Source organism: Ranitomeya imitator, chromosome 10 (assembly GCF_032444005.1).
Source record: "Ranitomeya imitator isolate aRanImi1 chromosome 10, aRanImi1.pri, whole genome shotgun sequence".
Classification (NCBI taxonomy): Eukaryota; Metazoa; Chordata; class Amphibia; order Anura; family Dendrobatidae; genus Ranitomeya; species Ranitomeya imitator.
In genome coordinates this window covers 24565782-24691529 of record NC_091291.1, presented here as the reverse complement: position 1 = coordinate 24691529, position 125748 = coordinate 24565782, and the positions used below count along the sequence as shown (strand labels likewise).

At 43.4% G+C, this 125748-nt stretch overlaps 4 protein-coding genes across 8 annotated transcripts; all 4 read right to left on the bottom strand.

The window, feature by feature from the left end:
* Positions 1–2028: 2028 nt before the first annotated feature.
* On the bottom strand, positions 2029–14071 carry LOC138650865 (phospholipase A2 inhibitor gamma subunit A-like). 2 transcript variants are annotated; one of them, XM_069740714.1, is made up of 4 exons: positions 11558–12744; positions 11053–11169; positions 3588–3734; positions 2029–3023 (listed from the first exon to the last, which is right to left on the bottom strand). In XM_069740714.1, exons 1-4 carry the CDS (start codon positions 11613–11615, stop codon positions 2833–2835), a joined length of 513 nt encoding a protein of 170 aa, XP_069596815.1. In that variant the 5' UTR covers positions 11616–12744; the 3' UTR covers positions 2029–2832. The 2 variants fall into 2 exon arrangements, with proteins under 2 accessions (XP_069596815.1, XP_069596816.1); XM_069740715.1 differs by lacking the exon at positions 11053–11169 and having other exon boundaries at positions 11558–14071.
* Positions 14072–15806: 1735 nt separating this feature from the next.
* On the bottom strand, positions 15807–31332 carry LOC138651924 (phospholipase A2 inhibitor NAI-like). Of its 2 annotated transcripts, none has more exons than XM_069742541.1 (6): positions 30999–31332; positions 28488–28580; positions 26050–26169; positions 22638–22784; positions 21392–21532; positions 15807–20078 (listed from the first exon to the last, which is right to left on the bottom strand). In XM_069742541.1, exons 2-6 carry the CDS (start codon positions 28534–28536, stop codon positions 19819–19821), a joined length of 717 nt encoding a protein of 238 aa, XP_069598642.1. In that variant the 5' UTR covers positions 28537–28580; positions 30999–31332; the 3' UTR covers positions 15807–19818. The 2 variants fall into 2 exon arrangements, with proteins under 2 accessions (XP_069598642.1, XP_069598643.1); XM_069742542.1 differs by having other exon boundaries at positions 21396–21532.
* A 12968-nt stretch (positions 31333–44300) lies between these two features.
* LOC138652179 (phospholipase A2 inhibitor NAI-like) lies at positions 44301–71488 on the bottom strand. Its single transcript, XM_069742946.1, has 6 exons — positions 71401–71488; positions 68239–68361; positions 58318–58467; positions 50375–50515; positions 49314–49531; positions 44301–44417 (listed from the first exon to the last, which is right to left on the bottom strand). Exons 1-6 carry the CDS (start codon positions 71447–71449, stop codon positions 44301–44303), a joined length of 798 nt encoding a protein of 265 aa, XP_069599047.1. The 5' UTR covers positions 71450–71488.
* Positions 71489–77797: 6309 nt separating this feature from the next.
* Positions 77798–119368, bottom strand: LOC138651057 (phospholipase A2 inhibitor and Ly6/PLAUR domain-containing protein-like). Of its 3 annotated transcripts, XM_069740998.1 has the most exons (6): positions 119080–119368; positions 104333–104464; positions 102302–102427; positions 79947–80096; positions 78989–79129; positions 77798–78181 (listed from the first exon to the last, which is right to left on the bottom strand). In XM_069740998.1, the coding sequence occupies exons 2-6, from the start codon at positions 104379–104381 to the stop codon at positions 77952–77954; spliced, it is 696 nt and encodes a 231-aa protein (XP_069597099.1). In that variant the 5' UTR covers positions 104382–104464; positions 119080–119368; the 3' UTR covers positions 77798–77951. The 3 variants fall into 3 exon arrangements, with proteins under 3 accessions (XP_069597099.1, XP_069597101.1, XP_069597100.1); XM_069741000.1 differs by lacking the exon at positions 102302–102427; XM_069740999.1 differs by lacking the exon at positions 104333–104464 and having other exon boundaries at positions 119080–119367.
* Positions 119369–125748: the final 6380 nt, after the last annotated feature.

The following is a 125748-nucleotide window of genomic DNA, read 5'->3' as shown; positions in this document are numbered from 1 at the left end:
AAAGATGATGAGAAAATTGTCTAAAAATTATCCAATCAACTATTTTTTGAACTTATCACAATAAGTTCAAGATTCATCGTTGAGTTACCAAAGCCATCAAATTGCGGGACTTTCAGTGCTGAGTAGCTTAGAAGAGCCTAATCATTAACTCTAAAAAATTTTTTTTCAAATTTGACCCCCTCAAATGGATATTTTTGGACCTGGGAGACAATGTTATATACAGTAGTGCCTGTTCGGTAAACTATGTGTTAGGAGTCGAGTTCCCGCCGCTGCACAGGAGGAATCTCGAACCATGTCTGCTGCGGTCTCCCATTCTGCATCGGCCGCAGTGGAGCCTGCTCAGCAGAGACGTCGGTCCCAGCGTCTCACTAAATCTGACACTGTGCAAAGGGTTACTGCTGCCTCTTCAGGCTTTACTATTGTACCCTGCACTGTTCTGCGGCGAGCAGGCTTTTCTGGGACTAAGTCCTGCTTTGCACACACTGAGCATGCCAAGGGCAAGATCTCTCAGTGGAGATCTAGAGTCACATGCTCAGGTACTGCAGCAACTTCCATTGGTCCTTCTTGGAAGGTCCTGTAGGTGCTAGGGCTAAGTCCTGCTTTGCACACACTGAGCATGCCCAGGGCAAGATCTCTCAGTGGAGATCTAGGGTCACATGCTCAGGTACTGAAGCAACTTCCATTGGTCCTTCTTGGAAGGTCCTGTAGGTGCTACAACTATAAAAGGTTCTCATGACCGCACGGCCATGCGCTAGTATCAAATATGTACGAGCTCAGCGCCAGTGTGGTTGTGTGTGTGGTCAGGGACCCGGCTGAAATAAGCCCCTAGAATGCTGGCACCTCCGGTGAGGAGTTTCTCATGAGTGAATTCAGGGCTGGCTAATAGCCATTAGAATTCCAGCTCCACCGGAGACGAGCAGCGTGTTTGGTTGAGACTGCATGACCACTGTCGGCTCTACTCAGTAGCTGTGTTCCCTGTGAGCTAAACAGGGCACAGCGTTCTCTTTACTACGGGCTCTGTGAAGTAACAGAGTTCGTTTATTCTAATTTACTTCACCGCCTTACTTAGCAGCAGGTTCTTTCCTGCACAGTGGATCCCGGGTTGCGAATGAACCTATCTCATTAATAAATATATTCGGTGCGTTCTGCCAACCCTAACACTATGTAATAGCTGGCACTCTAATGAGGGTACGGTTATGGGCAATGGCTGCAAGAAGAATGGGCAGATCAATGGGTCAATAAATTCATAGGCCAGCTGAATAATCTGTATTCCAGTCTACTGCCTACAGTGCCCCCAAAAATTATAACATGGGGACTTCTTGGGTAGCATGGAGCCTTTAGGAACCTCTCAGGCGCAAGGACCCAGCACCAATTTTTCCATCTGCACCCATGTTACATGAGTCTGGTGTTTCGGTAGATTATGCCTATTTTTTTACAATTTAATTCCAGACTCTAAAATATAAGGGATGTAACAAATAAAGAGGGTGAGTCTTGGGTAAATAATAAGTGCTTAAAGGGGAATTTGGAAAAAGTGGCATCACATATGTCAGTCTTACACAGAAGCTGCAAGAGGTGAAAGGAGGTTCTTCTGTAAGTACAGCTCCTTCTCTGGCATAGTCAAAGCATCAATATTTTACATAGGCAGGCATTCATTTATATAGCTGGTGAGTAATACTGCATCTGTCCTGTAGTGGTCACTGTAGAGATATGTATAACTGGCCATAGCTGCACCAGGCAATGCGAGCAAATCACTGCAGGTCTTGATACTTTTTACATCTGGGGCATTTTTTTAATTAAATGCATTCATTTTGGTCTAAAAATAATTGTAGCAAAGTGAAAAAGTGCCCTAAGGCAGCCACATCTTTTAATTGCTAGTAAGTATGCACATTGGTCTGAACGAGTATCTGTTTGGGGAGTAGATTTAGTGAAGCAGTGAAACCCAAACCCGTTTTGCTACATCTTACACAAATCAGTGCTACGTTACTTACATTTCTATGAACTTAGAAGAAATTGGAAAGTTAGGCAAAGTTTGTAGGCAACTTATAGTTTTATTCTCTGAAATATAAATACTGTACAGGAATAGACTGGACGCAAACAACAACATAAAATCCATTATTCTATTTCAAAATTACAAAATAAATTTAATAAACAAAAAGAACATGATCATTGGGGTGAGGAGACCGGTGCTTAGAGAAACGCTTCCATCAGTGCAGGAATACTTGCTATCTGTAGAGAATTCACTGGTGCTCATAGACTGACTAGCGCGGAGGCAGTGGGAACGAGTGGCGCAGCCGCGAACAGCCCTCACGACTTCTTGTACCCCTGTGGGAAAAAAAAAACAGATAAAGAAATAAAATAAATGAGTTAAGACTAAAAAAAATGGATTTAACAGAATCTGAAATGAGTCAAGAAAAATGATGTTAAGAAAAAAGTGAAAAGAACCCATCACAGCCACTTCACCCTTCCCCTGTCCTGGTGCTGCAGCACCCCACCCCATCCTCCACTGGTTCACTTTTTTCTTCTGGCTCCAGTCTTCTCTTTTGTCTTAATTCTTTGGTACCTCCAGCACTGACAAGATCTTAAATGAAGTCATGACATCGTGTGAGGCCTGGTAAGTGGCGGAAACACCAAATAGTGAAGAAATAGAAGACTGGAGCTGATGGACGACTAGTTGTGAACCTGTAGCACCAGGACAGGCGAGGGGCAAGGTGAGTTTAATTTTGAATTTTTTAAAATTATTTTTTAACTGCTCTACAGATCATGCACTATTATCTATCTAATTATATATCTATGTATTATCTATCATCTATTTATTATTTACCTATCTATTAACTATTCTTCCATCCATCTATCCAACTCACCTGTAATTTTGGTTGTGTGCATGATACACGCCATCTCATCTCCAGTACAACTCATAGTATCAGACGTGTAGCACCAGTCAGAGTTTACGGTGATGCAGCTTTTACATTTCACTCCATTGGGCGCAGAGCTGGAATTGGTGGCATTACTGCCAGGTAATGTGACTGCAAAACATAGAACATATGACCATGAATAACAACTCAAAGTATATTTGTATTTATTTTAGAAAAAAGTGCCTGTTTGATGGTTTCCTTTATTATTTCATTGGCAGACCAAGAGGAAAGAGAAATGGTCAAGCATGGGCCATCGGTAGGTTAGTTCAATTCTCCATTTCCTTCCATCCTTTACTAATGAAGGGGCCCAAAAATGAACATCTACCTAACATATGGCAGTTTATAATAATTTTTCCTACTGATACCTTTATTAGGTTTTACAGTATGGAGACCTACTTTTAATAGGAAAGGTCTCGTAATGTTGTGTGGGTGTATCGAGATGGGTCTACAAGGTCAGCTTAAATCCCAAACGATGATGCCCAATTCTTCTTTAACATTGGAAAAGCAACAAAATTTTGCATCGAGAATTGAAGTGACTGATCGTGTGTTACATGGACATGTTGGGCCAATCCAAACTCAGGGTTCCAGAAACCCATCGGTCCATCCTTATACCATTTGTACAGGATCTTAGCTAAGCTTTTGCTAATTTCTGAGGCTAAGCCTATGGACACTTACTAGTGGGAGTTGGTGGGAGACAATTGTCCGAGGAACAACACGTAGAATTTGTCTGGACAGTGCCACCAGGAATGGTCATGCTTCCGGCTTTGTTACAATTGATTGGAGGGGAACATGATCTTGAAATTTCTTGTGTGCTTAATCCAGCTGCATTATAAACAATGGAAAAAGAAGAAAAAGAAATATATGAATAAATATTATACTTCTCATTTGGGACATTTATACTATTACATATCATAAATGTCCGCTATAAGGAGGTCCCACCACTGGTGGTATGAACGCTAGGACGATCGCTGCAATAAAGGAACCATAAAGTCCGGCAGATTATTTTCTAGACCTTCTCCACTCCTAATCCTACGAATAATTCACTGCATTGCATAAGTGTATGTCATGGTGTCTTGGTGTCATGGTGTCCTAGTTCTTCTGATCATTGGGGTATCAAAACAATCATGTAAAGAGAGAAGAACCCGAAAACTGTCATTGTGGTTGTAGAATTATGTATTTAGTGTTACAATACATACAAAAAAAGAAAGGAGAAGAAAGAGAAGAAGGAATGAAAGAGATGAAAGATGAAAGAGATGGAAGAGAAAGAATAAGCAAAAAGTAGCTTTTAAGAAAGGAAAATAAGAGAACCAGGCGAAAAGAGGAAGGAATAAAAAAGTAAAAGGAAATGAAAAAGAGTTGGAGAAAGTAGAAAGAAATTAAAGAAAAGTAGAGTAAGAAACAAAGTGGTAAATAAAAAAATAATAGAAAAGAAGGCAGTAGAAGAAGAGGAATTGAGAGGAAGTAATGACGAAGGAGGTATGACAATTTTGGAGGTCAGAAAGGATAAAAAGGTACCGAAAGAAAGGAAAAATGAAGATGTGGAGGGGACAGGTAATGAAATGAAAAAAAAAAGAGAGAAGTGCGAAAAGTAAAAGAAGAGGGAACGAAAAAAGGTCAAGAATGATGATGGAGAGGTAGAGGGGGAGAAAGAATGAGAAAAGGAAGGAAATGGGAAGAGGAAAAAGGAAGAGAAGAGGAAAAGGAAGTAAAAAAAGGGAGTGGTTGAAAAGAAAAGGATGAAGGGAAGTGAATAGAAATAGGATGAATATGGGAAGTGAAAGAAAAAACTACAGATTGAAAAGGAAAATAAAGGAAACAATGAGAAAGGGAAAGCAGAGATTGATTGAGAAAAAGTAGAGCATGAGAAAGAGAAAAGGATGAAGGTGTTAGGACTGGCGGAACGCACCAAGTATAAGGTGTAATGGTATTAGGTGCGTTCGCCGTCCGAGGTCCACCGTGCAGGTGAAAACCCTGCTGCTAGTAGAGACTGACGAGATGGTGGTACAATATGAATACACACTTGGGTTAACTTCACCCAGTGTGAAGGAAGCGAACCCTGTTGAGTCACAGGGCCGCGGTACCGCACCAAGAGAATTATATTTAGAGGCACGAGAGTGCGTGCGGTGCCGCACTGGCGGACGCCACTAACCACCCAGGCTTGGGTTAGGAAAGCGCAGAGAAAGCGCATGGCGCAGCACTGGCGGTCACAGCAATAAGACGCTGTAATGTGTGTACCGTGCTGATGGCTAAGTCGGGCGCTAGGTAACAATCACCCACCTTCCGCGAGCAGTCATACAATAGGGAGGGGATTTTAAAGAACGACTTTCACTCACAACACACACACATTTACAAAAGACAATACTAGCGCATGGCCGTGCGGCCATGCGAGGCTTAAATAGCTGCAGCATGTTTAGGACCTTCCAAAGAAGGACCAATGGAGTGCTGCAGCACCTGAGCATGTGACCCTGGACCTCCACTGAGAGATCTCGCCCTGGGCATGCTCAGTGTGCAAAGCAGGATTTAGTCCTAGCAGCTACAAGGACCTTAGCTGCAGTATCTGATCATGTGACCCTCGATCTCCACGGAGAGATCTTACTCTGGGCATGCTCAGAATGTGAAAAGCAGGACTTAGCCCCAGAAACGTCCGCTCGCCGCTGCCCAGCACTGACTTCAATGGGAGAAGCAGGAAACGCAGCAGTAACTCTAAGCACAGAGTCAGACTGAGCGAAACGCTGGGATCGACGTCTCTGCTGAGCAAGCTCCACTGCGGCAGGAGAAGAATGGGAGACCGCAGCGGAGATGGCCCGAGATTCCCCCTGTGCAGAGGCAGGAACTCGACCCCTAACATTACCCCCCTCCATAGGGCCCCCCCTCCTTGGGCCTCGCTACGTTCGAAGGCAGCAATGAGCTGCGGAGCCCGAATGTGCTCAGCAGGCTCCCAGGACCTGTCCTCAGGGCCATAACCCTTCCAATCCACCAAATAGAATTTTTTACCACGTACCACCTTGTACCCCAAAATAGCGTTCACCTCGTAATCATCCGTAGACGAACCCGATGTCCCGGCAGATGACTCACAAAACCAGGACATGTATACGAGCTTAAGGAGGGACACATGAAAAGTGTCGGTGATACCAAGGCGTGGAGGAAGGGCCAGACGGTAGACCACAGGATTAACCTGTTCGAGGACCTTGAAGGGACCCAAGTAGCGAGGTGCAAACTTAGTGGACTCTACATGCAGCCTGATGTTACGGGCGGAGAGCCACACTAAATCGCCAGGAGCAAAGGTCGTGGTAGGGCGCCGATGTGCATCGGCGGAGGACCTCATTCTCTCCTTTGAGGCCCGAATGGCATCCTGAGTGCGGTCCCAAATGTCCCGTGCCTCCACTGCCCAGTCTGCCACCCTGGAGTCAGCAGAGGACACGGGCATAGGCACAGGAACCCGCGGATGCTGGCTGTAATTAAGGAGGAAAGGTGTCTGACCAGTGGAGTCGGCTACAGCGTTATTAAGGGCGAACTCTGCCCATGGTAATAAAGATGCCCAGTCATCCTGCCTGGCAGAAACAAAATGTCGTAGATATGTGACCAGAGTCTGATTGGCCCTCTCTACCAGCCCATTCATCTCGGGATGATATGCGGAAGAGAGATTTAACTCAATGCTGAGAAGATGACAAAGCTCTCTCCAGAACCGAGATGCAAACTTGGGACCCCGGTCACTGACAATTTTGTCTGGCATGCCGTGTAGTCGGAAGATGTGTCTTATGAACAACGCTGCCAAGGCCCGTGCAGAAGGTAACCGTAGCGGCACCAAATGCACCATTTTCGAGAAATGATCGGTAATAACCCAAATGACGGTACAGCCGCGAGACTTGGGCAAACCCACTACAAAGTCCATCCCGACCATCTCCCAGGGCCTGTCTGCCACCGGCAAGGGATAGAGTAACCCAGACGGCCGTTGTCGAGGAGACTTATTTTTGGCGCATGAGACACACGCCAGAACGTAATCTCTGACATCTCGGAGCATATGCGGCCACCAGTACATCCTCGCCAGCAGCTCAGATGTCCTTTTTGTCCCAAAGTGTCCACCCACCCTGGAGGAATGAGCTCAAGAGAGAACCTCCGGTCACAAATTTATGGACACAAAAGTCTTGCCCGGAGGCACAGACTCAAGCGACACCGGAGCCACGGTTCTCAAGCTCTCAGAAGGAACAATAAGCCGAGGCTCTCCTTCCTCCTCCTCAGATGACACAACCGAGCGAGAAAGGGCATCAGCTCGAATGTTCTTCTCCCCAGCGAGATAATGGAGGGTGAAGTGGAATCGGAAGAAGAAGAAGGACCATCTGGCCTGGCGAGAATTTAGCCGCTGGGCTGTTTGCAAATATAGCAAATTTTTGTGGTCTGTGAAAACTTGAAAGGGAAAACGAGCCCCCTCCAAGAGATGTCTCCACTCTGAGAAAGCCAACTTCATCGCTAGCAACTCCCTGTCCCTGATGGAATAATTCCTCTCTGCTGGTGTGAAGGTCTTGGAGAAGAATAAACACGGATGCTTCCGACCTTGAGCATCCTTTTCGAAGAGGACTGCTCCAGCACCAACGGAAGAGGCATCCACCTCCATTATAAACGGCCTATCGACATCGGGACGATGTAGGTTGGGAGCGCTAGCAAAATGAGACTTAGTAGAAGAAAAGGCCCTGGAGACCTCTTCAGACCACACTTTGGGATTTGCTCCCTTCTTGGTGAGGGCTACCAAGGGAGCTACCAGAGTTGAGAAGTGGGGAATGAATTGGCGGTAATAATTAATGATCCCCATAAAGCGCTGCACAGCCTTAAGAGACTGGGGCTCTTGCCAGTCCATCACAGCCTGTAGTTTGGCAGGATCCATAGCCAATCCCTGGGCGGAGATGATATAGCCCAGGAACGGTAAAGACTCCTGCTCAAACATACACTTCTCCAACTTTGCATAAAGAGAGTTTGCCCGTAGGAGGTCGAAGACTCTGCCAACATCTCTCCGGTGGGAGTCAATATCTGGAGAAAAGATGAGAATATCATCCAGATAGACTACAACCGAGGTGGAAAGCATATCCCGGAAGATGTCGTTGACAAAGTCTTGGAAAATGGCTGGGGCATTACAGAGCCCGAAGGGCATCACCAGATACTCATAGTGCCCATCTCTGGTGTTAAATGCCATTTGCCATTCGTCCCCCTCACGGATGCGAATCAGGTTGTAAACACCCCGCAGATCTAGTTTGGTAAACACCCTTGCTCCCCGAAGCCTATCGAAGAGCTCGGATATCAAGGGCAAAGGATACTTGTTCTTAACGGTGATAGCGTTAAGACCCCTGTAGTCTATGCATGGACGTAGTTCCCCATTCTTCTTCTGCTCGAAAAAGAACCCTGCCCCAGCAGGTGACACTGACTTCCTGATGAACCCTCTTGCCAGATTCTCTTGAATGTACTGAGACATTGCCTCCGCCTCCGGGAGAGATAATGGATAGACTCGACCCCGGGGAGGCTCAGCACCAGGCAAGAGATCAATAGGACAGTCATAGGGGCGATGGGGCGGAAGGGTCTCCGCTGCCTTTTTGGAGAACACGTCTGCATACGACCAATATTGCTTGGGGAGAGAGGATAGATCTGCGGGTACCTCTGTAGTAGCAACCTGAACTCACTCTCGGTGACACCTACCCCCACATGATTCACCCCATCCCAGAATTCTGCCTGAGGACCACTCGATGTGAGGAGAGTGGTACCATAACCAAGGTATCCCCAACAGGACCTCATCAATCCCCTCAGGAATGATGAGCAGAGATATAATCTCCTGATGGGATGGTGACATGGACAGAGTAAAAGGGATGGTCTGATGTGTTATCTGTGCGGGCAGTGTCAACCCATTCACCACTCGTACCGTTACTGGTTGAGGTAGCATAACCAGGGGTATTGCGTGACGTTGGGCGAAGGCAGAAGACATAAAATTGCCCTCTGCCCCAGAATCCACGCAGAGGTCTACCGAGTGGGAGGATGAGCCTAATGTTATTGTCCCCTTAAAGGATAATTTGGAGGCAAACGTCGCCGTGTCTAGTGCACCTCCACCTACTACCACTAGACGCTGACGTTTCCTCGACCGCTGGAGACATCTGGTGGCAAAATGTCCTGACTGCTGGCAAACATGACAAACCTGGAGTGCACGAGCGGTCCGGGACTTAGATCCCGCTCGTGACACTACCATAGGCTCATGGGACTCAGGAGCCTGGACTGGAGATTCCAAAGGTTTGGCGAAGGTGGGAGCCAGCCGAAACCTCTGCCTACACTGGGCTCGCTCTAACCTCCGCTCGTGAAAATGGAGGTCAATACGAGTGGATACTGTTATTAATTCCTCCAGTGTGGCAGGAATCTCCCTAGTGGCCAGGGCGTCCTTAACGTGGTCAGCCAGCCCCCTCCAAAATATAGGAATAAGGGCCTTATCCGACCACTCCAGCTCAGATGCTAGCGTGCGGAAGTGGACGGCAAACTGGCTGACCAAGGACGAGCCCTGAGTCAATGCCAACAGTTGGAGCGCCGTATCATGGGTGACATGAGGTCCTAAAAAGACCTGTTTCAGAGTGCTCAGGAATAACGGAGCACTCTGCACCACATGATCGCCACGCTCCCACAGCGGCGTAGCCCACTGCAACGCCCTGTCCGACAATAAAGATACGATAAAGCCCACCTTAGCCCGCTCTGTAGGGAAACGAGAGGCCAGAAGCTCAAGATGTATTGAGCACTGACTCACGAAACCCCTACAGGACTTACTGTCACCAGAAAATTTCTCTGGTAGCGGGAGGCGAGATAGCGTCGGTACAGGGGCGGCAGTGGACAAGGTAGCTGCAGCCACACTTGCAGCCTGAACAGCGACAGCAGTAACATCCACAGCTGAGGTTGAACGCTCAAGAGCCGCCAACCTTCCCTCCAGCTGCTGGATGTACCGCTGTGAACGCTGATCGTCCGTCATTACTAGCCAGACCTTGGCGCTAGTATTATGTTAGGACTGGCGGAACGCACCAAGTATAAGGTGTAATGGTATTAGGTGCGTTCGCCATCCGAGGTCCACCGTGCAGGTGAAAACCCTGCTGCTAGTAGAGACTGACGAGATGGTGGTACAATATGAATACACACTTGGGTTAACTTCACCCAGTGTGAAGGAAGCAAACCCTGTTGAGTCACAGGGCCGCGGTACCGCACCAAGAGAATATATTTAGAGGCAGGAGAGTGCGTGCAGTGCCGCACTGGCGGACGCCACTAACCACCCAGGCTTGGGTTAGGAAAGCGCAGAGAAAGCGCACGGCGCCGCACTGGCGGTCACAGCAATAAGACGCTGTAATGTGTGTACCGTGCTGATGGCTAAGTCGGGCGCTAGGTAACAATCACCCACCTTCCGCGAGCAGTCATACAATAGGGAGGGGATTTTAAAGAGCGACTTTCACTCACAACACACACACATTTACAAAAGACAATACTAGCGCATGGCCGTGCGGCCATGCGAGGCTTAAATAGCTGCAGCATGTTTAGGACCTTCCAAAGAAGGACCAATGGAGTGCTGCAGCACCTGAGCATGTGACCCTGGACCTCCACTGAGAGATCTCGCCCTGGGCATGCTCAGTGTGCAAAGCAGGATTTAGTCCTAGCAGCTACAAGGACCTTAGCTGCAGTATCTGATCATGTGACCCTCGATCTCCACTGAGAGATCTTACTCTGGGCATGCTCAGAATGTGAAAAGCAGGACTTAGCCCCAGAAACGTCCGCTCGCCACTGCCCAGCACTGACTTCAATGGGAGAAGCAGGAAACCCAGCAGTAACTCTAAGCACAGAGTCAGACTGAGCGAGACGCTGGGATCGACGTCTCTGCTGAGCAAGCTCCACTGCGGCAGGAGAAGAATGGGAGACCGCAGCGGAGATGGCCTGAGATTCCCCCTGTGCAGAGGCGGTAACTCGACCCCTAACAGAAGGGAATTAAGTACTGACTGAGAAGAATATGAAGGGAATGAAGTTTTGGCTGAGAAAAAAGAAGAGAAGGAGATAAAAGGGAAAAGAAGATAAAGAAGAAAATGCTACAGAGAAGCGAATAAAAAAAAACGAAGATCAGGAATAAAGAAAAAAAATAATTTACCTATGGTAATATTGGTGAACCTTGATTCACAAACATAATCTGTGGGGCAGATGACACTGACGCCCGTGCAGGTCTGAGCCATGGACGTCACACACAGCTGGCAGGAAATGCAGTGTCCTAAAAATCATTGCCAAGAAAGAGAATTTCAGAAAATGTTTTCCAAAAAAAAATATAAACACAAAAAACATCCAACTTTTCACTCTGTAGTGTTACATGAGATTAGCCAAAAGTAAATGAGGCTGAGTTGCAATACCCATTATGACCAGCTGGTAAGGGTGGTGCTGTTACTGGCAAAAATATCTAGTGAATCAATAGCCATTGAAAAGGTAGTTGTAGCACAGCACCCAGTATCGCCAATCAGTGCCCACAGATATCAATGGGAGCAAATGGCATCTAGACTTGGGCACCATATATTTAAGGCTTTCCCCTATCATGTTCTTATAAGTTGCTCCTAACTATAAACACACAATACATTTAGCCAGGAAACGATCTAGAACGTTCTTACCTTTTGCCGTAAAAGCCAAAATCAGATACAAAATTCCAAAAAGAGACTCCATTTTCATAAACACCAGGTTAAATTGTATCAGTTTATGTCCGGTGGAGTCTGAATCGTTTTTTGGACTCGTTTTGGAAAGTCCCTGCTCTTTGACTTAAGGAATTTAGGTGTGTGAGAGAGTGACGGCAAAAAAGAAGGGTATGAACAATGAAACCGAGGAATGGGTGTGGATCAGGGACGGTACAAGGCGCGACATATGTCTTCTTAACAGCTTTTACCCTTGAGGCTTTATGTCAGATCTGTCCTGGAATGTCTCTTCTGAAGTCATCGTTTAGTCTGACCCGTCATACATGGGAAAAGTTTACATTCCTAATAAACTTTAAGTCTTCTTCTATATACTCCAATTACAAACTGTAATTAAAGGGATTGTCCATGATATCATGGGTCGTTTCTAACATATGTCCACACATACAGATTCAGGTACAGGTACAGATTCAGTACATAAAATAGAAAAAAGATAAAACATCTACTGTGTTATTAGAATTAGTTGGATTTTCTATAATTTGAAAACTTCTAAAGTCTCATTAAAAAAATATATTTTTACATTACATATAAAGATTACCTTGACGTATGCTGCTTAGTAAAGTTTGACATATTGACTCTTTTATTTCCTTTTGTTTACAGCTCGTTGTCTAGGAAACCGACCACTACAAAGCTTGTAAGCGCTAAACTGTAACAGGGCAGGACTAAGAGGTTAAACGAGCAATCCGACGATCCTTCCTAACTTCAAAACTGCGCTTACAAGTATAGTTGAAAAATAATTTGTAAGTCGTCTAATAGAGGTGGTCGGAGTCCATGACAACAAGATGTCCAAAAAAATAACATCTCAAGAACAGCTTAAAGTTTGAACAAGTGATAAATGCCAAAATTGTCTGCTATTTACAAGGTCTATCCGACAATAGTCAATTAGGAAGATGGGAATAACCCTTTTAAAAAAAATCTGATGTTTACCTCTTTTTCTTTCTTTTTCTGTTGATGGAACTTTAAGATGTCTTGCTTTTTTGTTTGCCGAGCTAATGTTTTAATTAAAACCATTTCTTCAGGTTTATATGAAGTTTTATTGTACTGTATTTTTGAGATTCACGCAAAATGTTTTGATCTCTATTTATTGTACTTTTGGAGGAAAAGAAGAGTAACCAAAAAAAAAAGCAAAAAATCTGGAGTTTCATTTGTTAATATATATTTTTTCACGTTTAATAAAATATTTTTATATTTCACAGACTTGACAATATTTAGTACCGTATATTTATTTTTAATTTCTTTACTTTTGAACTAGGGAAAACAAATGGGATCTGGTAGGATTTTAATTTTTATTTTTTAACATTTTTCATTTTTTAAATTTACTTTTTAATACATCTGCGCCAAGTATGGAGAATTCTAAATTCCTGAGCCAATACTAAGTATCCACACCTTGCAGACATATTATGTAAATCGAAGTTCAACGGAAAGGGTTAATTATCTCGCCTTTCATTGTCCTAAACGAGGGACAACACCCTGTAATAGGATTTTCAAAAATGTGCTCGGATACGAACATCCTGTCCTATAAGAGTCGTGGTATCTCCTTGCGCTACTTTTGCATTTTTACTAGTATGGTGCTAAATTCCTTGGAGAAATGTCCAACTTTTTTGTGACTTTTTTGGAGTTTCGATTCCAATTTCTTGGCTTAAAATAATGACAGAAGTGAAAGAAAAAACAAATATCAGAAGGAAAATTTGTCCTAACATCGTCCCCCTTAAAATGAAGACATGTCTCAGATGATACTTGCCAATTCTCCTGGAAAAACCTGTTCCTTTACTCGAAAAACTGGTTCCTTTACATAATCTTTAACGTTGCTGATAACCTCTGGGAGACTCATATTGATCAGAAAAGTCATAAGAATTATTAGTGAGAAAAAACAAAATGTCACCTTAGAAAAAAATAGCAAGTTGTTCGGAAACAGAAGCTGTTGGGTTCTAGAGGCGTTCAACCTCCACCATGGAAAATCCAAGGTTCCTACAGCTGATGCCTTCTGGTTGAGTATTTTTAGGGCATCATCAATGATTGTTCTATGTTCTCTTTAGTCTTTTTCTTGGGAAATTAAAAGTGGATAAAACTATTTAATTACCAGTTAAAATCTGTAAGTATAAGAGAAGATTAGAAATTACAAATTTAGGAAAAATTTACTGAAAGTTGTTTATTTCACTTTATTCTTGAAAGGTTTTCTTGATGAGTTTTTGGAAGGAAAGCTGAGCGTAAACTCCCAAGTACCTGCTGAAAAAAAATCAACAATGTCTATTTCAGGAAGATACCACCTGGAACCTGCCTGAAAAAAAAATATTGCGGAATAAAATGAACTTAACGCACAAACAATGTAAAAACGATGTTCCATCTTTTGCAACTTTTTTAATGGCTTCAAACCATGAAGTCGTTAAAGGAAGAAACATATTTATTTTTCAGACTGCTTCAGTTAGAAGATGATCGACATATGAAAAAGACGGCGGCGGCGGAAGAGCTGGAACAAAAAAAGATGCCAAAACTACCAGCAATGCCAATTCAGGAAAAAAAAATGACTGCTGGCTTTTTCCTTAAAAGGGTTGTCCACTACTACGACAACCCCTTCTTAAACTAAATTTTGGACCCCGATAAAATAAAGCCTATACTCAACTCCCGTACTGGCACCATTCCCGCGGTATCAGCACTGTGATGAGGTGTCGTGACATGTGACGCCGGTGCCCAATTGGCGCTGCCATCACTGTCCCCGCCTCCTGTTGACCTGAAGAGGAAGAGGAAGTCCGAGATCAGCTGCAGCATAGACTTTCTCTTCCTGTTCGACAGGAGGCGGAGACAGTGATGGCAGCACTGATTGGATCCCGGTGTAACATGTCCTAACACCGCATCACAACCCCAGGGAGAGCAAGTGCTGACACCGCGGGAATGGCGCCAACACGGGAGTTGAGTATAGGCTTTATTATTTTATTGGGGTTGAATATTTGGTATAATAAACTATAGGACAGATGGTTAAAGAGGACCCGTACACTTGACATCATTATTTATTTTTATTGTATGTTAACGTCACTTTTTTTTCCTGAATCCAGCGATATTTTTCTTTTTATTCCTTCGTCTTTCTATTCCTAAGCTCTGGCGCCATCTTCCATGTATCTAAATCTATTAATTGTAACCAAGTGGGTGTGGTCATGCTTCCGGATTTGAACCCTTGATTCTATGGTCGGCGTCTCTTTCCATTGAGCCACAACAGATACACTTAGGTAGCACATGTGATATTTTTGATCATGTATTATCTAGATTTATATCATATTTGATTTTTCTAATGTTTATTGCATTATATTAATTACTGTGTGCTCCTATATCATATTTTTCCACAGTTTGCTAGGCAACTCTCCACATCAGCTTTATGTCATTTTTTTCTTGCTGTCTTTGTGGGAATTTTTTTTGCTTGTTTTTTTTTGCCACTAAGGCTCCTTTCACATTTACGTTTTCAGCTTACCGTCACAATGCGTCGTTTTGTGAAAAAAACGCATCCTGCAAAGTTGCCCGCAGGATGCGTTTTTTTCACATAGACTTGTATTACCGACGCATCGCGACGTATGGACACACGTTCCATACGTGGTGCACTGGATGCGTCGGTATGTGGTATTTGGCCGTCGTATCGAAAAAACGTTCAAGGGAGCGTTTTTTCGTACGTCGTATCCTGCATTTTTTAATGCGCATGCCCGGCCGGAAATCCCCCCCTCCTCCCTGGGACTTTACATTGGACAACGGATGCGTGTAAACAGTGCGTCCGCTGCTCACGTCACTCAAAATTTCACACACTTCCGTCGGTATGTCGCGCCGATTCTTCGTGACAGCCCCATATCGACGGAAGTGTGAAAGAAGCCTAATTTGTTTGTATGCATGCCTCTGTGTGTATGTTTGTATCAATAACATATTCTGCTTTTTAGTTATTGCGTTATATTGGATATTTGGTGTCTTATATACACCACACCTTGGTTTTTCTTCTAATTGCTGTGTAATATGCAGCTGCCATTTTCATGAATAATTAATAGCTTTCCCATATATTGGAGACAAAAGAAATTCAGACAAATGGAGGAAATGTGTGCCATGCCGATGTTTAGGCATAGGATAGAATTATTGATTAAATCAAGCTCTTATTGTTCACTCCTACCCCTACTCCAAATATAAGACAATGGAGACAACAATATGGATGCTAGTAAGATACATTTATTTGCAGCTTTTCCTTTCCACATTTATATCACAACCAAACTGCCAATACCTGGGTTGGTGAATTGGAAAACTGAGCCCCAATGGGGCATACTTTCTTTAAAAATATTTTAAATGCTTCTGAAAGGTAATCACTGCAACTGCAAACATGGTCTAGAGTCACTGCCACTGCAAACATGGTTCGGTGTGACTGCCACTTCAAACATGTTCCAGAGTCAAAGCCACTGCAAACACTGTCAAGAGTCACTGACACTGCAAACATGGTCCAGAGTCAGTGCCACTGCAAACATGGTCCAAAGTCACTGCCACTGCAAACATGTTTCGGTGTGACTGCCACTGCAAAAACTTTCCAGAGTCACTGCCACTGCAAACATGGTCCAGTGTCACTGCCACTGCAAACATCGTTCAGTGTGACTGCCACTGCAAACATGGTACAGAGTCACCGCCAATGCAAACAGGGTCCAGAGTCACCACCACTACAAACATGGTCCAGAGTCACCGTCACTGCAAACATGGTCCATAGTCACCTCCACTGCAAACATGGTTCAGTGTGACTGCCACTGGAAACATGGTCCAGAGACACTTCCACTGCATACATGGTCCAGAGTCACTGCCAATGCAAACAGGGTCCAGAGTCACCACCACTCCAAACATGGTCCAGAGTCACCGCCACTGCAAACATGGTCCAAAGTCACCACCACTGCAAACAGTCCAAAGTCACTGCCACTACAAACATGGTCCAGAGTCACCGCCACTGCAAAAAGGGTCCAGAGTCACCGCCACTGCAAACATGGTCCAGAGTCACCACCACTGCAAACAGAGTCCAAAGTCACTGCCACTACAAACATGGTCCAGAGTCACCACCACTACAAACATGGTCCAGAGTCACCGTCACTGCAAACATGGTCCATAGTCACCTCCACTGCAAACATGGTTCAGTGTGACTGCCACTGGAAACATGGTCCAGAGACACTTCCACTGCATACATGGTCCAGAGTCACTGCCAATGCAAACAGGGTCCAGAGTCACCACCACTACAAACATGGTCCAGAGTCACCGCCACTGCAAACATGGTCCAAAGTCACCACCACTGCAAACAGTCCAAAGTCACTGCCACTACAAACATGGTCCAGAGTCACCGCCACTGCAAAAAGGGTCCAGAGTCACCACCACTGCAAACATGGTCCAGAGTCACCACCACTGCAAACAGAGTCCAAAGTCACTGCCACTACAAACATGGTCCAGAGTCACCGCCACTGCAAACATGGTCCAGAGTCACCACCACTGCAAACATGGTTCAGTGTGACTGCCACTGCAAACATGGTCCAGAGACACTGCCACTGCAAACATGGTCCAGAGTCACCGCCAATGCAATCAGGGTCCAGAGTCACCACCACTGCAAACATGGTCCAGAGTCACTGCAACTGCAAACATGGTCCAGAGTCACTGCCACTGCAAATATGGTCCAGAGTCACTGCCACTGTAAACAAGGCCCAGAGTCACCACCACTGCAAACATGGTCCAGATTCACCACCACTGCAAACATGGTCCAGAGTCACTGCCACTGCAATCATGGTTCGGTGTGACTGCCACTGCAAACATGGTCCAGAGTCACCGCCAATGCAAATGTTCCAGAGTCACCACCAATACAAACATGGTCCAGAGTCACCGCCACTACAAACATGGTCCAGAGTCACCGCCAGTGAAAACATGGTCCAGAGTCACCGCCACTGCAAACAGAGTCCAAAGTCACTGCCACTACAAACATGGTCCAGAGTCACCGCCACTGCAAACATGGTCCAGAGTCACCGCCACTGCAAAAAGGGTCCAGAGTCACCGCCACTGCAAACATGGTCCAGAGTCACTGCCACTGTAAACAATGCCCAAAGTCACTGCCACTGCAAACGTGATCCAGAGTCACCACCACTGCAAACATGGTCCAGAGTCACTGCCACTGCAAACACGATCCAGAGTCACCGCCACTGCAAACATGGTCCACAGTCACCGCCACTGCAAACATGGTCGAGTCACCGCCAATGCAAACAGAGTCCAGAGTCACCACCACTACAAACATAGTCCAGAGTCACTGCCACTGCAAACATGGTCCAGAGTCACCGCCACTGCAAACAGAGTCCAAAGTCACTGCCACTACAAACATGGTCCAGAGTCACCGCCACTGCAAACATGGTCCAGAGTCACCGCCACTGCAAAAAGGGTCCAGAGTCACCGCCACTGCAAAGATGGTCCTGAGTCACTGCCACTGCAAATATGGTCCAGAGTCACCACCACTGCAAACATGGTCCAGAGTCACCGTCACTGCAAACACGATCCAGAGTCACCGCCACTGCAAACATGGTCCACAGTCACCACCACTGCAAACATGGTCGAGTCACCGCCAATGCAAACAGAGTCCAGAGTCACCGCCACTACAAACATAGTCCAGAGTCACTGCCACTGCAAACATGGTCCAGAGTCACCGCCACTGCAAACAGAGTCCAAAGTCACTGCCACTACAAATATGGTCCAGAGTCACCACCACTGAAAACATGGTCCAGAGTCACCGCCACTGCAAACATGGTCCAGAGTCACCGCCACTGCAAAAAGGGTCCAGAGTCACTGCCACTGCAAACATGGTCCAGAGTCACCACCACTGCAAATAGGGTCTGGAGTCACGGCCACTGCAAACATGATCCAGAGTCACTGCCACAGCAATCACTGTATAGAGTCACTGCCACTGCAAACATGGCCCAGAGTCACTGCTACTGCAAACATGGTTCGGTGTGATTGCCACTGCAATCATGGTCCAGAGTTACTGCCACTGCAAACAAGGTCCAGAGTCACTGCCACTGCAAATATGGTCCAGAGTCACAATCACTGCAAACATGGTCCAGAGTCACTGCCACTGCAAACATGATCCAGAGTCACCGCCACTGCAAACATGGTCCAGAGTCACCGCCACTGCAAACATGGTCCAGAGTCACCCCCACTGCAAATATGGTTCGGTGTGACTGCCTCTGCAAACAAGGTCCAGGGTGACTGCCACTGCAAACATGGTTCGGTGTGACTGCCACTACAAACATGGTCCAGATTAACCGCCACTACAAACATGGTCCAGATTAACCGCCACTGCAAACATGGTCCAGAGTCACTGCCACTGCAAACAGGGTCCAAAGTCACTGCCACTGCAAACAGGATCCAGAGTCACTGCCACTGCAAACAGGGCCCAGAGTCACCGCCACTGCAAACATGGTCCAGAGTCACCGACACTGCAAAAATGGTCCAGAGTCACCGACACTGCAAACATGGTCCAGAGTGACCGCCACTACAAACATGGTCCAGAGTCACTGCCACTGCAAACATGGTCCAGAGTCACCGCCACTGCAAACATGGTCCAGAGTCAGCGCCACTGCAAACATGGTCCAGAGTCACCGCCACTGCAAACATGGTCCAGAGTCACCGCCACTGCAAACAGGGTCCAGAGTCACCGCCACTGCAAATATGGTCCAGAGTTTGTGGTGAAAGAGAGGAGTATTGCCATGCTTTTCTATAGGCATTAATAAGTAAAATATGTTGTCCAGTGCAAAGATATTGATGGCCTAAACCTAGGAGAGATCATCAATACACCCAATACTCCACCAATCAGCTGAAAACAGCTCCGGAGGCAGGAAAATGTAGGCATCTTGAAGACTCAGATCCAGAGCCATGATGACACCAGTGGTCCGAACTGTGCAGCCTTCCATTCTGCTAGGGCACAAGGGATCATGGCTGGCGGGTGATCCAGTGATCCTGCCGGATTCAGAGCTGCACTTTTAAGCTGTATAGAAAAGTATTTGCAAGTGTAATTTTACGACCTCCATAAGATAATGCATAGAATATATTTATTTTTCAATACTTTTGTGGCTTTTTATATCTTGTAGCCGCGATGTATGAGGTTTTATACAGAGTGAATACATATTAAGAGCAGCGCTCTTCTCTTCTCGTTGTGTGACGCTTTAGATTAACCATAGCAAAATGAACAAGAAGAAAACCGCCAACAGTGAGACGCTGCAGCGACAAGTCCCACTGCTCGCCTTTGTGCTTGTGGTAGTAGAAGTCGCACGTGTTGCAGTACTAGAACTATTAGCAAGCGTTCCAGCGGTGCACTGATACGTGATCTCTGTTTGGCCCTCATTAGACGGGAAGGTTATGTTGCTTCTTATGCAATAGTTACTTGAGGCACAACCACGAATGAGGCTAAGAGTAACCTGGGTGCCTGTAAAACCGAAGAAAAATAAAAGGGTGTTATTGGCAACATATTAAATATGATGAGATATATAAATAGATGATTTATAGTTAGATAGATAGAATGATAATAGATAGAAAGATAGATAATAATAATTATTATTATACATTTATATAGCGCCATTTATTCCATGGCGCTTTACATGTGAATCGGGGGCAAATATAGATAAGTGCATTAAACATGAGCAAATAACAAGGCACACGGGTACATAAGGAGGGAGGACCCTGCCCGCGAGGGCTCACAGTCTGCAGGGGATGGGTGAGGATACACTAGGAGAGGGAAGAGCTGGCTGTGCGGCGGTTCAGTAGGTTGAGGATCACTGCAGGTTGTAGGCTTGTCGGAAGAGATGAGTCTTCAGGTTCTTTTTGAAGGTTTCTATGGTAGGCGAAAGTCTGATGTGTTGGGGTAGAGAGTTCCAGAGTATGGGGGAAGCACGGGAGAAGATAATAGATAGCAAATAGATAGATAATAGACAGATAGATAATAGATAAATGATAGATAATAGATAGATAGAAAGATAATATATATATAATAGATATATAGATAATAGATAGATAATAGATAGATAAATAATAGGTAGATTGATAATAGATAGATAATAGATAGATAATAGATACAGATAATAGATAGATAGATAGATAGATAGATAATAGATAGATAGATAGATAATAGATAATAGATAGATACAGTAGATAGATAGATAGATAATAGATAGATAGATAATAGATAGATAGATAGATACAGTAGATAGATAGATAGATAGATAGATAATAGATAGATAGATAGATAGATAGATAATAGATAGATAGATAATAGATAGATAGATAGATACAGTAGATAGATAGATAGATACTTGATAGATAGATAGATACAGTAGATAGATAGATAGATAGATAATAGATAGATAGATAGATAGATAGATAGATAGATACAGTAGATAGATAGATAGATAGATAATAGATAGATGATAGAAAGATAATAGATAGATTGATAATAGACAATATATAGATAATAGATAGATAGATAATATATAATAGATAGATAGATAATAGACAGATAATAGATAGATAATAGATAGATAATAGATACATAGATAATAGATAGATAGATAATAGACAGATAATAGATAGACAATAGATAGATAATAGATAGATAGATAATAGATCGATAGACAATAGATAGATAATAGACAATATATAGATAATAGATAGATAATAGATAGATAATATATAATAGATAGATAGATAATAGACAGATAGATAATCGTTAGATATTCTCATTACCTACAGTATACTTTGTAGACATGACCATACACATGGTCTCATTTCCGGTACAGTTCATATTCTGATTGGCGCCACAGGCATCACCAGACAGAGAACACATGGAACAGATCACTCCATTAATCTGAGAATTCGCACTTGGAACTTTTATAATTGGGAGTGAAAAAAAATAAAGTAAACAGCAGGAAATGTATATAGAAGCCATATAGTGTATTTATTAATGGAACTCCCTAAATATAACTGATACAAGAAAGATATATATCTTGGTACCGTGTTCGCCAGTAGATAGAAAAATATTTAGAATTCAGAGTCCTCAGTGGTTGATACCTTTTAATGGCTAACTGAAAAGATGGTAACAAATTGCAGCTTTCGAGACTACACAGGTCTCTTCATCAGGCAAAGACTAAAAGAAATTCTGAATAATCACATATTTATGCACAACATAGCACAGGTGACATGAAGCAGAATTACCATGAGTGATAAACAGTTATGTCCATGTTTTATCGTCCTCTGATTGGGGTCTGGTTCTGTTGTGATGACCCCACATGGTCTGAGGGGCAAATTCCTTAGTTCCTTAGTTGATGTAAAAAGACATAAATCCATGCGACACATTAATTCCTGCACTGAGAGTATCAAAGGTCATCATCAGCTTATATTCCCATATACTTCTGACTCTCTCTCGCCATACAATAAGAGGAAAAAGAATGGATCTACCTGTGGCAATACATTTTTGTCTCCCCAATCATAACATTATGGATATTAAATTGCTTGTATTAAAAGGTAGCTTCAAATCTCAGAGAGACAGAAGAGTCTGGGAATATAAACTGATGATGACCTTTGACAGTCTTAGTGCAGGAATGAATGTGTCACTTCATGTTTCCCTTCTATCTACATTGCTGACCACGGTCTGGTGTCAAGTGCAATCTGCCTCTGAAGATGTCATCAATCATAGTTTACAGGATAGGTGAGGTGAGTCATTGTCTGTCTATTGGAATTATTGGAATTGGATTGGAAGTAAGGCAAAGTTAGCTCCTGCACCTATAGTGCTGACAGAATGCTGATGAAGAGGAACCACCCACTTAATAATAATGATTGGCCATTTACAGACCCTCAAAATATTCATAACTGATATGCGCAGGAAAATGAGTTTTAATCTGTTGCGGAGGGGAAGGGCCTTTTTTTACTTCTGGTTTTGTTTGAAGGGCAAAATATAGTCTAAGTTCTACCATAAGCATAAAGTATTACTTGCCTATGGGATTTTTTGGAGAACACAAGTCACTGAAGCAACATGTGGTAGCGATTCTCTGCGCGGTGGAGTAGTAGGAAAACGATCCGGTCACATTGCATTCACTTTGTGGAGCGCAGAATCTTTTAAAATACTGGGAAAATTCTCCACCTAAAAAAAAAAAAAGTAGAAACACTCAAAAGTAAATTCTTCCATGGCACCAATGTTTTGAGCCGGGTGACATCACAATGTAAAGTGTGTGGAATTATAAAGTGTGAAAAAGGAGCAATCTGCTCACCTCCAGTTATAGCCAGACGATAGCCGGAACTCAAATCTTCTTAAAATAAATCCAGTAGTATAAAAGGTACAAAAAATGGTTGAAACACAACAGCACAAAAATTAAAAAGGCAGAAAAAAAGATCCCAGGCAACATGCGTCAGACCTACATAGTCCTTTGTCAAGCCAGACCCATGCAGGTCTGAAACATGTTGCTTGGGAGCGCGGCGGATATTTTTTTTTATGCCTTTTTAATTTTTGTGCTGTTGTGTTTCAACCATTTTTTGTGTCTTTTTTATTACTGGGTTAATAAAGCTTTGAAGATGTGACTGCCGGCTATCGTTTGGACTGTTAGTATTATGAAGTGTTGGCTTATGAGGGATACAGGATGAACTTCCACTTTATTGTCAATCACATTGTAATTAAAGGATTGAGCTTGGAATCTGTGCGGAAGGGCTTTACGTGGGAGAAATGGCAATGTCTTGTGTTATGCAGAAACTGAGCAGAATAAGGTGCAGATCACTGATGAGAACCAAGAGAAGAAGGAAAAATAGCAATACAGAGTAGAAATAAGGCAGGACTGATGATGGATTGGTTTCTGGTCCATGCATGTGTAATGGTGGTGAACTGTGTTGTCGTGTTCCTACCTCTGAAGACAATAATTGCATTGATGTGTTGTATTCCTGCTCGCTTTCTAAAACTGAACATGGACAAAGCAGAATTCATCATCTTTCCCCATCTCACTCTACCCCTCCACCAGACCTATCCATCAATGTCAATGGCTCCTCACTCTCCCCAGTCCCACACGCCCGGTGCCTCGGGGTGATCATCGACTCTGCCCTCTCTTTCAAGCCACATATCCAAGCCCTTGCCTCCTCCTGCCATCTCAAACTCAAAAAATATGTCACATATCTGTGCATTCTTTGACCATGAAACCACAAAAACACTAGTGCATGCCCTCATCATCTCCTGCCTCGACTACTGCAACCTCCTACTCTCTGGACTCCCCTCTAGCACTCTGGCACCACTCCAATCCATCCTACACTCTGCTGCCCGACTAATCTACCTGTCTCCCCGCTATTCCCCAGCCTCTCTCCTATGCCAGGCCCTTCACTGGCTTCCTATCTTCCAGAGACTCCAGTTCAAAACCCTTACTATGACATACAAAACCATCCACAACCTATCTCCTCCATACATCTGTGACATGGTCCCCCGATACTTACCTACATGCAACCTTCGATCCTCACAAGATCTCATTCTCTACTGTCCTTTTATCTCCTCTTCCCACAATCGCAAACAAGACTTCTCTCGTGCTTCCCCCATACTCTGGAACTCTCTACCCCAACACATCAGGCTCTCGCCTACCATCGAAACCTTAAAAAAGAGCCTGAAGACCCACCTCTTCCGACAAGCCTACAGCCTGCAGTGATCCTCAACCTACTGAACCGCCGCACAACCAGCTCTATCCTCACCTACTGTATCCTCACCCATCCCCTGCAGACTGTGAGCCCTTGTAGGCAGGGTCCTCTCTCCTTCTATACCTGTTAGAGCCTTGTTTTTTGTTCATATTTATTGTATTTATCTATATTTGCCCCCTTTTCACATGTAAAGCGCCATGGAATAAATGGCGCTATAAAAAATGTATAGTAATAATAATAATAATAAAATTGTAATGTGAACAGTGTCCTGCATCTTTGTGAATATAAATATGTAATGTGCCATGTAAAATGTAAATATTATGTTCCTGTATAGTGTATAGGTAATATTGGCACTGTATAATATAAAGTGGGATGTGTATATATAGAAAGTTGACTATAGGTTAAGAAAAAGTTAATGTTTGTGATTTGTCACTAGTAGGAGGGGTTAGTATTAGGAAAAGTGACTAATGCCTGATAATTAGAAAGTTAGAGTTTTGGAGTGCAATCTGAGCAGAGCTGCAAAAAGGATGACTTTGATTGCGAGGAGACTAAGAAGAAGGGATAGTGTGATCCTGAAGAAAATGTGACAGAAAGAGACAGAATGGCCTTCTGAAGGTGAATCCTAGGAGAGGACGCCCAGACATGAGACCTTGAGGTCATAACGCAGAAGGTAATGGGCCTTAACTGGACTGAGGGACAGAGACTAGTGAAGGGCCCGAGTGGTAAATCCAGGGTGCCAGTAGTGGAAGAAATAGCTGCTGAACAAGTAAAGGAGACTAGTGAATTAGGACTGTAGCGTTAAAGCTGGACTACAGATACTGTGTGGAATAATGCTTCATACTGTAAAGGAGACGTCCATAATACTTTGTGTCCGCTGTCCCTTGTATATAACATTTCCAAGTTACCGTTCAGTAAACAGTTTATTTTGGAAAGGTAGTCTCCCTCATTGAACTGTGAAACATCTGGTCCTGGCACGCCCACAACACTGGCCACATGCGGCTTGCACAGATGTAAGGCCATCACAGCACAGGGCCACACACCCAGCCAAGACCCACACTTTCATGTAATTTGCTGGTACGTTGAAGACAAGTGCCACTTGTCACTTTACACATAGTGTACCCCAGAGCGGAGTAGTTTGGGTGCTGGTTGCATGATCTACTGATCAATCAGATCTTGGATTAACAGTGACTGAATAGGTGACCAGTCAGTGTGCAAAACATATGTCTGCCAAAGAGACCATAAAGAGCAAGGGCACCTGGTGTACCGATTGCCCAATATCTAGAATTACACTTATTATTCTGATACATTTCTTGGCTCACTGTGGGCTGAGGTAGAAAAAGGGGGTAGGAGGGATGACTTTGTAATGTGGTGTTGGAGAACAGGAGAAGGTATAAATCCAACAGAGATCCACTTGGATAACATTAAAAAAGGCTATTTTTTATTACATGACTGCCATGTTCTTAATAAGCTGAAATAAAAGTAGGATAATGTTTTTATCCTCGTGGATCTCGGTGCTGAATTTAAGCCTTGATGTCATTCGCTTCACTTGCGGCAATCCAGTTTCCGAGAATGGATCCCACAATTTCCCAGGAGTGGTGCTTTAACTATCTCCCTTTTCTGCAATTGTAGAACCAGAGACCATAATAATATTCATCGATGTTCCCTTCTGTTGTCTAGAACTCATGTAAATCTTCAGAATGATACAATTCATTAGTCATTAAAATTAACATTCCACAACGTACTTTGCATGGTCACCGTAGACTGAGATGCGCACACTTGGCCATCTTGGCAGCTCACCGAGTTTGTGCTTGAACAAGAATTTAGGGAGTTTGAGCTACAAGTTACACACTGCAAGCAATTACCTGAGTAGAACAAAAAGAAAATACATGTCCATAAACGTCGGTACTTTTGTTGGACCCATTACATTTTGGCAGGAATCGCCAAAGATTGAACATCTGCAGCAGTTATGTGAAGCCTGATTGAGTTTGAGGGCAACAAATTGGTATTAGAATCTGATATATTTCCAGCAATTGTATCCCAAAGATGAAACACGTATTGGGAGAATGATGGTTGCCTTACCAGACCACATTTTTGTCAGGAGGAACTTTGTGAGTTTCTGCGTCCACGTCATATCAACACATTCACCTTATTGTTTTCCTCCTGGGGTGTCAGGAGATAATGTACCAAACCTGCTGATATGTGGAGAGCCCAGAGATGACAACATCGTTCTCCATTATAATGTTCTAGAGTTGAGAAAATAATTTGTAGGACCATGGTCTAGCGCAGTGTTCCCCAACTCCTTTCCTCAAGAGCCACCAACAGGTCATGTTTTCAGGATTTCTTTAGTATTGCACAGGTGATAATTGCATCACCTGGACAGGCATGCATTCAATCACCTGTACAATACTAAGGAAATCCTGAAAACATGACCTGTTGGTGGCTCTGGAGGACTGGAGTTGGGGAACACTGGTCTAGCAGAAAACTTCCTACTAGCTTCTACATCCCCAGCGCCTGTTATGATTACTAGTTGACCAGTCCATCGTATATACATTGTACCGCAATGTAATGATGTTGCAGTAGTCTGCCAGTCAGAAGATGTCATAGGTAGTAGGAGGTTCATAGTGCTCTGGTATGACATCGTTGGATGGTCGACAAAGCTGCTTGACCCGAGTCCTTCAAATCTTTTTGCGAAATTCTAAAGGCTTGCAAACAACCTTTTGCATTGCATTGTGTCTTGTTCGAGAACATCCAGTATAAAATGTTAAAAATTGATATAGATATAGATACAATAGATGCATTGATACATTATAGGCAATAGATAGATAGATAGATAGATAGATAGATAGAATCATAGAATGGTAGAGTTGGAAGAGACCTCATCTAGTCCAACCCCCGGATCAAAGCAGGATTCATTAAACCATCAAAGACAGATGTGTGTCCAGCCTCTGTTTGAATACTTCCATGGAAGGAGAACTCACCACCTCTCGTGGCCGCCTGTTCCACTCCTTGATCACGCTAACTGTCAAAAAGTTTTTTCTAATAACTAATCTGTGTTTCCTCCCATTCAGTTTCATCCCATTGCTTCTGGTCTTTCCTTGTGCAAATGAGAATAAAGATGATTCTTCTACAATGTGACAGCTCTTGAGATATTTGTAGACAGCTATTAAGTCTCCTCTCAGTCTTCTTTGTTGCAGCTAAACATTCCCAAATCCTGTAACCGTTCCTCATAGGACATGGTTTGCAGATCTCTCACCATCCTGGTTGCTCTTCTCTGAACTTGCTCCAGTTTGTTGATGTCTTTTTTTTACAATGTGGTGCCCAAAACTGGACACAGTATTCCAGATGAGGTCTGGCCAGAGGAATAGAGGGCAATAATGACTTTGCGTGATCTAGACTCTATGCTTCTGTTAATACATCCCAGAATTGTATTTGCCTTTTTTGCTGCTGCATCACACTGTTGACTCATGTTCAGTTTATGATCTATTAGTATACACAAGTCTTTTTCACATGTGCTGTTGCTTAGTTCTATTCCTCCTATTCTGTATATGCTTTTTTCATTTTTATTGCCCAGATGTAGTACTTTGCATTTTCCTTGTTAAAAACCATTCTTTTAGTTGCTGCCGAGTGCTCCAGTTTATTTATATCTTTTTGAATCCTCTCTCTTCTCTCGTATTAGCTATTCCTCCTAGCTTTGTGTCATCAGCAAATTTAATCAGTTTACCCTCAATTCCTTCATGTAAATCATTGATAAAGATGTTGAACAATACAGGGCCCAGGACAGAGCACTGTGGTACCCCACTTGAGACATTCTTCCAACTGGATGTGTAGCCATCTACGATCACTCTTTGGGTCCGATCACTAAGCCAGTTATGAATCCACCTAACAGTTGCCTTGTCCATTCCATACTTAGTCAGTCAATCAATCAGTGATTCTGTCATAGAAGGAAATTAAGTTTGATAATAGACAGATAGATAGATGATAGATAGATAGATAATAGATAATAAATAGATAGATAATAGATAGATAGATAGATAATAGATGATAGATATAGATAGATGATAGATAATAGATAGATACATAGATAGATCCTAGATAGATAGATAATATATAGATAGATAATATATAGTATACATACACTGTATTTGTCAGATATTGCAGTTATCTGTTATAATGGTCTTACCTGTTGCTGCAAATGCTGAAAGAAAGCACAATAACCCCCAGAGACACATTGTCGCAGACAGGTCTCACTCAACGCTGCCAATTTCATCCACTGCTGCAGGAAAAAGAGACTTTGAATATTTTTGGGATCTGATGCAAATTGCGTTGAGTTTCTCATGATAACGATGATGACACGTCCTATATTTCAAGTCCACTCACCATTACTGAGATAATGACACTTATCACTACTACTACTTCTACTACTGAGGACTAAAGGCCCCGTCACACTTAGCGACGCTAAAGCGATCCCGACAACGATATGACCTGTCGCAGCAGCGATACAGCGACCTGTAGCGACCTGTACAACGATGTCGTTGGTCGTTGTGACCCTGTCACATGGCAGCTATTATGACGATTCAGACCTCGATGAGGGACGTCCTCTGTGACGTTGTAGTCACACAGCCGTGCATTTGCGTTGCCTTTTCCGCATCCATTCAGTTCCGATTGGTGGTCGCTACTGCGTTCTGATTGGTGGTGGCCTTGCCTTATGAGGCGACACAATAGCCCTTCCGTCCTTTGTTCCTGACCGCGTGGTGGTTTGCAGATCGTTGTAGAGTTCTCCGGCCTGCGACTCCTCTTCGATTTATCTATTCTTCAACGGTTCTTCTGACACCTAGGATGGAAGCGCTACTATGTCGCCTTCTGTTGAAGGCATGACCGCCAATCAGAACACAGTAGCGACCACCAATCGAATCGGAGGGGTGTGGAAAAGGCAACGCAAATGCACGCCTATGTGTCGTGTCTGAGTCGTCAACGAGGTCGTTGGTAAGGTGTCAAACACAGCGATGTGTGCTACACAGCGGGACCTCAACGATCAAAAAAAGGTCCAGGCCAATCCGACACGACCAGCGATCTCACAGCAGGGGCCTGGTCGCTGCTACGTGTCAAACATAGCGAGATCGCTACTGAGGTCGCTGTTGCGTCACAAAACTTGTGACTCAGCAGCGATCTCGCTAGCGACCTCGCTTAGTGTGAAGGTACCTTAAGTCTGGTCCTGGGTGCGGAGGATGGAATTCCTTTGCAGTCATCCAGAGAAGCCGTCATGGTAGTCTGGGCCAGATGGAAGTGAAAAGGAGAGAGATGGTCTACAAGCAGAGAAGATGTCACCTGTGAGACACTACGCGTGTGCAACCGGCGCTGTGTGCGGGCTGTGCCTGGGTAAACTGGGTTTCTCTCCAGAGTGTGATCACTGTTATTAAATTATCACATTACAGTATGGAGGTAGTATTTACATGCAATATGGCAGCATTTTCGGTATAGCTGTATAATCACGTCACTGAATGACGGTAATAGTCATAATATGTGATAAAAGAGGTTTTATTAGTCATGAAATGGAAGTATTTTTCTGTAGTCATTGTATTATTAGTCATGATTTAGTGTTTTTTCGTTAAGTCTCAGTATAACGGTATTATTCAGTCACTAAATGGCGGTAATATTGGCTTATGCTTTTTTGATGTTAATCAGTTACTACATGGCGGTGCTATCGGTCATGAATTGGTGCTATTGTTTTTTACTCATTGTATGACAATATTCATTGGTCACTAATTAGTGTGTATAGATATATATTAATATTTTTTAGATATATATTATAAGATTCATCAATCATACATTATCTATTATGCTTTTATACATATATAAGATGCGTTTAAATATATAATAGATAAATATATATAAAAATATATATAATACATACTGTATATATATTAATATATATATATATATATTAGTTTTATATATTTAAATATATTTATATATTTAAATTCATTTTGTATATATATATACATATATATATATATATAAAAGATTAATAGATATGATTGATGGATTTTATAATATATATATATATATATATAATTCATCAGTCGTGTCTGTTATACTTCGTTTTCAAGTGACAATTTTTGCGCAATCAAATGAAAAATGGTACAAATATCGAAGAGCTCGAAGATGTCAGAATTTCGATTGAAGAAAATATTCTTTCTATCAAACTCATAAGCAAAAATAATAATAGAACCTTCAAAAAACAAGTATGAGCATAGTAAATATTACATTTTTATACAGTATATAAAACATGTATTATTATTATTACAAATTACATAATTTATTAAACATTGCAAGCAAAAATTTAAAAAAACGCATATTAATACGGCTATACGTTGTTTGTTGCAGATTTTGCAAATTGCATATTGTTTTTTTTTCTCTTTTAAATATATTGGCATTTTTGACACATTATCAGATTAGGCACAGGATTAATGTGTCACCTTTGGTGATCAGAATCTAGTTCAGATGTAGGAACCAGTTTGGTGACAGATTGTTGAGGTCAGTGCACAAGGTTAACCTAAGCTCATTCTCGTGGGGCGTTTTAGAGCCCGTGTTCTGTGTATTTCTTGGATCTCTTGTGATCGGGAAGTTATCCCTCACAGTGTTGTCCTTTATTCTGCCATATCTAGCTAATTGGTGATCAAAATGTACTTACCAGGGAAAATGACCATATCTAAAATCAGCACTCCGATGATTGGCAAATAATCCAAAATCAGATCTGGAGATCCCTTGTACAATCCTAACCCTCAATTTTCAGATCCACCATCATGACACCACTTGGCTCCTCAGAAAACATCTAGCCGATGTGTGTTGGTCCTTGGTTGAAGACGCTCTTGGTCACGAGTCAAGAACTGGCTTAGATTCTTAATCTTAAGCCTCCTCTTCTCTGTAATAATCCAAATAAAGTCGCTCTCGAATTATCGCACACGTTCAGAACTAATGGATCTCCCATTATTCATGCGCGTGACTCTATCCTGTAATTACTGACGTGCTTCTAAGCATAACTGAGATGTTTTGAGTGAGTGCAAATTTTTGGTCGAAATGACAGGGTGTGGAGCAATTTCACAAACTATGCCTGATATGTAAAACCGGTATTTTTTTGTTTGCCAATAGACCTTTTTGGTCTGAAAACACGCATGTAAAGCTGTACAAATCTTGTAAAGAAAGGAGGAATTCCCGACATTGTGAAGACTGTAGAACGTTGGCCCTCGAACAAGATTAATCACCTATCGACAGAATACAGTAGGTGGTAAATGCGTGACTTCTTGTACCAACACAGAAGACAAAATTGTGGGTCACCACATTGCATGCGTGAATGGACAGGTAGTACACATTCTTGACCCCCTACTTTAATTTATTCACTCTCTATAGGACTGTACTCATTTTTTTCCATCAGTCCCATAGATTTGAATGGACCAGGGGTCACTAGTGATGAGCGAGTGTGCTCATTACTCAAGTTTCTCAGGTCACGCTCAGGTGGTCTCCAAGTATTTTCAGCAAGCTCGGAGATTTAGTTTCTGTTGCCGTGGCTGCTAGACAGCTTGAATACATGTGGGGATTCCCTTACAAACAGGTAATCCCACATGTATTCAAGCTGTCTAGCAGCCGCAAATCATGCAACTGCGTCGACTTAAACTAAATCTCCGAGCACGCTGAAATACTCGGAGACCACCGCCAAGCATGCTCGGAGAAACTCGAGTAGCGAGCATACTCGCTCATCACTAGCACTGGTCACCTACGCAAACTGCTGCTCCATTCATACAAGCAACTTGGGGACCCACCTTCTTGTGCTTGGTGGGTTCCAGTGACTGGAACTCCATCAATCGTACTTTTATTACCTACCCTGATGATAAATGTTTTTTGAAAAGCTAAATTTTATAATTACAGTTGATGGCCCTAATTTATCAAAATTTTTACAGCGGAAAACGGGAATAAGAAGCTTTGAAAATTTGCAAAATTTTGCGACTTTTTGCGTTTTCACACCATGTTCACTCAGCTCTGATAACGTTGGCAAAGCTGGGAGTTCCTTACGCAACAAATCTTCAATCACTAGGGTAAGAATTGGGGTGTAGTACATACCACTTTGTTCCTCATTTGATTCACCAAGAGGCTCCTCACACTCCACCACACCATCTCATCAAGACTGGCATGAGAAACACGGTTCTTTATGAATTTGGCCTGTCGTTTCTGGGTCAATGTTTATATTTTTGAGGAACTGGACCTACATGGTCCGACTCAAGCCATAAAGACACCACATCCATTAGCTTGAAAAAAATACACAACTACTGTGGGTCTTTTTGTCAGGTCAAGGCTGGACTGGTCTTCGTCAGGTCAAGGCTGGACTGGTCTTCGTCAGGTCAAGGCTGGACTGGTCTTCGTCAGGTCAAGGCTGGACTGGTCTTCGAGAGTAGTAGAGGATCTCATGGTGGCTGTGGCTCAGATAAATATCCCAAAGATTTAGAGGAAGTCAGATCTACTTCAAGCTGGTTTGGATCCGACTCTCGGTCCCCTGAGACGATTGCATTTAGGGAATCAGTGGTTGCCGACATCAGCAGTTGTTTTCAACTGAACAGGCTTCCTCAGAGGACCATTCAATTGAAATATATTGTGGTACAGAGACCGGCTCTCTGCGCCATAATACCAATATCAGCATTGGCCAATCAGAGACCAGCATCTGACGTTAGCATCTCCGTCGTGGCTGTGCATGATGCCATTGCTAAGCCCCTGAATGTGCGGGGGGAAGAGGATGCTGGTCGCCAAAGGAATGTCAGGTGAGAATATTTTTTTAAAGTACTGTAACAGTAAAGAACAGCAGAATGGGGGACATTGTTACAAGAAAGGGTCAAAGATTGGGACAGTACTATATGATGGGACCAGGATGGGGACATTACTATAGGATAAGACCAGGATGGAGACATTAATATAAGATGGGACCAGGATGGGGACATTACTATAAGAAGGAACCAGACGGGTACATTACTATAAGATGAGACCAGGATGGGGACATTACTATAGGATAAGATCAGGATGGGTACATTACTATAAGATGGGACCAGGATGGGGACATTACTATAAGATGGGACCAGGATGGGGACATTACTATAAGATGGGACCAGGATGGGGACATTACTATAAGATGGGACCAGGATGGGGACATTACTATAAGATGTGACCAGGATGGGCACATTACTGTAACATGGGACCAGGATAGAACTTTACTATAGGATAAGACCAGGATGGGTACATTACTATAAGCTGGGACCAGGATGGGGATATTACTATAGGATGGAACCAGGATGGGACATTACTATAAGATGGGACCAGGATGGAGACATTACTATAAGATGGCACCAGGATGGGGGCATTACTATAAGATGGGACCAGGATGTGGACATTACTATAAGATGTGACCAGGATGGAGATATTACTATAGGATGGAAACAGGATGGGACATTACTATAAGATGGAACCAGGACGGAGACATTACTATAAGATGGCACCAGGATGGGGACATTACTATAAGTTGGGACCAGGATGGGGACATTACTATAAGATGGGACCAAGATGGGGCAATGCTATAAGATGGGACCAGGATGGGAATATTACTATAAGATGGGACCAGGATGGGGCAATGCTATAAGATGGAACCAGGATGGGAACATTACTATTAGATGGGACCAGGATAGGGCAATGCTATAAAATGGGACCAGGATGGGGCAATGCTATAAGATGGGACCAGGATGGAGATATTACTATAAGATGGCATCAGGATGGGGACATTACTATAAGATGGCACCAGGATGGGGACATTACTATAAGATGGGACCAGGATGGGGACATTACTATAAGATGGGACCAGGATGGGGCGATGCTATAAGATGTGACCAGGATGGGAATATTACTATAAGATGGGACCAGGATGGGGCAATGCTATAAGATGGGAACAGGATGGGGCAATGCTATAAGATGGGACCAGGATGGGAACATTACTATAAGATGGGACCAGGATAGGGCAATGCTATAAAATGGGACCAGGATGTGGCAATGCTATAAGATGGGACCAGGATGGGAACATTACTGTAAGATGGGACTAGGATGGGGACATTACTATAAGATGGGACCAGGATGGGGACATTACTATAAGATGGGACCAGGATGGGGACATTACTATAAGATGTGACCAGGATGGGCACATTACTGTAACATGGGACCAGGATAGAACTTTACTATAGGATAAGACCAGGATGGGTACATTACTATAAGCTGGGACCAGGATGGGGATATTACTATAGGATGGAACCAGGATGGGACATTACTATAAGATGGGACCAGGATGGAGACATTACTATAAGATGGCACCAGGATGGGGGCATTACTATAAGATGGGACCAGGATGTGGACATTACTATAAGATGTGACCAGGATGGGTACATTACTATAAGATGGGACCAGGATGGAGATATTACTATAGGATGGAAACAGGATGGGACATTACTATAAGACGGAACCAGGACGGAGACATTACTATAAGATGGCACCAGGATGGGGACATTACTATAAGATGGGACCAGGATGGGGACATTACTATAAGATGGGACCAAGATGGGGCAATGCTATAAGATGGGACCAGGATGGGAATATTACTATAAGATGGGACCAGGATGGGGCAATGCTATAAGATGGAACCAGGATGGGAACATTACTATTAGATGGGACCAGGATAGGGCAATGCTATAAAATGGGACCAGGATGGGGCAATGCTATAAGATGGGACCAGGATGGAGATATTACTATAAGATGGCATCAGGATGGGGACATTACTATAAGATGGCACCAGGATGGGGACATTACTATAAGATGGGACCAGGATGGGGACATTACTATAAGATGTGACCAGGATGAGGCGATGCTATAAGATGTGACCAGGATGGGAATATTACTATAAGATGGGACCAGGATGGGGCAATGCTATAAGATGGGAACAGGATGGGAACATTACTATAAGATGGGACCAGGATAGGGCAATGCTATAAAATGGGACCAGGATGTGGCAATGCTATAAGATGGGACCAGGATGGGAACATTACTGTAAGATGGGACTAGGATGGGGACATTACTATAAGATGGGGCCAGGATGGGGACAATACTGTAAGATGGGACCAGGATGGGGACATTACTATAAGATGGGACCAGGATGGGGACATTACTATAAGATGGGACCAGGATGGGGATATTACTATAAGATGTGACCAGGATGGGGACATTACTATAGGATAAGACCAGCATTGGCACATTGCTATAAGATGGGACCAGGATGTGGACATTTCTGTAAGATGGGATCAGGATGGAACATTACTATAGGATAAGACCAGAATGGGTACATTACTATAAGATGGGACCAGGATAGGAACATTACTATAAGATGGCACCAGGATGGGGACATTACTATAAGATGGGACTAGGATAGGAACATTACTATAAGATGGAACCAGGATGGGGACATTAGTATACGATGGGACCAGGATGGGGGCCTTACTATAAGATGGCACCAGGATGGGAATATTACTATAAGATGGGACCAGGACTGGAATATTACTATAAGATGGGACCAGGATGGGACAATGCTACAAGATGGAACCAGGATGGGAACATTACTATAAGATGGAACCAGGATGGGGACAGTACCATAAGATGGAACCAGGATGGGGACATTACTATAAGATGGGACCAGGATGGGGACATTACTATAACATAAGACCAGGATGGCGACATTACTATAAGATGGGACCAGGACGGGGACAATAATGTAAGATGGGAACAGGATGGGGACATTACTGTACGATGGGACCAGGATGGAACATTACTATAGGATAAGACCAGGATGGGTACATTGCTATAAGATGGGTCCAGGATGGGGATATTACTATATGATGGAACCAGGATGGGGACAATACTATAAGATGGGACCAGGATGGGGACCTTACTATAAGATGTGACCAGGATGGGGACATTACTATAAGATGTGACCAGGATGTGGACATTACTATAAGATGGGACCAGGATGGGGACATTACTATAAGATGGGACCAGGATGTGGACATTACTATAAGATGGGACCAGGATGGGGACATTACTATAAGAAGGGATCAGGATGGGGACATTAATGTAAGATGGGACCAGGATGGAACATTACTATAGGATAAGACCAGGATGGGTACATTACTATAAGATGGGACCAGGATGGGGATATTACTATAGGATGGTACCAGGATGGGGACATTACTATAAGATGGGACCAGGATGGGGACATTACTATAAAATGCGACCAGGATGGGGCGATGCTATAAGATGGGACCAGGATGGGGCGATGCTATAAGATGGAACCAGGATGGGGCAATGCTATAAGATGGAACCAGGATGGGTGGGTACATTACTCTAAGATGTGACCAGGATAGGGAAATGCTATAAGATGTGACCAGGATGGGGACGTTACTATAAAATGTGACCAGGATGTGGATATTACTATAAGATGGGACCAGGATGGGTACACTTCTATAAGATGGGACCAGGATGGGGACATTAATATAAGATGGGACAGGATGGGGTCATTACTATAAGATGGGGCCAAGATGGGGTCATTACTATAAGATGGGACCAGGATGGGGCAATGCTATAAGATGGGAACAGGATGGGGCAATGCTATAAGATGGGACCAGGATGGGAACATTACTATAAGATGGGACCAGGATAGGGCAATGCTATAAAATGGGACCAGGATGTGGCAATGCTATAAGATGGGACCAGGATGGGAACATTACTGTAAGATGGGACTAGGATGGGGACACTACTATAAGATGGGACCAGGATGGGGACAATACTGTAAGATGGGACCAGGATGGGGACATTACTATAAGATGGGACCAGGATGGGGACATTACTATAAGATGGGACCAGGATGGGGATATTACTATAAGATGTGACCAGGATGGGGACATTACTATAGGATAAGACCAGCATTGGCACATTGCTATAAGATGGGACCAGGATGTGGACATTTCTGTAAGATGGGATCAGGATGGAACATTACTATAGGATAAGACAAGAATGGGTACATTACTATAAGATGGGACCAGGATTGGAACATTACTATAAGATGGCACCAGGATGGGGACATTACTATAAGATGGGACTAGGATGGGGACATTACTATAAGATGGAACCAGGATGGGGACATTAGTATACGATGGGACCAGGATGGGGGCCTTACTATAAGATGGCACCAGGATGGGAATATTACTATAAGATGGGACCAGGACTGGAATATTACTATAAGATGGGACCAGGATGGGACAATGCTACAAGATGGAACCAGGATGGGAACATTACTATAAGATGGAACCAGGATGGGGACAGTACCATAAGATGGAACCAGGATGGGAACATTACTATAAGATGGGACCAGGATGGGGACATTACTATAACATAAGACCAGGATGGGGACATTACTATAAGATGGGACCAGGACGGGGACAATAATGTAAGATGGGAACAGGATGGGGACATTACTGTACGATGGGACCAGGATGGAACATTACTATAGGATAAGACCAGGATGGGTACATTGCTATAAGATGGGTCCAGGATGGGGATATTACTATATGATGGAACCAGGATGGGGACAATACTATAAGATGGGACCAGAATGGGGACCTTACTATAAGATGTGACCAGGATGGGGATCTTACTATAAGATGGGACCAGGATGGGGCGATGCTATAAGATGGAACCAGGATGGGAACATTACTATAAGATGTAACCAGGATAGGGCAATGCTATAAGATGTGACCAGGATGGGGACATTACTATAAGATGTGACCAGGATGTGGACATTACTATAAGATGGGACCAGGATGGGGACATTACTATAAGATGGGACCAGGATGTGGACATTACTATAAGATGGGACCAGGATGGGGACATTACTTTAAGAAGGGATCAGGATGGGGACATTAATGTAAGATGGGACCAGGATGGAACATTACTATAGGATAAGACCAGGATGGGTACATTACTATAAGATGGGACCAGGATGGGGATATTACTATAGGATGGTACCAGGATGGGGACATTACTATAAGATGGGACCAGGATGGGGACATTACTATAAAATGCGACCAGGATGGGGCGATGCTATAAGATGGGACCAGGATGGGGCGATGCTATAAGATGGAACCAGGATGGGGCAATGCTATAAGATGGAACCAGGATGGGTGGGTACATTACTATAAGATGTGACCAGGATAGGGAAATGCTATAAGATGTGACCAGGATGGGGACATTACTATAAAATGTGACCAGGATGTGGATATTACTATAAGATGGGACCAGGATGGGTACACTTCTATAAGATGGGACCAGGATGGGGACATTAATATAAGATGGGACAGGATGGGGTCATTACTATAAGATGGGGCCAAGATGGGGTCATTACTATAAGATGGGACCAGGATGAGGACATTACTAAAGGATAGGAATCAATTATTCGAGGACAGGGGGCATTACTACAGGCTGAGGGACATTATTACAGGATGGGGATCAGAATTACTATATGGGGCTAATTGTAAAACAACAATACTGTGTGGGGCCGACTGGGGGTAAAAAAGGAGAATATTTTTTCTTTTATTCAAAATAAAGATTGAAAAAATAATGGACTAACATTTGGGCCTTGAAAATGCTGTTTTCTTTAAAAAGACCTGTACCAGATCCCATATGAAAAACACCATTAACAAGAATAAAAAAAATGCCAAAAAATGTTGATCAAAAAGTCATATGTAAAAATAATGGCATCACTGAAAACGTCACCTTCTCCTCCAAAGAACACAACCCTTTATATTCATTTTTTTTTCTATGTGATGCCACACAAAGTAATGCAGAAAAACCAGATATAGGGATTAGATGTATAGTGCATGGACGGAAAGATGACAATTGAACCTTTAATTTATTTTTTATCTATGATCGCCACCTACAGGAGAATGAACATTAGACACCAAGAAGATGTGCAGACTTAAATCACCAAATAAATAAACCAATACATTTTATTGATACAGTTAAAATTAAAAACATATAAAAATATGTCGGAGGTCCACATAAGTAACACAAGTCTTGAGGGTCAGGCGAGGACCCGAATGAAAACAATAGAAAAAATAATAATATATGACCACAATGAAAAATAAAAAAAATAATCCGAAAAAATAGTTATAGCATAAAAGGGAAAGCAAGATATATGCAGTAAAAACAAACAAACAGCTAGTCATATGAGTAATGTCATATAAAGTAATATGACCTATGACCAACTGAAGTCATTGATAAATTATAATAAGTCAATACTACAATAACCAAAGTATCAAATAAAGTGCAAGTGCAGAATTTATCAGTATGGAATTCACAAAGTTCCCAAACAAAAGTCATAAATGTGTATGTGGTGATGATTAAGGTGTACTGCGTTTAATGGAAAAAGTGATCACTGCGTACCCATAATGAAGGAGAGTGCGCACCTGACATCAGACCGGACATATGTTTCACCACTGCTTTTCCCCTCGTAGAAGCAGTGGCAAAATGCGCATCAGGGCTGACTGAAAGCTTTACGGGCAAGCAGTGATCACTTTTTTCATTACACCTTAATCATCACCACATAAACATTTATGACTTTTGTTTGGAAACTTAATGAATTCTATACTGATAAATGCTGCACTTGCACTTTATTTGATATTGTATTAATGACTTCTTATAATGTATTAATGATCTTGGCTGGTCATAGGTCATATTTGGTGATGAACAAACCCGTGGATATCCATGTTCGGGTGGTTCGAGGGGACTTTTTAAAAACAAAAGTCTGGTTTCGGGTCATGATATTGACCCGAACTTGACCATGGACTCTGAACCTCATATAAGTCAATGGGGACCCGAACTTCTGTGCTGTAAGGGCCTGCAGGTTGCAAAAGGAAGCCAAATGGGGGTATGGGCAGTATACTTGCCCTGCAAACAAATGTGGATAGGAAAATGACTTAAGGGGATTCTGTCACAATAGAAATCATGGTAATATAGGAAGGAACATACAAATTTTAACAATGCCTCCACAAAGATTGAGGTTTGCTGCTTCCAGTCCAGTTACAAATTTCACCTGCAGAACATATGTCACAATACCCCCAAAGAATTACTGTTAAAATTTCACCCACAGAGTATGGTGAGCAATACCCCCACATAAGATTATTAAAAATGTCAGACACAGAACATGGGGAACAATAATTCCACAAAATATTTTTTTTAAAATTCATCCTCAGAGCATGTTTTTAACTTCCCCTGAGAAAGCTGATTAAAAATGTAATTTAAAGAGTATGATGCATAATCCACCCCAAAAGAATCTTATTTAAAATTTCACCCACAGAGCATGGTGCACAAACCACTCCAGAATATGCTTTTGAAATTTCACCTACAGAGCATGGTGTGCAAACAACTCCCAGAAAATGCTTTTGAAATTTCACCTACAGAGCATGGTGTGCAAACCACTCCCAGAATATGCTTTTGAAATTTCACCCACAGAGCATGGTGTGCAAACAACTCCCAGAAAATGCTTTTGAAAGTTCACCTACAGAGCATATTGTGCAAACCACTCCCAGAATATGCTTTTGAAATTTCACCCACAGAGCATGGTGCGCACACCACTCCTAGAAAATGCTTTTGAAATTTCACCCACAGAGCATGGTGCACAAACCACTCCCAGAATATGCTTTGAAACTTCACCCACAGAGCATGGTGCACAAACCACTCCCAGAAAATGCTTTTGAAATTTCACCCACAGAGTATGGTGCGCAAACAACTCCCAGAAAATGCTTTTGAAATTTCACCTACAGAGCATGGTGTGCAAACCACTCCCAGAATATGCTTTTGAAATTTCACCCACAGAGCATGGTGTGCAAACAACTCCCAGAAAATGCTTTTGAAAGTTCACCTACAGAGCATATTGTGCAAACCACTCCCAGAATATGCTTTTGAAATTTCACCCACAGAGCATGGTGCGCACACCACTCCTAGAAAATGCTTTTGAAATTTCACCCACAGAGCATGGTGCACAAACCACTCCCAGAATATGCTTTGAAACTTCACCCACAGAGCATGGTGCACAAACCACTCCCAGAAAATGCTTTTGAAATTTCACCCACAGAGTATGGTGCGCAAACCACTCCCAGAAAATGCTTTTGAAATTTCACCCACAGAGTATGGTGCGCAAACCACTCCCAGAATATGCTTTTGAAATTTCACCCACAGAGCACGATGCACAAACCATTCCCAGAATATGCTTTGAAACTTCACCCACAGAGCATGGTGCACAAACCACTCCCAGAATATGCTTTTGAAATTTCACCCACAGAGCACGGTGCACAAACCACTCCCAGAAAATGCTTTTGAAACTTCACCCACAGGGCATGGTGCACAAACCACTTCCAGAATATGCTTTTGAAATTTCACCCACAGAGCATGATGTGCAAACCACTCCCAGAATATGCTTTTGAAATTTCACCCACAGAGCATGGTGCACATACCACTTCCAGAATATGCTTTTGAAATTTCACCCACAGAGCATGGTGCACAATACCCCCACAAAAGATATTAAGATTTTAACAAATTTTAGTCTCAGAGGATGGGAAACAATACCCCATAGAAGACATTAATACATATCAGCATCAGGTCATGTGGCATGATACCCCCGCTGTTGTCAAATTTACGTTCCAGTCATAAGTAGAGCAAAAGCATCTAGCAAAAACCTAGTAGGTGGCAAAAAGTTTACTTTAAAAAAAAAACTGTTAAAGCAGGAAACCAGACCTAAGTTAGGGCCTATTAGCATCTGACCTGACTCAGTTATACGATTATGCAACCTTTTTTGTGGGGTCCCTTAAAATTTAATCCACAGAGCATGAGGAATAATACCCCCAAAGACGCTGATTCAAATTTCGCCCCTAGAGCCAATGGGGGCCTGAAATTTTTGGCTGTAAAATGGTGGCACTAAGGGGTAAAGTTCGGCAACAGGAAGCAAAGTGGGGGTAAGAGCAGAACATTTGCCCTGCAAAGAAATGTGGATAGGGAAATTACCGAAAGGGATGCTGTTGTGAGGGGGTGGATGAAGATTCTTGCACCCCTCTACAAATGGAGATAGGGCACTGACTTAAAATAAAATAAATAATAATCTTGAACCGGGAGGCCGAAGTCCAAGTGGAGGATGTAGTAGATGTTGTTATTTAGGTTTAACAGTTGAAGATAGTTATCCAAGATAGTTTTTAGCCAAAATGCGAATATACAGTATATATTGATCAGATACTACGCCCGTTTGTAACTGTCCTACAATCTTACCTGAGAGATATGACAGACCTTATTATCAAACTTGAAGGTATCACAATCGATGAGAATACTATCTTGCCATCAATGGATGTGGAGTTGCTGCATAGCAGCATACCTGATAAGATGGGCCCTATGGCTGTTAGTTACTATTTAAGTACTAGAGTTCTACATCTGAGACCACACAATAATTTCTTGATTTTATTATCTGCCATAACTTCTTCCTGTTTGATAACAAATACTGCCACCAACTCAGGGGCACCGCGATGGGGTGCCCTAGTGCTCCAACCTATGCAAATTTGTTCCTGGGTTGGAGGGAAGATACTGTTGTTTTTAAAGAAGATGATGTTATATCGTGCCTTAAAATTATATATTGGGGACGCTATATAGATGGCATTCTGGTACTTTGGACAGTTGACAAACTGTCCTTTGAAACTTTTAAATTGTAACAGTACAGGCCTGGCATTTACATGCAAACTTGTAGAGGATAATATTACTTTCATGGATCTTACCATCTCGAAAGCAAGCGATGGGTTCTTCAAAACCTCCATTTATCATAAAACAACATCAACAGCTAATTTATTGAGATGTGAGACTCATCACCCTAAGAGTCTGTTAAGAGGTATTCTCAAGGGACAATTCCTTAGACTACGACAAAAGTGTCCTGATCTTGGAGACTTCAAATAATGTCATTCCGATTTGAAAGGAAGGTTTAGGAGGAGAGTGTATCCAAGGAATGAAGCATACCACCATGCACTGGTCCCTTCTAAAAGCACAACCTAAGCTGGATAATGATGACATTACACTTCTCAAAGGGACATATGATAATGAAACTGATACAATTATGGGTATCTTGAAAAGGTTTTGGGGGGTGTTTAGGGTGAAGCCAGGTATTCGCAGTTGTAATGTATTTGTGCCACCCATTCCATTCAGGAAGGGTAGATGCCTTAGTCCACAGCAATTTTTTTATTCCGCAAGCCCACTGGTACCTGGCTCGATTGTAAACATTTGGTTATGTTTCGATGAGCCTCATGTAGTTTCTATCGTTACCTTACCCAATCTAAATCTTTCAGTGGTGCTGTGACAGGTAGGGAACACTTGATGAGACACTTTGCAAATTGTAGAACATCGAGGATGGTCAATTTATGCACCTGTTCAAGTCCTATGGATTACATAGGTTAAACTAAAAGGTAATTCCGAGTCTGGATTAGCAAACATTTGGGTGATATCTGTAATGACTGGGATACTCCACTTGCGCGCCATGTCAATCAGGTACATCAGAGGAATTTGTACTGAATTTCCTTCAGGATTATTGAGTTAATCCCACCTCCGAAGAGACTGGGTGACTGGGGCTAAAAGATTTTACAACGTGAGGCAAGATAGATATTTTGGCTTGAGTCAGTAGCTCCTGGAGGATTAAACGAGCAGCGGAGCTTTGTCAATTCCCTATGACCCTCTTATGTCCACTCTTATATAATCCTAAGGTTATTATATAATAATTCCTAAGGTAGGAAGCAATTAGCAAATAGCATATAGGCCACTAGGCTGTGCCATGTTTTATCTCGTTTTACTTATTTATGAGCTGTTTTCGGGGATAACCTAGTAGTGTCTCCACTAGTTCTATCTGAGCCCCCCCGTCTTTTTCAATGTCATTATGGTGGTTACCCACCGTTATATTGGGGAGCTAGAATTTACAATATCAGGGTCATTGAGGGTGAGCTGGCGTTGAGCGGAGGCGGTATATCGCTTTTTAGGGTGCCAACCTCCGTGGAAGGCAGTTTAACCATCAAGCCAAAATTAGGGCCAGCTGCCCTTCCACTCATGTTTTGTGACCTACCCCTGTTTGTTTAAAAGTCCCCCTTTTTAATACTGATCAATTAAAGTTGTTATAAATTGTCAAAGGTTTTTTTAGTGTTTTTTTTAATTTTCGTCCATTGCCGCTAGACAGCAGAACATGTGCAGTGTTTACGAGCACTTTTCTATTAAGCTTGTAAGCGCTGATTTTGAAGCTGCCCATGATTGCTAAAGCGCACTGATACATCCTAATCAAGTGCTCAGAGGTAGACAGGAGAGGTGGTCGGTCTCCAAGAGAGGAAACAAACATTGCAGTTAATATTTGCGGAATGGCTTCAAACTTTAATACGCGGTACATTGCAAAAGTGTTTGAATTTACAAGCTGAGGATATCCTTCTCTGAATATGGGAATAAACCTTTAATATAAAATGTGTTTTCGAAGCCAGACAACCCCGCTAACTTTTACTCTCATGTTTCAAAATATCCCGGTATTAAAAGGCACTAGAGCCACAATGAACGGCAGCACAGACAATAGTAACATAGTAACATAGTTAGTAAGGCCGAAAAAAGACATTTGTCCATCTAGTTCAGCCTATATTCCATCATAATAAATACCCAGATCTACGTCCTTCTACAGAACCTAATAATTGTATGATACAATATTGTTCTGCTCCAGGAAGACATCCAGGCCTCTCTTGAACCCCTCGACTGAGTTCGCCATCACCACCTCCTCAGGCAAGCAATTCCAGATTCTCACTGCCCTAACAGTAAAGAATCCTCTTCTATGTTGGTGGAAAAACCTTCTCTCCTCCAGACGCAAAGAATGCCCCCTTGTGCCCGTCACCTTCCTTGGTATAAACAGATCCTCAGCGAGATATTTGTATTGTCCCCTTATATACTTATACATGGTTATTAGATCGCCCCTCAGTCGTCTTTTTTCTAGACTAAATAATCCTAATTTCGCTAATCTATCTGGGTATTGTAGTTCTCCCATCCCCTTTATTAATTTTGTTGCCCTCCTTTGTACTCTCTCTAGTTCCATTATATCCTTCCTGAGCACCGGTGCCCAAAACTGGACACAGTACTCCATGTGCGGTCTAACTAGGGATTTGTACAGAGGCAGTATAATGCTCTCATCATGTGTATCCAGACCTCTTTTAATGCACCCCATGATCCTGTTTGCCTTGGCAGCTGCTGCCTGGCACTGGCTGCTCCAGGTAAGTTTATCATTAACTAGGATCCCCAAGTCCTTCTCCCTGTCAGATTTACCCAGTGGTTTCCCGTTTAGTGTGTAATGGTGATATTGATTCCCTCTTCCCATGTGTATAACCTTACATTTATCATTGTTAAACCTCATCTGCCACCTTTCAGCCCAAGTTTCCAACTTATCCAGATCCATCTGTAGCAGAATACTATCTTCTCTTGTATTAACTGCTTTACATAGTTTTGTATCATCTGCAAATATCGATATTTTACTGTGTAAACCTTCTACCAGATCATTAATGAATATGTTGAAGAGAACAGGTCCCAATACTGACCCCTGCGGTACCCCACTGGTCACAGCGACCCAGTTAGAGACTATACCATTTATAACCACCCTCTGCTTTCTATCACTAAGCCAGTTACTAACCCATTTACACACATTTTCCCCCAGACCAAGCATTCTCATTTTGTGTACCAACCTCTTGTGCGGCACGGTATCAAACGCTTTGGAAAAATCGAGATATACCACGTCCAATGACTCACCGTGGTCCAGTCTATAGCTTACCTCTTCATAAAAACTGATTAGATTGGTTTGACAGGAGCGATTTCTCATAAACCCATGCTGATATGGAGTTAAACAGTTATTCTCATTGAGATAATCCAGAATAACATCCCTCAGAAACCCTTCAAATATTTTACCAACAATAGAGGTTAGACTTACTGGCCTATAATTTCCAGGTTCACTTTTAGAGCCCTTTTTGAATATTGGCACCACATTTGCTATGCGCCAGTCCTGCGGAACAGACCCTGTCGCTATAGAGTCACTAAAAATAAGAAATAATGGTTTATCTATTACATTACTTAGTTCTCTTAGTACTCGTGGGTGTATGCCATCCGGACCCGGAGATTTATCTATTTTAATCTTATTTAGCCGGTTTCGCACCTCTTCTTGGGTTAGATTGGTGACCCTTAATATAGGGTTTTCATTGTTTCTTGGGATTTCACCTAGCATTTCATTTTTCACCGTGAATACCGTGGAGAAGAAGGTGTTTAATATATTAGCTTTTTCCTCGTCATCTACAACCATTCTTTCCTCACTATTTTTTAAGGGGCCTACATTTTCAGTTTTTATTCTTTTACTATTGATATAGTTGAAGAACAGTTTGGGATTAGTTTTACTCTCCTTAGCAATGTGCTTCTCTGTTTCCTTTTTGGCAGCTTTAATTAGTTTTTTAGATAAAGTATTTTTCTCCCTATAGTTTTTTAGAGCTTCAATGGTGCCATCCTGCTTTAGTAGTGCAAATGCTTTCTTTTTACTGTTAATTGCCTGTCTTACTTCTTTGTTTAGCCACATTGGGTTTTTCCTATTTCTAGTCCTTTTATTCCCACAAGGTATAAACCGCTTACACTGCCTATTTAGGATGTTCTTAAACATTTCCCATTTATTATCTGTATTCTTATTTCTGAGGATATTGTCCCAGTCTACCAGATTAAGGGCATCTCTAAGCTGTTCAAACTTTGCCTTCCTAAAGTTGAATGTTTTTGTGACTCCCTGACAAGTCCCCCTAGTGAAAGACAGGTGAAACTGTACAATATTGTGGTCGCTATTTCCTAGATGCCCGACCACCTGCAGATTTGTTATTCTGTCAGGTCTATTAGATAGTATTAGGTCTAAAAGTGCTGCTCCTCTGGTTGGATTCTGCACCAATTGTGAAAGATAATTTTTCTTGGTTATTAGCAGAAACCTGTTGCCTTTATGGGTTTCACAGGTTTCTGTTTCCCAGTTAATATCCGGGTAGTTAAAGTCCCCCATAACCAGGACCTCATTATGGGTTGCAGCTTCATCTATCTGCTTTAGAAGTAGACTTTCCATGGTTTCTGTTATATTTGGGGGTTTGTAACAGACCCCAATGAGAATTTTGTTACCATTTTTCCCTCCATGAATTTCAACCCATATGGACTCGACATCCTCATTCCCTTCGCTAATATCCTCCCTTAAAGTGGACTTTAGACAAGACTTTACATAGAGACAAACCCCTCCTCCTCTCCGATTTTTACGATCCTTTCTAAACAGACTGTAACCCTGTAAGTTAACTGCCCAGTCATAGCTTTCATCTAACCATGTCTCGGTTATTCCCACTATGTCAAAGTTACCTGTAGATATTTCTGCTTCTAGTTCTTCCATCTTGTTTGTCAGGCTTCTGGCGTTTGCGAGCATGCAGTTTAGAGGATTTTGTTTTGTTCCAATCTCCTCACTGTGGATTGTTTTAGAAATGTTCTTACCTCCCTTCTGAGTATGTTTTCCTGGGTCGTCTTTGTTCGAGTCTAATGTTTTTCTTCCCGTCCCCTCTTCATCTAGTTTAACGCCCTCCTGATGAGTGTAGCGAGTCTTCTGGCGAATGTGTGTTTCCCAGGTTTGTTGAGGTGTAGTCCGTCTCTGGCGAGGAGTCCATCATACCAGTAATTCACACCGTGGTCCAGGAATCCAAATCCTTGTTGTCTGCACCATCGTCTTAGCCAGTTGTTTGCATCAAGGATCCTGTTCCATCTCCTGGTGCCATGCCCGTCTACTGGAAGGATAGAAGAAAAAACTACCTGTGCATCCAGTTCCTTTACTTTCTTCCCCAACTCTTCAAAGTCCTTGCAGATTGTCGGTAGGTCCTTCCTTGCCGTGTCATTGGTGCCAACATGTATCAGAAGAAATGGGTGGACGTCCTTGGAGCTGAAGAGCTTTGGTATCCTATCGGTCACATCCTTGATCATCGCACCTGGAAGGCAGCATACTTCTCTTGCAGTTATGTCCGGTCTGCAGATGGCTGCTTCGGTGCCTCTCAGTAGTGAGTCTCCCACCACCACCACTCTTCGTTGCTTCTTGGCTGTACTTTTTGCTGTCACTTGTTGCTGTGTGCCCTTTTCTTTTTTGCTTGCTGGTATTGCTTCATTCTTAGGTGTGCCATCTTCATCCTCTACAAAGATTTGATATCGGTTCTTCAGTTGTGTGGTTGGTGATTTCTCCATGGTCTTCTTGCTTCTTTTGGTCACATGCTTCCACTCATCTGCTTTTGGAGGTTCTCTGACACTTTTTGCACCTTCTGTGACCAGTAGAGATGCTTCTGTTCTGTCTAGAAAGTCTTCATTCTCTTTGATGAGTTTCAAAGTTGCTATTCTTTCTTCCAGACCCCGCACCTTTTCTTCTAAAAGGGCCACTAGTCTACACTTCTGACAGGTGAAATTGGATTCTTCTTCTGGTCGATCTGTGAACATGTAGCACATGCTGCAGCTCACCATGTAGGTTGTCACATCTGCCATGTTGCTCCTAGATCCTGCTGACTTGCTGTGTGTTTTCCTTCTTGTGTAATCTACTCAGCCAAGCTCTCTTGCAATAATGTCCTACAGGCAAAAATTCTTACGGCGCGCGGTTTTGTGATGCTTTCGAAGCAGCTGGTCCCGGCTGTACCCAACGATCTTCTAGCTTAGGGAGACTTCACTTCTCCCAGAAGGCACCTGGAATATGCAAATTAGCCTCCTGAAGCTTGAATCCCTGGTTTGGTGATGCTTTCGAAGCAGCTGGTCCCGGCTGTACCCAACGATCTTCTAGCTTAGGGAGACTTCGCTTCTCCCAGAACAATAATATTGTTTCGGCAGCACATTTTGTAGTAGATGATACATCAATGCTTGTTGCCCGTGTGCAGGAATATGTGGTTTCCTTCAGCACTGTACCCGCGGTTGAGGACTCATTTCTTTTATAACAGAAGCCTTCAGAAGCGCAGCCACGGTTTATTGAAGTCACAGTCAGCGAGCCTAGAAAATAAAAAATATCAATGGTTTTCATTGTAACAATTGTGATCCCAGGGGCTGCAACAGCAATTAGGATTTAAGGGATAAGGATGTCAACAGTGCCGCGTGGCTAATTATGACAAGCAGAGGCACATTTTAAAGTCTTGCATGTATATCACTGAAAACCAGACTTTTGACTTCAAAGCGGAGTAGGGAGCTCTGTGGCTTGTCCAGCACTTTGGACTCTAGCACTCTTGACTGTGTGCATGTGATCAGAGCAGCACAAGCGGATGATGGCTGACCAAGCAAGCTTATGTCTCCAGGATGTGTCCCGTTCTTGTGAAAAGCATTGAAGCATTAAGTGGGGCTTTGGGTGACATTGTTTAAAATTTGTTTTGGGGCTTGTAGAACTCCCCTTATGCCAAAGATAACTGTATACTGAAAATTATTCCATGTGTTATCTTCTTCAATATTAATTTTTATTCCATAAACTGAAATATACACATGGAAATTAGAAGCTTTTTGTGATGACTCAGAGTCCTTCTGGTTACTGGTGATAGGGTGAACTATTCTTAATTATGCCAGTTTTTCTGTTAACTCTTGTTTTATGTTAATTTATGGAATGCCTGCTGATTACGTATTGTATGAGCCCCCTGTGGTTTACTAGTCTGCACAACTTGAAGGACAAATGTGCAGGTTAATTGAACAATCTAACAATGAGGGATTACCTCCCCCCACCTTCCCCCAATCCAGCAGGAGAACGTCCTGAATAAGATCTATGGGTATAAAAGGGGCCTTCCTCCCTCTCCATAACTGACTGGGGGCCAATTTCTCAATCCCATTTTATTTTTACACTTAATATTTCACCTGTAGTTTTTTTCGTAGTTTCAATAAGACACATAGTTTGATCTCCTGCACAACTTAAGGTCTCCAGAATTTCACATGATAATTCCAGCGGAGCGCACTTGGGACATTTTAATCCATTGGGCGTCGAACTTCCTTCCGGTGCTACAACAACACAAAAAGAGTAGAAAATTATACTTTAATGATATTTAAACAGAGAAAAAATCAGAAAGAGAAAAATAATGAAGTTTGCTGTATAAATAAATCTGAGATAAGGAAGGAAATTACCCTTCATAGCAGACACTTATTTAAACACGGAGATAATATTCAATTAATAGTTTATGTTCACTTTTGCAAGTTAATTTATTATAGCTTCCATGTGTAGGGGGTATGATATATTATGTTTATACCTTTGCCTTTCTCTCTTGTCCCGGTACCGTATGTTATCGGTGTTGGTATATTGTTTAACGTATGATATAATTGCTACAAGATCAGGTGTATTACCGTGTCCTGTTCACTATATATATGTAATGTTATAATTGTCTTTCTTATCAAGGTGTTATGCCTTTAATCTGCTAAATATATATTTACTAGCTGCAGCTAAGATAGGGAAGACTGGGGAGAAGAGCCTGGGTTCCCAGACAGTCCACATGGACTTACGTGCCCAGGACAAAAGCAGCGACCATGAAACGTTCACTAAGAGGGAAACCCAGCCATCCACAGCATTGGGCCTGAACAGCAGTGACCAGTACAGCAGCGGGAAAGGAGAATCAAGACAGAGGCAGTGTGTTGTGAATTCTGTGGCTGAATTCACTCCTGTGGTCACAAGTGGTACTGCAGCTTCTGAGCTTCCTCTCTCAGGTGTTCTGGTGAGCTCGTTAACTGCTTCATTACTTAACTCCGCCTGATGCTGCTATCCTTGCTCCTTGTCAATGTTTCAGTGTTGGTTCTGAGCTTCTCCTGATTGTTCCTGTGACCTGCTGCTCTGTATAGCTAAGTGCGTTTTGCTTTTTTGTTGCTTTTTTTCTGTCCAGCTTGTCTTTTGTTTTGCTGGAAGCTCTGAGACGCAAAGGGTGTACCGCCGTGCCGTTAGTTCGGCACGGTGGGTTTTTTTTTGCCCCCTTTGCGTGGTTTTGCTTTAGGGTTTTTTGTAGACTGCAAAGTTCGCTTTACTGTCCTCGCTCTGTCCTAGAATATCGGGCCCCACTTTGCTGAATCTATTTCATCCCTACGTTTTGTCTTTTCATCTTACTCACAGTCATTATATGTGGGGGGGCTGCCTTTTCCTTTGGGGAATTTCTCTGGGGCAAGTCAGGCCTATTTTTCTATCTTCAGGCTAGCTAGTTTCTTAGGCTGTGCCGAGTTGCCTAGGTAGTTGTTAGGCGCAATCCACAGCCGCTTTTAGTTGTGTTTAGGATAGGATCAGGTGTGCAGTCTACAGAGTTTCCACGTCTCAGAGCTCGTTCTTGTATTTTTAGGTATTTGTCAGATCACTGTGTGCGCTCTGATCGCTAAGCACACTGTGTTTCTGGATTGCCTTCATAACACCTGTCATTAGCAAACATAACAGTACAAGGAGCCCAACTAATGATTCTCAATAGAGGGAAAGAAAAAGTTCTGACATCATTTTTTTTTTTCTGCTCTGTGTTCACTTTTTTTTTTTCCCCTAGACATTTGGGTGATTCTGGACACAGGTGTGGACATGGATATTCAGGGTCTGTGCTCTTCAATGGATAATCTCGTTGTAAATGTACAAAAAATTCAAGATACTATTGATCAGAAATCTATGTTAGAACCAAGAATTCCTATTCCTGATTTGTTTTTTGGAGATAGAACTAAGTTTCTAAGTTTCAAAAATAATTGTAAGCTATTTCTGGCCTTGAAACCTCATTCTTCTGGTAATCCTATTCAACAGGTTTTGATTATTATTTCTTTTTTGCGCGGCGACCCTCAAGACTGGGCATTTTCTCTTGCGCCAGGAGACCCTGCATTGAGTAGTGTCGATGCGTTTTTCCTGGCGCTCGGATTGCTGTACGATGAGCCTAATTCAGTGGATCAGGCTGAGAAAAATTTGCTGGCTTTGTGCCAGGGTCAGGATGATATAGAAGTATATTGTCAGAAATTTAGGAAATGGTCAGTACTCACTCAGTGGAATGAATCTGCGCTGGCAGCTTTGTTCAGAAAGGGTCTCTCTGAGGCTCTTAAGGATGTCATGGTGGGATTTCCTATGCCTGCTGGTTTGAATGAGTCTTTGTCTTTGGCCATTCAGATCGGTCGACGCTTGAGCGAGCGTAAATCTGTGCACCATTTGGCGGTACTGCCTGTGGTTAAACCTGAGCCTATGCAGTGCGATAGGACTATGACTAGAGTTGAACGGCAGGAATACAGACGTCTGAATGGTCTGTGTTTCTACTGTGGTGATTCCACTCATGCTATTTCTGATTGTCCTAAGCGCACTAAGCGGTCCGCTAGGTCTGCCGTCATTGGTACTGTACAGTCCAAATTCCTTCTGTCCATTACCTTGATATGCTCTTTGTCGTCGTTTTCTGTCATGGCGTTTGTGGATTCGGGCGCTGCCCTGAATCTGATGGATTTGGATTATGCTAAACGTTGTGGGTTTTTCTTGGAGCCTTTGCGGTGTCCTATTCCATTGAGAGGAATTGATGCTACACCTTTGGCCAAGAATAAACCTCAATACTGGGCCCAGCTGACCATGTGCATGGCTCCTGCACATCAGGAAGTTATTCGCTTTCTGGTGTTGCATAATCTGCAGGATGTGGTCGTGTTGGGGTTGCCATGGCTACAAACCCATAATCCAGTATTGGATTGGAAATCCATGTCGGTATCCAGCTGTGGTTGTCAGGGGGTACATGGTGATGTTCCATTTTTGTCGATTTCGTCATCCACCCCTTCTGAGGTCCCAGAGTTCTTGTCTGATTATCAGGATGTATTTGAAGAGCCCAAGTCCGATGCTCTACCTCCGCATAGGGATTGTGATTGTGCTATCAATTTGATTCCTAGTAGTAAATTCCCTAAAGGTCGATTATTTAATTTATCCGTGCCCGAACACGCCGCTATGCGCAGTTATGTGAAGGAATCCCTGGAGAAGGGACATATTCGCCCATCGTCATCACCACTGGGAGCAGGGTTCTTCTTTGTAGCCAAGAAGGATGGTTCGCTGAGACCGTGTATTGATTACCGCCTTCTTAATAAGATCACTGTTAAATTTCAGTATCCCTTGCCATTGTTATCTGACTTGTTTGCTCGGATTAAGGGGGCTAGTTGGTTCACTAAGATAGATCTTTGTGGTGCGTATAATCTGGTGAGAATCAGGCAAGGAGATGAATGGAAAACTGCATTCAATACGCCCGAGGGTCATTTTGAGTATCTAGTGATGCCGTTCGGACTTGCCAATGCTCCATCTGTGTTTCAGTCTTTTATGCATGACATCTTCCGTGAGTATCTGGATAAATTCCTGATTGTTTACTTGGATGACATTTTGATCTTCTCAGATGATTGGGAGTCTCATGTGAAGCAGGTCAGAATGGTTTTTCAGGTCCTGCGTGCTAACTCTTTGTTTGTGAAGGGATCAAAGTGTCTCTTCGGTGTGCAGAAAGTTTCATTTTTGGGGTTCATCTTTACCCCTTCTACTATCGAGATGGATCCAGTTAAGGTCCAAGCCATCCAGGATTGGATTCAGCCGACATCTCTGAAAAGTCTGCAAAAGTTCCTGGGCTTTGCTAATTTTTATCGTCGCTTCATCTGTAATTTTTCTAGCATTGCCAAACCATTGACCGATTTGACCAAGAAGGGTGCTGATTTGGTTAATTGGTCTTCTGCTGCTGTGGAAGCTTTTCAGGAGTTGAAGCGTCGTTTTTGTTCTGCCCCTGTGTTGTGTCAGCCAGATGTTTCTCTTCCATTCCAGGTCGAGGTTGATGCTTCTGAGATTGGAGCAGGGGCGGTTTTGTCACAGAGAGGTTCTGATTGCTCAGTGATGAAACCATGTGCTTTCTTTTCCAGGAAGTTTTCGCCCGCTGAGCGTAATTATGATGTGGGCAATCGAGAGTTGCTGGCCATGAAGTGGGCATTCGAGGAGTGGCGTCATTGGCTTGAAGGAGCTAAGCATCGCGTGGTGGTATTGACTGATCATAAGAACTTGACTTATCTCGAGTCTGCCAAGAGCTTGAATCCTAGACAGGCCCGTTGGTCGTTATTTTTTGCCCGCTTCGACTTTGTGATTTCGTACCTTCCGGGCTCTAAAAATGTGAAGGCGGATGCTCTGTCTAGGAGTTTTGTGCCCGACTCTCCGGGTTTATCTGAGCCAGCGGGTATCCTCAAGGAAGGAGTCATTGTGTCTGCCATCTCCCCTGATTTGCGGCGGGTGCTGCAAAAATTTCAGGCGAATAAACCTGATCGTTGTCCAGCAGAGAAACTGTTCGTCCCTGATAGGTGGACTAATAAACTTATCTCTGAACTTCATTGTTCGGTGTTGGCTGGTCATCCTGGAATCTTTGGTACCAGAGAGTTAGTGGCTAGATCCTTCTGGTGGCCATCTCTGTCACGGGATGTACGTACTTTTGTGCAGTCCTGTGGGATTTGTGCTAGGGCTAAGCCCTGCTGTTCTCGTGCCAGTGGGTTGCTTTTGCCCTTGCCGGTCCCAAAGAGGCCTTGGACACATATTTCGATGGATTTCATTTCTGACCTTCCCGTTTCTCAAAAGATGTCAGTCATTTGGGTGGTCTGTGATCGCTTTTCTAAAATGGTCCATCTGGTGCCCTTGGCTAAATTGCCTTCCTCCTCTGATTTGGTACCTTTGTTCTTTCAGCATGTGGTTCGGTTGCATGGCATTCCTGAGAATATTGTTTCTGACAGAGGTTCCCAGTTTGTTTCAAGGTTTTGGCGAGCCTTTTGTGGTAGGATGGGCATTGACCTATCCTTTTCCTCGGCTTTCCATCCTCAGACTAATGGCCAGACCGAACGAACCAATCAGACCTTGGAAACATCTGAGATGTTTTGTTTCTGCAGACCAGGATGATTGGGTGTCCTTTTTGCCGTTGGCTGAGTTCGCCCTTAATAATCGGGCCAGCTCGGCTACCTTGGTTTCTCCATTTTTTTGCAATTCTGGGTTCCATCCTCGTTTCTCTTCAGGACAGGTTGAGTCTTCGGACTGTCCTGGTGTGGATTCTGTGGTGGATAGGTTGCAGCAGATCTGGACTCAGGTAGTGGACAATTTGATCTTGTCCCAGGAGAAAGCTCAACTTTTCGCTAATCGCAGACACCGTGTGGGTCCCCGACTTCGTGTTGGGGATCTGGTTTGGTTATCTTCTCGTCATATTCCTATGAAGGTTTCCTCTCCTAAATTAAAACCTCGTTTTATTGGTCCGTATAGGATTTCTGAGGTTCTCAATCCTGTGTCTTTTCGTTTGACCCTCCCAGACTCCTTTTCCATACATAATGTATTCCATAGGTCGTTGTTGCGGAGATACGTGGCACCTATGGTTCCATCTGTTGAGCCTCCTGCCCCGGTTTTGGTGGAGGGGGAATTGGAGTATATTGTGGAGAAGATTTTGGATTCTCGTGTTTCTAGACGGAAACTCCAGTATCTGGTTAAATGGAAGGGTTATGCTCAGGAAGATAATTCCTGGGTTTTTGCCTCTGATGTTCATGCTTCCGATCTTGTTCGTGCCTTTCATGCGGCTCATCCTGATCGGCCTGGGGGCTCTGGTGAGGGTTCGGTGACCCCTCCTCAAGGGGGGGGTACTGTTGTGAATTCTGTGGCTGAATTCACTCCTGTGGTCACAAGTGGTACTGCAGCTTCTGAGCTTCCTCCCTCAGGTGTTCTGGTGAGCTCGTTAACTGCTTCATTACTTAACTCAGCCTGATGCTGCTATCCTTGCTCCTTGTCAATGTTTCAGTGTTGGATCTGAGCTTCTCCTGATTGTTCCTGTGACCTGCTGCTCTGTATAGCTAAGTGCTTTTTGCTTTTTTGTTGCTTTTTTTCTGTCCAGCTTGTCTTTTGTTTTGCTGGAAGCTCTGAGACGCAAAGGGTGTACCGCCGTGCCGTTAGTTCGGCACGGTAGGTTTTTTTTTGCCCCCTTTGCGTGGTTTTGCTTTAGGGTTTTTTGTACACTGCAAAGTTCGCTTTACTGTCCTCGCTCTGTCCTAGAATATCGGGCCCCACTTTGCTGAATCTATTTCATCCCTACGTTTTGTCTTTTCATCTTACTCACAGTCATTATATGTGGGGGGCTGCCTTTTCCTTTGGGGAATTTCTCTGGGGCAAGTCAGGCCTATTTTTCTATCTTCAGGCTAGCTAGTTTCTTAGGCTGTGCCGAGTTGCCTAGGTAGTTGTTAGGCGCAATCCACAGCCGCTTTTAGTTGTGTTTAGGATAGGATCAAGTGTGCAGTCTACAGAGTTTCCACGTCTCAGAGCTCGTTCTTGTATTTTTGGGTATTTGTCAGATCACTGTGTGCGCTCTGATCGCTAAGCACACTGTGTTTCTGGATTGCCTTCATAACACCTGTCATTAGCAAACATAACACAGTGAGAGGAAGGAGACATAGGTAGCTCCATGATGCGGTTGCTTATAGCTTGGGCAGACGCTCTCAGTACCAGGGCGAAACGGCTGCTGAAGTGCAGTGCAGAAGGGCAGGTCGCTCGCCAAGTGGCAACTAGCTTTGGAAGCAATAATTCTCTTGTCTGGGGTGAAACAGACTAAGAAAGGTTTAACCATTGAAGAGCTGTATTGGGAGGATACTGAGGAACCGTGCGGCACGGTCAGACCCGGGTGTGCATTGTGTGACAGAAAGGAATGTGAAGGGAAAGGAGAAGAGATGTATAATGTGAATCCTGTTGGAAATGCTGTGAAGAATCTGGATGTGCTGCTAAGGAAACATTAAAGTTGTTTATTTGAAAGTTGAACAGGACCGTGTCTCATTCTTATTAACACCGACTGAAGGGCGCCTACCGCGCAGCAGAGGTGACCCTGACGGTGCAGAAAGTGGAGCCTCAGGTACGCAAAGAGATGGACACTGTTTTCATGTAACTGGAGGCCAGGGCACAGATGTACCGGAGTGCTCGGCCATGACTACTGCACTGGTCCAACCCCTTACACATGTATCTGAAATAAAAAATGAAGCACCTTTCTTAAGAATCTTAAATCTAATTATCTAATGATTAATCAAGAATCTAAGAATCTTGATTAATAACAACTTACTAATTTGTGTCTACAGCTCCTATATAACTATCTTACTATATGTTTCTCAGTGGTTACAGACTACTAACAATTCTGTTTGAATACTTATTTTCCACCATAATATGCAAATAAAATGTTAAAAAAATAGACAATGTGATTTTCTGGATTTTTTTTTCTCAGTTTGTCTCCCATAGTTGAGGTCTACCTATGATGTAAATTACAGACGCCTCTCATCTTTTTAAGTAGTGGAACTTGCACTATTGCTGACTGACTAAATACTTTTTTGCCCCACTGTATATACTAGATTGTGGCCCGATTCTAACGCATCGGGTATTCTAGAATATGCATGTCCCCGTAGTATATGGACAATGATGATTCCAGAATTTGCGGCAGACTGTGCCCGTCGCTGATTGGTCGAGGCAACCTTTATGACATCATCGTCGCCATGGCAACCATTATGACATCTACGTCGATACTGTGCCCGTCGCTGAATCAGAAACGTGGGATTTCTACGTCTTTTATGACATCATCGTCGCTGGCGGCCTCAACCAATTTCCAGGACAGACAGACAGACAGACAGAAAGACAGACGGAAAAACCCTTAGGCAATTATATATATAGATTTGCCATTGTTTTCCACATTCCTTTGTTGTTTTATATATCTACAGTATTGTAAATTCACTGACCATTGCTAGATATGTTGTGAAATATTTGAGAATCATTGATCCCATGAACCTATTATCTGAGTTGAATTCTGCACTGAACTAATTACCAATGGGCTTTTCTGGCGTACAAAGATTTTCAGAACAACATGTAGTCGCTATCCTCTCTGAAGAAGTCGTAGATGTGCTGTAGATTCCCTTTGCTTTACATTCACTCAGTTGGGCGCAGAATCTAATAAACCTCTGAAAAATGAAATCACCTATAAAGAAAAAAAAGACGGAATAACAAGTCAAAAAGTTTTAAAGCTTTTTCGAATTCATTAGTGTTAAATATACTTATTTTGCATATTTACTTATTCAGGACTTCTTACCAGATGCGATACTCCAAAGAAAATGTCACAATATTTCTTAATAAAAAATGTAATGATTTATTGATTCATCTTTGCGTATTTTTGTCTGCACTTGCACAGTTCCTGGAATCAGCGCAAGCTCAGTGTATTCAAGGTGAGGATTCTGATAGACGTGTCTCATTATTGGACTCTCCATGTGTGCTGTCTCAGCGTCAGTTAGGAAAATCTGTCCACTTGTGCGAGGGGGTTAACTATTCTCAGTTATGCCAGCTGTACTATTCCTTTGTTCAATAAGTTAAGGGACATAATCTATTTTTTTCATATGAGACTGTCAGGTGCCCCTTTTGTATACTGATTTGTTGAATGCCTGCTGAGCTGAATTCAGATTGCATCAGCCCTCTGTGGTGTACTAGTCTGCATCATTTGGAGGACAATTATTCAGTCTAATTGAATTAGTAAACAATTATGGAGCAGTCGTGAATTTTCTGCTTGTGTTTCCATTTCTGTGGGACAAAATGAGAGCTGAGGGATATAAAAACGGGTCTGCTCCTGTCACTGATGACTTCTACAGGGCTTCGGCTAGGAACCTCTACCCTTCTTAGTGGGTGCTTGGCAATATCAGGATACTGCTGGCTGGGGTAGTTGGCCCTGGATGCTCCAAAGTCACAGAGGTTATAAGCCCTGGCAAGTCAGCGGAAGGTTGAGACTCTATCACTTGCACCATCTTGTGTCCTTGCTGGGAATGTACTACAGGATGGGGCATTTATATGGATACACCTGGGTGGTCCATGTATATGGATACACCTAAATAAAATGGGAATGGTTGGAGACATCAACTTCCTGTTTGTGGCACATTGGTATATGGGAGGGGGAAACTTTTCAAGATGGGTGGTGACCATGGCAGTCATTTTGAAGTCAGCCATTTTTGAATGCAACTTTATAAATGTCCCACCCTGTATATGTTGTTGACTGTTGATGACTTAATAAAGTTTTACCAGAGTGTGGTACCCTCACCATGTGTTGTCTGAATAGTGTTCTTGCCACAGGGAAGGAGTGTTGGCTTTCAGTGGGATGACCCATAACCCATAGGATCTTTCTAAAGATAGCCAGGCCAGCAGAAAAGAGCACTCACTAACCCTCGTGTGTTCACATCGTGCATCTGCTGCCATTTTCTGGAGGAGTAGTACATTTTCAGGCTTATCTTATTAAGAGCCATGGATTCACACAGTGGGAAAAAAAAGCTGAAAAATTATATCTTCGATAATAATTAAGTAACAATTACTACACTGACAGTAAATGTTAGGAGGGGAAGTTGGCCACTCTATGACTAATACTACTACATGGGTGTTAAAGGGTTATTTTCAAAAGCAATCAAGTTATACTCTTCCCTTTTGATGGGGAATAACTGGCTGATTGGGTTGGTTGGGTTGTGACCACTGGGACTCCCAGGGATCTTAAGAACGGATCTCTTTAACCTAAGGAACGGGGCTCTGCAGCCACATCCTAAATGTCGCCAAAATATGCATGCTCAGTCCCCATTTCATCCAATGTTTATGAAAACAACAGAAATATAAATATATATCTATCTATATATATATATATATATGTATATATATATATATATATATATACATATATATATATATATATATATTACTAGCTGAAGAGCCCTGCGTTGCCTGGGCATAGTAAATGTTATGAAAGGCAATTCAAAATCACAATGGACATGGAGGTCATAGCACATACAGTGAACTGACAATAACCCAAAATATAGAACGAGCTCTGAGACGTGGGAACTCTGCAGGCCGCAATCCCTAAGCCTATCAAACCACAACTAAAGGTAGCCGTGGAGCGCTCCTGACCAGAACCTAGGCGCCTCATCACAGCCTGAGAAACTAGCTAATCCTGAAGATAGAAAAATAAGCCTACCTTGCCTCAGAGAATTTCCCCAAAGGAAAAGGCAGCCCCCCACATATAATGACTGTGAGTAAGATGAAAACACAAACATAGAGATGAAACAGATTTAGCAAAGTGAGGCCCGACTAGCTGAACAGAATGAGGATAGGGAAGATAACTTTGCGGTCAGCACAAAAACCTATAAAAAACCACGCAGAGGGGACAAAAAGACCCTCCGCACCGACTAACGGTACGGAGGTGGTCCCTCTGCGTCTCAGAGCTTCCAGCAGGCGAGAGAAACCAATTAAGCAAGCTGGACAGAAAAATAGCAACAAAATAACATAAGCAAAACTTAGCTTTGCAGAGCAGCAGGCCACAGGAATGATCAAGGGAAAAAACAAGTCCCATACTGAAACATTGACAGGAAGCATAGATCAAAGCATCAGGTGGAGTTAAGTAGAGAAGAAGCTAACGAGCTCACCAGATCACCTGAGGGAGGAAACTCAGAAGCTGCAGTACCACTTTCCTCCACAAACGGAAGATCCCAGAGAGAATCAGCCGAAGTACCACTTGTGACCACAGGAGTGAACTCTGCCACAGAATTCACAACAGTACCCCCCCCTTGAGGAGGGGTCACCGAACCCTCACCAGAGCACCCAGGCCGACCAGGATGTGCCACATGAAAGGCACGAACAAGATCGGGAGCATGGACATCAGAGGCAAAAACCCAGGAATTATCCTCCTGAGCATAACCCTTCCATTTAACCAGATACTGGAGTTTCCGTCTTGAAACACGAGAATCCAAAATCTTCTCCACAATATACTCCAATTCCCCCTCCACCAAAACCGGGGCAGGAGGCTCAACAGATGGAACCATCGGTGCCACGTATCTCCGCAACAATGACCTATGGAATACGTTATGTATGGAAAAAGAATCTGGAAGGGTCAGACGAAAAGACACAGGATTAAGAACCTCAGAAATCCTATACGGACCAATAAAACGAGGTTTAAACTTAGGAGAGGAAACCTTCATAGGAATATGACGAGAAGATAACCAAACCAGATCCCCAACACGAAGTCGGGGACCCACACGGCGTCTGCGATTAGCGAAAAGTTGAGCCTTCTCCTGGGACAAGGTCAAATTGTCCACTACCTGAGTCCAAATCTGCTGCAACCTGTCCACCACAGTATCCACACCAGGACAGTTCAAAGACTCAACCTGTCCAGAAGAGAAACGAGGATGGAACCCAGAATTGCAGAAAAACGGTGAAACCAAGGTAGCCGAGCTGGCCCGATTATTAAGGGCGAACTCAGCCAAAGGCAAAAAGGACACCCAGTCATCCTGATCAGCAGAAACAAAGCACCTCAGATATGTTTCCAAGGTCTGATTGGTTCGCTCGGTCTGGCCATTAGTCTGAGGATGGAAAGCCAAGGAAAAAGACAAGTCAATGCCCATCCTACCACAAAAGGCTCGCCAAAACCTCGAAACAAACTGGGAACCTCTGTCAGAAAATATATTCTCTGGAATGCCATGCAAATGAACCACATGCTGGAAGAACAAAGGCACCAAATCAGAGGAAGGCAATTTAGACAAGGGTACCAGATGGACCATCTTAGAAAAGCGATCACAGACCACCCAAATGACTGACATCTTTTGAGAAACGGGAAGGTCAGAAATAAAATCCATAGAGATATGTGTCCAAGGCCTCTTCGGGACCGGCAAGGGCAAAAGCAACCCACTGGCACGAGAACAGCAGGGCTTAGCCCGAGCACAAATCCCACAGGACTGCACAAAAGCACGCACATCCCGCGACAGAGAGGGCCACCAAAAGGATCTAGCCACTAACTCTCTGGTACCAAAGATTCCAGGATGACCGGCCAAGACCGAACAATGAACCTCAGAGATAACTTTATTAGTCCACCTATCAGGGACAAACAGTTTCTCCGCTGGACAACGATCAGGTTTATTAGCCTGAAATTTTTGCAGCACCCGCCGCAAATCAGGGGAGATGGCAGACACAATTACTCCTTCCTTGAGGATACCCGCCGGCTCAGATAAACCCGGAGAGTAGGGTACAAAACTCCTAGACAGAGCATCCGCCTTCACATTTTTAGAGCCCGGAAGGTACGAAATCACAAAGTCAAAACGGGCAAAAAACAACGACCAACGAGCTTGTCTAGGATTCAAGCGCTTGGCAGACTCGAGATAAGTCAAGCTCTTATGATCAGTCAATACCACCACGCGATGCTTAGCTCCTTCAAGCCAATGACGCCACTCCTCGAATGCCCACTTCATGGCCAGCAACTCTCGGTTGCCCACATCATAATTACGCTCAGCAGGCGAAAACTTCCTGGAAAAGAAAGCACATGGTTTCATTACTGAGCAACCAGAACCTCTCTGCGACAAAACAGCCCCTGCTCCAATCTCAGAAGCATCAACCTCGACCTGGAACGGAAGAGAAACATCTGGTTGACACAACACAGGGGCAGAAGAAAAACGACGCTTCAACTCTTGAAAAGCTTCCACAGCAGCAGAAGACCAATTGACCACATCAGCACCCTTCTTGGTCAAATCGGTCAATGGTTTAGCAATACTAGAAAAATTGCAGATGAAGCGACGATAAAAATTAGCAAAGCCCAGGAACTTTTGCAGACTTTTCAGAGATGTCGGCTGAGTCCAATCATGGATGGCTTGGACCTTAACAGGATCCATCTCGATAGTAGAAGGGGAAAAGATGAACCCCAAAAATGAAACCTTCTGCACACCAAAGAGACACTTTGATCCCTTCACAAACAAAGAATTAGCACGCAGGACCTGAAAAACCGTTCTGACCTGCTTCACATGAGACTCCCAATCATCCGAGAAGATCAAAATGTCATCCAAGTACACAATCAGGAATTTATCCAGGTACTCTCGGAAGATGTCATGCATAAAGGACTGAAACACTGATGGAGCATTGGCAAGTCCGAACGGCATCACGAGATACTCAAAATGACCCTCGGGCGTATTAAATGCAGTTTTCCATTCATCACCTTGCTTAATTCGCACCAGATTATACGCACCACGAAGATCTATCTTTGTGAACCAACTAGCCCCCTTAATCCGAGCAAACAGATCAGATAACAATGGCAAGGGGTACTGAAATTTAACCGTGATCTTATTAAGAAGGCGGTAATCTATACAAGGTCTCAGCGAACCATCCTTCTTGGCTACAAAAAAGAACCCTGCTCCTAATGGCGACGATGACGGGCGAATATGCCCCTTCTCCAGGGATTCCTTCACATAACTGCGCATAGTTGTGTGCTCAGGCACGGACAAATTAAACAATCGACCTTTTGGGAATTTACTACCAGGAATCAAATTGATAGCACAATCACAATCCCTATGCGGAGGTAGGGTATTGGACTTGGGCTCATCAAATACATCCCGGTAATCAGACAAGAACTCTGGGACCTCAGAAGGAGTGGATGACGAAATTGACAGAAATGGAACATCACCATGTACCCCCTGACAACCCCAGCTGGACACCGACATGGATTTCCAATCTAATACTGGATTATGGGCTTGTAGCCATGGCAACCCCAACACGACCACATCATGCAGATTATGCAACACCAGAAAGCGAATAACCTCCTGATGTGCAGGAGCCATGCACATGGTCAGCTGGGTCCAGTATTGAGGCTTATTCTTGGCCAAAGGCGTAGCATCAATTCCTCTCAATGGAATAGGACACTGCAAGGGCTCCAATAAAAACCAACAACGCTTAGCATATTCCAAGTCCATCAAATTCAGGGCAGCGCCCGAATCCACAAGTGCCATGACAGAATATGATGACAAAGAGCAGATCAAGGTAACGGACAGAAGAAATTTTGACTGTACAGTACCAATGGTGGCAGACCTAGCGAACCGCTTAGTGTGCTTAGGACAATCAGAGATAGCATGAGTGGAATCACCACAGTAGAAACACAGACCATTCAGACGTCTATGTTCTTGCCGTTCAACTCTGGTCAAGGTCCTATCACACTGCATAGGCTCAGGTTTAAGCTCAGGTAATACCGCCAAATGGTGCACAGGTTTACGCTCACGCAAGCGTCGACCGATCTGAATGGCCAAAGACATAGACTCATTCAAACCAGCAGGCATAGGAAATCCCACCATGACATCCTTAAGGGCTTCAGAGATACCCTTTCTGAATATTGCTGCCAGCGCAGATTCATTCCATTGACTGAGCACTGACCACTTTCTAAATTTCTGACAATATACCTCTATCTCATCCTGAGCCTGACAAAGAGCCAGCAAATTTTTTTCTGCCTGATCCACTGAATTAGGCTCATCGTACAGCAACCCAAGCGCCAGGAAAAACGCATCGATATTACTCAATGCAGGATCTCCTGACGCAAGAGAAAACGCCCAGTCCTGAGGGTCGCCGCGCAAAAAAGAAATGGCGATCCTAATCTGTTGAATTGGGTCACCAGAAGAGCGAGGTTTCAAAGTCAGAAATAGTTTACAATTATTTTTGAAACTCAGAAATATAGTTCTATCTCCAAAAAACAAATCTGGATTAGGAATTCTCGGTTCAAGCAAAGAATTCTGGACCACAAAATCTTGAATATTTTGAACTCTTGCCGTGAGCTGATCCACACATGAAGACAGACCTTTAATGTCCATTGCTACACCTGTGTCCTGAACCACCCAAATGTCTAGGGGAAAAAAAAGACAAAACACAGTGCAAAGAAAAAAAAATGGTCTCAGAACTTCTTTTTTCCCTCTATTGAGAATTATTAGCACTTTTGGCTTCCTGTACTGTTATGAAAGGCAATTCAAAATCACAATGGACATGGAGGTCAGAGCACATACAGTGAACTGACAATAACCCAAAATATAGAACGAGCTCTGTGACGTGGGAACTCTGCAGACCGCAATCCCTAAGCCTATCAAACCACAACTAAAGGTAGCCGTGGAGCGCTCCTGACCAGAACCTAGGCGCCTCGTCACAGCCTGAGAAACTAGCTAATCCTGAAGATAGAAAAATAAGCCTACCTTGCCTCAGAGAATTTCCCCAAAGGAAAAGGCAGCCCCCCACATATAATGACTGTGAGTAAGATGAAAACACAAACATAGAGATGAAACAGATTTAGCAAAGTGAGGCCCGACTAGCTGAACAGAATGAGGATAGGGAAGATAACTTTGCGGTCAGCACAAAAACCTATAAAAAACCACGCAGAGGGGACAAAAAGACCCTCCGCACCGACTAACGGTACGGAGGTGGTCCCTCTGCGTCTCAGAGCTTCCAGCAGGCGAGAAAAACAAATTAAGCAAGCTGGACAGAAAAATAGCAACAAAATAACATAAGCAAAACTTAGCTTTGCAGAGCAGCAGGCCACAGGAATGATCCAGGGAAAAAACAAGTCCCACACTGAAACATTGACAGGAAGCATAGATCAAAGCATCAGGTGGAGTTAAGTAGAGAAGAAGCTAACGAGCTCACCAGATCACCTGAGGGAGGAAACTCAGAAGCTGCAGTACCACTTTCCTCCACAAACGGAAGATCCCAGAGAGAATCAGCCGAAGTACCACTTGTGACCACAGGAGTGAACTCTGCCACAGAATTCACAACAAGTAAATATCTGTGGTTAGTTATAGCACCTCACTTCTCTTATTTTCCCATCATGCCTCTCATTTTCCCCATCACATCTTTCATTTTCCCCCTCACACCTCTCATTTTCTCCCTCACACCTCTCATTTTCCCCCTCACTCCTCTCATTCCCCCCTAACACTTGTCATTTTAACCTCACATCTGTCATTTTCTGATCACTCCACTATTTTCCCTCACTCCTCTCATTTTGCACTCACACCTTTTCATTTTCACCTCACACCTCTCATTTTCACCTCAGTATACACATGTTTGTCATCTCCCTTATATATAGTATACACCTGTATGTCATCTCCTGTATATAGTATATACCTGTATGTCATCTCCCCTGTATATAGTATATACCTGCTGTATGTCATCTCCCCTGTATATAGTATATACCTGTATGTCATCTCCTCCTATATATAGTATATACCTGTATGTCATCTCCTCCTGTATATAGTATATACCTGTACGTGATCTGCTCCTGTATATAGTATATAACTGTTTCTCATCTCCTCCTGTATATAGTATATACCTGTATGTCATCTCCTCCTTTATATTGTATATACCTATGTGTCATCTCCTCCTGTATATAGTATATACCTGTGTGTCATCTCCTCCTGTATAGTATATACCTGTATGTCATCTCCTCCTATATATAGCATATACCTGTATGTCATCTCCTCCTGTATATAGTATATACCTATGTGTCATCTCCTCCTGTATATAGTATATACCTGTGTATCATCTCCCCTGTATATAGTATATACATGTGTGTCATCTCCCCTGTATATAGTATATACCTGTGTGTCATCTCCTCCTGTATATAGTATATACCTGTGTGTCATCTCCTCCTGTATATAGTATATACCTGTATGTCATCTCTCCTGTATATAGTATATACCTGTGTGTCATCTGCTCCTGTATATAGTATATACCTGTGTGTCATCTCCTCCTCTATATAGTATATACCTGTGTGTCATCTCCTCCTGTGTATAGTATATACCTGTGTGTCATCTCCCCTGTATATAGTATATATCTGTGTGTCATCTCCTCCTGTATTAGACCGCATTCACACGTTATTTGGTCAGTATTTTTACCTCAGTATTTGTAAGCTAAATTGGCAGCCTGATAAATCCCCAGCCAACAGGAAGCCCTCCCCCTGGCAGTATATATTAGCTCACACATACACATAATAGACAGGTCATGTGACTGACAGCTGCCGTATTTCCTATATGGTACATTTGTTGTAGTTTGTCTGCTTATTATTCAGATTTTTATTTTTGAAGGATAATGCCAGACTTGTGTGTGTTTTAGGGCGAGTTTCGTGTGTCAAGTTGCGTGTGTTGAGTTGCGTGTGGCGACATGCATGTAGCGACTTTTGTGAGATGAGTTTTGTGTGGCGACATGCGGGTAGCAACTTCTTGTGTGTCGAGTTGCATGTGACAGGTTAGTGTAGCAAGTTGTGTGCAGCAAGTTTTGCACATGGCGAGTTTTGCACGTGGCGAGTTTTATGTGTGGTGCCTTTTGAGTATGTGAAAGTTTTGTGTGAGGCAACTTTTGCATTTGTCGCAACTTTTATGCATGTGGCAATTTTTCCGCGTGTGCAAGTTTTTTGTGTGGCGAGTTTTCCATGAGGTGAGTTTTGTACTTGTGGCGAGTTTTGTGTGAGCCTAGTTTTTGCCTGTGGCGAGTTTTGCGCGTGGCGAGTTTTGAGCGGCGACTTTTGTGTTTCGACTTTTATGTGGTGAGGTTGGTGTATGTGTGGTGAAATGTGTGCTGAGGGTGGTATATGTGTTCAAGCACGTGGTAGTGTGTGGTGCATTTTGTGTGTGTTCATATCCCCGTGTGTGGTGAGTATCCCATGTCGGGGCCCCACCTTAGCAACTGTACGGTATATACCCTTTGGCACCATCGCTCTCATTCTTTAAGTCCCCTTTGTTCACATCTGGCAGCTGTCAATTTGCCTCCTACACTTTTCCTTTCATTTTTTCCCCAAATTTTGTGGCTGTAGCTGCGACGGTTCAGATGCCAATCCCGGACATACCCACATACATACACACGTACACACACATTCAGCTTTATATATTAGATAGCAGATTTTATACTAGAATTTACGACTCACATTTAGAATACCACCACATCTTACCTGCTACAGATATCCTATATCGAGAGGCACACACATTGCCAGCGGGGCAGGAGGAAATGGGAAAGGCAAGTGAACAGGAATCTGACTCCAAGCCCACACAAGTATAACATTGCAAACAATGACCTGAAATAAAATACAATGAATGATCTATGAAAATGTACCAAGAAGGCGAGGAACAGACCAAGGTTCCTGGAAGAATGTTGAACATAAAAATTGTAAACTGAAGCTCCCAGTGTAAAATCTGTAGCTTGACCTCTTATCTACCAAGAGCCATTATTAATAATGGTTCCTATTTGACTGAATGATGTTGCCATGTTGCTAAAAAAAAACAGAGATCCATCATGTTTCGCTTGTAATCCTACTACAGTATGGTGCTCCAGGGAAAGACAAAACCCTAGTAGATCCATTTCACTAAATTACAAAATTAAGGGGTTGTCCAATCTTCTGATAAAAGTCAATAGTCACAGTCATGTTATCACAGACATCTGAATACTGATAGCGTGCGGTGTGCACGCTGTCAGGATTCGATGTTATTACCGAGAAAACGGGCAATCACGTGACCATATGCCAAGGGAGTCATACGGTTACATGGAGACTAGATGTGTTTCAATCACTTAATTGTAGTGAAGCCAGGCACAGATACTCATAATGTGGACAGAAGTATGCAAATTTCATACTTGTAGTCATGTGACTATCAATTCTTGTCGGGGAATCCTGACAGTTTGCGCACCTCACGCAGTCAGGGTTCAGAAGCCTGAGGTCCCATTAAGTGAAAATCTCTTAAATTCTCACCTTAGAGATAATCATATCAATTTATCTCAATTCAGTTACAAATTTGCTGACCTCCAACAAGGAGACAATTTGTGATCTGCTTCCTAAAATGAAAATTACCATGTTACAAATTGGAGGTGTTACATCAGCCAAAAAGGAACATTTAACTCCAAACCATTTACACATTTCCCATTAAACCACTCGAATGTTGCTTTTCCAATATGTTTTAGTTCATTATTGGAAGGTGAACCTCCATCCCAGTATCAAATAATTGACAGACTGAAACAGGTTTTGCTCAAGAATATTCCTGTATTTCGCACCATTAATCTTCCCCTCAACTCAGACCATTTCCCCTGTCCCTACTGACAAAAAATATCATCATTACAGCATATTACTGCCACCACCTTGTTTCACTGTGGGGATGGTGTTCTTTGGGTGATGAGCTGTGTTGTTTTTGCACCAGACATAGTATTTACCTTGGTAGCCCAAAAGGTAAATTTTGGTCTTATCTGACCATTGCTCCTCCCTCCATACATTTGGGGAGTCCCCCAACATGAATTTTGCAAACTCAAAATGAGCCTTACAGTTTGTGTGTGTAAGTAAAGGCTTTTTTCTGGCCACTCTTCCATAAAGGCCACCTCCATAGAGTGTATAACTATTGTGGTTGCATGGACAGATACTCCAGTCTCTGCTTGGAACTCTGCAGCTCCTTCAGGGTTACCTTTGTTCTCTGTGCTGCCTCTCTGATTAATGCCCTTCTTCCCCAGGCTGAGAGTTTTGGTGGGCGCCCTCTCTTGGCAGGTTTGTTTTGGCACCATGTTGTTTCCATTTGATAATAATGGATTTGATGGTGCTCCGGGGGATCAACAGAGATTGAGATTGAGATTTTTTTTATCTACAACACAACCCTGCCTTGCACTTCACAACAAATTTGTCCCTGACTAGTATTGAGCATTCCGCTACCGCAAGTATCGGGTATCGGCCGATATTTGTGGTATCGGAATTCCGATCCCGAGTTCCGATATTTTTGCGATATCGGGAATCGGGATGAATATTTACGTGTAAAATAAAGAATAAAAAAAAAATGAATATACTCACCCTCGGACGTGCCCTGGTTGTAACCGCTTCAACCGGCAGCCTTTGTTCCTAAGAATGAGCGAGTGAAGGACCTGCGATGACGTCGCGGCTTGTGATTGGTCGCGTGAGCGGTCACATGAGCGGTCACGCGACCAATCACAAGCCGCAACGTCATCGAAGGTCCTTCACCCGCTCATTCTTAGGAACGGAGGCTGGCGGTTACACCGCTAAGGTCCAGGGTCCTTCGGAGGGGTGAGTATATCCATATTTTTTATTTTTATTTTTGATTTTTTACATGAATATGTATCCCAGGGCCTGAAGGAGAGTTTCCTCTCCTTCAGACCCTGGGAACCATTCCAGGATACATTCCGATATTTGTGTCCCATTGACTTGTATTGGTATCGGGTATCGGTATCGGCGATATCCGATATTTTTCGGATATCGGCCGATACAATCCGATACCGATACTTTCAAATATCGGAAGGTATCGCTCAACACTATCCCTGACTTGTTTGGAGCTCTCCTTGGTCTTCATGGTGTTTAGTTAGTGGAGCCTCTTACCTCATGGTGTTGCAGCCTCTGTGGCCTTTCAGAAATGGTATAGTGTATATACTGACCGACATGTGCCACTTAGATTGCTCATAGGTGGACTTCCTTTCCCTAAGTCTGAGACTTATGAAGGTAAGGTAATTGCTTGCATCAGAAATTTGTAGGGGTTTCATAGCAAAAGGGATGAATACATATGCACATGCCAATTTGTACTTATTTTAATTACATTTTTTGCCTGCATTTTTCTCACTTCATGTCACAAACGTAGACTATTCAGTGCCGATGCATCACGCACAAATCGTATTAGAAAAATATTTAATGTAAAAAAAAGGTTAAAAAGCCAAGGGGTGAATACTTTTGCAAACCATGTAAACAGCTGTATCTTCTGTTTCCTGGGCACCAGGGAACAACCTTCTATTTATCTGTGAACATTTTCCATTTTTCCTCCATGGTCTCCAATACCTCCTCAGTAATATAATATTACCCTCCTTTATATTCATTTATTTAACTCCTTAATGCCACAATCACACATCCGACTGTGATACACAGACTGCCCCTGGGTTTTATAGCTTCATAGACCGATATGAGGCTGCCTAGTTCAAGTCTGGAGACCCGTGGACAGTCAGTGTATCACGGACAGTGCTTGCGTCATGACAAACGGATGTGTAAATGTTTCATTGAGCTCGGTCCGGGATACATTGACTGTTAATATTGATTAAAAGACAGAATTGATATTAAAATATATATATACGGTATATATATTACCTGTTGCTGCCAAAGCAGAGAGGAACGACGCCAAACTCCAGAGATACATGGCTAATGTGAAGTTAGTTCCGTTCAGCGGAGATTTTATAATAGCGGGTTGAGGATTGTTGAGAAACGAAACTTAACCTGGTTCTTTTCCAACAAAATGACATAGAATGAAAAGAAAGATGATTCACTGGTGCAGGTGTGTTCCTGGCAGAAAAAAAGAGGGAAGGTTTTACCTCCCTCATATAGGTAATAACGATTGTGGTTTGTGTGATAGCTATTTTATATGGGCTGTCCACTACTTTTTCGTTGACGGTCTATGTTAAGGATAGGTCACCAATATGAGATTGGTGGGGATCACTCGGAGGTGATCTACAGGACTCACCAGGGGCCACTAAACCATCTACAAAGCTGTGGTCTTCTACTCTTTAGACTATTTACATCTGGCTATCGCCAGGTTTGGAAGTAGCCGACCAGTGTAGATGTCATATGGATAGGTCATCAATAGCGAAGAGCAAATATGTTTTTCATCTTGAGTTTGTATTAAAGAGTTTGGATTCTGAAACAGTTCACAGAAAAGGACCAAAAAAATCTAAAGAAATCACAGGCAAAGGCATCCTTCATTACCAACACCAGATCATATTACCAAAGCACTACAGGATACAACAGACCTAAACGATAAAGGTGAGGGCACAGGAGCAAAATACTGATGAAACGACCACTAACAAACCTACCAATTCAGGGAGTGGGTGGTTGCTTAATATTAAAAATCCACAGAGATGAGGCTAGCATAGGACGCCAGTCACACAAATACGTGTGATACACATCTGGCTCACTTATATAATATTAAATAAGGGGGCTACCGAGCACCATGTAAGTTCTCCCCCGAAAGGAAAGACTGTGATGCTAGTCACTTCTCATGGTCAAGCCATAAGTCAGAATGGTCAAGAAGTCCAAGGTCAGAAGCCAGGAGGAAACGTCATAAACAGAAGGAAAAGACAAAAGCGTAGTCAGGTAACGTTCCGAGGTCAGAATAACAGGAGGATATCAGATCACAGAAGATGGGGTTAAACAGTCGGATGGTCAGAATGAAGTCCAAGGTAAGGCAGCAAATGATCAAGCATAGAGCACTCGAGGCACAGGGAGCACAAACCTCACAAGCTGAATGTGTGTCTGGCAGAGGTCTGGGAGAAGCAGCTCTGTTAAGTAGCATGGCAATTACCCGGGATAGTGAACACTTGGAGACATCCGATGCCTCCCAGTCACAGATTGTATAGTCAAGTTGTCAAACAACACACTGACAGCTCAACAATCCCCTGTACCAGATTGGACGACTGAGCTGTCAGCAACTGCATCCCGGAGACACACAGGGGTCGAACCGTGACACAGACAACCCAATTTACCCAGCCAACACTACAGGGTCTAGCTGTATCCATCATAAAAATGGAAAAATGTGCAATAAAAAATGCATAAAGTACTAGAGAAACTGCCCACTCTTCCCTTAGAAGTCATATTGCAAAACGTTGTATGTAGGCTGTTACATTGTAACATAGTTATAGAGGTTGAAGGAAGACTTTAAGTCCATCTAGTTCAACCCATAGCCTAACCTAACATGCCCTAACATGTTGATCCAGAGGAAAGCAAAAAAAACCCACGTGGCAAAGAGTAAGCTCCACACTGGGGAAAAAATTCCTTCCCGACTCCACATACGGCAATCAGACTAGTTTCCTGGATCAACGCCCTGTCAAGGAATCTAGTATATAATATAACCTGTAACATTATACTTTTCAAGAAAGGCATCCAGTCCCCCCTCTTAAATTTTAAGGGAAGGTGCCACATTTTATTTTTTGGATTAAAAATTATTGTTTATATAAACAATTATTTTTAATACAAATTAAATTTTTCAACTTTACCATTTTTTTATTATTAATTTTTTTTTTCAGCCACTGGACACCGCCATTTTGCTTTGCAGGAGTGTAAGTGTAGCTGCACGACACTTACACTCTGCAAATACGGCAGCCCTGGGCATAGAGATCTGCGGTCGGCATCCGACCCTATACTTTACATTGAGCTGCTCCCTGCTGTGATCTGGCCACGCCCCCTGAGCCGTCCACACCACAGCAGAGGCAGGAGAGATCGGCGCCATCTTTCTGGAGCTCACAGTGCATCTGTGAGCTCCAGTTTCCCAGTATAATCGCAGGAGCCCTGCGGTTATAGGAGGAGGAGACCAAGGACGGGAGGGAGAAAGGACTCAGCTTTGGAGCAGTGAAGTAATATCAGTGGCTGAGGGGGAGAGGTAATCTAATCCTATCCTTTGTGATGTTGATTCTGAGCAGTGTATCTCCTCCCATGTGTGTTACTGTGCTGACTGTGTATCGAATCCTCCCATGTGTGTTACTGTGCTGACTGTGTATCGAATCCTCTCCTTTGTGATACTGTTTGCTGAGCCATGCATCTAATCCTCTCCTGTGTGATACTGTCTGCTGAGCCGTGTATCTAATCCTATCCTGTGGGATACAGACTGAGCTGTGTATCCAATCCTCTTCTGTGTGATACTGTCTGCTGAGCCATGTATCTAATCCTCTCCTGTGTGATACTGACTGAGCTGTGTATCTAATCCTCTCCTGTGTGATACTGACTGAGCTGTGTATCTAATCCTCTCCTGTGTGATACTGTCTGCTGAGCCATGTGTCTAATCCTGCCCTGTGTGATACTGTGCTGAGATGTGTATCTAATCCTGTCCTGTGTGATACTGTCTGCTGAGCCGTGTATCTAATCCAACCCTGTGTGATACTGTGCTGAGACGTGTATCTAATCCTACCCTGTGTGATACTGTGCTGAGCCGTGTATCTAATCCTATCCTGTGTGACACTGTTTTCTGAACCATGTATCTAATCCTACCCTGTGTGATACTGTGCTGAGACGTGTCTCTAATCCTCTCCTGTGTGATACTGTCTGCTGAGCCATGTATCTAATCCTACCCTGTGTGATACTGTGCTGAGCTGTGTATCTAATCCTATTCTGTGTGTTACTGACGGCTGAGCTGTGTATCTAATCCTATCCTGTGTGATACTGACTGCTGAGCTGTGTATCTAATTCTCTCCTATGCATCTCCCCCCTGATATATGTGATCTATATGGCGGTATTATGTGAGAAGTAACAACATCAACAACTAATTTATTGAGATGGGAGAGTCATCACCCTAAGAGTCTGTTAAGAGGTATTCTCAAGGGACAATTCCTTAGACTACAACAAAAGTGTCCTGAACTTGGAGACTTCAAATAATGTCGTTCCGATATGAAAGGGAGGTTTAGGAGGAGAGGGTATCCAAGGAATGAAGCATACCACCATGCACTGGTCCCTTCTAACAGCACAACCTAAGCTGGATAATGATGACATTACACTTCTCAAAGGGACATATGATAATGAAACTGATGCAATTATGGGTATCTTGAAAAGGTTTTGGGGGGTGTTTAGGGTGAAGCCAGGTATTGGCAGTTGTAATGTATTTGTGCCATCCGTTGCATTCAGGAAGGGTAGATCCCTTAGTCCACAGTCATTTTTTTATTCCGCAAGCCCACTGGTACCTGGCTCGACTGTAAACATTTGGTTATGTTTCGATGAGCCTCATGTAGTTTCTATCGTTACGTTACCCAATCTAAATCGTTCAGTGGTGCTGTGACAGGTAGGGAATACTTGATGAGACACTTTGCAAATTGTAGAACATCGAGGGTGGTAAATTTATGCACCTGTTCAAGTCCTATGGATTACATTGGTAAAAGTAAAAGGCAATTCCGAGTCTGGATTAGCAAACATTTGGGTGATATCTGTAATGACTGGGATACTCCTCTTGAACGCCATGTCAATCAGGTACATCAGAGGAATTTGTACTGAATTTCCTTCAGGGTTATTGCGTTACTCCCACCTCCGAAGAGACTAGGTGACTGGGACTAAAAGATTTTACAACATGAGGCAAGATAGATATTTTGGCTTGAGTCAGTAGCTCTTGGAGGATTAAACGAGCAGCGGAGCTTTGTCAATTCCCTATGACCCTCCTATGTCCACTCTTATATAATCCCTCTGGTAGGAAGCAATTAGCAAAAAGCATATAGGCCACTAGGCTGTGCCATGTTTTATCTCGTTCTACTTATTTATGAGCTGTTTTCGGGGATAACCTAGCAGTGTCTCCACTAGTTCTATCTGAGCCCCCCGTCTTTTTCAATGTCATTATGGTGTTCACCCACCGTTATATTGGGGAGCTAGAATTTACAATATGTGCTCCTAATGCCCGGTATGGGTTTGGCTACATGGTCATCATGCCATTGCTTCTAACAGGGAGCATGTCATCATGGAGAATTTCTTTCTTGTACGCCGATCACCTGATGAATCACTGCCATTAGTGGGCGAAACGCGTTAGGATGAACATTAGGACATTAATGTCCCTGACAATCGGACATCAACGTAAGTATCCTTATGCATTATTTATATGTCTTCTATGGGTTATTAATTATGGGTTACGAACTTACGACTATGTTCCTGTGTCTAAAAATCTCTTCCTATACAGTATGTTTAGCATTGTTATTTGATGTCATCATTGGAGTCACCTCTTATAGTCACCCATACCTACCTTCTGTTTTTTATGATTCTTTTAATGGTAGTGTTATCTATTTGAAGGTTATAACAGGGTCACAGAGGGTGAGCCAAAGTGGAAAGGAGGCGCCATATTGATCACTACGGCGCCAACCTCCGCAGCAAGGCAGGGAAAAATTAGGCCAAAAATAGGGTGAGTATCCCTTTTACCCATAAATGAGATCTACCCTGAATTAGGTGGATGTAAACTGTTAATCATTGTTATTTGAGTGACAGACTCAGTGTATTCGACAGGATTACTTTTTTTGTGTTGTCTTTTTGTGTTGATGTTTCCTTTTGGTTACATCTCTCTGTTTTTTTTTGTTATTATTCACAACGGTAATGTTTTTTTACAGGGAATAGCAGGGTCATTGAGGGTGAGCTGACGCTGAGCGGATGTTAGGGCTAGCGGAACGCACCAAATAATTAAATAGATACAATAAGGTGCGTTCGCAGCCCGGGGTCCACAGTGCAGAGATGGAACCTGCTGCTAAGTAATGACGGACTATATGGCGGTACAATGAGGATACACACATGGGTTAACTTCACCCTGTATGAAGAAAGCGATCCCTGTTAAGCCACAGGGTCGCGGTACCACACAGAGAGCGCAAGCAAGGAACCACAGAACTCTATCCCAGGACACAGGATTAGAGTTCGTGTAGACCTCTTGCGATCGACACCACAATTGGAGTATCAGAGGTAACTATTATGCACAGAAGTGCATGCTGTGCCACACTAGCGGATGCCACTAACCACCCTGACTTGGGTAAAGTAAGCGCTCTAATAGCGCACGGCGCTGCACTGGCGGTCACAGCAGTTAGACGCTGTTTCGTGTGTTAAAGCTGTGAGTTCAGCCGGGCGCTAGATTGCAGCCATACACCTCACGCGAACAGTCATACACAAGGGATGGGTTTTTTAAGGAACGACTTGCACTCATCAACACAGACACGATAACAATTGTATACTAGCGCATGGCCGTGCGGCCATGCAAACCTTTTATAGCTGCAGCAAGAACAAGACCTTCCGAGAAGGACCAATGGGAGTCTACCACAGAAGAAGAACACCTTTAGGACCTTCCTAGAGGACCAATGGGATTAGCTGCAGTATCTAAGCATGTGACCCCCGACCTCCAATGGGAGGTCATCCCGTGGGCATGCTCAGAACGGGAGAATCTGGACTTAGTCCCAGAAAGACCTGATCGCTGCTGAACATTGCTGGCTACAAGAACCGAGCCTGGAAGGGCAATAGTAACCAGTCATCCAGTATTAGCCTGAGCTAGACACTGGGACCGATGTCTCTGCTGAGCAGGCTCCACTGCGGCTGGAGAAGAATGGGAGACCGCAGCGGAGATGGTTCGAAATTCCCCCTGTGCAGAGGCAGGAACTCGACACCTAACAGCGGAGGCGGTATATTGCGTTTTAGGGTGCCAACCTCCGTGGAAGGCAGTTTAAGCATCAAGACAAAATTAGGGCCAGCTTCACTTCCACTCATGTTTTGTGACCTACCCCTGTTTGGTTAAAAGTCCCCCTTTTCAATGCTGATCAATTAAAGTTGTTGTAAATTGTCCAAACTTTTTTTATGTTTTTTTTTTATTTTCGTCCATTGCCGCTAGACAGCATAACATGTGCAGTGTTTACGAGCACTTTTCTATTAAGCTTGTAAGCGCTGATTTTCAAGCTGCCCATGATTGCTAAAGCGCGCTGATACACCCTAATGAAGTGCTCAGAGGTAGACAGGAGAGGTGGTCGGTCTCCAAGAGAGGAAACAAACATTGCAGTTAATATATGCGGAATGGCTGCAAACTTTAATACGCGGTACATTGCAAAAGTGTTTGAATTTACAAGCTGAGGATATCCTTCTCTGAATATGGGAATAAACCTTTAATATAAAACGTGTTTTCGAAGCCAGACAATCCCTCTAACTTTTACTCTCATGTTTCAAAATATCCCGGTATTAAAAGGCACTAGAGCCACAATGAACGGCAGCACAGACAACAATATTGTTTCGGCAGCACATTTTGTAGTAGATGATACATCAATGCTTGTTGCCCGTGTGCAGGAATATGTGGTTTCCTTCAGCACTGTACCCGCGGTTGAGGACTCATTTCTTTTATAACAGAAGCCTTCAGAAGCGCAGCCACGCTTTATTGAAGTCACATTCAGCGAGCCTAGAAAATGAAAAATATCAATAGTTTTCATTGTAACAATTGTGATCCCGGGGGCTGCAACAGCAATTAGGATTTAAAGGATAGGGATGTCAATGGCTAATTATGACAAGCAGAGGCACTTATCTTTAGTCTTGCATGTATATCACTGAAAACCAGACTTTTGATTTCAAAGCGGAGTAGGGAGCTCTGTGGCTTGTCCAGCACTTTGGACTCTAGCACTCTTGACTGTGTGCATGTGATCAGAGCAGCACAAGCGGATGATGGCTGACCAAGCGTGCTTATGTCTATAGGATGTGTCCCGTTCTTGTGAAAAGCATTGAAGCAGTAAGTGGGGCTTTGGGTGACATTGTTCAAAATTTGCTTTTGGGCTTGTATAACTCCCCTTATGCCAATGAGAACTGTATACTGAAAATTATGCCATGTGTTTTTTTCTTTCACAGTAATTTTTATTTCATAAACTGAGATACACACATGAAAATTAGAAGCTTTGCGTGACGAGTCAGAGTCATTCTGGTTACTGGTGATAGGGTGAACTATTCTTAATTATGCCAGTCTGTCTGTTGACTCTTGTTTTATGTTAATTTACGGAATGACTGCTGATTACATATTGTATGAGCCCCCTGTGGTTTACTAGTTACCGCCATTATCATCCATAACTTACTGGGGGCCAATTTCTCAAAGAGAGAAGGGGACCTTCAGTCAGTTATGGGTTCGGGTACCATTCGGACACAAACATTCATACCTTCCCCCATTTCTTTTTGCTACCTGAATTTTTTGGCACTTTTTTTTTTTCACTTAATATTTCACCTGTTGTTTCTTTCGTAGTTTCAATAAGACACATAGTTTGATCCCCTGCACAATTTAAGGTCCTCAGAGTGTCACATGATGGTCTCCAAGAAGAGCACTTGGGACATTTTAATCCATTGGGCGTCGAATTTCCTTCCGGCACTACAACAACACAAAAAGAGTAGAAAATTATACTTTCATGAACTTTAAACAGAGTTGAAAATCAGAAAGAGAAAAGTTATGAATTTTGCTGTATAAATAAATCTGAGATAAGGAAGGAAATTACTCTTCATACCAGATACTTATTTACACATGGAGCTAATATTCCACTTATAGTTTATGTTCACTTTTGCAAGTTAATCTATTAAGGCTTCCATGTATCTGAAATAAAAAATGAAGCACATTTTCTAAGAATCTTGAATTTAATAATCTAATTATATACAGCATACAGTACATATACAATATATATATATATATATATATATATATATATATATATGTATATATATATATATATATATATATATACAGTACACAGACCAAAGGTTTGGACAAGCCCTTTCATTTAAAAAATTTTCTGTATTTTCATGACTATGAAAATTGTACATTCACACTGAAGGCATCAAAACTATGAATTAACACATGTGGAATTATATACCGTACTTAACAAAAAAGTGTGAAACAACTGAAATTATGTCTCATATTCTAGGATCTTCAAAGTAGCCACCTTTTGCTTTGATGACTGCTTTGCACACTCTTGGCATTCTCTTGATGAGCTTATATATATATATATATATATATATATATATATATATATATATATATATATATATATTTGCCATTGTTTTCCACATTGCTTTGTTGGTTTATATACCTGCTGTAAATTCACTGACCATTGCTAGATATGTTTTGAAATATTTGATAATCATTGATCCCATGAACCTTTTTTCTGAATTGAATTCTGCACTGAACTAATTACCAATGGGCTTTTCTGGCGTACAAAGATTTTCAGAACAACATGTAGTCGCTATCCTCTCTGAAGAAGTCGTAGATGTGCTGTAGATTCCGGTTGCATTACATTCACTCAGTTGAGCGCAGAATCTAATAAACCTCTGAAAAATGAATTCACCTATAAAAGAAAAAAAAGACGGAATAACAAAAAACTTTTTAAGCTTTTTAGAATTCTTTAGTGTTAAATATAATTATCTACTATATCTACTATATAATTGTCTAAAGGTCACTTCCGTCTTTCTGTCTGTCTTTCTGTCATGGATATTCATTGGTCGCGGCCTCTGTCTGTCATGGAATCCAAGTCGCTGATTGGTCTCGCCAGCTGCCTGTCATGGCTGCCGCGACCAATCAGCGACGGCCACAGTCCGATTAGTCCCTCCCTACTCCCCTGCAGTCAGTGCCCGGCGCCCGCTCCGTACTCCCTGCAGTCACCGCTCACACAGGTTTAATGGCAGCGGTAACAGACCGCATTATGCCGCGGGTAACTCACTCCATTACCGCTGCTATTAACCCTGTGTGACCAAGTTTTTACTATTGATGATGCCTATGCAGCGTCAATAGTAAAAATATCTAATGTTAAAAATAATAAAAAAAATAAAAAATCATTATATACTCACCTTCCACCGCGTTTCCCGCTGCTCGCGACGCTCCGGTGACCGCTCCATGCAAGTGGCGGGTTCCGGTGGCAAGGATGGTATGTGACAAGGACCTGCCATGATGTCACAGTCATGTGACCGCGACGTCATCACAGGTCCTGCGCTCATACCAACCCTGGGACCGGAACCTGCCGCGTGCACCGCACACAGGGCCAGGACTTCAAGGTGCCATCGGAAGGTGAGTATATGTTTATTTTTTCATTTTTTAACCGGTGACATACGTGGCTGTGCAATATACTACGTGACTGGCCAATATACTACGTGAGTGGCCAATATACTACGTGACTGGGCAATATACTACATCACTGGGCAACATACTACGTCACTGGGCAATATACTACGTGACTGGGTAATATACTACGTAGCTGGGCAATATACTATGTGGCTGGGCAATATACTATGCGGCTGGGGAATATACTACGTGACTGGGCAATATACTACATCACTGGGCAATATACTACGTGACTGGGCAATATACTACGTCACTGGGCAATATACTACGTGACTGGGTAATATACTACGTAGCTGGGCAATATACTACGTGACTGGGCAATATACTACGCGGCTGGGCAATATACTACATGGCTCTGTGCTGTATACTATGTGACTGGCCAATATACTACGTAGCTGGGCAATATACTATGTGGCTGGGCAATATACTACGTGACTGGGCAAAATACTACGTGGCTGGGCAATATACTACGTGACTGGGAAATACACTATGTCACTGGGCAATATACTACGTGGCTGGGCAATATACTAATATACTATGTGACTGGGCAAAATACTATGTGGCTGGGCAATATACTACGTGACTGGGCAATATACTACGTGGCTGGGCAATATACTACGTGGCTGGGCAATATACTACGTGACTGGGCAATATACTACGTGACTGGGCAATATACTACGTAACTGGGCAATATACTACGTGGCTGGGCAATATACCACGTGGCTGGGCAATATACTACGTGACTGGGCAATATACTACGTGACTGGGCAATATACTACGTGACTGGGCAATATACTATGTCACTGGGCAATATACTACGTAACTGGGCAATATACTACGTAGCTGGGCAATATACTACGTGGCTGGGCAATATACTACATGGCTGGGCAATATACTACTGACTGGACAATATACTACGTGACTGGACAATATACTATGTGGCTGGGTGATATACTACGTGGCTGGGCAATATACTACGTGACTGGACAATATACTACGTGACTGGGTGATATACTATGTGGCTGGGCGATATACTACGTGACTGGACAATATACTACGTGGCTGGGCAATATACTACGTGGCTGGGCAATATACTACGTGGCTGGGCAATATACTACGGGGACATTCACATTCTAGAATACCCGATGCGTTAGAATCGGGCCACCATCTAGTTTTGTATATTTATTTATTCAGGACTTCTTACTACCAGATGCGATACTCCAAAGAAAATGTCACCATGTTTCTTATAAAAAAAAGTAATGATTTATTAAATTGTCCATCAAAAAGAATCTGCTCCATCAAAAAGAATCAGGAAAACATAAAATAGTTGCAGTAGTTACAAAGAGATCGTCTATTTGTCCATAATTAGTTTATTAGTTTAAAGGGAATCTGTCACCCCCCAAAATTGGCCTATAAGCTAAAGTCACTGGCATCAGGGGCTTATCTACTGCATTCTGATAAGGCCCAGATGTAACCTGAAAGATAAGAAAAACAAATTAGATTATACTCACCCAGGGGCGGTCCCCGCTGTGGTCCGGTCCGATAGGTGTCGCGGTCCGGTCCGGAACCTCCTGTGACGCCCGAGAGACCGGGATACCCAGCACCGGACCAATGGGGTCTGTCTCTTGAGGGGATGTCACGGGTGGCTTGACCCGATGCTGTGGCCTCAGGCAATGCACAGTGTAAAGGGTATCGTGAGGGAGCAGGCACTTACTTGATCAGCAGCAGGTTCTCCCAGCGGTGATGATCCTGATCCTGGATAGATGGCTATTGTCCAAATGAAAGACTGAGGCACTGAAACGTTTAACCAGTTTACTTTAACAAAAAAGGATTTACAACCAGTCCTGTCACCGGAGTCTGTATGGGAACTCTGAGTTACTTTGACCCTGCCGGGGTCTTCGCCTCTTATTGTACGCAATATCTGTGTGGCCCTGCTGCTGTATGTGAACTGGCTGCCGGCCCAATCTGTCCCCTCCGGGTCCTGGTTCGACGGGCAACCCGAGTCCTTTTATCGGCTTACCCCCTCTGGGAGTACCGCTGAACTCTGTGTCTGTTGCTGCGTCCGACCCTAGTGAAGCTGATATCACCTCACGTTTTTCCGGTTGCTGTATTATATGTAATGAATACAGCCACGGATCCGGTATCCGTCTTTGCGCCTGTTCTGGGTAGTGATTAATGCTACCCGGTTCTCACAATGTCCTTTTTCTCTATCCCTCTTCTCCTCAGGCCGGTGATTTGGGCCTGGAAACAGTCACAGGGCTGTTAGAAATTCAGCTGTATGACCTCTCACTTTCAGCTCCTTAGCCCAACTGCCCAACTGCCAGTTCTTCTCTCAGACCAGAATGGATCAAGGGGAGTCTCTGGAGCTCCCCCTTCTGGCCGGAGGAGGTAGTGCAGTCTTGCTAATTTAGTATTTGTATTCAGTGTCAGTAACTATATTTGTGGCAAATACCTCTAGGGGTGCCACATTCCCCCTTAGTTAAGAACAGTACTCCGGGACTGTGGGACGATAACATTTTGAAATAACAATTAATATGTACAGAGTCTTAAAAATGAAAAGTTACAAAAACCACTCAAGGAAACAAAAATAGAATTCTGTAAAAAGTCACTTCAAATAGCGTCCATTAATACAGTTCTATCCTTGAAGGTACTAGGAAAGGCACTGCACTTTGTGTCCAAGAATTTAGTTCCATTTTTCCAACGGAGTTATCAATATAACGTCTAAAGAAAGTTCAAAAAGAGCAAAAAGCAAAGTTCAAAAAGCAGTCTTTCCGGAGCTTTGATTTAGTGCTGATAAAAAGTTCAAGAATATGCAAGAAGTTCATACAGACAAGTCTCTGTAGGTACTGGGCTTAAACGTTGCAGAATGATAACAATGACTATAGTTTTATAGTTGGTAATCCGCATACCTGGCCGGTAATTGACCCTGGGTACTACGCTGTGATCTACGTAACAGCGGTATCTCTCCATGTGGTGTACTACTGTCTACTGCGGATGTAGTATCTGCCCGCTCTGCTAAAGATAATTCCACGACTATGGAGTTGGCAAGTCCACCGTGAATGGGATCACTCTGATCAGGAATCTGTTCTTCCTGGCCTGGAATCTCCTGTAGTACGGGGTCAGCCTCTTCCTGTCTTGGGACTTCTGGTATTGGGTTCGGTGTTGGGTAAAAGGCCACCATGGGAACCACTACTGCACCATGGTATGTTAGTAGGGATTTGGGAAAGTCTCCTATACAGGTGTGATACATTTCCTCTTCTTTTTCCTTTACTGGTTGGACCTGCATGGGTTGAATAACTTCTGGTTCTGGCTGGACAACTTCTGTCTCTTTCAATGCTTCCGGACATAATTTAAGATTGTCTCTTGACACTAGTACAGATGTTAAGCCTCCGTTTTTGCTAATGAGACACATTTTAGGATTATCCATTCTTGTTGGTAAAACTGTGTAGGGTACGGCTTCCCACTGATTGTCTAGTTTATTGGTTCGACGATTTCTCTTGAGCACTTGGTCACCCGGTCTTAATGGGGTCGCTAGAGCATTCTGGTTGAAAGTTCGCTCTTGTCTTTCTCTAGTTTGCTGAAGGCTTCTTTCCACACTCTCTTGCACTTGGCGATACTGCTTTTGCCGTATGATATCCCAATTGGAGTCTTGGACTTCTGCGTCTGGTTTCAGAATTCCCATTTCTAGATCGATTGGTAATTGGCCGGGTCTTGCACGCATAAGGTAAGCTGGGGTGCAATTGGTGGAACTCACCGGGACATGATTATACAGATCCACCAAGTCAGGCAATTTCTCTGGCCATTGATTCCTTTCTGCCTCAGGTAAAGTCTTTAGTAGTTCTATTACAATATGGTTCATCTTCTCGCATAAGCCGTTTGTTTGTGGATGATAGGCCGCCATCCGGATCTTTTTGCAACCATACATATTACAGAATTCTCTGAAGATCTCTGATTCAAAGGCTGTACCTTGGTCGGTGAGAACCTGTTCCGGATATCCATGGGGTCTACAAAAGTACGTTTGGAACGCTTTGGCTGCTGTTTTTGCTGTCAGATCTTTTACGGGTACTACTACCAAGAAGCGTGAATAATGGTCCACGATGGTCAAGGCATAGACATAGCCGGACCGGCTTGGTGTCAACTTCACGTGGTCCATGGCTACAAGTTCAAGTGGTTGTTTGGTGATTATGGGCTGCAGTGGTGCCTTTGGTTCTTTTGATCGTTTCTTCTGAGGTTGCACGGGCCACAATTTCTGCACCACTGTTCGATTGATTTTCTCATCCCGACCCAATAAAATCTTTCTCTTAGAAGTACTTCTAACTTTTTCCAACCGAAGTGACCAGCACCATTATGGTAAGCTTCGAGGACCATCTTGACATCTTGTTTAGGCACGATAATCTGCCAAACCAATTCATGTGTTTTCGGATTGGTGTACCTTCTACAGAGCTTCCCTTGATACAGGAACATTTTGCCTCTCTCTTTCCAGAGTTGATGCGTCTCTTCCGGGGCATCCTCATCGGGATATGCACTTTGCTCAGTTAACAGTTCCTTCACCAACTTCACAGCCGGATTGCTGTCTTGGGTGTCAGCCCATCTATGGTGTGCTAACGGATTAAAATTCACCTCTTGTTGTTTCTGATAGGTACTTGACTGATGATGTTTTGCCTTGGGATGATGGAAGGCTGGTAGTTCAATTTCTTCAAGCTCCCCCGTTTCTTCTTCTACATCTCTCAAGTGTGGCATCCGGGATAGGGCATCGGAATTTCCATTCTTGCGACCTGCTCGATACTTGATCTTGAAGTTGTAATTAGATTACCGGGCTATCCATCGCTGTTCTAATGCACCTAATTTGGCTGTGTCCAGGTGGGTCAACGGATTGTTGTCAGTATAGACAATAAATTCTGCAGCAGCCAGATAGTGTTTGAAACGTTCAGTCACAGCCCAAACTACTGCCAGTAGTTCCAATTTGAAGGAGCTATAATTTTCTGGATTTCTTTCAGTAGGCCGGAGCTTTCTACTTGCAAAGGCGATGACTTTCTCCCGACCTTTTTGCTTTTGTGACAGCACCGCTCCTAGTCCCACATTACTGGCATCGGTGTAGAGGATGAAAGGTTGATGGTAATCTGGGTATGCCAGAACCTCTTCTCCGGTTAGTGCCTTCTTTAGTTGTTCAAAGGAGTCTTCCCTTTCATCGTTCCACTGAAAAGGAGGGTTTCGGTTTGAAGGTTTCTTCGTCTGCCCTACCAAGGCGTCTTGCAAGGGTGCTGCCAATTTGGTAAATCCTTTTATAAATCTGCGATAGTAACCCACCAATCCCAGGAATTGCCTCACTTCTTTTGCGTTGGTAGGTATTGGCCAATCCCTTATGGCGCTTATTTTCTCGGGATCCGGTGCTACTCCCTCTGAACTCACGATGTGTCCCAGGTACTGTACCTTTGGCTTGAGAAGGTGACATTTGGATGGCTTGATTTTCATGCCATACCTGGATAAGGCTTCGAACACTTCTGCCAGGTCTATTAAGTGTTGTTCGTAAGTCTTTGAGTAGACGATCACATCATCTAGGTACAGGAGGACGGTCTCGAAGTTCTTGTGTCCGAGGCAGCATTCCATCAGCCGCTGGAAGGTACCGGATGCGTTGCAGAGTCCGAATGGCATGCGATTAAATTCACATAGACCCATTGGTGTGGTGAATGCCGTCTTTTCCTTATCTCTCTCAGCCACAGGGACTTGCCAATACCCGCTTGTTAACCCTCCGTCACATACAATATTTGGACTAACGAGTTCACATACAATGTGCCTGTCAGGCGCCTGCTGGAAAAATACCTATAATATCTAATGTTTGCAGTTTCAGTGCTCTAAAAGTGATCAGTGACCTTCATAGGGATATAATAAAAGAGACTACACATAATCAGTTGCAAAAAAAAACATTTACTTAACATAAAACTAATAACTATGAAATACAAACTTTTCAAAACTCCCGCCAAATAGTCCCCAGTTCGACTCTCTCAAAAAAATGTACAAAGAAAATTTTTGAACACAAACTTAATTTTAAGGTACCTTAAGTACTACTAAAAACATATTCAATCAGAAGTAGATGCTGAGGTTTCCCCAGAAAAGTCACACTTGCAGAGCAAATAGCAAGAATTACACACCATTTTTGCATGTGTCAGGCAAATTGCTTTATGACATTTGAGACATTCATAATTTGAAAGCCTTCTGGTTCCGCTTTCCGTTTGGCAGGTGGTGCATCTCCTTCTTTTGTGAGGTGGTGCAGATGGTGACTTTTCACCATCATCTTCTGGGCGGAACCTTTTGAGCTGAACTTGAAGGCGAGAGGGGATACCGATTGTTTTCACGCTTCTCCTGCGTAGCTCTCCAAGTACTAGTTCATGGGCCAATTTTTTCAGATACAATCGTCTACGGAGTGGTTCAAGCTTGTTTTCAAGATAAATTACTTGTGAATTTATACCACCCAAATTCAACATAGCAAAAAATATGACCATTGGCCAGCGTTTGATGTTTCTGCTGACGTTGAAAGTGGAGCACATCTGATCTGCTGTATACACACCCCCTTTGGTGGCATTGTAAAATGTAATTATCTCCGGTTTTTTTTCTGCCCCAGTCCCAGGATCGATGGCAGCATCATCATGAAGTGTTGATAGAAGTACGATTTTTTTTGGCATGTGGTACATAGGAAACTAAAGCCTTTCCATTATGGAATGCAAACATACTGCTGTACTGTTGTCTCTCTTTCACACTTGCAAACTGTGGCGGCAATTCCCTTTTGTTTTTTCTTACAGTTCCCACATATGACAGCTTCTGAATTTTCAGATAATCAATCAGATCACAACTTGTAAACCAATTGTCAGCTGTAATATTGCGGCCCGATCCAAATAAGGGTTCAGCCAGTCTTTTTACTACATCAATGGGTTTGTTGCTCACACAGTAAGGACCTTCTGGTTGTTTTCCTGCATAAACTTCCAGGTTGTAAGTGTAGGTCTTACTGGCATCAACAAGGGCATAAATTTTTATTCCATATTTGTTTGGCTTTGATGGAATATATTGACGAAAGGCACATCTACCACGAAAACCAGGGAGCATTTCGTCAATAGTGAGATTCTCTCCAGGGTAATAACTTTGTTTACAGTTTACAACAAATCTTTGAAATATATCATGAATTGGAGCAAGTCGGTCATGTGTTTTGCGTTCGGTTCGGGTAGTTCTGTCGTCAAACCGAAGGCAACGAATTAGAATCTTGAATCTGTTTATGGACATAACAAGGCTAAACTTTTCAACTCCATCCCCATCTTTACCCCAAAGTTCCTCCAAACTTTGTCTATTTGCCCTATAAGCTCCTGCAAGGTACAGTAATCCAAAAAAAGCACGCAGTTCTATTTCATCTGTGGGCTTGATGGTTCTGTTGCAGATGTACTTGTCCTTTATAATGTCTATATATTGGTTGGTATATGTGACAATAGAGTCCAGAATGTCATCTGTAAATATACTGTTCCAGCATTCAACTGCAGTTTTTGCATTACGTGCAGTTCCTATTACTGCAGGAAGGTGAGTAATAGTAACATAGTAACATAGTAACATAGTTAGTAAGGCCGAAAAAAGACATTTGTCCATCCAGTTCAGCCTATATTCCATCATAATAAATACCCAGATCTACGTCCAGATCTACGTCCGTTAATAATGTTTAAAGGTTCCCTACGTTTTTTCTGGAATGGCTTCTTGTTCCATTTAGTATTTTTATATTTTCCAATATAATATGATCCAACTTCTTCATCCTCACCACTGTCACCATCTTGCTCTGTTTCAGAATCCAGGACACATTCTTCCACCTCATCATGAGAATCAATCTCACTTTCCTCTCCTAAATCCTCATTCAGTGTGAGGTCTCTATCATCTAACAGCATGATTGTTACTTCCTCAACATCAAGTTGTTTGGATAAATTGTACATTTTCCTCTCCATTTCAGCAGATAATCTGAAGCAAGAGAAGGAATATGTTAGGGAACTACTGTATATGCCTGAGCAGCACACTTTCTTTTATAAAATCTCCCTTATTTCTATGAAATATCCTCACATTTTGTGCTATACATTCATAAATCAAGCTAAATAAACTATTGTGATGAATAAAAACATAAAATACCAACCTTACTGAATGTGACGTATTCACATACAATGAGCCTGAGAGATCTGTGCAGCTATATCCTCTCCCCTGAAGCTCTGAAATCCAACTGTGATATCAGGTTTCACAGACCTTCAAGAGACAGGAGACTACCTGGAGGGAGGGGGTTTCCTCACAATCTGGTGAGGAAGGAGAAATGAAAGTAAAAGAGAAGCGCCTGTCAGATCAGTTGTATGTGACGGAGGGTTAAGTCTAAGGTGGAAAAATAATTAGCAGATTTCAAAGCAGTCAAGGACTCTTCTATCCTAGGCAAGGGGTAGGCGTCTTTATGGGTGATGTTATTAATCCGCCGGTAGTCTACGCACATTCTCATGGTACCGTCCTTTTTTTTGACAAGCACTAGAGGGGCCGCCCAGGGGCTACAGCTGTCTCTTATTACCCCGGCCTGTTTCATCTCCCTCAGCATATCTTTTGCACATTGATAGTGAGCGGGCGGTATGGGTCTATATCTTTCTTTTATTTGGGGATGGTCACTGGTGGGGATTGTGTGTTCTACCCCTTCTATCCGTCCGAAGTCCAATGGGTGTTTACTGAAGACTTGTTCATATTCCGTCACTAGCCTATACACCCCTTGTTTTTGATGGGTAGGTGTTGAATTTATGCCCACGTGTAGCTGTTGACACCAATCCTCCAATTCTCCGTCTGAGCCGTTGCCTTCCACCTGACAGGTTGGTTCTAAGGGCTCAATGGTTGTGATGGCATTGTTGTCAACAGTATATAGCTTTGCCATTGTAGCATACCTTGGCAAAGTGACCTCTTCCTCTCCACAGTTCAAAAGTCGTACCGGCACTCGTCCCCGGTGTACCTCGACTATCCCTCGTGCTGTGAGTATAGTGGGCCTGCTGTCGGTGTACACTGGTTCTATTAAGGCTTGATAATCTCATCCCTTAGTACCAATGGCTGCTCTACACCATACCAGCATTTCTGTTTTTGGTGGGATTACAATAGATGTTGGATCACTTACCCTCACACTGCCGATTTCTCCACCTGCAACTTTTACCTGTTGCCTTAACATCAATACTTTTATTTCCCTTTGGAGAACTCTCTGCTGGCAGGATTGGGCAGTTTCAGCAATTTGCTGTAAGACAGAAATAACTTCGGAAAAGCAGTTCTCTAACACATTCATTCCTATCAATACAGTTGGTTCACAGTTCCGCCGGTCAACATCAACAACAATTATACCCTGTTTCTTCAATTCTACTTTACCAATCTTTATGGTCATCGCCCTGAATCCTAGTTTGGGTACCAACTTACCATTACTGGCCCATATATCTAGTTCAACATCAGAGGGCCCTTTATCAATATCTGCATCAGCCCAGTACCTCTTATAAAGGATATACGGTATAGATGAAATCTGGGAACCTGTGTCCAGCAAAGCGTTGAGGGGAATTCCGTCCAGCACGATAGGGATAGTGGGTCGTCCTCCGATGTACCTGTCGTGCCAGGGTGTTGGGCCTTGAAAGTTCATTCCTGCGAAGCGGCCCGCATTCACAGGGGATTCCCGTTTAAATCACAATCTCGTGCAAAGTGGCCTGGCTGCTGGCAACGGCGGCAAATGGGCTGTCCATCCGGTTGATAGCGGTCGCGGGGTCGTCCTCTCCATGTCGGGTATCTCCGGGGTCTCATCCATGGAACACCTTCTCTACGGTTTGACAACTCCATCTTGGGTCCTCTCATCTCCTGCATGGTTTTAGCCATTGAAGCAACAACATCAGTTAAAGAGTCAAGCTTTTGTTGAAGAGCCTCATTAGTACTGGGCTCCAGGGGCTTAGCAATGGCCCCGGACATAGCTGATGTCACTGGTACTCCATGTTGTTGAGGAGCCTCTGCCATGAGTTGCGCAGGCTCCTGATCCCGAGGTGCCTCTGCCAGCTGGAGATGTATAGCGCTCTCCTTTAATTGAGCAAATGTCAATTCAGGGTTCTTAAAAACAAGCATGCTCACATGCCCCCGGTGAGAAGGGGTGTAGAGTCCCTCCATAAATTGATCTCTTAGCAGTTTATCCGCTCCGGTGTTAAAAATGGGTTCAGCCAGTGTAAGTGATTTAAGGGCTTCCTGCAGGTTTAAGGCAAAGTCTCTCACGCCCTCATTAACTTTTTGTTTGCAATTAAAGAATCGTATTTTAGCTTTGCTGCTGGCAGTGGTTTCAAATGTAGCTTTTAATCCAGCAAATATGCGTTCAACAGTGCCTTTTAGATCAGCTGCCCATGCTGTGACTTCTCGCTTAGCATGGCCACTTAACTGCATCATCAGGAGACTAACACGCTGAACTTCACCCACGGGGAACATGTTAAAATGGGCCAGCATCTTTTCTCTGAAATTGTCAAGGGTATTAGGCTCACCTTCATATATTGGAAGCCACGGGCCACCCGGGGTATATGGCATCAGCACCGGCATGATGGGCGCCGCTCCTTGCACCGCTGCGCTACCGGACTCTCTATCGACACTCTGTCTTTCAGCTGCATTAGCGCCGCCGGGTGCTGCGGCGTCTCCGTGCTGCGACATACTGTGCCCCCTTAGTTAATCCGGACCCTTCCGGTCCTCCGCTTCCGTCGGGATAGTGTAGATTCGTTCTGCTGCGCAGCAGGATTGGTTTTCCCCTTGCTCTGACGTCAGAGCGCTCAGCTTGGTGCCGCCCACAATGACACGCCCCCTGCTGCTCCCACCCACCGCGCTCTGTAATGGCGGATTCTGAAGTTTTTCAGTTAGACTGGGGCTCAGGTGATGGCGTAGCTCAATTAACAGTCTCGTGCCTAACGGTTATGAAGTGATTACCTCAGGGGATGGCGGCCATCTTTACTTCATTATAACCAATGGGGAAAAGTCACTTTCAATAGTTTTTAATGGGAAATGGAATATTCTTTAATAAAGTCAATTTTCACGATTTTTCATCCAAGTTTTCAAAGTTTTGGGCTCCAATCACGGCACACAATACCCGGTATATGGGCTGGCTCGATCCTGTTCGTGACGCCAATTGTGATGCCCGAGAGACCGGGGTACCCAGCACCGGACCAATGGGGTCTGTCTCTTGAGGGGGATGTCACGGGTGGCTTGACCCGGTGCTGTGGCCTCAGGCAATGCACAGTGTAAGGGGTATCATGAGGGGACAGGCACTTACTTGATCAGCAGCAGGTTCTCCCAGCGGTGATGATCCCAATCCTGGATAGATGGCTATTGTCCAAATGAAAGACTGAGGCACTGAAACGTTTAACCAGTTTACTTTAACAAAAAAGGATTTACAACCAGTCCTGTCACCGGAGTCTGTATGGGAACTCTGAGTTACTTTGACCCTGCCGGGGTCTTCGCCTCTTATTGTACGCAATATCTGTGTGGCCCTGCTGCTGTATGTGAACTGGCTGCCGGCCCAATCTGTCCCCTCCGGGTCCTGGTTCGACGGGCAACCCGAGTCCTTTTATCGGCTTACCCCCTCCGGGAGTACCGCTGAACTCTGTGTCTGTTGCTGCGTCCGACCCTAGTGAAGCTGATATCACCTCACGTTTTTCCGGTTGCTGTATTATATGTAATGAATACAGCCACGGATCCGGTATCTGTCTTTGCGCCTGTTCTGGGTAGTGATTAATGCTACCCGGTTCTCACAATGTCCTTTTTCTCTATCCCTCTTCTCCTCAGGCCGGTGATTTGGGCCTGGAAACCGTCATAGGGCTGTTAGAAATTCAGCTGTATGACCTCTCACTTTCAGCTCCTTAGCCCAACTGCCCAACTGCCAGTTCTTCTCTCAGACCAGAATGGATCAAGGGGAGTCTCTGGAGCTCCCCCTTCTGGCCGGAGGAGGTAGTGCAGTCTTGCTATTTTAGTATTTGTATTCAGTGTCAGTAACTATATTTGTGGCAAATACCTCTAGGGGTGCCACACTCCCATCTTCTTACAATGATGTTCTCTTCTTGTCTTCATGCTGCGGCTCCGGCGCAGGCGTACTTTATATGTCCTGTTGAGGGCAGAGTAAAGTACTGCAATGCGCAGGCATCGGGAAAGGTCAGAGAGGCCCAGCGCCTGCGCACTGCAGTACTTTGCTCTGCCCTCAAACAAGGCAGACAAAGTATGGCTGCAAAGGAGCCGCAGCCTGAAGACAAGAAGAGGATGTCATCGTATGAAGATGGGAGGCGCTGGACCCAGACCTGAAAGTAGAGGAGCTGCGGAGACACCATCACGTGTTTCTCAACGCAGGCAGTGAATAGCCAGGCCTTTCCCCGGGAAGGAACAACCAAGGGAAGGGCAGCATCCAATAAAGGAAAACATCCAATAAAGGAAAACCACCTATGCCAAGCATGGTATCCATCCACAGACAGCTGTTTCGGGGTTTTTGCCCCTCATCAGTGTGGAGTAGGAAACTGGCTATCAGGAGCAGTGCCTAGTAGAAAGTCTATAAAGGCACGGATGATTGACCTCGTGGAGACCAAAACATCCAACACCGCGGAGACACCATCACGTGTTTCTCAACGCAGTGATCCAGAACACTGCCCCCAAATATGCAAATGCAAGTAGAGGAGCTGCGGAGACACCATCACGTGTTTCTCAACGCAGGCAGTGAATAGCCAGGCCTTTCCCCGGGAAGGAACAACCAAGGGAAGGGCAGCATCCAATAAAGGAAAACATCCAACAAAGGAAAACCACCTATGCCAAGCATGGTATCCATCCACAGACATCTGTTTCGGGGTTTTTGCCCCTCATCAGTGTGGAGTAGGAAACTGGCTATCAGGAGCAGTGCCTAGTAGAAAGTCTATAAAGGCACGGATGATTGACCTCGTTGTTTTGGTCTCCACGAGGTCAATCATCCGTGCCTTTATAGACTTTCTACTAGGCACTGCTCCTGATAGCCAGTTTCCTACTCCACACTGATGAGGGGCAAAAACCCCGAAACAGCTGTCTGTGGATGGATACCATGCTTGGCATAGGTGGTTTTCCTTTATTGGATGTTTTCCTTTATTGGATGCTGCCCTTCCCTTGGTTGTTCCTTCCCGGGGAAAGGCCTGGCTATTCACTGCCTGCGTTGAGAAACACGTGATGGTGTCTCCGCAGCTCCTCTACTTGCATTTGCATATTTGGGGGCAGTGTTCTGGATCACTGCGTTGAGAAACACGTGATGGTGTCTCAGCGGTGTTGGATGTTTTGGTCTCCACGAGGTCAATCATCCGTGCCTTTATGGACCCAGCCCTGAGACGCCCATCGGACCACACCGCTCCTGGGTGAGTATAATATAACCTGTTTTTCTTATCTTTCAGGTAACATCGGGGGCTCATCTACAGCAATCCAGAATGCTGTAGATAAGCCCCTGATGGCGGTGGCCTTAGCTTATAGGCCAATTTTGGGGTGACAGATTCCCTTTAAGGTCATCCATTTTTTCCTGGGATCCTAAATGGTAGGTTGCATCTGTCTGTGTCCATATCATGACTGAATAGAAGCTTTTGTGTCAGGGCCTACATGTCAGCTCTCCAGCTTACAGACCCTCCACCTGGTGCCGGTGTAAAGTGAGAAGTGCCCCCTTCTGTGTGTTACGTGGTTACATATATGTGTCACATAGCACCTGTTTCTATACTGTATAGGGCGCTGTTATCTGCCATGAGCTAAGTGCACACTACTCCCCTCCAAAAATTGGAAAGAGAATGGATGAGCAGTGTCCTTAAACAGTGTCCTGTCATCGCACTGAACATGCACAAGTTTTATTTTTATATCCAGGATTTGCATGGTTGCAGATTAATTAATCTATTTGGTCATCTTTGTGTATTTTTGTCTGCACTTGCACAGTTCCTGGAATCAGCGCAAGCTCAGTGTATTTAAGGTGAGGCTTCAGATGGACACGTCTCATTATTTGACTCTCCATGTGTGCTGACTCAACGTCAGTTAGGAAAATCTGTCCACTTGTGCGGGGGGGTTAACTATTCTCAGTTATGCCAGCTGTACTGTTGTGAATTCTGTGGCAGAGCTCCCTCCTGTGGTCACAAGTGGTACTTCGGCTGATTCTCTCTGTGAGCTTCCGTTGGTGGAGGAGAGTGGTACTGCGGCTTCTGAGTTTCCTTCCTCAGGTTTTGTGGTGAAGTCGTTAGGTGCTGCTCTATTTAACTCCACCTAGTGCTTTGATCCTGGCCTCCAGTCAATGTTCTAGTATTGGACCTGTTTCCTCCTGGATCGTTCCTGTGGCCTGCTGCTCTGCATAGCTAAGTTCTGCTTTTCTATTTTGTTTGCTGTTTTTTTCTGTACAGCTTGCTTATTTGTTTTTTCTTGCTTGCTGGAAACTCTGGGACACAGAGGGTGTACCTCCGTGCCGTTAGTTCGGTACGGAGGGTCTTTTTGCCCCCTTTGCGTGGTTGTTTGTAGGGTTTTGTGTTGACCGCAAAGTTACCTTTCCTATCCTTGCTCTGTTCAGAAAGTCGGGCCTCACTTTGCTAAATCTATTTCATCTCTACGTTTGTCTTTTCATCTTAACTCATAGTCATTATATGTGGGGGCTGCCTTTTCCTTTGGGTTATTTCTCTGAGGCAAGGTAGGCTTATTTTCTATCTTCAGGCTAGCTAGTTTCTCAGGCTGTGCCGAGTTGCATAGGGAGCGTTAGGCGCAATCCACGGCTGCCTCTATTGTGGTTGGAGAGGATTAGGGATTGCGGTCAGCAGAGTTCCCACGTCTCAGAGCTCGTTCTATGTTTTTGGGTTATAGTCAGGTCACTGTATGTGCTCTGACTTCTATGTCCATTGTGGTACTGAATTACCTTATCATAACAGTACTGGAGGCCCAAAGTACTAATGATTCTCAATAGAGGGAAAAAAGAAGTTCTGAGACCATTTTTTTTTCTCTGCACTGTGTTTTGCCTTTTTTTTCCCCTAGACTTTTGGGTGGTTCAGGACACAGGTGTAGCGATGGACATTAAAGGTCTGTCTTCATGTGTGGATCAGCTCACGGCAAGAGTACAAAATATTAAAGACTTTGTGGTTCAGAATTCTATGTTAGAACCAAGAATTCCTATTCCTGATTTGTTTTTTGGAGATAGAACTAAATTTCTGAGTTTCAAAAATAATTGTAAACTATTTCTGGCTTTGAAACCTCGCTCCTCTGGTGACCCAGTTCAACAAGTTAGGATCATTATTTCTTTTTTACGTGGCGACCCCCAGGACTGGGCATTTTCTCTTGCGTCAGGAGATCCTGCATTAAGTAATATTGATGCGTTTTTCCTGGCGCTCGGATTGCTGTACGATGAACCTAATTCAGTGGATCAGGCAGAGAAAAATTTGCTGGCTCTGTGTCAAGGTCAGGATAAGATAGAGGTATATTGTCAGAAATTTAGAAAGTGGTCCGTACTCACTCAATGGAATGAAGGTGCGCTCGCAGCTATTTTCAGAAAGGGTCTCTCTGAAGCCCTTAAGGATGTCATGGTGGGATTTCCTATGCCTGCTGGTCTGAATGAGTCTATGTCTTTGGTCATTCAGATCGGTCGACGCTTGCGTGAGCGTAAATCTGTGCACCATTTGGCGGTATTATCTGAGCATAAACCTGAGCCTATGCAGTGCGATAGGACTTTGACCAGAGTTGAACGGCAAGAACACAGACATCTGAATGGGCTGTGTTTCTACTGTGGTGATTCCACTCATGCTATCTCTGATTGTCCTAAGCGCACTAAGCGGTTCGCTAGGTCTGCCACCATTGGTACAGTACAGTCAAAATTTCTTTTGTCCGTTACCCTGATCTGCTCTTTGTCATCTTATTCTGTCATGGCATTTGTGGATTCAGGCGCTGCCCTGAATTTGATGGACTTGGAGTATGCTAGGCGTTGTGGGTTTTTCTTGGAGCCCTTGCAGTGTCCTATTCCATTGAGAGGAATTGATGCTACGCCTTTGGCCAAGAATAAGCCTCAGTACTGGACCCAGCTGACCATGTGCATGGCTCCTGCACATCAGGAGGTTATTCGCTTTCTGGTGTTGCATAATCTGCATGATGTGGTCATGTTGGGGTTGCCATGGCTACAAGTCCATAATCCAGTATTAGATTGGAAATCCATGTCTGTGTCCAGCTGGGGTTGTCAGGGGGTACATGGTGATGTCCCATTTCTGTCTATTTCGTCATCCACCCCTTCTGAGGTTCCAGAGTTCTTGTCTGATTACCGGGATGTATTTGATGAGCCCAAGTCCGATACCCTACCTCCGCATAGGGATTGTGATTGTGCTAATGATTTGATTCCTGGTAGTAAATTCACAAAGGGTCGACTGTTTAATTTATCTGTGCCTGAGCATGCCGCTATGCGGAGTTACGTGAAGGAGTCCTTGGAGAAGGGGCATATTCGCCCGTCATCGTCGCCATTAGGAGCAGGGTTCTTTTTTGTAGCCAAGAAGGATGGTTCGCTGAGACCTTGTATAGATTACCGCCTTCTAAATAAGATCACGGTTAAATTTCAGTACCCCTTGCCGATGTTATCTGATTTGTTTGCTCGGATTAAGGGGGCTAGTTGGTTCACCAAGATAGATCTTCGTGGTGCGTATAATCTTGTGCGTATTAAGCGAGGCGATGAATGGAAAACTGCATTTAATACGCCCGAGGGCCATTTTGAGTATCTAGTAATGCCATTCGGACTTGCCAATGCTCCATCAGTGTTTCAGTCCTTTATGCATGACATCTTCCGAGAGTACCTGGATAAATTCCTGATTGTGTACTTGGATGACATTTTGATCTTCTCGGATGATTGGGAGTCTCATGTGAAGCAGGTCAGAACGGTGTTTCAGGTCCTGCGTGCTAATTCTTTGTTTGTGAAGGGATCAAAGTGTCTCTTTGGTGTTCAGAAGGTTTCATTTTTGGGGTTCATCTTTTCCCCTTCTACTATCGAGATGGACCCTGTTAAGGTCCAAGCCATCCATGATTGGACCCAGCCGACATCTCTGAAAAGTCTGCAAAAGTTCCTGGGCTTTGCTAATTTTTATCGTCGCTTCATCTGCAATTTTTCTAGTATTGCTAGACCGTTGACCGATTTGACCAAGAAGGGTGCTGATGTGGTCAATTGGTCTTCTGCTGCTGTGGAGGCTTTTCAAGAGTTGAAGCGTCGTTTTTCTTCTGCCCTTGTGTTGTGTCAACCAGATGTTTCGCTTCCATTCCAGGTCGAGGTTGATGCTTTTGAGATTGGAGCAGGGGCTGTTTTGTCGCAGAGAAGTTCTGATTGCTCGGTGATGAAACCATGCGCCTTCTTTTCCAGGAAGTTTTCGCCTGCTGAGCGAAATTATGATGTTGGCAATCGAGAGTTGCTGGCCATGAAGTGGGCATTCGAGGAGTGGCCTCATTGGCTTGAAGGACCTAAGCATCGCGTGGTGGTCTTGACTGACCATAAGAACTTGACTTATCTTGAGTCTGCCAATCGGTTGAATCCTAGACAGGCTCGTTGGTCGCTGTTTTTTGCCCGTTTTGACTTTGTGATTTCGTACCTTCCGGGCTCTAAAAATGTGAAGGCGGATGCTCTGTCTAGGAGTTTTGTGCCCGACTCTCCGGGTTTATCTGAGCCGGCGGGTATTCTCAAAGAGGGAGTAATTGTGTCTGCCATCTCCCCTGATTTGCGGCGGGTGCTGCAAAAATTTCAGGCTAATAAACCTGATCGTTGCCCAGCGGAGAAACTGTTTGTCCCTGATAGGTGGACGAATAAAGTTATCTCTGAGGTTCATTGTTCGGTGTTTGCTGGTCATCCTGGAATCTTTGGTACCAGAGAGTTAGTGGCTAGATCCTTTTGGTGGCCATCTCTGTCGCGGGATGTGCATTCTTTTGTGCAGTCCTGTGGGATTTGTGCTCGGGCTAAGCCCTGCTGTTCTCATGCCAGTGGGTTGCTTTTGCCCTTGCCGGTCCCGAAGAGGCCTTGGACACATATCTCTATGGATTTTATTTCAGATCTTCCCGTCTCTCAAAAATGTCAGTCATTTGGGTGGTTTGTGATCGCTTCTCTAAGATGGTCCATTTGGTACCCTTGTCTAAATTACCTTCCTCCTCTGATTTGGTGCCATTGTTCTTCCAGCATGTGGTTCGTTTACATGGCATTCCAGAGAATATCGTTTCTGACAGAGGTTCCCAGTTTGTTTCGAGGTTTTGGCGAGCCTTTTGTGCTAGGATGGGCATTGACTTGTCTTTTTCCTCGGCTTTCCATCCTCAGACTAATGGCCAGACCGAACGAACCAATCAGACCTTGGAAACATATCTGAGATGCTTTGTTTCTGCTGATCAGGATGACTGGGTGTCCTTTTTGCCTTTGGCTGAGTTCGCCCTTAATAATCGGGTCAGCTCGGCTACCTTGGTTTCGCCGTTTTTCTGCAACTCTGGGTTCCATCCTCGTTTCTCTTCAGGGCAGGTTGAGTCTTCGGACTGTCCTGGTGTGGATACTGTGGTGGACAGGTTGCAGCAGATTTGGACTCATGTAGTGGACAATTTGACCTTGTCCCAGGAGAAGGCTCAACGTTTCGCTAATCGCAGACGCTGTGTGGGTCCCCGACTTCGTGTTGGGGATTTGGTTTGGTTATCTTCTCGTCATATTCCTATGAAGGTTTCCTCTCCTAAGTTTAAACCTCGTTTCATTGGTCCGTATAGGATTTCTGAGGTTCTTAATCCTGTGTCTTTTCGTCTGACCCTTCCAGATTCTTTTTCCATTCATAACGTATTCCATAGGTCATTGTTGCGGAGATACGTGGCACCTATGGTTCCATCTGTTGATCCTCCTGCCCCGGTTTTGGTGGAGGGGGAGTTGGAGTATATTGTGGAGAAGATTTTGGATTCTCGTGTTTCAAGACGGAAACTCCAGTATCTGGTTAAGTGGAAGGGTTATGCTCAGGAAGATAATTCCTGGGTCTTTGCCTCTGATGTCCATGCTCCCGATCTTGTTCGTGCCTTTCATATGGCTCATCCTGGTCATCCTGGGGGCTCTGGTGAGGGTTCGGTGACCCCTCCTCAAGGGGGGGGTACTGTTGTGAATTCTGTGGCAGAGCTCCCTCCTGTGGTCACAAGTGGTACTTCGGCTGATTCTCTCTGTGAGCTTCCGTTGGTGGAGGAGAGTGGTACTGCGGCTTCTGAGTTTCCTTCCTCAGGTTATGTGGTGAAGTCGTTAGGTGCTGCTCTATTTAACTCCACCTAGTGCTTTGATCCTGGCCTCCAGTCAATGTTCCAGTATTGGACCTGTTTCCTCCTGGATCGTTCCTGTGGCCTGCTGCTCTGCATAGCTATGTTCTGCTTTGCTATTTTGTTTGCTGTTTTTTTCTGTCCAGCTTGCTTATTTGTTTTTTCTTGCTTGCTGGAAGCTCTGGGACGCAGAGGGTGTACCTCCGTGCCGTTAGTTCGGTACGGAGGGTCTTTTTGCCCCCTTTGCGTGGTTGTTTGTAGGGTTTTGTGTTGACCGCAAAGTTACCTTTCCTATCCTCGCTCTGTTCAGAAAGTCGGGCCTCACTTTGCTAAATCTATTTCATCTCTACGTTTGTCTTTTCATCTTAACTCACAGTCATTATATGTGGGGGCTGCCTTTTCCTTTGGGGTATTTCTCTGAGGCAAGGTAGGCTTATTTTCTATCTTCAGGCTAGCTAGTTTCTCAGGCTGTGCCGAGTTGCATAGGGAGCGTTAGGCGCAATCCACGGCTGCCTCTAGTGTGGTTGGAGAGGATTAGGGATTGCGGTCAGCAGAGTTCCCACGTCTCAGAACTCGTTCTATGTTTTTGGGTTATAGTCAGGTCACTGTATGTGCTCTGACTTCTATGTCCATTGTGGTACTGAATTACCTTATCATAACACTGTACTATTCCTTTGTTCAATAAGTTAATGGAAATAATCTATTTTTTTTCATGTGAGACTGTCAGGTGCCCTTTTTGTATACTGATTTGTTGAATGCCTGCTGAGCTGAATTCAGATTGCATCAGCCCTCTGCAGTGTACTAGTCTGCATCATTTGGAGGACAATTATTCAGTCACATTGATCTAGTTAACAATTAGGGAGCAGCTGTATTTTTTCTGCATGCATTTCCAATTCTGTTGGGCAAAATTACTTAAAATGAGAGCTGAGGGATATAAAAATGGGTCTTCTCCTGTCACTGATGACTTCTACAGGGCTTCAGCTAGGAACCTCTACCCTTCTCAGTGGGTGCCTGCCAAAATCAGGATACTGCTGGCTGGGGTATTTGGCCCTGGATGCTTCAAAGTCACAGAGGTCATTAGCCCTGGCAAGCCAGCATAAGGTTCAGACTCCGTCACTTGCACCATCTTGCGTCATTGCTGGGAATGTACAACAGGGTGGGCCATTTACAGGGATACACCTGGGTGGACCATGTATATGGATACACCTAAATAAAATAGGAATGGTTGTTGACATCAACTTCTTGTTTGTGGCACACTAGTATATGGGAGGGGAAAAACTTTTCAAGATGGGTGGTGACCATGGCGGCCATTTTGAAGTCGGCCATTTTTGAATGCAACTTTATAAATGGCCTACCCAGGTGTATCAATATAAATGGCCCACCCTGTATATGTTGTTGACTGTTGATGACTTAATAAAGTTTTACCAGAGTGTGGTGCCCTCACCATGTGTTGTCTGAATAGTGTTCTTCCCATGGGGAAGTAGTATTTGCATTCAGTTGGATGTTCCATGACCCGTAGGGTCTTTTTAAAGATAGCCAGGCCAGAGGACAAAAGTACTCCCTAACCCTCGTGTCTCCATACCGTGCATCTGCTGCCATTTTCTGGAGGAGTGGTACATTTTCAGGCTTTTCTTATAAAGAGCCATGGATTCACACAGTGGAAAAAAATTGCTGGAAAATTATATCTACGATGATCATTAAGTAATAATTGCCACACTGACAGTCAATATTGGGCCACTCTATGACTAATACTACTAAATGGGTGTTAAAGGGATATTCTTAAAAGCAATCAAGTTATACTCTACCCTTTTGATTGGGAATAACTTGGCTGATTGGTTGGGGTCTGACCAATGGGACTCTCAAAGATTGTAAGAACGGACCTCTGGAACCTAAAGAATGGGGCTTGGCAGCCACATCCTAAATGTGGCCAAAATACACATGCTCGATCCCCATTTCTTTCAATGTTTACGAAAATGACAAAAATATAAATAAATATACATATATATTATAGCAGATTTTATACTAAAAATTATGACACAATTAAAATACCGTGATAAATTTATCACTATACTCAATACGGCTTGGGCTCCTACTTGAGCACCACCCCTCCTAGTGGTGCCTACGTTTACACTTAAATACAATTAAAATACCACCACCTCTTACCTGATACAGCTATCCTATATCGAGAGGCACAAACATTGCCAGCGGGGCAGGACGAATTGGTGAGAAAAGCAAATGAACAGGAATCTGACATCAAGCCCACACAAGTATAACATTGCAAACAATGACCTGAAATAAAATACAATGAATGATCTATGAAAATGTGCCAAGAAGGCGAGGAACAGACCAAGGTTCCTGGAAGAATGTTGAACATAAAAAATATAAACTGAAGCTCCCAATGTAAAATCTGTAGCTTGGCCTCTTATCTACCATAGGTCATTATTAATAATGGTTCCTTTTAGACTGAATGATAACATAGCTAAAAAAAAGCAGAGATCTATCACGTTCAGCTTGTAATTCTACTATGGTGCTCCCGGGAAAGACAAAACCCTTGAGGAAGAAGCTAATGGACCCATTTCACTAAATTACAAAATTAAAGGGGTTGTCTAATCTTCAGATCAAAGTCACCAATCACAGTCATGCTATCGCAGACATCTGATTCCTGACAGCGTGCAATATGTTTTGGGTCATTGTCTTGTTGGAAGGTGAACCTCCATCCCAGTCTCAAATAATTGACAGACTGAAACAGGTTTTCCTTAAGAATATTCCTGTATTTCGCACCATTAATCTTCCCCTCGACTCAGACCATTTCCCCTGTCCCTACTAACAAAAAAATATCATCATTACAGCATATTACTACCACCACCTGGTTTCACTGTGGGGATGGTGTTCTTTGGGTAATGAGCTGTGTTGTTTTTGCCCCAGGCATAATATTTGCCTTGGTAGTCCAAAAGTTCAGTTTTGGTCTCATCTGACCACTACTCCTCCCTCCATACATTTGGGGAGTCCCCCAACATGAACTTTGCAAACTCAAAATGAGCCTTACAGTTTGTGTGTGTAAGTAAAAGTTTTTTTTCTGGCCACTCTTCCATAAAGGCCACCTCTGTGTAGTTTATAACTATTGTGGTTGCATGGCAGATACTCCAGTCTCTGCTTGGAACTCTGCAGCTCCTTCAGGGTTACCTTTGGTCTCTGCGCTGCCTCCCAATTAATGCTCTTCTTGTCAAGGCTGAGACTTCTGATGGGCGCCCTCTCTTGGCAGGTTTGTTGTGGCACCATGTTCTTTCCATTTGATGATAATGGATTTGATGGTGCTCCGGGGGATCATGAGAGATTGTAATTTTTTTTTTATAACCCAACCCTACCTTGCACTTCTCAACAAATTTGTCCCTGGCGTTTTTGGAGATCCCCTTGGCCTTCATGGTGGTGTTTGGTTAGTGGTTTCTCTTGCTTATTGGTGTTGCAGCCTTCTCTGGCCTTTCAGAAAAGGCAAAGTGTATATACTGACCGATATGTGACACTTAGATTGCTAATAGGTGGACTTTCTTTCCCTAAGTCTGTGACTTAAGGTAATTGCCTGCATCAACATTTTATTGGAACTTCATAGCAAAAGGGATGAATACATATGCACATACCAATTTTTACTTATTTTAATTTACCTTATGCCTGTATCTTTCTCACTTCATGTCACAAACGTAGACTATTCAGTGCTGATGCATCACACACAAATCGTATTAGAAAAATATTTAATGTTAAAAAAAGGTTAAAAAGCCAAGGGGTGAATGATTTCGCAAACCCTGTAAACAGCTGTATCTTCTGTTTCCTGGGCACCAGGGAACAACCTTCTATTTATCTGTGAACACTTTGCATTTTTCCTCCATGGTCTCCAATATCCCCTCAGTAATATAATATTACCCTCCTTTATATTAATTTATTTAACTCCTTAATGCCACAATCACACATCCGACTGTGATGCACAGGCTGCCCCTGGGTTTTATAGCTTCATAGACCGATACGAGGCTATCTAGTTCAAGTCTGGAGACCCGTGGACAGTCAATGTATCACGGACAGTGCTTGGGTCATGACAAATGGATGTGTGAATGATTCATTGAGCTCGGTCCGGGATACATTGACTGTTAATATTGATTAAAAGACAGAATTGATATTAAAAATATATATATATATATATATTACCTGTTGCTGCCAAAGCAGAGAGGAACGACACCAAACTCCAGAGATACATGGCTAATGTGAAGTTAGCTCCGTTCAGCGGAGATTTTATAATAGCGGGTGGAGGTTTGTTGACAAACGAATCTTAACCTGGTTCTTTTCCAACAAAATGACATAGAATGAAAAGAAAGTTAATTCACTGGTGCAGGTGTGTTCCCGGAACATAGAGGGAAGGTTCCACTTCCCTCATATAGGTAGTAACGATAGTGGTTTGTGTGATAGCTATTTTAGATGGGTTGTCTACTACTTTTTCGTTGATGGTCTATGTTAAGGATAGGTCACCAATATGAGATCGGTGGGGATCACTCGGAGGTGATCTACAGGAATCATCAGGGGCCACTAAACCATCTACAAAGCTGTGGTCTTCTACTCTGTACAATGTTTACATCTGGCTATCACCAGGTTTGGTAGTAGCCGACCAATGTAGATGTCATATGTAGAGTTGAGCAACTTTTAATTTTTAAGGATCGAGTCGGGTTTCGCGAAACCCAACCTTGTCAAAAGTCGGGTCGGGTGAAATAGGACGATTATTGCGAAAAGTCGTGGGCCGACCGAAACATGAAACCCAATGCAAGTCAATGGGGAATCAAAGTCAGCAGTGAGTGGAGGCCAGGAAAACACCTACAGTGTCCATTTTAATGCCAAAAACATCAATTCTTATTTCTTAAGCATGTCAATCTTAATTTAATTTATAATAATAGTTAGGCATTGAAAACAGGGGATTATTTGGCTAAAGTTGTGGGGGGGTAGGGCTGGCTCAAGATTTTCATGGGCCCAGGAAATGCGGAATACGTCATGGCGGTGGAGAAGGGAGAGGTAAGTATTTCAACTTTGCAAGTGCTGTGATCCTGAGCAAGCAGGGAGGGCCCACTCGTTGGCACTTGGCACTGGCACAGGGCCCTCATAGTACAGCGGTGTGTTTGACAGCGGGTGGCGCCTCCCACTGCCAGAGACACTTTTACGTACTATGAGGGGCCCTGTGCCAGTGACGTCGCCAACGAGTATGCCCCCCCACATGATGAAGGAACCTGCACTTTTATCTGCACCTTCCTCTTTGTCCCCGTGTAAGGTGGTATAGCATGCGGGAAGGGGAACCTGACTTTCAGCAGGGTCAGAATCTGGCTGTGTAGAGTGCAAGGGGAATGTAGTGGTCTGGGTCAATGTACCAGCAGACTCATCTAGCAGTGGCTGGGCAATGGGCAGAATGAGGAGGAAACATAGATATAGGCCCAAATAATAAAGTAGGCTAAATGCAGTTCAAAATTGGTAACAGGACTAACCAGGCGGCATTGCTTTGTTCAGTGGAGGACAACTGTAATGAGTGGCGCAGACACAGTTAGTAGGCCCAAAATAAAAAAGTTGGCTAAATGCAGTTCAAAATTGGTAACAGGACTAAACAGGCGGCATAGCTTTGTTCAGTGGAGGACAACTGTAATGAGTGGCAGACACAGTTAGTAGGCCCAAACAATAAAGTAGGCTAAATGCAGTTCAAAATTGGTAACAGCACTAAACAGGCAGCATTGCTTTGTTCAGTGGAGGACAACTGTAATGAGTGGCGCAGACACAGTTTGTAGGCCCACAATAAAAAAGTAGGCTAAATGCAGTTCAAAATTGGTAACAGGACTAAACAGGCGGCATTGCTTTGTTCAGTGGAGGACAACTGTAATGAGTGGCACAGACATGGTTAGTAGGCCCAAATACAAAAGTAGGCTAAAAGCAGTTCAAAATTGGTAACAGGAGTAAACAGGCAGCATAGCTAGGTAATGGGGTGGGCTCCTCTGCTGAGTAGTAGACAGTGGTAGTTGGCGCAAAGTATTATCTGGATTAAATGGAGGCCAGGGCCCCTGTATATTTTAACTATCATCTATCATCTCAACAAATTTGTATTGGCAGTGCCATTGAAGGATTTAACAGCACAAACTACACAGTGGTGGAGCAGGGAGAGGTAAGTATTGCAAGTGGTTGAGCACTGTTCGAGCTGAGGGGAACACTCTCTCTTGGGCGGCGGTACTGGCACAGGTTCCCTCATATTACGATGGTGTGTCTGACGTTGGTTATGCACCACAACCGTCAGAGACACTTCATTGTGCTATGAGGGACCCTGTGCCAGTGCCGTCGCCCAAGAGTGGGCACACCCACCTGTCCAGGCAAACGGCACTCGCAGGGGTGCTTGCGCCAAGTGGTGACCATGGCCCTGTGGGGGGAGTCAGCCCATTTAGGGAGGTATAAAAATGGCCTATGGTGGACATTCAGCAGCTGAAAATGGCGGAATTGGAGAAGTCAGTAAGAGGAGGCCAAAAGCAAGACATTTTTCAGGCAAGCTACGTGTCAGCAGGAGAAGGTGGGGCAAAATAATTTGAAATCCATGATTGGTTCATTTTAATGAAGGTTAGATCATCAACATTCTGGGTAGCCAGACGTGTCCTTTTTTCGGTCAGTATTGAACCAGCAGCACTGAAGACTTTTTCTGATAGCACACTAGAAGCAGGGCAAGCGAGCTCCTGTAATGCATATTCTGCCAATTCAGGCCAGGTGTCTATTTTAGATGCCCAGTAATCAAAGGGGAATGACCTGTGAGAGAGAACATCGATAGGGAGGAAAAGTAGTTCGTAACCATACTGGACAAATGCTGTCTCCTGTCACTTTGAATCGATGCAGCAGTACCTGTCGTGTCAGCGGTCATTGCGAAATCACTCCACAACCTGGTCATAAAACCCCTTTGTCCAACGCCACTTCGGATTTGTGCACCTCTAAAACCTCTGCCATGTTGCCCCATACGGCTCGTGTGAACCATCACTGCCGCTGTGTGCTGGGAATGCCTGAACCAAATGGTCTACAAGAGTTGCTTGTTTGGTAGCCAATATTTGCTCAAGGTTCTCATGTGGCATGATATTTTGTAATTTTCCTTTTTTTCCTTTATATCGTGGATCCAGGAGGCAGGCCAAACAGTATCCGTCATCGGTCATCATTTTGATAATGCGGGGGTCCCTTTTTAGGATACGCAAGGCATACTCAGCCATGTGGGCCAATGTTCCAGGTGTCAATTCACTGCTTGTGCTGGGTTGAGGAGCACTTTCTTGCAAATCAACATCACTTGTGTCCAGCAAAAACCCTGTAACTGACCTTGCAACGCCACCAGTTTCTATTGCCCCCTGAGAAGCATCCTCCTCCCATAAATATTCATCCCCATCATCCTCCTCCTCCTCTTCATCCGCCACCTCGTCCAGGAGAGTTCCCTGAGCAGACAATGGGTGACTGTCATCAAGGCTTCCCTCCTCCTCGGCTGCAGACGCCAGCTCCTAAATATGCGTCAAACTTTGCATCAGCAGATGCATTTAGTGGGATGCTCATGCTTATGATGGCGTCGTCTGCACTTACCAGCCGTGTGCATTCCTCAAAACACTGAAGGACTTGACATCCAAGTGCCTGCCCGTGTATGTGTATCCTCCCACAAATTAATTACAGCACGTCTCTGTTCGCACAGCCTCTGAACCATGTGCAGTGTGGAGTTCCTCCTTGTTGCAACTTCGATTATTAGGCGATGCTGGGGATGATTCGGCGATCGCTGATGGTTCTGCATACAGCTGGAGTGTACGGACGACCGGCGGATGTGCGAGCAAAGTCTTCGGACTTTCAGGAGCAGGGCTGGTAACTCCGGATAATTTTTGAGTAAGCACTGCACCACCAGGTTCAAGGTGTGAGCCAGGCAAGGTATGTGTTTAAGTTCTGAAAGGGCTATGGCAGCCATAAAATTCCTTTCGTTATCACTGACTACCTTGCCTGCCTCAAGATGTACACTGCCCAGCCATGACTGAGTTTGTTGCTGCAAGTACTCGGCCAGTACTTCTGCGGTGTTTCTGTTGTCGCCCAAACACTTCATTTCTAACACAGCCTGCTGATGCTTACCACTAGCTGTTCAATAATGGGACACCTCGTGTGCAACAGTGGCAGCTGCGGATGGAGTGGTCGTGCGACTGCGCTCTGTGGATGAGCTTTCGCTTCTGGAGGAGGAGGAGGGGTGGCGAACATCTACAGCCAACTGTTTTCTAGACCATAGGCTAGGCAGAACTGTCTCACTATGGCTGTCCCCTGTGGACCCTGCATCCACCACATTAACCCAGTGTGCCGTGATGGACACGTAACGTCCCTGGCCATGTCTACTGGTCCATGCATCTGTTGTGAGGTGCACCTTTCTACTGACTGATTGCCTCAGTGCATGGACAATGCGGTCTTTGACATGCTGGTGGAGGGCTGGGATGGCTTTTCTCGCAAAGAAGTGTTGACTGGGTAGGTCATAGAGTGGTACTCCATAGGCCATCAGGGCTTTGAAAGCTTTGCTTTCAACCAACCGGTAGGGCATCACCTTTAACGAGATTAGTCTAGCAATGTGGGCGTTCAAACCCTGTGTACACGGATGAGAGGATGAGTACTTCCTTTTCCTAACGAGAGTCTCTTGTAGGGTGAGCTGGACTGGAGAGATGCTTATGGTGGAACTAGCGGGGGTGCTGGTGGACATGGCAGATTGAGAGAGGCTTGGTGATGGTATTCTTGATGTTGGCCTACATACAGTGTTTCCTACCAAGAACATTGTGATTCCCTGACTGCTTTGGCCTTGCGACGATGCCTTCACATTTGCTGTTGGTGATGTCCTAACTGGAGGGCTAACAGTGAGGGAAGCAATGTAGCATTGCTGACTATCTTCATTCTGCGCGGGTGCACCAATGGTACGGGACGTTTGGTAGTTAGTCCAGGCTTGCAAGTGCATGCTGGTTAAATGTCTAAGCATGCACGTTGTGTTTAAATTTTGGACATTCTTCCCTCTGATAAAGGTATTTGAGCATTTCTTACAGATAACTTTGCGCTGATCATTCGGATTTTGGTTAAAAAATTCCCACACTGCAATCTTCCTACTATCGAATACCTTTTCAGGCATTGCACGCTGTTCTCCTTTTACCGGATGGCCACGCTGTCCTAATAGTGTTTTTGGTTTTGTCAAACGTTTTTGGCCAAATATGGGCCTGCCAGATGAAAGCTGTTGTGATGTAGATGCCTGCTGCGGATCATCCTCCTCCACTTCAGAGCTACTGCCAGCGGCACCCTGTTCCCCCAATGGCTGCCAATCTGGGTCAACAACTGGGTCATCTAACAACTCCTCTTCATTGTCATGTGCACCTTCCTCTGTGTCACCGTGTAAGGTGCTATAGCGTTCGGGACGGGGCACCATAGTCTCATCAGCGTCAGATTCTGTCTCAGTACACTGCGAGGGCAATGTAGTGATCTGAGTCAATGGAACAGCATAATAATCTAGCTGTGGCTGTGCATCTGTGCACTCCATGTCCGATTCATCTTGTAATGGGCTGTTAACTATTTCCCTTTCTAACCCTTGCACGATATGTGTAAAGATCTCCATGGAGTAAACTGTAGTGTCGCCTGCCGCATCCTTCACTTTTGCTTTGGGTGAAGGACACAAGGAAGCGACTTTTCCCTGACCGGGAGCATCCACTGACAACTCGCTACTTTTATATTTTGAACTTTCTGAAGAGGAGGCAAAAGAGCTAGAGGCCGAGTCAGCAAGGAAAGCCAAAACTTTTTCCTGCTGCTCCGGCTTTAAAACCGGTTTTCCTACTCCCAGATAAGGAAGCCTTCGAGGCCTTGTGTAGCCAGACGATGACGCTGGCTCAACACCTCCAGCCTTAGGTGCTATTTTGCTTTTCTCACTACGACCAGATGCTCCACCACCACCACCACCACCATCAGTACCAGCTGGCAATGACCGCCCACGGCCTCTTCCACCAGACTTCCTCATTTTTTGAGAAAATCTAACCAAGATAACAACCGTTATATGGTACTGTTAAACAAGGTAGAAGGTGTATATAAACTTGTTAGCAATTTAAATATCCCTTTTTTGGGGGGGAGACTGCAGCAAAAACAGGCCCTGTGTTGTGAATTCTGTGGCTGAATTCACTCCTGTGGTCACAAGTGGTACTGCAGCTTCTGAGCTTCCTCCCTCAGGTGTTCTGGTGAGCTCGTTAACTGCTTCATTACTTAACTCCACCTGATGCTGCTATCCTTGCTCCTTGTCAATGTTTCAGTGTTGGATCTGAGCTTCTCCTGATTGTTCCTGTGACCTGCTGCTCTGTATAGCTCAGTGCTTTTTGTTTTTTTTGTTGCTTTTTTTCTGTCCAGCTTGTCTTTTGTTTTGCTGGAAGCTCTGAGAAGCAAAGGGTGTACCGCCGTGCCGTTAGTTCGGCACGGTGGGTTTTTTTTTGCCCCCTTTGCGTGGTTTTGCTTTAGGGTTTTTTGTAGACTGCAAAGTTCGCTTTACTGTCCTCGCTCTGTCCTAGAATATCGGGCCCCACTTTGCTGAATCTATTTCATCCCTACGTTCTGTCTTTTCATCTTACTTACAGTCATTATATGTGGGGGGCTGCCTTTTCCTTTGGGGAATTTCTCTGGGGCAAGTCAGGCCTATTTTTCTATCTTCAGGCTAGCTAGTTTCTTAGGCTGTGCCGAGTTGCCTAGGTAGTTGTTAGGCGCAATCCACAGCCGCTTTTAGTTGTGTTTAGGATAGGATCAGGTGTGCAGTCTACAGAGTTTCCACGTCTCAGAGCTCGTTCTTGTATTTTTGGGTATTTGTCAGATCACTGTGTGCGCTCTGATCGCTAAGCACACTGTGTTTCTGGATTGCCTTCATAACACCTGTCATTAGCAAACATAACAGTACAAGGAGCCAAACTAATGATTCTCAATAGAGGGAAAGAAAAAGTTCTGACATCATTTTTTTTTTTTTTTTTTGCTCTGTGTTCACTTTTTTTTTTTCCCCTAGACATTTGGGTGATTCTGGACACAGGTGTGGACATGGATATTCAGGGTCTGTGCTCTTCAATGGATAATCTCGTTATAAATGTACAAAAAATTCAAGATACTATTGATCAGAAATCTATGTTAGAACCAAGAATTCCTATTCCTGATTTGTTTTTTGGAGATAGAACTAAGTTTCTAAGTTTCAAAAATAATTGTAAGCTATTTCTGGCCTTGAAACCTCATTCTTCTGGTAATCCTATTCAACAGGTTTTGATTATTATTTCTTTTTTGCGCGGCGACCCTCAAGACTGGGCATTTTCTCTTGCGCCAGGAGACCCTGCATTGAGTAGTGTCGATGCGTTTTTCCTGGCGCTCGGATTGCTGTACGATGAGCCTAATTCAGTGGATCAGGCTGAGAAAAATTTGCTGGCTTTGTGCCAGGGTCAGGATGATATAGAAGTATATTGTCAGAAATTTAGGAAATGGTCAGTACTCACTCAGTGGAATGAATCTGCGCTGGCAGCTTTGTTCAGAAAGGGTCTCTCTGAGGCTCTTAAGGATGTCATGGTGGGATTTCCTATGCCTGCTGGTTTGAATGAGTCTTTGTCTTTGGCCATTCAGATCGGTCGACGCTTGCGCGAGCGTAAATCTGTGCACCATTTGGCGGTACTGCCTGAGGTTAAACCTGAGCCTATGCAGTGCGATAGGACTATGACTAGAGTTGAACGGCAGGAATACAGACGTCTGAATGGTCTGTGTTTCTACTGTGGTGATTCCACTCATGCTATTTCTGATTGTCCTAAGCGCACTAAGCGGTCCGCTAGGTCTGCCGTCATTGGTACTGTACAGTCCAAATTCCTTCTGTGCATTACCTTGATATGCTCTTTGTCGTCGTTTTCTGTCATGGCGTTTGTGGATTCGGGCGCTGCCCTGAATCTGATGGATTTGGATTATGCTAAACGTTGTGGGTTTTTCTTGGAGCCTTTGCGGTGTCATATTCCATTGAGAGGAATTGATGCTACACCTTTGGCCAAGAATAAACCTCAATACTGGGCCCAGCTGACCATGTGCATGGCTCCTGCACATCAGGAAGTTATTCGCTTTCTGGTGTTGCATAATCTGCATGATGTGGTCGTGTTGGGGTTGCCATGGCTACAAACCCATAATCCAGTATTGGATTGGAATTCCATGTCGGTATCCAGCTGGGGTTGTCAGGGGGTACATGGTGATGTTCCATTTTTGTCGATTTCGCCATCCACCCCTTCTGAGGTCCCAGAGTTCTTGTCTGATTATCAGGATGTATTTGAAGAGCCCAAGTCCGATGCTCTACCTCCGCATAGGGATTGTGATTGTGCTATCAATTTGATTCCTGGTAGTAAATTCCCTAAAGGTCGATTATTTAATTTATCCGTGCCCGAACACGCCGCTATGCGCAGTTATGTGAAGGAATCCCTGGAGAAGGGACATATTCGCCCATCGTCATCACCACTGGGAGCAGGGTTCTTCTTTGTAGCCAAGAAGGATGGTTCGCTGAGGTATTGATTACCGCCTTCTTAATAAGATCACTGTTAAATTTCAGTATCTCTTGCCATTGTTATCTGACTTGTTTGCTCGGATTAAGGGGGCTAGTTGGTTCACTAAGATAGATCTTCGTGGTGCGTATAATCTGGTGAGAATCAGGCAAGGAGATGAATGGAAAACTGCATTCAATACGCCCGAGGGTCATTTTGAGTATCTAGTGATGCCGTTCGGACTTGCCAATGCTCCATCTGTGTTTCAGTCTTTTATGCATGACATCTTCCGTGAGTATCTGGATAAATTCCTGATTGTTTACTTGGATGACATTTTGATCTTCTCAGATGATTGGGAGTCTCGTGTGAAGCAGGTCAGAATGGTTTTTCAGGTCCTGCGTGCTAACTCTTTGTTTGTGAAGGGATCAAAGTGTCTCTTCGGTGTGCAGAAAGTTTCATTTTTGGGGTTCATCTTTACCCCTTCTACTATCGAGATGGATCCAGTTAAGGTCCAAGCCATCCAGGATTGGATTCAGCCGACATCTCTGAAAAGTCTGCAAAAGTTCCTGGGCTTTGCTAATTTTTATCGTCGCTTCATCTGTAATTTTTCTAGCATTGCCAAACCATTGACCGATTTGACCAAGAAGGGTGCTGATTTGGTTAATTGGTCTTCTGCTGCTGTGGAAGCTTTTCAGGAGTTGAAGCGTCGTTTTTGTTCTGCCCCTGTGTTGTGTCAGCCAGATGTTTCTCTTCCGTTCCAGTTCGAGGTTGATGCTTCTGAGATTGGAGCAGGGGCGGTTTTGTCACAGAGAGGTTCTGATTGCTCAGTGATGAAACCATGTGCTTTCTTTTCCAGGAAGTTTTCGCCCGCTGAGCGTAATTATGATGTGGGCAATCGAGAGTTGCTGGCCATGAAGTGGGCATTCGAGGAGTGGCGTCATTGGCTTGAAGGAGCTAAGCATCGCGTGGTGGTATTGACTGATCATAAGAACTTGACTTATCTCGAGTCTGCCAAGCGCTTGAATCCTAGACAGGCCCGTTGGTCGTTATTTTTTGCCCGCTTCGACTTTGTGATTTCGTACCTTCCGGGCTCTAAAAATGTGAAGGCGGATGGTCTGTCTAGGAGTTTTGTGCCCGACTCTCCGGGTTTATCTGAGCCAGCGGGTATCCTCAAGGAAGGAGTCATTGTGTCTGCCATCTCCCCTGATTTGCGGCGGGTGCTGCAAAAATTTCAGGCGAATAAACCTGATCGTTGTCCAGCAGAGAAACTGTTCGTCCCTGATAGGTGGACTAATAAACTTATCTCTGAACTTCATTGTTCGGTGTTGGCTGGTCATCCTGGAATCTTTGGTACCAGAGAGTTAGTGGCTAGATCCTTCTGGTGGCCATCTCTGTCACGGGATGTACGTACTTTTGTGCAGTCCTGTGGGATTTGTGCTAGGGCTAAGCCCTGCTGTTCTCGTGCCAGTGGGTTGCTTTTGCCCTTGCCGGTCCCAAAGAGGCCTTGGACACATATTTCGATGGATTTCATTTCTGACCTTCCCGTTTCTCAAAAGATGTCAGTCATTTGGGTGGTCTGTGATCGCTTTTCTAAAATGGTCCATCTGGTGCCCTTGGCTAAATTGCCTTCCTCCTCTGATTTGGTACCTTTGTTCTTTCAGCATGTGGTTCGGTTGCATGGCATTCCTGAGAATATTGTTTCTGACAGAGGTTCCCAGTTTGTTTCAAGGTTTTGGCGAGCCTTTTGTGGTAGGATGGGCATTGACCTATCCTTTTCCTCGGCTTTCCATCCTCAGACTAATGGCCAGACCGAACGAACCAATCAGACCTTGGAAACATATCTGAGATGTTTTGTTTCTGCAGACCAGGATGATTGGGTGTCCTTTTTGCCGTTGGCTGAGTTCGCCCTTAATAATCGGGCCAGCTCAGCTACCTTGGTTTCTCCATTTTTTTGCAATTCTGGGTTCCATCCTCGTTTCTCTTCAGGACAGGTTGAGTCTTCGGACTGTCCTGGTGTGGATTCTGTGGTGGATAGGTTGCAGCAGATCTGGACTCAGGTAGTGGACAATTTGATCTTGTCCCAGGAGAAAGCTCAACTTTTCGCTAATCGCAGACGCCGTGTGGGTCCCCGACTTCGTGTTGGGGATCTGGTTTGGTTATCTTCTCGTCATATTCCTATGAAGGTTTCCTCTCCTAAATTTAAACCTCGTTTTATTGGTCCGTATAGGATTTCTGAGGTTCTCAATCCTGTGTCTTTTCGTTTGACCCTCCCAGACTCCTTTTCCATACATAATGTATTCCATAGGTCGTTGTTGCGGAGATACGTGGCACCTATGGTTCCATCTGTTGAGCCTCCTGCCCCGGTTTTGGTGGAGGGGGAATTGGAGTATATTGTGGAGAAGATTTTGGATTCTCGTGTTTCTAGACGGAAACTCCAGTATCTGGTTAAATGGAAGGGTTATGCTCAGGAAGATAATTCCTGGGTTTTTGCCTCTGATGTTCATGCTTCCGATCTTGTTCGTGCCTTTCATGCGGCTCATCCTGGTCGGCCTGGGGGCTCTGGTGAGGGTTCGGTGACCCCTCCTCAAGGGGGGGGTACTGTTGTGAATTCTGTGGCTGAATTCACTCCTGTGGTCACAAGTGGTACTGCAGCTTCTGAGCTTCCTCCCTCAGGTGTTCTGGTGAGCTCGTTAACTGCTTCATTACTTAACTCCGCCTGATGCTGCTATCCTTGCTCCTTGTCAATGTTTCAGTGTTGGATCTGAGCTTCTCCTGATTGTTCCTGTGACCTGCTGCTCTGTATAGCTAAGTGCTTTTTGTTTTTTTTGTTTCTTTTTTTCTGTCCAGCTTGTCTTTTGTTTTGCTGGAAGCTCTGAGACGCAAAGGGTGTACCGCCGTGCCGTTAGTTCGGCACGGTGGTTTTTTTTTTGCCCCCTTTGCGTGGTTTTGCTTTAGGGTTTTTTGTAGACTGCAAAGTTCGCTTTACTGTCCTCGCTCTGTCCTAGAATATCGGGCCCCACTTTGCTGAATCTATTTCATCCCTACGTTCTGTCTTTTCATCTTACTCACAGTCATTATATGTGGGGGGCTGCCTTTTCCTTTGGGGAATTTCTCTGGGGCAAGTCAGGCCTATTTTTCTATCTTCAGGCTAGCTAGTTTCTTAGGCTGTGCCGAGTTGCCTAGGTAGTTGTTAGGCGCAATCCACAGCCGCTTTTAGTTGTGTTTAGGATAGGATCAGGTGTGCAGTCTACAGAGTTTCCACGTCTCAGAGCTCGTTCTTGTATTTTTGGGTATTTGTCAGATCACTGTGTGCGCTCTGATCGCTAAGCACACTGTGTTTCTGGATTGCCTTCATAACACCTGTCATTAGCAAACATAACAGCCCTGTGTATTACACTACACAATATAAGTGGCAGAACGTGGCTGGCTGATATACGACAAACAGAACTCACGTATATAAACTTGTTGGCAATTTAAATCTCCCTTTTTTGGGGGGGAGACTGTAGCAAAAAAAAGGCCCTGTGTATTACACTACGCAATGTAAGTGGCAGAACGTGGCTGGCAGATATACGACAAACAGAACTGACAAATATAAACTTGTTGGCAATTTAAATCTCCCTTTTTTGGTGGGGAGACTGCAGCCAAAAAAGGCCCTGTGTATTACACTACACATTGTAAGTGGCAGAACGTGGCTGGAAGATATATCAAAAAATACAAGGACTGTAGTACACTTTCAATCTCCCTACAATGATCTCAGGACAAGTATGGCAGCAATAAAAAGGACTGCTGCACACAAAAGTGTGGACAAAGAAACAAGAGAACTGTGCAGAAAGGAGCAACAGGATTTTTGCTTTTAAAAAAGCAGTTGGTTTGCACAGCGGCGTACAAACAGCAATGCAGCTATCAGGGAGCCTTATAGGGAGCCTAATAAGCTACAGCGCTGATGCACAAAAAAAAACTCCACTGTCCCTGCAAAGAAAAGGTGGTGTTGGACAGTGGAAATCGCTACAGCACAAACAGTTTCGGGGTTAATCTTCCCTCATTAACTATATCCCTTCTTCTGGTGAAGCTGCGGCAACCTCTCCCTATGCTCAGATCGGCAGAAGTAAGATGGCGGTCGGCATGCACGCCCCTTTATAGCCCCTGTGACGCCGCAGAAAGCAAGCCAATCACTGTCATGCCCTTCTCTAAGATGGTGGGGACCGCGACCTATGTCATCACGCTGCCCACACTCTGCATCCACCTTCATTGGATGAGAAATAGTGCTGAAAGCGTCATAAGAAACGCGACTTTGGCGCGAAGATTGACGACCTCATGGCCGATCCCACACTAGGATCGGGTCGGGTTTCACGAAACCCGACTTTGCCAAAAGTCGGCGATTTTTGAAATTGTCCGATCCATTTCTCTCAACCTTAATGCTCAGTAGAGTAGGGACTAGCCCAGCCCCTGAAAAAGACTTCACGGAAATGTATTATTGAAATATAACAGAAATGATATTAGATCGTTATATTCAATAGGTAGACATTTAGGGTTTACTTCAACTTTGTTTCAAGACCACCACTTCTATCGATTGTGGGAGTGGTTTTCTATGGTCGTTACAACAATTTGTTGGTCGGAGAAATGTGACATTAATCTTTCATAGATCTATACAAATTGTAAATTCCAAAAAGAGGCTACTTTGGAATGTTATGTAAAAAATCCTCTCTAGGAAGGATACCTGAGGCTATGTTCCCATGATGAGCATTTGGCGAGATTTTGATGTTGCAAATTTTTTGCAATTATTATGAAAATTATCTACTTGCAATTTTTTCATTGTACTTGCTACTTTACCAGGTAAAATTGCTGTAAATTCTAAAAGAGATGACCTATGGTGCTGATATTTGGGCTGTACATACTTTGGTTCATGAAAAGTGCAATGAACCTCAGCGACAGGGATGAGAAATACCCTTGTGCCGAGTGGTCTCACCGATTTGTCGCCTTGCCGGAGTTTCAGAATTTATGCATGGTTTTTGAATTTCACTCATGCCAAATTGCTTCTTCATTTGCTAACAATGTACAGATACCATCAGGGGTGAACCTAGCCTCTCTGCCGCCTGAGGCGAACTGCAAAATGGCGCCCCCCCATAATAAATTTTTTAAATCGGTAGAAATTAATCTGGTTCACACAGATTTATTTCTATCCTGTAAACATTTGTGCAATAGTGGTCATTTGAATTTAGAGAAATAGAAAACATTATGTCCGAACACAAGTACCGTATTTTCCGGCGTATAAGACGACTTTTTAACCCTGGAAAATCATCTCAAAAGTCGGGGCTCGTCTTATACGGCATGTGCAGGGAGCGGTCCTGTATGGTTCCCAGGATCTGGAGGAGAGGAGATTCTCCTTCAGGCCCTGGGATCAATATTCAAGTAAAAAAAAGAATAAAAATAAAAAATATGGGATATACTCACCCTCCGACGTGAATATAGCACAAGACATAAATCTACGCACAACTGTGTCTAACGATGGCGCTATTAGGGCTCATTCACAAGTCTGATTTCCATTGGTGCTTTTCACAGTCTATACAAGTGCTATCACAGGTACTACAAAGCATAGTGCGGGACTTGTATAGTTGTGTCTTGTGCCGTATTGACGACGGTGTCTGCGTTGTGTTGCACACTTGAGACTTATTCACACAGTTGTGCCTAAGGGTGTAATCTAGACACCATTGTGGATACAGCACAATCCCACCAAGGACAACATCTGCAAGGAGTTTGTATGTTCTCCCCGTGTTTGCGTGGGTTTCCTCCGGGTATTCCGGTTTCCTCCCACATTCCAAAGACATACTGATAGGGAATTTAGATTGTGAGCGATGATAATGTGTGCAAACTGTAAAGCGCTGCGGAATATGTTAGCGCTATATAAAAATAGAGATTATTTATTATTATTCAGTTAGTGGGGTGTGTGTGTATTGTAAGTATGTATGTATATATATAATATACACACACACAGCGCTCAAGTGTGCAAGACAATACAGACACACCGCTGTGAATGTGGCACAATTACTTGGGTGCAGTTATTATCACCATAGACACAGTTTATTATAGTGCTCAAGTGTGCAACAGAATACAGACTTATAGGACTATATACTAGGGGGCAGACCCACAGCTGCTGTATCACTATACAATTGTATAAGTCGTGTGCAACTCCGAGATCCAATCCTGTGCATGTGAACAGCGCTATACATTACATACACATACTGTAGAGAAGCTGGGCAGGATGCCAGTGGGAGCAAACATTGCCAGCTGTGTGCACACAGGCAGAGACAAGGCTGAGGAGTCTAATGGAGGGAAGCGGTGAAATATGAGGAGTCACGGAGCCATGCAGCAGAGCGTGGGCAGGAGATGTTTACTTACTGTTCTGCGAGTCCCAGCAATCAGCAATGTGTGTCCCCAGGGTCGGGAGCCAGGGCACCGCTGCTGGTAAGGTAGCAGTCACGTTAGGTTGTGAGTGCCAGCAAGGCAAGGGTCTGCAAGGATTACAGGGAGAGTCGGCAACAGCACCACGTGTTCTGACCGCCGCTCTGCCGCCCCTGATATGGAAACTTGGGTTGGATAAATCTATCCCTATGTGTGTGCTGCGGCCGTTCCCAATAAGACTGAGTATTTTGAGCGCTCAAGGAATGAGACTGCACAACATTGTGTCCATAACATTCCATCAATACTGACACTTTATTTCCTGATACATAGTTTTATAATTGCATATAGAAAGGAGTGGTTAGGGGTGGTTAGTTAATTAACATATTGTCTAGCTCCTCTGTTATTGGTTATCTGAAAATATATGGAATATTGTGATTAATGCACATATGACTGCTGATTAAGCAACTAAAATGAAGTTCTCTGCATCTGGGACAAAGTTGAGACATCTCATCAGCACTTAATACATCTGGAGTTCTTCTGCTTTTCGGGTGGAAAACACCGAACAGTCTGTCTGGCTTATATTAGTTTATGTCGGCCATTTTAAGCCATTGATTAATGTATATAGATATATTTGCGTTTATATGAGTATATATGATTATAGAGGAGTATACATGCAAGTGAGATCTACATGATATAAATATTTCTATCACACCCCTGGCTTGAGGGATGCGCCGCCGCCTGAAGCAAAGCACTCAACTTGCTTCATGATAGCAGCGCCCCTGGATACCATTACGAGTAACGTGTTTTCATTGTAAAAACTTATCGGAAAAAGGGGTCTTTAAACCCCTCACCACGGGCGATTTTTCCATTTTTCGTTTTAATTTTTTTCCTCCCCTTTTTCCAAGAGCCATAGCTATTCTATTTTTTGAGGGCTTCTTTTCTGCGGGGCGAGTTGTACTTTTGTACGACTACATTGACTTTACCAATATAGTGTACTGGAAAATGGGAAAAAAAAATCCAAGTGTTGTGAAATTTCAAAAGTCCACCTCCACAATTTTTTTAATTTGAGGGGTTATTTACCATGTACACTATATGGTAATACTGACCTGATAATATGATTCTCCAGGTCAGTATGAGTGCGCAGATTACAAACATGTATAGGTTCTTTTTTATTTAGATGGGAGAAAAAATGCAAAATTTGAATTAAAAAAGATTTTTGTGTTTGTCGCCATTTTCCAAGACCCATAGCGTTTTTATTTTTGGGGTCTGTGGCTGGCTGTGGGATTATTTTTGTACCCTGAGCTTATGATTTTATTGATACTTTTTAGCGGTATTTAACGATATTTTGATCGGCTGTTTTGCATTTTATTGCACTGTTGTGGAGACCAAAAAAAGTAATTCTGGCCGTTTGATTTTTATCTTCTTACGATGTTTACTGATCGGATTAATTAATTTTATATTTTGATAAATTTTATATTTCTGAACACAACGATACCAAACATGTGTATTTTTTTTATTGATATTTTTAAAGGGGCAAAAGGGGGGTGATTTGAACTTTCGTGTTTTTCTTAGTTTTTTTAAAACTCTTTTTTTATTACTTTTTCCTGTATTTTATTTTTCCCTTTCATGCCTTGGCCATTTTCACAGTTTTCTTTTTTTCTCCCTTTCTTCAAGAGTCATAACTTTTGAATATTTTTAATCAATATAGCCATATGAACACTTGTTTTTTTTGTTGAGGAGTCGTACTTTTGAATGGCACCATTGTTTTTACCATATAGCGTACTGGAAAACAAGAAAAAAAATTCCAAGTGTGGTGAAAGTGCAAAAAAAAAGTGCAATTCCATCATGTTTTTTTTAGTTTTTTATTTACCATATTCACTATATTGTAAAGCTGAACTGGCAATATGATTTTCCAGATGAGTATGAGTACGTAGATACAAAACTTGCATTTGCATTTGTCGCCATTTTTCACGGCCGGTAGTATTTCCATTTTTTTCGGGAACTGGAACTGTGTAAAGGCTTATTTTAGCCCTGAAATGACGTTTTTGCGAATATCATTTTGAGGTAGATATGATGTTTTGATTGCTTCCTATTACTTTTTTATGCAATGTTGCGGCTGCCAAAAAAAACATAATTGTCTAGTTTTGTGCATTCAATTTTTTTCTCGTTACACCACTTACCGATTTGATTAATTTATTTTATATTTTGATAGAGCAGACATTTTTAAACGCAGCGATGCCAAATATGTCCCAACGACTTGTCCTAAGGTTCCTTTCCGCAAGAATTAGAAGAGATCCGTAGTAATTAAAATGCAAATAGTTTATTGAAAAAAAACATTAAAAAATTTTTAAAAATTGTGTTTTGCGAATGCTTCAAAAAAGGAGGACAAAGTACGCTCTAAAAGGTTGCGAAATTTGGCACAAATGTAATCAAGCCTCCGTGAAATTTTTGGCACAAATTTTGTAACACTACATCTGCCGGAAATTTGTATGCTCTCCACATGTTTGTGTGGGTCTCCTGCAGTTTCCTCCCCCACTCCACAGCCAAACTAATGGGGAGTGTAGAATGTGAGCCCCAATAGGGACAGTGATGAGGTTTGGAAATTAACGGTAGTATACAAGTGAGTAAAATAAATACCGTACACCTGATTTTTTTTCGAGCCGGATTCATTTCAGGTGGCCAGCAGATGGTAGCAAAACACCAAACAAAAAAAAATTGTTGCTCTCTTGAAAGATACTGCTTTTACCTGCACACTAAAATACATTTTATCTATTTTACCCACATTACATAAAAGCAGTAAAAAGGAGAAAATTAAAAATACAAATATAGTGAATAAAAAAATATTGCGAAAGCATTAATGACAGCAGCATCCAAGGGGTTAAATGAGCATCTGGAATCAGAGAGATCCTTATTATTGCATTATTAATAGATCCAATGTCCCTATTACTGCTTATTATTAACATCATTGGAATTCGTGGTTGGGAAGACTCGATCCAAAAACTTAGGATCATGATTTCATGTTTTTTTAATCTACATATTAATAATTGCATTTATTTCTAAATAATTGGATGCAGTTATTGTAGTGTACACCTCGTCTGATGCTACGTGAATTTATTCTTTATTACTTTTTTTTGCTGTATTTACTTTATACAGTTTATTTGTTTTAGTATTTTTCATATTCCTGTATATATTTATTGTACTAATTTGATAAAAAATAATGTATTATTTTATATTTTAATTCATTTATTCACTTTTATGAATTATTCTGTATTTTGGGACACCATATTCCCATCAACATAACATCATTTAATGAATTATTTTATGTTTCTGTTTATTTCACTTTTTTTTACATATGCAATTTATATCTTTTACTTAAGTTATATTTATCCACACTTTATATTATGCGGTTTAATTCATATCTACACGTATAAATGTTGTTTTTTTATTATCAATAGTTATTTAGTTTCACACTATTGATCAAATTTACCTTTATATTCCTATCGTTATATTTCTTTCAATATTTGTTATTCTGTCTATACATGTAACTCATTATTGTTGGTGTATAGGTTTGTTACTTGAAGCGCGTATGCGCGCCTACATTTCTGCCAGATTGGAGGAAGTCAAGCAAAGAGGTGCGTGGGTGCATGTACCGCCTCTTTTAATCTTTCATCAGTGTGGTGGCGCCATGTCATGTGTTCAATGCCTACAAGCCATTTTTTTTATGCGGAAGTCAATGATTTTCAATAAGAAGCTATTGCTAATATTTTAGATTTTTTATTGAGACAATTTGGCTATGTTATTACAAAACTTGATGTTTTTACACGGGAGGACCTGGTCAATTACCTGCAGAGAGTTGGGACCACAGTCTCAAACATTACCATTAGTAACACACTATGACGTCATGGATTAAAATTCTGTAGGATACACAAGGTCCTCCTGCTCACGCCAGCACATATACAGACCAGGTTTAAGTTCACCAATGACCATCTGGATGATCCAGAGTAGGCATGGGAGAAGGTCAAGTGGTCACATGAGACCAAAATTGAACTTTTTAGTATCAACTCCACTCGCCTTGTTTGAAGGAAGAAGAAGGAAGAGTACAACTACAAGAACACCATCCTAACCATGAGGCATGGTGGAGGAAACATCATACTTTGGAGGTGCTTTTCTGCAAAGAGACCGGATGACTACACCGTATTGAAGGGAGGATGGACGTGGTCATGCATCATGAGATGTTGGCCAATCACCTCCTTCTATCAATAGGAGCATTGAAGATGCGTCCTAGATGGGTTTTCCAGCATGACAATTACCCCAAACACACAGCCATGGCAACTATGGAATGTCTCCATAAGAAGCATCTCAAGGTCTTGGAGTGGTCTAGCCAGTCTATAGACCTGAACCCAAAAGAAAATCTTTGGAGGGAGCGGAAACTCAATGTTGCCCATCGACAGCTCCAATACCTGAACCATATATTAAGATCTGTTTTTTGTTTTTCTATTATATCAAATACCGTACTTATTTCACGCAATTCAATGCAAATTATTTTGTAAAAATCATGCAATGTGCTTTTCTGGTAAAAATTACAGACCTCTCTATTGTTTGTACACAGGAAAACTTGCAAAATTGGTAGTGTATCAATTAATTATTTTCCCCACTACTTACAGTATGTTTGCAATTTTAGGTCAAAATTACAGATTAATATTTTCCTATGTCTCAAAATAAGTAAACAAATAATAGCAAAAACAACGAGGAAATGCAGAGACAGAATTCAATAACTCATGGAATGCAGAAATCAACGAGGAAATAATAGTGTATATAAAACACTCCTGCAAGTGTAAAAAGTAGACCCACATTTTTGAGAAGCGAGAAAACTTTGCAATTCTACTCTTACAGATAAATATTCTGGCCGGAATCAATTTAAGTTGATATAATTTGTGTTTGTTTATAAAATTTTCAGAACTTTGATGTCTAAAAATGAGCAACTTTCACACTGAAAAATTATCCCTTTACTATTGACAGTCATAGCACATAAAATAGTTAATAATTAACATTTTCTCCCCCGTCTGATTTACATCAGCACCATTTCTAAAATGTTGTTTTATTTTATTAGAGTTTTAAAAGCTTTATAAATGTAACAGTCATTTTTCATTTTTTTTTCAAGGAAATTTTCAAAATTTATTTTTAACAAAACTTATTTTTATTACAGACCTATTCAGTTTTGAAGTGACTTTGAGGGATCTATACATTGACGCCCCCAAAAGTGATACTCTTTAAAAAAACAAGCCCGCCTCAACATATTCAAAACTGCTTTTAAGTAGTTAATTAACCCTTCAGATGTTTTTTTAGGAATTAATGCAAAGTGACATGACACGAATGAAAAATTTAATTTTTACCGCCTAAATGTTGCCAACTTCAGAACATTTCCTTGTAGTAGACAAACTCTAAGGTCGTTCTTTGGCCATTAATTGCCATTGCAACCATGCAAGGTATCAGGAACAAAAAGCATAAATTTATTATGTTTGTCTGTGTGGGCAATCAGTAATGATCAGAAGAAGGACTGAAGAGTATGGCAGCACAGTGCAAAGATACGGCACACCGACGCTGCATTTCTGCATATCTTTTTATACATAATATGCCAGTTTCGCATTTACTAATTTCTATGAAAGTTATTCTACTGCACTATGAAAATGTGCATTTATTGACCATTATTTTTGTAAAGAGTGCAGCACATGGTCCTACACCTACAGAGTACTTATACACAGAATATTCCTTTTAAAAAACAGTTTATCTCTAAAATATATAAATAGTCAATCTTCTGTATGTATCTTTTTATATAGCGTCTGGCCCGGTAAAGAATAAACCATGATGGTCAACTTACAATAAATATTATGGTTACTAAAATTATGGGAATGCCCCACCAAAATTATGACCTTTGTACCTTCACAAACCAAAATCTGTCCCAAAAAATTGTTTTTCTAAACTAAACAGTCCATTAGTCCTCTTTGACTACAGGCTTTATTTTTAACTCTGTCATAGAGTTTTATAGTTTCTTACCACATTATTGAAAAAATGTTGATTGGCCAGTTGACATCCTATAAAATGTTCTTGCAGCTCATACTTACGTGAAGCTGGAGAAGATATTGAGCACCATCTTTGAAGACTCCTGATACACTATTTGTTGTGATCTGTTTGTGTTATTTATTCCTCATGTAGGCTTCAGTATTCCTGTGCACAGGGTTGGATGGGGTTAACTGTAGGGCCAGCCCATGGTTTAGGGAGGAGTAAGTGGACACTAGGAGCTTAGTTCCTTAGTTCCTGTTCATCAATTTGATCAAGTTCAGCTTCAGAAAAAGTAAAATAATTTCAACAGTGTCAGCTGTATTTGGCGTGTGCAAGAAGAGCTGACTTACGGAAGTTAGTATGCTCCATCAAAATCAAGTAAGAGTGGCGGCAGTTCTCCTCTAGCTGGCAAGTTGAGGCACTTAGTTAAAGAGACTGTTAAGCACAACCCTTTGTGTTAGCCAGACCTTGAGATCTTAGGGAAAGAATATGGGATCAGTCAGTCAACTGAGACATGGTCATCAGGTGTAGAATATTCAGGACGAAGGACAAATGTACGATTGAAGGGGAAAGTGTCCTCAGCTACAGTATACAAATCAATGATAT

Coding starts and splice junctions, on each gene's coding strand:
- LOC138650865 (XM_069740714.1), bottom strand. CDS start 11,615: ATGAAAATGGAGTCTCTTTTTGGAATTTTGTATCTGATTTTGGCTTTT. Junction 11,170..11,557: donor TTTGGCTTTTACGGCAAAAG/GTAAGAACGTTC, acceptor AATGATTTTTAG/GACACTGCATTTCCTGCCAG. Junction 3,735..11,052: donor GTTCACCAATATTACCATAG/GTAAATTATTTT, acceptor TTTATAATGCAG/CTGGATTAAGCACACAAGAA.
- LOC138651924 (XM_069742541.1), bottom strand. CDS start 28,536: ATGTGTCTCTGGGGGTTATTGTGCTTTCTTTCAGCATTTGCAGCAACA. Junction 22,785..26,049: donor GTCTACGGTGACCATGCAAA/GTACGTTGTGGA, acceptor TTTTTTTTTTAG/GTGGAGAATTTTCCCAGTAT. Junction 21,533..22,637: donor TTCTCCAAAAAATCCCATAG/GCAAGTAATACT, acceptor CAATTATAAAAG/TTCCAAGTGCGAATTCTCAG.
- LOC138652179 (XM_069742946.1), bottom strand. CDS start 71,449: ATGTATCTCTGGAGTTTGGCGTCGTTCCTCTCTGCTTTGGCAGCAACA. Junction 68,362..71,400: donor CTCTGCTTTGGCAGCAACAG/GTAATATATATA, acceptor ATTTTATTTCAG/GTCATTGTTTGCAATGTTAT. Junction 50,516..58,317: donor TACGCCAGAAAAGCCCATTG/GTAATTAGTTCA, acceptor GTGTTGTTGTAG/CACCGGAAGGAAGTTCGACG.
- LOC138651057 (XM_069740998.1), bottom strand. CDS start 104,381: ATGTATCTCTGGAGTTTGGTGTCGTTCCTCTCTGCTTTGGCAGCAACA. Junction 102,428..104,332: donor CTCTGCTTTGGCAGCAACAG/GTAATATATATA, acceptor ATTTTATTTCAG/GTCATTGTTTGCAATGTTAT. Junction 78,182..78,988: donor AACTACGAAAGAAACAACAG/GTGAAATATTAA, acceptor TTCATTTTCTAG/GCTCGCTGAATGTGACTTCA.